The sequence below is a fragment of the Hordeum vulgare genome, chromosome 5H (assembly GCF_904849725.1).
Source record: "Hordeum vulgare subsp. vulgare chromosome 5H, MorexV3_pseudomolecules_assembly, whole genome shotgun sequence".
Lineage (NCBI taxonomy): Eukaryota > Viridiplantae > Streptophyta > Magnoliopsida > Poales > Poaceae > Hordeum > Hordeum vulgare.
Genome location: NC_058522.1, coordinates 510,314,281 through 510,443,855, shown reverse-complemented (window position 1 = coordinate 510,443,855; position 129,575 = coordinate 510,314,281). Strand labels below are relative to the sequence as shown.

Sequence of the window (129,575 nt, the reverse complement as noted above, 5' to 3'; positions counted from 1 at the left end):
AACCCATTACTCAAGATGTTTGGAACTACTTTGAATTTATTGCACGTGGCATATATACAGAAGCAAGTAGTGCATAAATATGATTTTTCTAGCAGTTTTTGCTTGATCTTGCATGTTCATGTGTTTCACTTTTGAATTACGGACGTTAAATTTCTAGAAACTAACGTAATTTATAAAAATGTCAACTGAACCCCGAATGTTTCCAAATTTTGGGATGCCGGTCATACATTGTCACTTTAGGGATCTTTTTTCTTACAACTAAAACAATATTCGTTACCATTGTACCCAAAAATAGTTTTACAATTCAATACAAAAAAGTGAACTGAATACACACGGTTCTATACGGAAACCGTTTGTGATGAAAATTCACGGATCTATATATGGCTTACGAGGTAAGCTTCACCGCCTTCGTCTAGCTCAGATTCCATTCACCCTCGATCCCCATTCCCCAACAAACCCTTTGTGCAAAGAATGACATTGTGGGAACGCTTCGTAAGGGTGCGTACGACCGACCCCTCGGCCCGAAGCGCTAGCACCTCTGCCAAGAACACGGTCGCCTCGGCCGAGAGCGCAGTTGCATCCGTCGACAGGGCCTCTACGGCGGCCGAAAAGGCGTCTGTAGCCACGAAAATGGCAGCTGCAGCTGCTGCAACGGTGGCTGCAAACGCCAAGAGCGCTCGAGTAGCGTACCGTGCCGTGGAGGTCGCCCTGGCCCGGGTCGAGGCCATCCAAGACAATATCGAGAACGCCCACGCGAAGAATTCCCAGTCTTCCTCGGAATCAAGCATGCACCACACGTCCGAAGAGGCGGCTGCTGCGGATGCCGAGATGCATGCCAACCATGCGACGACGAAGGCCATGGAGCCCTTTCCCCACGAGATCTTCAAGCGAGAGATGGAGATGCGGCAGTCGTCCGAGAGCGACGAGCACTTGGAGGAGTTTCACATATCTCAGGAGGAGGTCGAGAAGCGTTTGTCCGTCGAGGAATCGGCGGTGAAGTACAAAGGCGAGCTCTAGCAGCGTGGGGTTGTCAGAATCATGATTTTGTTATACGATTCTATGACTTTACGATCCAAACTAACCCCTCTGATTTTACGATTTTGGTGCATAAAATCTACATTTTACGATCCTGATAGTGAAGATTCTATGATTTGTGATCTTATGATCACAGCTCCGATCCGATTCAGAATCGCGATTCTGACAACCACTACTATGAGTACTACAACAATGAGGGTGGCGTCGATGGCGAGAACGCCGTCGTGGTGGAATTCAGTCTGAGGGACGCGGAGTCCAGCACCGGCAGAATGTCGCCCGGACAAGTCGTCGACATCTCATCGAACATCGGTGAGGCATATCTTCCTCCCCCAAGGGCCACATTTACCCTATTACCCCCCACCCCCCCACCCCCCGACACCGCCACCACATCTCCCCCTCTAGCATCTGACCGCCGGTGCATTGTTGTCTGTTAGGAAATTTATCAACACCTTGTTTGTGAAATACTATATCAAGCCTAGTCCAGCCTGTGAAGATTTCAGCATTCATATCTCCCAAGAATAAGTATGCATTCATATAGTGTTATCAGCTAAATATATACGCATGAATGCATTGTTTTTCGTGTGATCATATCTTCGTATTTCATACAATATGATTATGTATTGCGTAAGTTCATACATGTGTGAAATTTATCTACCATTTGCCTAATTGCATATTGTCGCGAATTATGATGAATGTTCTCACTGTGGACATTGTTTATTCAATTGCATATTATGATGAATTATGATGAATGTTCTTCATGTGGACACTATTTGATCGATTGCATATTATGATGAATTTTTTATTCACAGGGTGATTCAAATGTGATATTTTACAATAACCTGGCCATTTCAGCACATATGGTTCAAGCAACCAAGCTTTGCGATCCAGATTGAAAAGCACACACAACTAATAGCGCAACCGCCTGTAATCTATAGGGAAAGAATACGAGATATAACTGAAACGTTGGTGATACATAAGAAATCGCAGACGATTTGCAGCACTTGTATGTGTTGGAAATATGCCCTAGAGGCAATAATAAATTAGTTATTATTATATTTCTTAGTTCATGATAATCATTTATTATCCATGCTATAATTGTATTGATTGGAAACACAATACTTGTGTGGATACATAGACAAAACACTGTCCCTAGTAAGCCTCTAGTTGACTAGCTCGTTGATCAAAGATGGTCAAGGTTTCCTGGCCATAGGCAAGTGTTGTCACTTGATAACGGGATCACGTCATTAGGAGAATCACGTGATGGACTAGACCCAAACTAATAGACGTAGCATGTTGATCGTGTCATTTTGTTGCTACTGTTTTCTGCGTGTCAAGTATTTATTCCTATGACCATGAGATCATATAACTCACTGACACCGGAGGAATGCTTTGTGTGTACCAAACGTCGCAACGTAACTGGGTGACTATAAAGGTGCTCTACAGGTATCTCCGAAGGTGTTAGTTGAGTTAGTATGGATCAAGACTGGGATTTGTCACTCCGTGTGACGGAGAGGTATCTCGGGGCCCACTCGGTAATACAACATCACACACAAGCCTTGCAAGCAATGTAACTTAGTGTAAGTTGCGGGATTTTGTATTACGGAACGAGTAAAGAGACTTGCCGGTAAACGAGATTGAAATAGGTATGCGGATACTGACGATTGAATCTCGGGCAAGTAACATACCGAAGGACAAAGGGAATGACATACGGGATTATACGAATCCTTGGCACTGAGGTTCAAACGATAAGATCTTCGTAGAATATGTAGGATCCAATATGGGCATCCAGGTCCCGCTATTGGATATTGACCGAGGAGTCTCTCGGGTCATGTCTACATAGTTCTCGAACCCGCAGGGTCTGCACACTTAAGGATCGACGTTGTTTTATGCGTATTTGAGTTATATGGTTGGTTACCGAATGTTGTTCGGAGTCCCGGATGAGATCACGGACGTCACGAGGGTTTCCGGAATGGTCCGGAAACGAAGATTGATATATAGGATGACCTCATTTGATTACCGGAAGGTTTTCGGAGTTACCGGGAATGTACCGGGAATGACGAATGGGTTCCGGGAGTTCACCGGGGGGGGCAACCCACCCCGGGGAAGCCCATAGGCTTTGGGGAGACACGCCAGCCCTTAGTGGGCTGGTGGGACAGCCCCAAGGGGGCCTATGCGCCAAGAATAAAGAATCAAAGGAAAAGGGAAAAAAAAGAGGGAGGAAGTGGGAAGGGAGGGGGACTCCTCCCACCAAACCAAGTCCAACTCGGTTTGGGGGGGGGGGGGAGTCCTCCCCCCCTTGGCTCGGCCGACCCCTTGAGGGTCCCTTGGACCCCAAGGCAAGGTCCCCCTCCCTCCTCCTATATATATGGAGCAATTAGGGCTGATTTGAGACGACTTTCTCACGGCTGCCCGACCACATATCTCCATAGTTTTTCCTCTAGATCGCGTTTCTGCAGAGCTCGGGCGGAGCCCTGCTGAGACAAGATCATCACCAACCTCCGGAGCGCCGTCACGCTGCCGGAGAACTCTTCTACCTCTCCGTCTCTCTTGCTGGATCAAGAAGGCCGAGATCATCGTCGAGCTGTACGTGTGCTGAACGCGGAGGTGCCGTCCGTTCGGTACTAGATCGTGGGACTGATCGCGGGATTGTTCGCGGGGCGGATCGAGGGACGCGAGGACGTTCCACTACATCAACCGCGTTCTCTAACGCATCTGCTGTATGATCTACAAGGGTACGTCGATCACTCATCCCCTCTCGTAGATGGACATCACCATGATAGGTCTTCGTGCGCGTAGGAAAATTTTTGTTTCCCATGCGACGTTCCCCAACAGTGGCATCATGAGCTAGGTTCATGCGTAGATGTCTTCTCGAGTAGAACACAAAAGTTTTTGTGGGCGGTGATGTGCGTTTTGCTGCCCGCCTTAGTCTTTTCTTGATTCCGCGGTATTGTTGGATTAAAGCGGCTTGGACCGACATTACTCGTACGCTTACGAGAGACTGGTTTCATCGTTACGAGTAACCCCCTTTGCTCAAAGATGACTGGCAAGTGACGGTTTCTCCAACATTAGTTGAATCGGATTTGACCGAGGAGGTCCTTGGATGAGGTTAAATAGCAACTCATATATCTTCGTTGTGGTGTTTGCGTAAGTAAGATGCGATCCTACTAGATACCCTTGGTCACCACGTAAAACATGCAACAACAAAATTAGAGGACGTCTAACTTGATTTTGCAGGGTATGATTGTGATGTGATATGGCCAATGATGTGATGTGATATATTGGATGTATGAGATGATCATGTTGTAATAGAAATATCGACTTGCACGTCGATGGTACGGCAACCGGCAGGAGCCATAGGGTTGTCTTTATAACTAACGTTTGTGCTTGCAGATGCGTTTACTATTTTGCTAGGACGTAGCTTTAGTAGTAATAGCATGAGTAGCACGACAACCCCGATGGCGACACGTTGATGGAGATCATGATGATGGAGATCATGGTGTGACACCGGTGACAAGAAGATCGTGCCGGTGCTTTGGTGATGGAGATCAAGAAGCACGTGATGATGGCCATATCATGTCACTTATGAATTGCATGTGATGTTAATCCTTTTATGCACCTTATTTTGCTTAGAACGACGGTAGCATTATGAGGTGATCTCTCACTAAAATTTCAAGACGAAATTGTGTTCTCCCCGACTGTGCACCGTTCCTACAGTTCGTCGTTTCGAGACACCACGTGATGATCGGGTGTGATAGACTCAACGTTCACATACAACGGGTGCAAAACAGTTGCGCACGCGAAACACTCGGGTTAAGTTTGACGAGCCTAGCATGTGCAGACATGGCCTCGGAACACATGAGACCGAAAGGTCGAGCATGAATCGTATAGTTGATATGATTAGCATAGAGATGCTTACCACTGAAACTATTCTTGACTCACGTGATGATCGGACTTGAGATAGTGGATTTGGATCATGTACCATTCAAATGACTAGAGAGATGTACTTTTTGAGTGGGAGTTCTTAAGTAATATGATTAATTGAACTAATTGTCATGAACATAGTCTAATGGTCTTTGCGTATTACGATGTAGCTTGCGCTATAGCTCTACTGTTTTTATATGTTCCTAGAGAAAATTTAGTTGAAAGTTGATAGTAGCAAACTTTGCAGACTGAGTCTGTAAAACCGAGGATTGTCCTCGTTGCTGCACAGAAGGCTTATGTCCTTAATGCACCACTCGGTGTGCTGCACCTCGAGCGTCGTCTGTGGATGCTGTGAACATCCGACATACACGTTTCTGATGAGTACACGATAGTTCAGTACAAAAATACTTAATGGCTTAGAAGCAAGGCGCCGAAAACGTTGTAAAACGTCACGGAACATAAGTGATGTTCTAAAGAGATGAAATTGTGATTTCATGCTTGTGCCCTTGTTAAAAGGTACGAGACCTCCGACAAGATTCTTTGTCCACAAAGTAAAGGAGAAAGGCTCAATCGTTGAGCATGTGCTCAGATTGTCTGAGTACGACAATCGCTTGAATCAAGTGGGAGTTAATCTTCCAGATGAGATAGTGATAGTTCTCCAAAGTCACTGCCACCTAGCTGTGAGAGCTTCGTGATGAACTATAACATGTCAAGGATACATACAATGATCCTTGAGCGATTCGCGATGTTTGACACTGCGAAAGTAGAAATCAAGAAGGAGCATCAATAGTTGATGGTTTGTAAAACCACTAAGATTCAAGAAAGGCAAGGGCTAGAAGGGATACTTCGTGAAACGGCAAAACAGTTGCTGCACTAATGAAGAGACCCAAGATTAAACCCAAACCCGAGACTAAGTGCTTCTGTAATGAGGGGAACAGTCACTGAGGCGGAGCAACTCTAGATACTTGGTAGATAAGAAGGCTGGCAAAAGTCGAAAGAAGTGTATTTGATATACATGATGTTGATGTGTACTTTACTAGTACTCCTAGTAGCATGAGGGTATTGGATACCGGTTCGGTTGCTAAGTGATTAGTAACACGAAATGTAAGCTACGGCATAAACGGAGACTAGCTAAAGGCGAGGTGACGATACGTGTTGGAAGTGTTTCCAAGGTTGATATGATCAAACGTCGCACGCTCCCTCTACCATCGGGATTGGTGTTAAACCTAAATAATTGTTATTTGGTGCTTGCGTTAAGCATGAACATGATTGGATCGTGTTTATTGCAATACGATTATTCATTTAAAGAGAATAATGGTTACTCTATTTTCTTGAATAATCACCTTCGATGGTTTATTGAATCTCGATCGTAGTGTTACACATGTTCATGATATTGGTGCCAAAAGATACGAGTTGATGATGATAGTTGTGGCACTGCCGCTTGAGTCATGTTAGTATAAATTGCATGAAGAGGCTCCATGCTGATGGATCTTTGTACTCACCTGATTTCGAATCATTAGTGACATGCAAATCATACCACATGAGCAAGGCCTTGTTTTCATTGAGATGAAATTAAGATAGTAACTTGTTGGAAGTGATACATTTTGATGTATGCAGTCCAATGGGTGCTGAGACACGCAGTGAATATCATTATGTTCTTACTTCACTAACGATTTGAGTAGATACAAGAGTATTTACTTAATGAATCATAAGTCTGAAATGTTGAAAGGTTCAATTCCGTTTCAGAGTGAAGTTCGTCGTAACAAGAGGATAAACTGTCTACGATATGATCATGGAAATGAATATCTGAGTTACGAGTTTTGGTACGCAGTTAAGACAATGTGGAAATTGTTTCGCAGTTCATGCCACCTGGAACATCATAGTGTGATGATGTGTCTGAACGTCATAGCCACGCACTATTTGGTATGGTGCATACTATGATGTCTCTTATCGAATTACCACTATCGTTTATGGGTTATGCATTAGAGACAACCGCACTCACTTTAAATAGGGCACCGCGTATTTCCGTTGAGATGACACGGTATAGACTGAGGTTTAGAGAAATCTAAACTGTCGTTTCTTAAAAGTTTGGGGTTTCGACACTTATGTGAAAAAGTTTCAGTCTGATAAGCTCGAACCCAAAGCGGATAAATGCATCTTCATAGGATATCCAAAACAGTTGGGTACATCTCCTATCTCAGATCCGAAAGCAAAGTGTTTTGTTTCTAGAAACGGATCCTTTCTCGAGGAAAGGTTTATCTCGAAAGAATTGAGTGGGAGGGTAGTAGAACTTGATGAGGTTATTGAACCATCACTTCGACCAGTGTGTAGCAGGGCGCAGGAAGTTGTTCATGTGGCGCCTACACCAATTGAAGTGGAAGCTGATGATGATGATCATTGAGCTTCGAATCAAGTTACTACAAACCTCGTAGGTCGACAAGGTCGCGTACTGCTGCAGAGTAGTACGGTAACCCTGTCTTGGAGGTCATGTTGTTGAGCAACAGTGAACCTACGAGTTATGGAGAAAGCGATGGTGGGCCCAGATTCCGACAAATGGCTGGAAGCCATGAAATCCGAGAGAGGATCCATGTGTGAAAACAAAGTGTAGACTTTGGTAGAACTACTTGATGGTCATAGGACTATTGAGTAAAATTGGATCTTTAAAAGAAGACAGACGATGATGGTGATAAGTCACTATTAAGAAAAGCTCGACTTGTCGCAAAGATGTTTTCGATAAGATCAAACAGTTGACTATGATGAGACTTTCTCAGTCGTAGCGATGCTAAAAGTCTGTTAGAATTATGTTAGTTGTTGATGCATTATTTATGAAATATTGCATGTAGGATGTCAAAACATTGTTTTCTCGACGGTTTCCTTGAGCAAACATTGTATGTGATACAACCAGAAGGTTTTGTCGATCCTAAAGATACTAGCAAGTATGCAAGCTCTAGTGATCCTTCAATGGACTGGTGCAAGCATCTCGGAGTTGGAATATACACTTTGATGAGATGATCAAAGATTTTGGGTTTGTACAAGGTTTATGAGAAACTTGTATTTCCAAAGAAGTGAGTGGGAGCACTATAGAATTTCTGATAGGTATATGTGGTTGACATATTGTGGATCAGAAGTAACGTAGAATTTCTGTAAAGCATACAAGGTTGTTTGAAAGGAGTTTTCAAAGGAATACCTGGATTGCGCTACTTGAACGTTGAGCATCAAAGATCTATGGAGATAGATCAAAAGCGCTTAATGGAAGTTTCAACAAGATGCATGCCTTGACAAGTTTTGAAGGAGTTCAAAATAGATCAGCAAAGAAGGAGTTCTTGGTTGCGTTGTAAGGTGTGAATTTGAGTAAGACTAAAAACCCGACCACGGCGGAATAAAGAGAATAGACGAAGGTCGTCTTCTATGCCTTAGCCGTAGACTCTAAAGTATGCCATGCTGAGTACCGCACCTGATGTGTGCCTTGCAGCAAGTCTGTTAAGAGGTACACAGAGTGATCCAGGATTGAATCACTGATGAGCGATCAAAGTTATCCTTAGTAACTGAATAGACTAAGGAATTTTTCTCGATTATGGAGGTGGTTAAAGAGTTCGTCGTAAAGGGTTACGTCGATGCAAGCTTTGACACTAATCTGAATAACTATGAGTAGTGAAACGGATTCGTATAGTAGAGTAGATATTTGGAGTATTTCCGAATAGCACATAGTAGCAGCATCTATAAGATGACATAAAGATTTGTAAAGAACACACGGATCTGAAAGTTTCAGAACCGTTGACTAAAACCTCTCTCACGAGCAAGACGTGATCAGACCCCAGAACTATATGGGTGTTGGATTCGTTGAAATCACATGGTGATGTGAACTAGATTATTGACTCTAGTGCAAGTGGGAGACTGTTGGAAATATGCCCTAGAGGCAATAATAAATTAGTTATTATTATATTGCTTAGTTCATGATAATCGTTTATTATCCATGCTATAATTGTATTGATTGGAAACACAATACTTGTGTGGATACATAGACAAAACACTGTCCCTAGTAAGCCTCTAGTTGACTAGCTCGTTGATCAAAGATGGTCAAGGTTTCCTGGCCATAGGCAAGTGTTGTCACTTGATAACGGGATCACGTCATTGGGAGAATCACGTGATGGACTAGACCCAAACTAATAGACGTAGCATGTTGATCGTGTCATTTTGTTGCTACTGTTTTCTGCGTGTCAAGTATTTATTCCTATGACCATGAGATCATATAACTCACTGACACCGGAGGAATGCTTTGTGTGTATCAAACGTCGCAACGTAACTGGGTGACTATAAAGATGCTCTACAAGTATCTCCGAAGGTGTTAGTTGAGTTAGTATGGATCAAGACTGGGATTTGTCACTCCGTGTGACGGAGAGGTATCTCGGGGCCCACTCGGTAATACAACATCACACACAAGCCTTGCAAGCAATGTAACTTAGTGTAAGTTGCGGGATTTTGTATTACGGAACGAGTAAAGAGACTTGCCGGTAAACGAGATTGAAATAGGTATGCGGATACTAACGATCGAATCTCGGGCAAGTAACATACCGAAGGACAAAGGGAATGACATACGGGATTATACGAATCCTTGGCAGTGAGGTTCAAACGATAAGATCTTCGTAGAATATGTAGGATCCAATATGGGCATCCAGGTCCCGCTATTGGATATTGACCGAGGAGTCTCTCGGGTCATGTCTACATAGTTCTCGAACCCGCAGGGTCTGCACACTTAAGGTTCGACGTTGTTTTATGCGTATTTGAGTTATATGGTTGGTTACCAAATGTTGTTCGGAGTCCCGGATGAGATCACGGACGTCACGAGGGTTTCCGGAATGGTCCGGAAACGAAGAATGATATATAGGATGACCTCATTTGGTTACCGGAAGGTTTTCGTGCATTACCGGAAAAGTTTCGGGCTCATCGGTAGTGTACCGGGAGTGCCGGGAGGGGTGCCGGGGACCATCGGGAGGGGTGTCACGCCCCAAGGGGTCTCATGGGCTATGGGAAGAGATAAACCAGCCCCTAGTGGGCTGGAATAAGTTCCCACTAAGGCCCATAAGGTTTGAGAAGGAAAAAACACAAGGTGGAAAGAGTTTCCAAGTGGGAAGGTGGAATCCTACTCCAAGTAGGATTGGAGTAGGACTCCTCCACCTCCAATTTCGGCCAAACCTTGAGGGTTTGAGGCTGCCTCTTCCCTCCCCCTCCCTCCTATATATACTGAGGTATTATGGCTGATTTGAGACAACTTTTGCCACGGCAGCCCGACCACATACCTTCACGGTTTTTCCTCTAGATCGCGTTTCTACGGAGCTCGGGCGGAGCCCTGCTGAGATTAGATCACCACCAACCTCCGGAGCACCGTCATGCTGCCGGAGAACTCTTCTACTTCTCCATCTCTCTTGCTGGATCAAGAAGGCCGAGATCATCGTCGAGCTGTACGTGTGCTGAACGCAGAGGTGCCGTCCGTTCGGTACTAGATCGTGGGACTGATCGCGGGATTGTTCGCGGGGCGGATCGAGGGACGTGAGGACGTTCCACTACATCAACCGCGTTCACTAACGCTTCTGCTGTACGATCTACAAGGGTACGTAGATCACTCATCCCCTCTCGTAGATGGACATCACCATGATAGGTCTTCGTGCGCGTAGGAAATTTTTTGTTTCCCATGCGACGTTCCCCAACAGTGGCATCATGAGCTAGGTTCATGCGTAGATGTCTTCTCGAGTAGAACACAAAAGTTTTTGTGGGCGGTGATGTGCGTTTTGCTGCCCTCCTTAGTCTTTTCTTGATTCCGCGGTATTGTTGGATCGAAGCGGCTTGGACCGACATTACTCGTACGCTTACGAGAGACTGGTTTCATCGCTACGAGTAACTCCGTTGCTCAAAGATGACTGGCGGGTGTCAGTTTCTCCAACTTTAGTTGAATCGGATTTGACCCAGGAGGTCCTTGGATGAGGTTAAATAGCAACTCATATATCTCCGTTGTGGTGTTTGCGTAAGTAAGATACGATCCTACTAGATACCCTTGGTCACCACGTAAAACATGCAACAACAAAATTAGAGGACGTCTAACTTGTTTTTGCAGGGTATGCTTGTGATGTGATATGGCCAACGATGTGATGTGATATATTGGATGTATGAGATGATCATGTTGTAATAGTTAATATCGACTTGCACGTCGATGGTACAGCAACCGGCAGGAGCCATAGGGTTGTCTTTATAACTAACGTTTGTGCTTGCAGATGCGTTTACTATTTTGCTAGGACGTAGTTTTAGTAGTAATAGCATGAGTAGCATGACAACCCCGATGGCGACACGTTGATGGAGATCATGATGATGGAGATCATGGTGTGACGCCGGTGACAAGAAGATCGTGCCAGTGCTTTGGTGATGGAGATTAAGAAGCACGTGATGATGGCCATATCATGTCACTTATGAATTGCATGTGATGTTAATCCTTTTATGCACCTTATTTTGCTTAGAACGACGGTAGCATTATGAGGTGATCTCTCACTAAAATTTCAAGACGAAATTGTGTTCTCCCCGACTGTGCACCGTTGCTACAGTTCATCGTTTCGAGACACCACGTGATGATCGGGTGTGATAGACTCAACGTTCACATACAACGGGTGCAAAACAGTTGCGCACGCGGAACACTCGGGTTAAGCTTGACGAGCCTAGCATGTGCAGACATGGCCTCGGAACACATGAGACCGAAAGGTCGAGCATGAATCGTATAGTTGATATGATTAGCATAGAGATGCTTACCACTGAAACTATTCTCGACTCACGTGATGATCGGACTTGAGATAGTGGATTTGGATCATGTACCACTCAAATGACTAGAGAGATGTACTTTTTGAGTGGGAGTTCTTAAGTAATATGATTAATTGAACTAATTATCATGAACATAGTCTAATGGTCTTTGCGAATTACGATGTAGCTTGCGCTATAGCTCTGCTGTTTTTATATGTTCCTAGAGAAAATTTAGTTGAAAATTGATAGTAGCAAACTTTGCAGACTGAGTCTGTAAAACCGAGGATTGTCCTCGTTGCTACGCAGAAGGCTTATGTCCTTAATGCACCACTCGGTGTGCTGCACCTCGAGCGTCGTCTGTGGATGCTATGAACATCCGACATACACGTTTCTGATGACTACACAATAGTTCAGTGCAAAATACTTAATGGCTTAGAAGCAAGGCGCCGAAAACGTTGTAAAACGTCAAGGAACATAAGTGATGTTCTAAAGAGATGAAATTGTGATTTCATGCTTGTGCCCTTGTTAAGAGGTACGAGACCTCCGACAAGATTCTTTGTCCACAAAGCACAGGAGAAAAGGCTCAATCGTTGAGCATGTGCTCAGATTGTCTGAGTACGACAATCGCTTGAATCAAAGTGGGAGTTAATCTTCCAGATGAGATAGTGATAGTTCTCCAAAGTCACTGCCACCAAGCTGTGAGAGCTTCGTGATGAACTATAACATATCAAGGATAGATACAATGATCCTTGAGCGATTCGCGATGTTTGACACTGCGAAAGTAGAAATCAAGAAGGAGCGTCAATAGTTGATGGTTTGTAAAACCACTAAGTTTCTAGAAAGGCAAGGGCTAGAAGGGATACTTCGTGAAACAGCAAAACAGTTGCCGCACTAATGAAGAGACCCAAGATTAAACCCAAACCCGAGACTAAGTGCTTCTGTAATGAGGGGAACAGTCACTGAGGCGGAGCAACTCTAGAAACTTGGTAGATAAGAAGGTTGGCAAAAGTCAAAAGAAGTGTATTTGATATACATGATGTTGATGTGTACTTTACTAGTACTCCTAGTAGCATGAGGGTATTGGATACCGGTTCGGTTGCTAAGTGATTAGTAACACGAAATGTAAGCTACGGCATAAACGGAGACTAGCTAAAGGCGAGGTGACGATACGTGTTGGAAGTGTTTCCAAGGTTGATGTGATCAAACATCGCACGCTCCCTCTACCATCGGGATTGGTGTTAAACCTAAATAATTGTTATTTGGTGCTTGCGTTAAGCATGAACATGATTGGATCGTGTTTATTGCAATACGATTATTCATTTAAAGAGAATAATGGTTACTCTATTTTCTTGAATAATCACCTTCAATGGTTTATTGAATCTCGATCGTAGTGTTACACATGTTCATGATATTGGTGCCAAAAGATACGAGTTGATGATGATAGTACCACTTACTTGTGGCACTGCCGCTTGAGTCATGTTAGTATAAATTGCATGAAGAGGCTCCATGCTGATGGATCTTTGTACTCACCTGATTTCGAATCACTAGTGACATGCGAATCATACCACATGAGCAAGGCCTTGTTTTCATTGAGATGAAATAAGATAGTAACTTGTTGGAAGTGATACATTTTGATGTATGCAGTCCAATGGGTGCTGAGGCACGCAGTGGATATCATTATGTTCTTACTTCACTGACGATTTGAGTAGATACAAGAGTATTTACTTAATGAATCACAAGTCTAAAATGTTGAAAAGTTCAATTCCGTTTCAGAGTGAAGTTCGTCGTCACAAGAGGATAAACTGTCTACGATATGATCATGGAAATGAATATCTGAGTTACGAGTTTTGGTACACAGTTAAGACAATGTGGAAATTGTTTCGCAGTTCATGCCACCTGGAACATCATAGTGTGATGATGTGTCTGAACGTCATAGCCACGCACTATTTGGTATGGTGCATACTATGATGTCTCTTATCGAATTACCACTATCGTTTATGGGTTATGCATTAGAGACAACCGCACTCACTTTAAATAGGGCACCGCGTATTTCCGTTGAGATGACACAGTATAGACTGAGGTTTAGAGAAATCTAAACTGTCGTTTCTTAAAAGTTTGGGGTTTCGACACTTATGTGAAAAAGTTTCAGTCTGATAAGCTCGAACCCAAAGCGGATAAATGCATCTTCATAGGATATCCAAAACAGTTGGGTACATCTCCTATCTCAGATCCGAAAGCAAAGTGTTTGTTTCTAGAAACGGATCCTTTCTCGAGGAAAGGTTTCTCTCGAAAGAATTGAGTGGGAGGGTAGTAGAACTTGATGAGGTTATTGAACCATCACTTCAACCAGTGTGTAGCAGGGCGCAGGAAGTTGTTCATGTGGCGCCTACACCAATTGAAGTGGAAGCTGATGATGATGATCATTGAGCTTCGAATCAAGTTACTACAAACCTCGTAGGTCGACAAGGTCGCGTACTGCTGCAGAGTAGTACGGTAACCCTGTCTTGGAGGTCATGTTGTTGAGCAACAGTGAACCTACGAGTTATGGAGAAAGCGATGGTGGGCCCAGATTCCGACAAATGGCTGGAAGCCATGAAATCCGAGAGAGGATCCATGTGTGAAAACAAAGTGTAGACTTTGGTAGAACTACTTGATGGTCATAGGACTATTGAGTAAAAATGGATCTTTAAAAGAAGACAGACGATGATGGTGATAAGTCACTATTAAGAAAAGCTCGACTTGTCTCCAAGATGTTTTCGATAAGATTAAACAGTTGACTATGATGAGACATTCTCACTCGTAGCGATGCTAAAAGTATGTTAGAATTATGTTAGTTGTTGATGCATTATTTATGAAATATTGCACGTAGGATGTCAAAACATTGTTTTCTCGACGGTTTCCTTGAGCAAACATTGTATGTGATACAACCAGAAGGTTTTGTCGATCCTAAAGATACTAGCAAGTATGCAAGCTCCAGTGATCCTTCAATGGACTGGTGCAAGCATCTCGGAGTTGGAATATACACTTTGATAAGATGATCAAAGATTTTGGGTTTGTACAAGGTTTATGAGAAACTTGTATTTCCAAAGAAGTGAGTGGGAGCACTATAGAATTTCTGATAGGTATATGTGGTTGACATATTGTGGATCAGAAGTAATGTAGAATTTCTGTAAAGCATACAGGGTTGTTTGAAAGAAGTTTTCAAAGGAGTACCTGGATTACGCTACTTGAACGTTGAGCATCAAAGATCTATGGAGATAGATCGAAAGCGCTTAATAGAAGTTTCAACAAGATGCATGCCTTGACAAGTTTTTGAAAGAGTTCAAAATAGACCAGCAAAGAAGGAGTTCTTGGTTGCATTGTGCGGTGTGAATTTGAGTAAGACTCAAAACCCGACCACGGCAGAATAAAGAGAATAGACGAAGGTCGTCTTCTATGCCTTAGCCGTAGAATCTAAAGTATGTCATGCTGTGTACCGCACCTGAAAGTGTGCCTTGACTCAAAGTATGTTGAGAGGTACACAGAGTGATCCATGATTGAATCACTAGCAGCGGTCGAAATTTATCCTTAGTAACTAATGGACTAAGGAATTTTTCTCGATTATGGAGGTGGTTAAAGAGTTTGTCGTAAAGGGTTACGTCAATGCAAGCTTTGACACTAATCCGGATAACTATGAGTAGTGAAACGGATTCGTATAGTAGAGTAGATATTTGGAGCATTTCCGAATAGCACGTAGTAGCAGCATCTATAAGATGACATAAAGATTTGTAAAGAACGCACGAATCTGAAAGTTTCAGAACCGTTGACTAAAACGTCTCTCACGAGCAAGACGTGATCAGACCCCATAACTATATGGGTGTTGGATTCGTTGGAATCACATGGTGATGTGAACTAGATTATTGACTCTAGTGCAAGTGGGAGACTGTTGGAAATATGCCCTAGAGGCAATAATAAATTAGTTATTATTATATTTCTTAGTTCATGATAATCGTTTATTATCCATGCTATAATTGTATTGATTGGAAACACAATACTTGTGTGGATACATAGACAAAACACTGTCCCTAGTAAGCCTCTAGTTGACTAGCTCGTTGATCAAAGATGGTCAAGGTTTCCTGGCCATAGGCAAGTGTTGTCACTTGATAACGGGATCACATCATTAGGAGAATCATGTGATGGACTAGACCCAAACTAATAGACGTAGCATGTTGATTGTGTCATTTTGTTGCTACTGTTTTCTGCGTGTCAAGTATTTGTTCCTATGACCATGAGATCATATAACTCACGGACACCGGAGGAATGCTTTGTGTGTATCAAACGTCGCAACGTAACTGGGTGACTATAAAGATGCTCTACAGGTATCTCCGAAGGTGTTCGTTGAGTTAGTATAGATCGAGACTGGGATTTGTCACTCCGTGTGACAGAGAGGTATCTCGGGGCCCACTCGGTAATACAACATCACACACAAGCCTTGCAAGCAATGTAACTTAATGTAAGTTGCGGGATCTTGTATTACGGAACGAGTAAAGAGACTTGCCGGTAAACGAGATTGAAATAGGTATGCGGATACTAACGATCGAATCTCGGGCAAGTAATATACCGAAGGACAAAGGGAATGACATACGGGATTATATGAATCCTTGGCACTGAGGTTCAAACGATAAGATCTTCGTAGAATATGTAGGATCCAATATGGGCATCCAGGTCCCGCTATTGGATATTGACCGAGGAGTCTCTCGGGTCATGTCTACATAGTTCTCGAACCCGCAGGATCTGCACACTTAAGGTTCGACGTTGTTTTATGCGTATTTGAGTTATATGGTTGGTTACCGAATGTTGTTCGGAGTCCCGGATGAGATCATGGACGTCACGAGGGTTTCCGGAATGGTCCGGAAACGAAGATTGATATATAGGATGACCTCATTTGGTTACCGGAAGGTTTTCGTGCATTACCGGAAAAGTTTCGGGCTCATCGGTAGTGTACCGGGAGTGCCGGGAGGGGTGCCGGGGACCATCGGGAGGGGTGTCACGCCCCAAGGGGTCTCATGGGCTATGGGAAGAGATAAACCAGCCCCTAGTGGGCTGGAATAAGTTCCCACTAAGGCCCATAAGGTTTGAGAAGGAAAAAACACAAGGTGGAAAGAGTTTCCAAGTGGGAAGGTGGAATCCTACTCCAAGTAGGATTGGAGTAGGACTCCTCCACCTCCAATTTCGGCCAAACCTTGAGGGTTTGAGGCTGCCTCTTCCCTCCCCCTCCCTCCTATATATACTGAGGTATTAGGGCTGATTTGAGACAACTTTTGCCACGGCAGCCCGACCACATACCTCCACGGTTTTTCCTCTAGATCGCGTTTCTGCAGAGCTCGGGCGGAGCCCTGCTGAGATTAGATCACCACCAACCTCCGGAGCACCGTCATGCTGCCGGAGAACTCTTCTACTTCTCCATCTCTCTTGCTGGATCAAGAAGGCCGAGATCATCGTCGAGCTGTACGTGTGCTGAACGCGGAGGTGCCGTCCGTTCGGTACTAGATCGTGGGACTGATCGCGGGATTGTTCGCGGGGCGGATCGAGGGACGTGAGGACGTTCCACTACATCAACCGCGTTCACTAACGCTTCTGCTGTACGATCTACAAGGGTACGTAGATCACTCATCCCCTCTCGTAGATGGACATCACCATGATAGGTCTTCGTGCGCGTAGGAAAATTTTTGTTTCCCATGCGACGTTCCCCAACAGTGAGGACGTTCCACTACATCAACCGCGTTCTCTAACGCTTCTGCTGTACGATCTACAAGGGTACGTAGATCACTCATCCCCTCTCGTAGATGGACATCACCATGATAGGTCTTCGTGCGCGTAGGAAATTTTTTGTTTCCCATGCGACGTTCCCCAACAATATGTGTACGTAGGAGCTCCTCACACGTTTGCGATAGCATCTTATCTTACATGTGAGCCAAAAGGAAACCGTGCCCGATGCAAAGATGTTCTCACGCGTGATTTTTTCGAAAAATTTGTGGGATGATATCATGCATGATAGAATGTTGCCAGAGAAATCTCGTGTACGATGATGAAGATATCACACATAGTATTTACCAGGGCTCGTGTGGATTAGGGAATGTTTCGCAAACGGTAAAAGGTCAAGCACCATTTGTTTTCCATGAGCAATTAGATGCGTTTGATTCTTGATAGACGTGTGTGATTGATCCCAAATCCCTCACGTACGCCAAAAATATAGTGTGTGTGATATGTTGCTGCACAACATACGATCATGTTTGGTAGATCGTGTGCGTTCATTGTTCACCATCGCTGACGATTTTTCCTTGTCGTGTGGGATGGCCGCCCTATCGCCCACACATGCAAGGCGACGGTTTAACCATTCATCGCGGAAAGGGGTTAAAATCCGTTTGTATAGCACCTTGTTGCACAAGTGTAGGTTGTTGATCGGTTGATGCGGTGATGCATCAGGTCTGAAAAAAACAGTACTATGATGTTGCATTCTGATGTATCTAGACTCTATTTTCGTGATGAAAATGAGGCCATGTGGTCCCTTTTATCGAAAAAAATCCACTATACTCATTATTGTTTTACTAGTTTAATACTCGTGCGTTGCCACGGGAGCAAAAAACATAACTATTGAAGAATTGTTCCAGTTCACAAATTTATTGACATGATGGTAGGTGGTCGTCATGGATAAATTGATTTTCTCCCGCTTCTTTCCCCACGACAATTATCGTTTTCTTCGCAACCATAGGCTACTTGCAAGAAGACAAAGTAATATCTCAACTTCTTCATGTCTCTTCTTACTGCCATTTTGGATCTTGTGCTTCTACAAATATACTATATTTATTGATTTAAAATAATATTTATTTTGTATCTCTCATTTTTTGATGGGCTACGAGTATCATATTCAGCAACCAAAATGACATACTAAGTGCGGATTGCCAGAAAGAATCTCTGTGTGTGAACTATTTTCCTGCTTGCAAACAGGCGGCAAAGCATTTTCATTTTCATTTTGTCGGTGTATTGTTACTAATCGGTATCTAAACAAACCATTTTAACTGTACAAGTGTATTATTCTATCATAATATAATCGGATTATTCTATCATAAACTAATCGGATTACATTATGCTTAAGGGAGAAAAAATATAATATAATCCTAAAAGTTCTACAGTTTTCCAGTTCCTAGAATTATACAGATAATCCAAAGACAATCCACCATAAATGTGTTCTGAGAAGAAACATATGTGAATTTTATCCGTCATATTGAAGTGACAGAATTCAAAGCGAGAAACAATATAAAACACTGAATTTTATACAACACATTGAAGTGGGCAGAATCCATAGCGAGACAAACACTATACTTAATATGTGTGAAAGTAATCTAAAAAAAACAACTTGGACAAAATTATAATAATCAGCGAAGATAAGAATGAAGAAAATACAATTTCATTAGCAGCTACAAATAAATCTTTGCGGGCCTTAGCAAATCGTTTTAGCTGTCCTCCAATCATATTGAATAGAAGTGCATCGAGGGTCACCAAGGGTGCCATTCCAGGCCTCTGAACTTTGATTGCGACAAGCTCTGCAAAGTGTAGATGAGTTGCATGACTTGAAATATCAAAGGCATGCATTTCAATTTGGAGAACACAGGTCTGAAATGTATGCTAAAGGAAGCAAAGTAAAATAAATGAGAACAAGGATGATCATACGAAAATAGCCAAATCCTAATCAGATACAACTAACCTTTGTATACTTGCCCCAGTGATGCTCCTGCAATTGGCTCTGGACTGATATCAGCAAATAGATCAGACATTCGAGAGCCCAGTTCAGACACGATGGTCCTGGTTGCATTACGAGTAGGAAATGGTGGTATTTGATCCTAATGAGATTGTTGTCAGCAAACACAGTGAAATGAAATCATCAATAGATAAAAGAAAGAAGAATAAAATATAGTACACCGTACAACAAGTTCTTAGCTTTCAGATTCCGAATTTAGTGTTGTTAATTACAGAAAATCTCATTGGGCTATTGTCATTTTAGGATCAAAACTTTTCAGTGGCCATATATTGATGCCTTGATTCCAGAACCTTATCTCCATCTCTAATCCCTGACCTTGTCATTCCAGTGCAAAAAGATTATATTCTTAAACGCTTGGTTGTCGATCAAGTGAAACTATGTAATGCACGATGAGATGATACTTGCAGCTTTGAGAGCTCTTGACAATATGCGATGGGCAATATATCAGGGCGCGTGCTCAATGCCTGTCCAAGCTGCATGGTGTGGAAGGATAAGAAAAGGATTACATTATGAACTCCCGACCATGGCCAGGGAAAAGGATTACATTATAACCCTTGGACATTATAAACCAACCCAGACCATTGCATGAAAGAAAGTTGGTGCTGATGGCATGAAGTGCAGAATCATACAGACATATGAGTATGAGAAGACCACCTTGCTGATCATGATGCTGCCAAAGACCCAGATCTGCCACTTGAGAATGCCATGCTCATCTCCCGTGTCCTACACGCGTCGCTGGGGCACCATCTCCATAATTCACACCAAGAACCAAAGGTACTACACGTGTGCTGCACCGTGTACTGCCATCGTGCTCTAAAGTGACAGTCGCCGCCTCCTACATCAACTTCAGTCTCTATTTATGGAATTTAAGCAGACAATTAATGTGCATCGTGATATTTCTAATTCATCGCATAAATTAATTTGGGTTTAATCTCCCAAACTAAAATAATGATTAGTTGTATGGAACAACATTCAGATAGAAAATTATATCTCAAACAAAACCAATGTTTAATCAGGGATGGCATTCTCCTTTGTCCTTTGGATGTTCACAATATCTATTACTCCTTATATTAGATAACAGAAAAGAACAAAAAGAGAAATAATCAACATCAATGGTGACGAGCAAGATAAGGAGCATAGGGATGTTTAGAAGCAGTTACCCTCGGGGCAGGGTACACGAGCATCGACCAATGCAAGTAGGTTCATGACTTTCATGCCAATTTTTTTTGAATAGTCATCATTGCCATAATTATTCCTATTAACAATCTGAGAAAGATAAAAAGATGGGATCAGTCATATATCCTCAAATCAAATGAATACAAAAATGTTGATATAAGAGCAATACAAAACAAATAACTGTACACTTATGCTCTGCTACAAATATGTAGTACACTGTAATGGGAATTAAGGGCTCAAGTTCACCTCTAGAACACTGCTCTCCCATTGAGCTGGTCTTTCACATGCCATCTTTAGTATGCTTGAAACTTGGCGTTCATTCAACTTCCGAGAATATCTTTGTCCCGCGGGGCAAACCTGAAGAACTCATATGTACACAATAATGATTTAACTACCAAAACAAAAGACAAACTTAACGAGTTACAAAATAAGAGCAGTCATAAGCACCTCCATAGGCAAATATATCGGTCTGCTATCACTACCAGCTTGAAGGCAAGGCCAATTGATATATTTCAGAGAGTAATTGTATTGCTTCTTAAAGTACTGGACAACTGATACGCGCACACCATCTTGATCAAACCTGCAAAATCAAATAATCACTCGACTACATACATGATAAACAAACACAACTAATTTATTATTTAACATTGTCATAAGAATACATGACGAATGTAAAGAAAGTGCATCAAGGAAACATGGCATAAAAGTGAGCATATACATTAATTCCTTCAGCGGAGCAGAGGATATGCTAGTGATCTTATAGCGTATGGTTTTATCCTTCCGATGAGTGGCATCAACCCGGACACCTCTAAGGGCTTTCTTCAACTATAATGCAAAAAATAAAAAATAATGCAACAATTAGTTTCGCAAGGAGAAAAATAATAGAATAGTTAAAGAGAACAATATACTGTCATCTTTCATACCTTAATGCGATCCTGATCAATCAAGGGCCTTGAAGCATCACGGATATTCAGATATTCGAAAGCAAAATCCATCACTTCTTGGGCCTTATAAAATGCCGTTGCAGAAATATCTGAAAACATAAAAACAAATGACAAAAAAAACTGAACATAATTTGATCAATATATGCTTGCCCACTAAAAATAATTTGAACCGCAAAGGGATATGTTTAAAATAATCTAAGTACATATTGGTAGCTAGATTGTTTATATACAACACAGAGTGAAGTTTTTTGACCATGTATTAAAACCGAAAGGTCTTTAATTTCTTTACAGAGTCGTATGCCTTACTCCCACTGAAATCCCTATCAATCACCATGTCCATCTCTCCAAACCTAGGTGCCACCTGAAATACAAGAAGATAAAGTATGATGATGATGTCTCTCATGCTTCAACTTCACATTCTCGACAACGGCTTGAACAAGCAGCATAAGGATAACCGGGTTAACTAAAATAGTGGAAGCGATATATTCCAGTAGGGCTCTCTCCTGCTATTCTTTGCTTGATGCAATAAATGTAAGGTAATTAGATATAGAACTCGCCTCGATTGCTAAGTCAAGTTGCAAAATTCATCAAAATGCAGCTGTCTACAATCACCGAGTCTTTCGACATGAGTGCTTGCGATTCTTCCTATATGATATGATATGCAATCACGGCATCAAGCCATATCTATAATTCACGAATCACCATACAGAACAGGAATAACCAGCCAAGTTTAACATGGCACCAGCGATGCCAAATAGCAGAGCAAGTCAAAAAAGTTCCAGTGTCAGAACGATTGCATGTATAATTTGGAGAGATTATTCGTACTAATCATAAAGATATTTAGCACAACTGAAAAAACATCGAATGGAAATGAGATACTCATGATGGCACATCGCAGCACGATTTATAAACTACTAATCTAATCTAACTATGAACTATGACATGCTCAAAGCCTGAAGAATTTCCTCCTACAACACAAATTATACTGATAATTCTTCATGACTGCAAATCAAAAACACACTTGGTATGAAAAATCTAAGAAAGATAGTACTACCTTTGAATCGAAATAAGATACACATGATCGCACTTTGCATCACGATTTAAACCAGTAATACAATCTAACTATGAACTGTGATGTGCCCAAACCTTGAAGCATTTACTCATCACAATCCCACTGATTAATAAGTCTGCATGAGCAAATAGGAACACATTTATGTGATACGAATAACTGAGGAAAGAAAGCACTACCTTTTGATCTGACTGAGCATCTCCGGGCTGACCTCGGCCTCAGTATCGCCGGGCTGGATCCTCTTTCGGAGCACCTCGTTCCCCCAGCGGAGCCTGTCCACGGTCATGACCCCGCACCAGAGGATCCCCTTGGCGACGTTCTCGGCGCCGGACGTGATGGCCCTGGCGACGGCGCTGCCGTACTCCTCGACGTTGGGCGCGACGACGGTCCAGTACGCGGCGGCCTCGACCTCGCCGCGCACCCCGTAAGCCAGACCCTCGCTGCCGGCGACGGAGTGGGCGGAGAACCTGGTGTAGGCGTCGAGCAGGGCGTCGAGGCGCGGGTCGGGGACGGAGAGCGTGAGGCCGTAGTGGAGCGGGTCGGGGGCCGGGTCGTCGGGGGAGGCGGGGACAGCGAAGGAGAAGGAGTAGTGGCGGGGGTCGAGCTTGACGGCCACGACGTCGCGGGCCAGCGGCCACTGGACGGCGTCGAGGGACGCGATGGCGGCCAGGGAGGTGTCTCCGGCTCGGATGCGGTGGAGGGAGAGGTCGCCGGCGGCCAGCGGGTGGCTGCGCTGGGGGACTCGCAGCAGCACGTCCTCCGACGGCGCCGGGGCGTCGGGGGTGGCCGGGGACCGTGGGATCTCGACCGGCGGCGGCAGCGTTGGCGATGAGGAACTGCTCGGCGTGGACAAGACGGATCTGGGGCGAGAGGTGGGGGAGACTTGGAGAGGGACGTGTGACGTGGGAGGAGGAGGTCGACGAACTTTTTCTTCTTCTTTCTTAGCGTTTTTCTTTACGTGGGCGTGCGAAGAGGAGGTCGAACGAAGGAAAGGTGGGATCGTACGATCGCTTGGAGGTCGAACCATCGCGAAGGTTGAACCATCACGACGGCACATCCTGCTTTAATAGTAGAGATAGTCGTCTCTTTGTGTGTCTATGGCAAGCGAGGGAGAGATGATCTCTAGCAACGAGAGAGCAGTGGTTGCGGCTTGGAAGTGAACAAGGAAGAAGATAGGGACGGACACTTTTTTTTTTTTTGCATGCTCAGTTTAAAAAAAGAGGTTTGAGGTTCTTTTTTTTAGATTAAGGAAATACCGCCTTTTTAAGGATATTGTAGCTTTTTGTGGAGGCCAAACAACTCAACATTGGCCAAACCATATGTGACGTTCAAGGCCCAAATAATCCTCACACTTGACCCGTTGACCGAAATATGTGCCTCAACATTGATGACACACCCCAAGCTATTTACAGTATCTCACATATGATTGCGCCATTCTTGTCTTAGACAAACTTTGTTGATAGCTCGGAGCACATCCTTTGCATCTGATGCAATCATTAGGTTGAGGTCCTGTGCGAGCGCGATGGCACGCTATTGTCTCCCGTATCGCGGGGTCATCAACTCATCCAATTACAAGTCCTCAGCTGCCAAGAAATATTCCAGTCTAATGGAAAACTGTATTATTCCTCTAATACTCTCTTTGTTTTTAAATATAAGTTGTTTAAAAAAAATTCATTACAAATTACATAAGAAATGTAATGAATGAATCTATATCCTAAAATATGCATATGTACATCCACATGTAGTTTCTAATGAAATCTTAAGAAAATTTATATTAAGTAAACAGTGGAAATACTTTGCAGAGTTATGAAACGGGGGCCAGTCTGCTATATTATAGGGTGCGCCTGGAACTGAGGTGGCTGAGAAATAGTAAGGTCTCAGTCACCTGACATCAGACCACGTATTAGACCTGTTTTCCCTGAGCCGGTCTGTTTTTTTTTCTTTGGTTTTTCAGTTGTGGCCTAGACGCCTAATGCTCTAGCTTCCTTTCCTTTGTATTTTTTTATTCTTTTCTACTGGGTTTGTGTGACACAGCCACGCACGGGTCAGCCGTAAGCAGTTGAATCTCATGTCTAGATAGATGAATATACCAATATGTTTTTGAATGTATGTGTCTTTAAAAAGGAGGAAAGTTCAAAAAAAACGTAGTTAATTCCTAAACACAACATTAACAAAGATTGATTTGGTTTGAACTATTGTATTTATTAAGATGAGACATAACAAATACCATACTTGCATAGTTAAGAAAAACACAGATATTATCAAAGAAAAAGGGAAAAGGCAAAACTACATGCCTCTGTTATGCCGCATACTATGTGTAATGAATATATTTTTTAGAAAACTCATTTGGTGTGTTTGTTCAATGATTTTCTTTTAAATAGTAGACATGCAACCGTCCGACAATCCCCCCTCTCCCACGAGTTGCAATCGTGTTGGGGGCGTGTAGTTGCAGTCGGGTTACAAAGCTTGCAAATGCAACTCTAGAGGTGGACATATAGCTGGTCGACAACCTAACCAAAAATGTACAGTTGCGACCCCGATTGGGAAACATGCCGTTGCGGCCTTCCCTTTAAAAACATGCTGTTGCGACCCTGACTTAAAAAATATGCAGTTGCAGACTCCCTTTAAAAACACTCAATTACGACCTTCCCTTAAAAATTTGCGGTCGCGACCCTAGTTGAAACTCGTAGTTGCGTCCCCATTATTTTTTTTGCAGTTGTGACCCCCGTTGAAAAAGTGTAGTTGCGGCATTCCCTTTGAAAACATGAGTTGCAGCCCCCCTTTAAAAACATACAATTGCGACCTTCCCTTAAAAAATTAGCGATCGCGATCCTAGTTGAAACTCGTAGTTGCGTCCCCATTTAAAAAACTTGCAGTTGTGACCCCCATTGAAAAAGTGTAGTTGCGGCCTTCACTTTAAAAACATGCACTTGCGACCCTGACTTGAAAATATGCAATTGCGGCCTTCCTTTAAAAACATGCAACTGCGACCTTTCCTTAAAAATTTGCAGTTGCGACCCTAGTTGAAACTCGTAGTTGTGTCCCCATTTAAATAACTTGCAGTTGTGACCCCCATTGAAAAAGTGTAGTTGCGGCCTTCCCTTTAAAAACATGCAGTTGCGACCCTTACTTGAAAAATATGCAGTTGCGGCCTCTCTTTAATAACATGCAATTGCGACCATCCCTTAAAACTTGCAGTCGCGACCCTATTTGAAACTTGTAATTGCATCCACATTTAAAAAACTTGTAGTTGTGACCACATTGAAAAATTATAGTTGCGGTCTTCCCTTGAAAAGCGTGCAGTTGGACCTTCTCTTAAAATATTATTGTTGCGACCCCATTTGAAACTGGTAGGTGCATCCCCATTTGAATATCTTGCAGTAGCGACCCTCCTTAAAAATGTCTAGTCATAGCCTCTCTTTGAAAAGGTGCAGTTGCGACCTTCCCTTATAAACTTGCAGTTGCGACCCCATTTAAGATTGGTAGTTGCGTCCCTATTTGAAAAACTTATGGTTGCGACCCCCTTAAAGACATACAGTTGTGACTCCTTTTTGAAAAATTGCAGTTGCGACTCCATTATAAAAACTTATAATTACAACCCTTGAAAAAGCAAGCAGCTTCGATCCCGTTTTAGAAACTTTCTGTTGTGATTTCATTTTACCCTTGAAAAAGTGTAGTTGCGCCCCCCTTGAAAAAGTGCAATTGCAACCTCCCTTCAAAAACATGAAGTTGGGACCCCATTTCAAACTTGTAGATGTAGCTCGTTTGGAAAACCTGCAGTTCTGACCCCCCCCCCCCCCCCCGAAAACATAAAGTTACGACTAGCATTTAAACACATGGACCATTGCTATAAACTTGCAATTGTGGCCTAATTAAAAAAATTACTTTCAACCCCGTTTGAAAAATTTGCAGTTGTGCCTCCGCTTCAAAAGGTATAGTGGCGACAAGCATCTGAGTTGCGACCCTTACTAAAAACTTGTAACTGCGACCCCATTTAAAAAAATAGTTGCGACCTGTTTAAAAAAAATTGTAGCTATGCCTTGCCTTGAAAACGTGTTGTTGCGACAAGCATTTGAACACATGCAATTGCGACCATCACTAAATATTTGGAATTGCGATCCCATTTGAATTTTTAGTTTCTGTCCCGTTTAAAAATATACCGTTGCCTGAGTTGCAATCCTCAGTAAGAGAAAATATTTCAACTGAAAAAAAGGCTTGGCATTTCATTTCACTAACATAAAAGGAAAAAACACAACATAATATTAAAGAAAAACAAGGAAGAAAAAATATTTAAAAAGCTGAAATTAGAAAACAAAAAATATAAAAAATAAGGCAACAGTCAATACAAAACACTGAGAAAAAAAAAAGGACAAAAGGCCAATATGACCCGATATACATACACAAGGTAGCATCGCTACCCCAAAGAAAAAAAACTAGACAGCGTCGCTACCTTTTTCTTTCTTCCATCATTGACAGGAGGACGTGATGGGCCGCAACAGGCGAACAACAATATAACAAAAGAAAAAAACGGGCTGAGGGCAACTTGGCTTGGACACTACACGAATCGCTACGTTGCTTTTGATCCAACGATAATGCATGTGAATGAGACCATAAGTAAAACTCAGCTAGCTGAGTTTTAGCAAACCCGTATATTATATCCACGAGCTCACTGACGTCGGGCAAACGAAATCAAAGTCACCAGCAGGCAGCCCTGATTGAACGGCACCGGCACTGACATCCAAATTCATCCGATCATGAAAATACTCCACGTGAAGCGCGCCACCACATACTAATTAATAATATCACCAGCGCGCCAAAAAACTAATACTATATCACCGGCGGTGTCAGTCCGTCGATCTTCGAACCAACCAACCAACCATCGATCGCCAGTCCAAGAAACAGCGGCGACAATGGATCACAGGGCGAAGCGGGTGGCGATCGTTGGCGCCGGCACGAGCGGGCTGGCGGCGTGCAAGCACCTGCTGGCGCGCGGGTTCCGGCCGGTGGTTTTCGAGGCCGGCGAGTCCGTGGGCGGGCAGTGGACGCGCACGCTCGCCTCCACCAGGCTCCAGTCGCCCGCCGCCGTGTACCGCTACTCCGACTTCCCGTGGCCCGACTCCGCCGGCGCGTTCCCGCTCCACGACCAGGTCGCCGACTACCTCGCCTCCTACGCGCGCCGCTTCGGCGTGGACGCGTGCGTCAGGTTCCGGAGCCGGGTCGTCGCCGCCGAATACGTCGGCGCGGAGCCGGAGGGCGCGGCGGACCGGTGGCAGAGGTGGAACGGCAACGGCGAGGCCTTCGGCGACGGCACGGGCGCGTGGCGCCTCACCGTGCGCCACGGCGGCATCGGCGAGCAGGAGGCGGAGACGCACGAGTTTGACTTCCTCATACTCTGCATCGGCAGGTTCAGTGGCGTGCCCAACATCCCGGCGGCCTTCCCGGGCCCGGAGGCGTTCCGCGGGCGGGTGCTCCACTCCATGGAGCTCTCCGACATGGCCGACGCGGACGCCGCCGCGCTGGTCAAGGGGAAGCGCGTCGCCGTCGTGGGTGCCGGCAAGTCGGCCTTCGAGATCGCCGCCGAGTGCGCCGAGGCCAACGGCGCGGGGACGCCGTGCACGATGGTGTGCCGGAACCCGCAGTGGCTGCTGCACCGCGCGGACGTGTGGGGCGGGGTCAGCATCGGGTACCTCTACATGAACCGCTTCGCCGAGCTGATGGTACCCCGTCCCGGCGCCGGCGCCGCCTCCCGCATCCTCGCCGCGCTGCTGTCGCCGCTCTCGTGGTTGATATCGGCGGCGACGGGGGCGTACTACCGGAAGGCGATCCCGATGCGGGAGCACGGCATGGAGCCCGGGCACGGGTTCGCGAGGTCCGTGTCGTCGTGCATCCTCTCCATGCTCCCCGACGGGTTCTACGACAAGGTGAGGGAAGGCAGCGTCGTCTTCGCGAGGTCCAGGTCCTTCGGCTTCTGCCACGACGGCCTAGTGCTCGACGGCGCCGGTGCCGGCGATAAGCGCGTCGTGCCGGCCGACGTGGTGGTCCTCGCCACCGGGTTCCGCGGCGACGAGAAGCTGAAAGACATGTTCGCGTCGCCGCGGGTGAAGGGCATCATCGCCGGTACCGGATCGCCGGACGCGGCCGTGCCGCTGTACCGGGAGTGCGTGCACCCGCGGATCCCGCAGATGGCGGTGGTGGGGCACGCGGAGGGGCTGAACAACATCTACTCGAGCGAGATGACGGCCAAGTGGGTGGCGCGGCTGCTGGACGGCGCGTTCCGGCTGCCGGTCGTGCGGCGGATGGAGGAGAGCTGCGCGGAGTGGGGCAGGTACTACCTGCGGAGGAGCGGCGGCGGCGGGGAGGGGCAGCGTCCGTGGAGGCCGTGCCTCGGCGCCGTCAACGTGTGGTACAACGACGAGCTGTGCCGCGACATGGGGTGCGACCCGAGGAGGAAGAGGGCCAAGGGGCAGGGGATCCTCGCCGAGTGGTTCCAGCCCTACGGCGCCGTCGACTACGCCGACATCCACTGACTACGCTTCCTTGGAATGGTGGTATACGAAAGACAAGCGGGCCGAAAGGATGGGCTTCAGATTTCCTTCAAATAATAGTTCCATTTTTCTTATTTAAAAGGCGTATGTGTATGCCTAGATCGACAATTCAACGAATATAATTCGAATTGTTTGTCCCGGAAGTTGTACAATTGAAAAAATATGAACCATGTACATGAGGCGTGCACGACAACTACAAACATTATTTTAGAATCAACTTGTAGTTCGATGGTTAAGAGGATAGTTGTAGCCTTTATCCATCAGATTTTAAGTCTTAAAACTGATATTGGTGTCCAGTACAAGGAGACACTTTCATCGACTACGAAGACGTCTATGACAACTTTGTTAATCTTAAAATAATGTATCAGGTCAATCTTTTGAAAGTAATCATAAGGATAAAGTATGCGTGAGTGCGTCTCTACAAATGATTGTATGCTCGTGTATGTGAACGACTTCGATTGTACTGTACTAAAAAACTCCGAATGTTTTTATGGCAAGTTTAGTGAAAAGCATGACAAGTTTAGTTGTTAAACAATAAACATGATAATTTGCGTGCTTCATTTTAATTTTGACATAAACTATCGTGTGTCATAAGAATTTGTGATCTTTACATGACTGAAATTGTCATCGAAAAGCGCAAGGGCCGGGGTGTCACAACACCCGACGTGTGACACTTATCATATAGAAAAATATAACATTTGAAGTCTTTATGATTTAATCTTTTATGATTTAGAACTCATGTTACGTTGATCAAATTATCGATGTAGGGACGTCATGACCCTTTTAAACTGGAAATGAGATACTAGTATTATTATAATTCATATTGTTCCAAAAATCGCTTGAATCTATTAGATAGTAGCATCACAAACAACCATAGAAAATTAAAAGGTTATATCAAAGTACTTGGGCCGACCATCTTCACCTCTCTGCCACTAGTGTCAGACGTTTGTTTCATCCGCTTTTTGTCTGTTTAGGATGGCAATGGAGTCATATTCATCCGGATTTCTGGATGCGTCGATCCTGCGCACATCACACGGCCGCATTTCGGACGCTCAAGATCTACAAGCATATAAACAGTTTAAAGCAATCATAGCAAACATGTTCACATTCAAAATAGTCTTACAACGCAATCAAAATAAACACAATACCAAATAGTCTTATAACCCAGTCAAAATTTGTTTGCATGAAAAGAAATTAAATCGATTGATCTACTGGTTGCCAATATGAGTTCACATGTGCTCAATCAAGTCATTCTGGGTTGGACATGAGTAGGTCAATCAAGCAGTTCACGATGAAAATGGACAAACCGTTCGAAGGTTGCAGGCGATGGGTGCTCAGGCTCAACACTTTGATCCTCGAAATCAAACCATTGGTCATAGATGTTATCATCACGCTCATCCTCCACGATCATGTTATGCATGATCACACAAGCAATCATCACCTCGCAAAACTTCTGAGTGCTCCATGTCAATGCAGGGTTTCAAACGATACCACATCGAGATTGAAGCACACTGAAAGCACGCTCCACATCCTTCCTAGCATTCTCTTGCATTTGGGCAAACCTGTCTCTTCTCTCTTTGTAGATCGGATATGGTCTTCACAAGCGTGGACTATTGAGGATAGATACCATCAACTAGGTAATATCCCTTGTTGTACTCGTGGTCGTTGACCTCCAAGGAGTGACCTTCTACAAGTCTTCACTCCTTCTACAAGTCTTGCAAACACTGGAGAACGATGAACAACACTGATATCATTGTGAGAACCAGTTGCATGCAAAGTGTTGGACATGCAATTGCCTCTCCTCCTTCCGACAAAACACCACCGAGTTTGATTGGACCACGTGGAAGGCAGGAAGTTGCATTCGAGGCCGACTTTCCAGTTGCGCAAATAGTGACAAACTTGCAACTAAATCCTCACCTGATAAAAAAAGTGTAGAGTTGCAGTTGTGTTGAATACATGCGAGTTTGATTGAACCATGTGGAAGACATGAAGTTGCATTCAAGGCCGACGTTTGCAGTTGCGCAACTAGTGACAAACATGGAACTAAATTCTCACCTGATAAAAAAAGTATAGAGTTGCAGACGCGTTGAAGACATGCGAGTTTGATTCAACCATGTGGAAGACATGGATTTGCATCCGAGGCCAACATTTGTAGTTGCGCAACTAGTGGCACACATGCAACTAAAGACATGATAAAAAAGTATAGAGTTGCAGTCGCGTTGAAGACATGCAATTGCATTTTGGGGGCGGCTGAAAGTGCATGCTATGCCCCTAATCGACTTTTGGTGTAAATGACAACACATACATAGGGAACTAATCCTATTTGTTGAGTGTATCTCAGGATGGCAAGTACTTTAGTAGATTGAGAATTATGTGCCAAAAGGTTGTCTGAAAAGATTGGGGATTTATATTTCGAGAAGGCTCGGGATTAAGAAAAGATGATGTAGAGTAGCCTTTTGAGTTTACTGATATTGAGTATAGGGATCCCGCACTATTAAGAGGGGATCACATGTTTTGTGATGAACTTGCTCATACCACATATTTACTCTCATATCCAATACCACATTCTCTCCATTCTGTTCTTAGTTCAAAACAGGTTTGTTGCCTCGGACATCCGGGTCCCTCCGGACGTCCGAGGGCCGGACGACCGGCTGGCTTCGGAAATCTGCAGCCCTTCGCCAGAAGTTTGTGTGGCATATAACTCGGAAATCCGGCTCCCTCCGGACATCCGAGGGCCGGACGTCCGGCCAAGCCCCGGAAATCCGGAAGCCTGCACCAGTAGAAGTTGAGTTCTATAACTCAGAAATACGGCTCCCTCCGGACGTCCGAGCGCCGGACGTCCGACCCCCGTCGGGAATCCGGAACCCACCACCAGTAGAATTTGAGCTGTATAACATGGATTTACGGTCTACTCCGGACGTCCGGTCGCTGATAAATCTCAAAAGAGTTCCACTCGTGCCTACATGCCTCGGACGACCGACCCCTGTCGGACGTCCGGCCCCTCGCGGACGCCCGGACTTCCGGCAACTGTCGGACGTCCGGATCCTGTGTGACTTAAAGCACCTCCAACGGCTGGATTTCACTCCACACTATATATACTCTTCTCCCACCTCGTGAAAGGGTGGTCAACACAGCTAGAATACACCCAAGAACACCTTTCCTCTCACTCACTCTTGTCTACACCAAATCCTAGATCCCAAGAGCATTTGTGAGTCCCTTTGAGTGTTGTTCCAATCAAAAGATAGATCGTCTCCATCTCCTCCTTCCCACCAAAGTGATTTGTGATTTGAGCAAGTTTTGAGCAATCCCCGTGATCTTGTTACTCTTGGAGGTTGGAGACTCCTAGGCGGTAGGAGTCTTCGGAGAGGAATCAAACCATTGTGATATCCCCCGGAAAGTTTGTGAAGGTTTGGAAGCCACCTCAAGGCTTACCACTAGTGGTTGAGAAACGCCTTCGTGGAGTTATCTCAAAGGGAGAATAGGGTGAGCCTTCGTGGCGTTGGTGTGCCTTCGTGGTAACATCCGCCCCTCTAACGGTGACGTAGCTTCCCTTCAAGGAAGTGAACATCGGGATACATCCTTGTCTCTCTCGGAGTTTCGGTTATTCCTAACCCTAACTCTCTACTTGTGTTAATCCTTATTACATACTTGTATTTGATCATTGTTTACCGCTTGTCTTACTTCACTCCAAATAGCTTACTCTTTGTCATATCAATTATTAGGCTTACACTCATATTCCGCACTTTAGCCTAAAATTGCTAAGTAATTATTAAAATTTGGATTTGTACCTATTCACCCCCCCCCTCTAGGTCCATCTCGATCCTTTTCAATTGGTATCAGAGCCTCGTGCTCTATTTGTGTGGCTTAACCGCCCTAGAGCGAGATGGACGTGGATCCAACTACGGTAGCTCCAGTGCAGAGGGACGGGACTTCCTCGGAAGTCAAGTCTTTCACCTCTGAGGACCTGGAACGGGCCCTTGCCAAGCAAAAAGAGGAGCATGATGCTTCTCTTGAGACCATGATCCAAATGAGACTAGCATCACTAACCACGGGGACAACCACGTCCTCGAGGGCCTCAGGGCCCCATGTGCACGGTACTTCATTTGGCCAACCACCTCCGGAGAGGAACCAAACCAGTGTTCCATGGCTTTATGCTAGATCTCAAATTGAGAAACCTGAGTACAATCCTGGAGGAAAACCTCCCTTGCTTGATGACAATTCCGATTTTGCTTTGTGGAGAGTTGGTATGCAGGATCATCTTAGGTACGCCAATGATGAGATGTTGGACATCCTCGAGCATGGGTACAATCCTGTAGATCCAAGGTGCCTCATGCCCAGAGAAACTTATGACAAGCATCTCAATGACACTGCGATCATGTGCATAAGAAAAGGAATGAATGACAAGCAACGAAGACCATACATTCACATCACAAGTGCCAAGGAACTGTGGGACAGCATCATAAGGACCAAGACCGGTACCTCCACTCTTCGGCTTGCTCAATATGAAATTGCCAAGGGGCAATTACAGAATTTCTGTATGGAAAAGGGTGAATCTCCCAAGCAACTACTAGAACGGCTCATGACTCTCGCCGCAGACATTGAATCATGTGACTGTGACAAGACGCAAGATGGCTTCAATCTGACCAAGAGATTTCTTGTGGACAAGTTACTTCACGCTCTTGCTCCGTATCACCATCAAATGGTATGGGACATGAGGCAGCATCATGGGTTCAAAGAAATGACTCCGGATGACATCATATCCACCTTCCAATTATTTGAAGAGTCAAAGGCAAATGCAACAAAGCACCTAGCCATGCATGGCACTTCAACATCAAAGATCAATCTTGCTTTGAAAGCCAAGCATGAGTGTGACGAAGAAGAAAGTGAAGAAGAAGAGGGTGATGATGACTGCGAAGATGGTGATGATGTTGACTCTGATGAAAGCCCATCTTATGAGGACATTGCTCTCTTTGTAAAGAAGTTCAGTGTAGGAAAGTTCAAGGGAAGATTCCCAAAGAAGAAGGTAAGGAAATGCTATAACTGTGAGGAAACCAACCACTTCTCCAATGACTGTCCTTATGAGAAGAGAGAAGACAAACCAAGGTTTCCAAAGACCTTTGTAAAGAAGAAGTTGCCAAACCCTATGAACTCCAAGTTCAAGAGGACAGATGGAAGAGCAATGGTTGCACAAGAAGAATCAGATCCAGAAGATGTTGGTGGAGTTGCCGGAGTAGCTCAAGATACACAAAGCACCTTGAGGCTAGTCAACAAAAGTGGTGATGTTGTTCACTACATCTATATGAAGGACTACAAGGGCAACGCTCACAAGTGTTTGATGGCAAAGACTGCCATGGGAGATGAGGAAGACCAAAGCTCCCATGATAAGGTTAAGGTAACTCCACGGTTAAACTCTTCCAGTCTAGTTTCTACTCCTTCTGATGAGTATCTTGATGCGGAAAATCACTATGAGGATAATGACTTAGATCATCCCATGTTTGCTAAAATAAACAAATTTATGTGCTCTCTTAAAGGAAAGAAGCTCACTATGTTTCGCATACTTATGGAAATGGTGAGTAAGCACACCAATACCATCAAGGAACTCGAAACCCTCGTCACTGAGGAGAAGGAGAGAAATGAACTCCTTGAGCAGAAAGTCCTGTATGAGGAAGCACAAAATGATGCACTATGTTCAAAAGCAGGTGAAAACCTTGATAAACATGCTAATGATCTTGCCTCCTTGAAAAAGGCTGAATCTGTGTGCAAAGAATTACTAAATGATAAAGACCGACTTGTGAACTCTCATGCTTCCCTTTCTAAGGACTGTGAGCGTCTATCCTTGTCTCTCAAATACAAGGAAGGGAAACTCACTGTTCTTACAAAGAGCTTTGAGGCACTTAAGGTCACTTATCTTGACACTCTAGCTAAGGCCTACTCCTCACCTATTATCAATGTTGATACCTGCACTACTAACTCTAGTAGTGAACTGACATCTATCCTTGAGGAAAACTGTTCGTTAAAGGCACAGCTAGACAGAGGTCTCATGACATGTGCACAAGGACAAAATACTCTCAATGAGATCTTAAGTCAACACAATGGAGGTTTCGCCAAGGGCTTGGGTTCAACCCAAGCACTGTCAAGAACAGTGCATCTCCTCTCAAGTGTATCACTCCGCTTAAAGAAATATTTGTACGAGAGGGACACACGGAGAAAGATAAGGTTGTGAGTGGATCGGCCACTAGGGGTTCGTCTACTCACAACAAGACAACCGAATTCACGCCTCCATCCTATGTACTACGCAAATCAAAGGAAGGAGAGGTCTATGCTAAATTCGTTGGTCCCCGTAATGCATTTCGATTCTATGATATTTGGGTCCCTAAGACTCTTGTAACTAATGTGAAAGGCCCCATGACAAAATGGGTACCTCAAACCAAGTCTTAATTCGTTACAGGCTGGTTTCTCCGGAGGAGCCAAATGGGTGATCGATAGTGGATGCACCAATCATATGACCGGAGATAGTAACTTGCTCTATGAATTCATACAAGCCATTCGACCATACATGAGCATTGTATTTGGTGGAGGGTCGAAAGGGCAGGTAATTGGGTTGGGCAAGGTGGCAATCACTAATGACATGTCTATTGCAAATGTCATGCTTGCCCAATCTCTTCAATATCATTTACTTTCAGTTCGCCAATTGGCTTTCGTCGGTTATGACACATTATTTGGACTAACGGATGTGAAAGTATTTAAGAAAGACACTCTTGAAGTGGCCTTTGTTGGAGAGTTGGATGGCAACCTTTACACGGTTGATTTCTCGAAAGAGAGCACTTTCCATACAACTTGTCTAATGGCTAAGGCCGACATGGGATGGCTATGGCATCGCCGGCTCGCCCATGTTGGCATGAAAAATCTTCAAAATCTCTTAAACGGCAATCACATCCTTGGACTAACAAATGTATATTTTAAGAAAGATCGTGTGTGCAGTGCATGCATAGCTGGGAAACAACATCAATCAAGACATCCACCCAAAAACATTGTATCCACTTCGAGGCCGTTAGAGCTCCTTCATGTGGATCTGTTTGGGCCTCCTTCATGGGCAAGTCTTGGAGGGAAAAAGTATGGTCTAGTCATTGTTGATGATTACTCAAGATATACATGGGTGTTCTTTCTCAAGTCCAAGGACGAGACGAAGATCACTTTCATTGACTTTGCCAAACAAGCCCAGCGAAAGTTTGACAAGGACATCAAGGCAGTAAGAAGTGATAATGGCTCTGAGTTCAAGAACTACACCCTAGAAGAATTTCTTAGTGATGAGGGAATTGAACATCAGTACTCCGCACCTTACACCCCTCAACAAAATGGTGTGGCAGAGAGGAAGAACCGAACACTTGTGGAAATGGCAAGGTCCATGTTAGATGAATACAAGTCACCACATAGTTTTTGGGCTGAGGCCGTCAACACAGCATGTCATGCATCAAACCGGCTCTTCCTCCGACCAATATTGGAGAAGACTCCATATGAGCTCCTAACTAGGAACAAGCCCAATGTTAAGTACTTTCGTGTGTTTGGATGCAAATGTTTCATCCTCAACAAACGGGAACGGTTAGGAAAATTTCAATCCAAAACAACTGAAGGGATTTTTGTTGGCTATGGGTCAAACTCTCACGCCTACAGAGTCTACAACAAATCCACTAGATGTGTTATAGAAACCTGTGACGTGACGTTTGATGAATTTAACCGCTCCCATGGGGAGCAAGTTGATCTAGATGATGCAGGTGAAGAAGACTCCCCACAAGATATCTTAAACATGGGTGTAGGTGCACTTCTTCCCATGGAACAAAGACCCCATGATGATGATGAAGATGATGAGAGTATCTCTCATCCTCAAGACAGTTCACTGCCCGTACCTCCACAAGATATTAGCACACACATCATGCCAGTTGTTGAGGATCAAGTGGGAGAACATGTCTCTCACCCTGATGACACTCAAGAACAAGTTGATCTTCAAGAGGTAGACCAAAGTATGGGTATGTTTGATGATGAACCTCAACAGGTGCAACGCGAAGAGGAATATCTTCCTCCGCACATAAATGATCCATATGTTGAGGACGTTGATGATGGAAATGAAGTCGAACCTCGTGAAACCTTGACCTCCATCATGCCACGTGTGGCCGGTCGTGTTGATATTGATCAAATCCTCACAGGCGTGTCGGAAGGTAGAGTGACTCGTAAACAATTGACAAACTTTTGTGCTCACTTTTCGTTTGTCTCTAGTACCGTGCCACACAGGGTCCAGGATGCATTGTGTGACAATGACTGGCTACTTGCTATGCAAAAGGAGTTAAACAGTTTTACACGCAACGAAGTATGGTCATTGGTAGAACGACCAACTGAGGAACATAATGTCATTGGAACTAAATGGATTTTCAAGAACAAGGAAGATGAGAACGGGACTGTCCTACGCAACAAGGCAAGGTTAGTAGCACAGGGGTACTCCCAAGTTGAAGGTTTGGACTTTGGTGATACTTTCGCCCCTGTTGCTCATCTTGAGTCCATTCGCATTTTATTGGCCTATGCTGCTTTCAATGGTTTTACTTTGCATCAAATGGATGTGAAAAGTGCTTTTCTTAACGGTCCTCTACAAGAAGAGGTATATGTATCACAACCACCTGGGTTTGTTGACCCTCATCACAAAGACCATGTATATAAACTTCACAAGGCTCTGTATGGTCTTAAACAAGCACCCCGTGCTTGGTACGATCATCTTAAGAAGTTCCTACTCGATGATGGCTTTGTGGTGGGGGTGATCGATCCCACTCTTTTTACTAAGAGGGAAAATGGTGATTTGATCTTATGCCAAATCTATGTAGATGACATCATTTTTGGTTCTCCTAACATCCACTTGTGCAAGAAGTTTGCGGCCTCCATGACCAAGACCTTTGAGATGTCACTCAACACGGACTTGATGTTCTTTCTTGGTTTTCAAATACAACAATTTCAAGAAGGGATTTTCTTGTCTCAAACTAAGTACCTCAAGGACATTCTTGAAAAATTTGATATGACAAATGCTAAACCAATGAAGACACCTATGTCCACCAATGTAGTTTTAAATGAAGACTCAAACGGTATTCCTTTTGACCCATCTACTTACCGCTCCATGATTGGTTCGCTGCTTTATCTTTGCGCATCTAGACCGGACATCATGTTAAGTGTAGGAATATGTGCTAGATTTCAAGCTTCCCCTAGGGAAAGCCATCACACGGCGGTTAAGCATATTCTTAGATACCTTGTTCACACCCCAAAGTTAGGCTTATGGTACCCTAAGGATGCAAAGTTTGATCTTATTGGGTATTCCGATGCGGATTGGGCTGGTGATAAAGTGGGACGAAAATCCACTTCCGGTGCATGTCAGTTTCTTGGACGCTCCTTGGTAAGTTGGTCCTCGAAGAAGCAGAACTGTGTTTCTCTCTCCACGGCCGAGGCCGAATATATTGCAGCCGCAAGCTGTGCAACCCAACTGCTATGGATGAGGCAAACACTAAAGGATTATGGTATCACGTATCGACACGTTCCTCTTCTCTGTGATAATGAAAGTGCCATAAAGATCTCCGAGAACCCCATTGATCACCCTCGCACAAAACATATTGATATTAGGTATCATTTCTTGAGAGACCATGTGCAAAAGGGTGACATTGATATTACCCATGTGGGTACCGACATGCAGTTAGCCGACATCTTCACCAAGCCACTTAGCGTAGCTAGGTTCTGTCAACTTAGGCGTGAACTTGGTATCTTGGAGCATGACAACATATCTTGAAATCTTGCACACATACACACACTCACATTATGGTTGTGTCTTGATGTGGGCATGTATTTAGGGGGGGTGAGTCTTAATTCTATGTTTTTAAGCTTACAAAGTACGCATAGATCAATCCATGCATGGAATGCTTGTAGAAAAACCTTGTTCGTATATTTTTTTTTGTGTGTGCGAAACCATGCAAGTCATCATCTCATCATCAAAACAAAAAAAAACCTGAATCAGTCTCTGCCTCCTCCTTCTCGGACGTCCGACTGATCTCGGACGTCCGGCAGAAAAATCCCCTCCGGTCGTCCGACCAGTGTCGGTCGTCCGACGCCAAAATAACCTCCGGACGTCCGACGCCTCGGGGCCTATATATATAGCTAGGCGCGGGGCTGGGCTCTTGCCCTAACCCTCAGTGCCCCTTTTCCCATAGCCGCCGCTGCCAGCTCGAGGAGCTGGTCGAGGAGCTCCTGCCTTGCGCCGCCAACCTCGAGATCGGGCCGATCTCCTCCGCGGATCCCCCACTCCTTCCTCTGTATTATTCGCGGGATCCATCCTTAGGTCGCTCCTCCGTCTCCTTTCGCGTTGGATTTGATTTTCCCTCTCTCTCCCATGTATCTCCATGTCCGTTCCTCATTTGGGGATTCTTCATCCGTGTAGGTGTTTGTGCTCCATGGGGAAGACCAAGCACACCGCTCGGAAGACCGTGGCCGGCTCATCTTCTCGCGCCCCTATAAACACGGGGTCGGACTCGGATGAGCCACTTCGTCCCTTCAAACGGCCTGCCCGACGTTCTCCGTCTCCCTCGTCGTCTGATGGTGATGACCCCGACTTCGAGGAGGAGCTTGCCGCCGAGGACCTTCCTGTCCAGCACGTCGATCGAAGGTCCAAGCCAAAGCCCGGAACTCGCAAGCCGTCCTACATGCCACAACCTCCTCCTGCCCAGCCCGCAGGTGAAGCTCGCCGCATCTCCCTAGAACCTCCTGCCACGTTAGGTCGTGCTATCACAAATTTCACCACACTTGGCGCAGCTTCATATCTCACTTTCCGCCGCGGCATTGATCAATACGCTGTCGCACGTGACTCTACGGACTCACGTTTCCGCACAAACGTCCAGGCGAACATTTTTACCACAGTCATAGTTCCTAAGGGGTTATCTATTCATCACTCTATTGATGTTGAGCATATTCGCATGCACCCGGCGAAATATCCGGGTGCCATTGAGCTTATTGAGGCATCGGGGCTTGCCGCCCCGTTTGCCTTTCATTGCAACTTTAGTGCTGCTGCCGTTCACCAGTTCTATGCCACATGTCATTTTGGCTCAGACAACACTGTCAGCTGGATCACCTCTGACGTTCGCTTCAAAGCTTCATATGATACATTTGTTGCCGCATTGGGTTTCCCCAATTCCGGTTTCAAAATACATAGGGATGATCCTAACCATGCGCCTAAGTCTATTGACGTGTGTGGGCATCTTCTCAAGCCACTACGTGAGATTGATGCGGATGAGCGCATGAAGGAACTTAACCAGGTATCCATCTGGCGCTCACCTTACTTCATTATTTTTCAGTGTCTCATCCGCACCATCTATCCCAAGATGGGTGATAAGGGTTCGTGCAGTGGCTATTGTATCGGCATCATGTTTCACTTATTCGAGCACCCCAATGGCAAAATCAATGTGCCCCATTTTCTATGGCATGAGATTCGGCTTGCTAGCTTTCAGTACAAGCGCGCCTTTCCTCACGCTCCTTTCATCTAGGCACTTATTAAACCATGTTGCTGATTTCTCTGTGGCTGTCACTCACACTCATCGCAAGTGGGTCATTCCCGCTCACACGGCAGATGACTTTGCTCCCAAGAAACCCCCTCATCCTCCACATCCACTCGTCGCACTGCTGCCCGGGTCGCCACCCCCTCATCTAGCTCCGCTCCTCTCTGTCGCATTGCCAAATTCCTTGGCAAGGCACATTCTGCGTTGATGAAGGCCGTCTCTTTCTAGTGTGGTCAAACCCATGATGTGGTTTCTCGCTTAGTCTCCTCCAAGAATGCCCTCAAGGCTCGTCTGAGAGCCTCGGGCGCTCTTGATGTGAGTGATGATGAGGCCTCTCCTGCTGCTCCTCCTACTGATTTTGGCTTCCCTTCTGGTCCGGAGTGGTCTGATTTCCTTGACGAGGCTGGTGGCAGTGGCTTGGCTGATGATGCTGATGATGATGGTGAGGAGCTCTGAGCGTGATTGGTGCTGTTGATGGCTCCCTTTTTGGTACTTGGTGCCAAAGGGGGAGTAATGTATCGTAGTTTTTATCGTAATTTTTAGTCTTTGGAGATTTAATGTAATGGATAAACTCTTGTATGGCTACTTATGAATGGTTGTGATTTGCTATGGATTGCTATGATAACATCATAGACTATTATGTCTTGCTTCACTATTTCTATGATGATCTATTATCTTTACATGTTGATCCATTGGAGCTTCGATTTTTTATTATCATGCATATACTAAGGGGGAGCTTCTTACTAAATATCTCCTAGACTATAGTATGTTAAATCTTTTTGATACCTATGTATATGTTGTCATCAACTACCAAAAATGGGGAGATTGAAAGTGCATGCTATGCCCCTAATCGACTTTTGGTGTTAACGACAACACATACATAGGGAACTAATCCTATTTTTTGAGTGTATCTCAGGATGACAAGTACTTTAGTAGATTGAGAATTATGTGCCAAAGGTTGTCTGAAAAGATTGGGGATTTATATTTCGAGAAGGCTCGGGATTAAGAAAAGATGATGTAGAGTAGCCTTTTGAGTTTACTGATATTGAGTATAGGGATCCCGCACTATTAAGACGGGATCACAGGTTTTGCGATGAACTTGCTCATACCACATCTTTACTCTCATATCCAATACCACATTCTCTCCACTTTGTTCTCAGTTCAAAACAGGTCTGTTGCCTCAGACATCCGGGTCCCTCCGGACGTCCGAGGGCCGGACGACCGGCTGGCTTCGGAAATCCGCAACCCTTCACCAGAAGTTTGTGTGGCATATAACTCGGAAATCCGGCTCCCTCCGGACATCCGAGGGACGGACGTCCGGCCAAGCCCCGGAAATCCAAAAGCCTGCACCAGTAGAAGTTGAGTTCTATAACTCGGAAATCCGGCTCCCTCCGGACGTCCGAGCGCCGGACGTCCGACCCCCGTCGGAAATCCGAAACCCACCACCAGTAGAATTTGAGCTGTATAACACGGATTTACGGTCTACTCCGAACATCCGGTCGCTGATAAATCTCAAAAGAGTTCCATTCGTGCGTACAGGCCTCGGACGACCGACCCCTGTCGGACGTCCGGCCCCTCGCGGACGCCCGGACTTCCGGCAACTGTAGAAGGGTGTTCAACACAGCTAGAATACACCCAAGAACACCTTTCCTCTCACTCACTCTTGTCTACACCAAATCCTAGATCCAAAGAGCATTTGTGAGTCCCTTTGAGTGTTGTTCCAATCAAAAGATAGATCGTCTCCATCTCCTCCTTCCCACCAAAGTGATTTGTGATTTGAGCAAGTTTTGAGCAATCCCCGTGATCTTGTTACTCTTGGAAGTTGGAGACTCCTAGGCGGTAGGAGTCTTCGGAGAGGAATCAAACCATTGTGATATCCCCCGGAAAGTTTGTGAAGGTTTGGAAGCCACCTCAAGGCTTACCACTAGTGGTTGAGAAATGCCTTCGTGGAGTTATCTCAAAGGGAGAATAGGGTGAGCCTTCGTGGCGTTGGTGTGCCTTCGTGGTAACATCCGCCCCTCTAACGATGACGTAGCTTCCCTCCAAGGAAGTGAACATCGGGATACATCCTTGTCTCTCTCGGAGTTTTGGTTATTCCTAACCCTAACTCTCTACTTGTGTTAATCCTTATTACATACTTGTATTTGATTATTGTTTACCGCTTGTCTTACTTCACTCCAAATAGCTTACTCTTTGTCATAGCAATTATTAGGCTTACACTCATATTCCGCACTTTAGCCTAAAATTGCTAAGTAATTATTAAAATTTGGATTTGTACCTATTCACCCCCCCTCTAGGTCCATCTCGATCCTTTTCAGCGGCACTTACAGTTGCGCGTCTAGTGTTGGACATGCCATTGCCTCTTCTCGGGTCGATAAATACCATTGAGTTGCAACGAGGTGGAAGGCATGCATTTGCACCCGAGGGCGACACTTGTAGTTGCATGCCTAATGACTGACATGCAACTGCCCCTTCCCTGATAAAACACCACAAAGTTGCAGTAGGGGACGTCACTTGAAGTTGCATGCCTAGTAACAAACATGCAACTGCAACCCTAGAGAACACCACTAAATAGTCGCATTGAGAACACACAGTTGCAGTCGAAGACATTACTTATAGTTGGGTGCCTAATAAAAGACATGCAACTACCCTTCTCTCGATAAAATTATAGGTAATGGCGAGACCTGCAGTTGTGTCTAATAGCATACATACAAGAAAAAAGATTTTAAAAGAAATGTAAATAGAACATATAAATAAATAAATAAGCAAAAAAGCAAATAAAAAAAAGCAAATAAAATAAGAAAAATATAAAATGATAAAATGGAACAGGAAAATTGGTAAAATGCAAATGTAAAATAAAGTCAATGTCATGAGGACGTCATTTTTGTTGTTAAAAACACTTAGAAGGTAAGAAAAAGGCAGGAATAGCAAAAAACAAAAAAAAGCCAGGCCATCACACATCCCTGCCCACGCATAAATAAAAGAGAAGGAAAGAGCAGACGCACGCTAAAACACCCTGTAACAAAAAAAATCTGGAAGCAAACTGATTGGACACAAGAGTAAAACAAAACAAACTAATAAACATGTAGGAGTATGTTACATGCTTTAAAATTATGACCCAAGCAACTCTCGCACGCGACAAGGACCAACTACCCAACTGAGAAAGCAACGCTCGCACACGACAAGGCCAGACGAAAATGAAAAGAAAGGAAACGGCCTGGTGCGCGACTTAGGGCATGAACTATGGAGGCGCTACAATGGTGTGGTTTCAGCCTTCACGCATGAAAAAAAAACTACGGAGCCATCGTATGGATAATTTCTATCCAACCAAGCAGCATGGCTACCCCACGTACGTCCTTTCCAGCTTGTGCCTTTTCCAGTTCTACCGCCGTCCTTCAGTTTTCGTTCGCCCTTTCCTTTTTCTTTTTTTTTTACCTTTCTAACACTTTAGTACGGTGAGGAAGCAGCCTCTTCTGCAAGATCCCGTCTCGGTCGGCAAAGCATCAGTCTTTTTCCCTTTCTCCTCCACGTCAGCAACTCGTCCAACGTGGATCAACGGGGCAGCGGTCCAAGCTGGAGCGTTGGTCATGCCCTTATACAGGCCGAAAACCCAACACGAATCTTGAAGCAAAACATTACATCCAACAGTTGACTCATCGACTGAGACTGAAGTCCCGTTCACGTTAAAAACATGTAATTACAGTCAGGATGATTATTCAATCAGATGACAAAATGTTTTCATTTTCAAAATAAAAATATTTTTTAGTAATTTTTTTTAAATATGAAACAAAATAATAACAATAACAATAATAATAATAATAATAATAATAATAATAATAACAATAACAAGAAAAATAAAAAATAAAGAACCTGAAACAAAAATAGGAAAAAGGAAAATAAACATGTAGAAAGAGGGGCACAAGAACACGACGACCAATACAATTTTCCTCCGCTACTTTACTCGGCCTAATCCTCTTTTGACTTTTAGGGAATCGGTAAGAATTGGCCGAAGCAGTTTGTTCCTGAACTGATCATGTTTGATAATTTCTTCTGACTAGCAGGTTTAGGTGCAACTAAGGCCCTGTTCGGAAACGTTCCGTTTCACAGCTCCGGGAGCGGAGCTGTAGTTTAAATTAAGGGAGCTGCAGTTTCTCAGCTTCACAGATTTCAAGAGTTGGTGGATTACCGAACAGGGCCTAAGTAGGTAGTTCTATATCTAACGGACAAATGCCAACAAATATTCGGACTCCTCCCGAGCCCATCAAAAGATACTTTGTTCGTCACGCTGATCCTATGAGAGCTTGCATCTCCACTAATAAAATCAAGAGAAGGCAGATCCAACTCTGCATCTAGACTGTCTAAATATTGATCAACATTCTGGATACCTCGTTTACGAAAACGGTTTTCGTTAGCGCTAAACTAATCGCACACCCCCACCTCGCCTCGTCAATCCGGGCAGCAACCTCTCGCTGTCTCTCCCCGCTCGGCCCGTCCCCGCTCGTCGTGCAGGAGGTCGCGCCGCGCCGCCCCGCAGGACTCCGCGCCTCCCCCCGCTCGCCTCACATCACCCCGCTCGCCAGCCCGCCGCGCCGCGCCGCTCCCCCCGCCGCTCGCCGCACTCGCCCCGCCGCTCGCCTCGCTCGCCTGCCGGGCCGCGCTCGCCCCGCCTCCCCCCGCTCGCGCCACAGGACGCCGCGCCGCCTCCCCCGCTCGCCCCGCCTGCCCCCGCTCGCGCCGCAGGACACCATCCGCCTGCCCCGCTCGCCACGTCCCTGTCCAGGAAGAAGCCCGCCGGCGCGAGTTACAGGTCCGTCCCAGATCCTGCCCCTCCTCCGCCTCGCTTCCCACAACAGTTCATCTTTACAGTTTGTATCTTTGTAGCCGCATGAATTACTCAAGTTGATTCGCTGAACTCACTCCTGTTGATGAACACCTGAACTCACTCAAGTTGATTCGCTGAAAGAAACCTAACTTGTTGGAACAGATACTGATTTCGGAATTGTAGCATTAGTTTACTTGTATCCCTTTACCACCTTGATCGAGTTACATTGCAGAATTGAGCTTCGGCTGTTCTGACCTTATTGTACTCTCATGTGATTTTTGCTTGTATGTTCACTGCATTTTCCCCTTCCTCTCTCGCCTGCCATTTGTCTCCTTGATGTCCCAGTCTCTACCGCGTCATCCCTGCCAACGAGCTCGGCCTCTGAGACAGCAGCCCCCTGTCCGCCGGTTTGTGAAACGAGAATGCCAGTTGTTCTTCAACACTAACACAGGTCCCTTTTTTTCCTAGAGATGAATGTTTCATTGAATGATAATTATAAATCTGTAATTTATTTGTTCTTTGGACTAATGCATTGCTAAAAAATATAACAACTGAAACTAACCACCAATTTCTTCTATTCTTTTATTCATATATATTTTATGCCCACATCATCGGAAACTAACCACTTAATATGTGGTCTGCTATCAGACCTGTACTTGTCCTTCAGATACACGGCACTCATTTTATTTCAAAAACCAAAATTTATTGATTGAGGACCGGCAGACCATCTTAGTTTGTATATGCTTTGAGCGTCCAAAATAATTTAGCCATATTTGAAACTGTACTTAATAGCTTCACCTGAATATTGCTCTCTTGTGTTATTGCAGGGAAGAGATATGAGATGCTCCACTTAGGAAGGACTATAGACGAGGTATTCTATGCTTTCCATCCACCTCCTATAGCAAAGGAACAACCAACCTGTCATGTGTCGCTCACTAACTAATAATAAACAGTAATCTGACGTTCGAAAGAAGCAACGGGATATCAAAGTAAAAGGATCATGTCTCCTCTTAAAAATCAGCTAAGTATTATAATTCTGGAGACCCATTCTTAACCTAACTAGAGGCCCTTCTGAACCTAACTGAACCTAACTGAGATTTTATCGCCTTTTCATTTTATTTTTTGAGTAATGTCCACCTATCATGACTTCTCTTTATATTCATATGCATTTCACCTTCAGATACTTGAATGACTACATCAACAAAACTGCACAAATGGTTGCATGCCAAATAACAAAAACAGTAATTGGTATGTGTTAAAACCACATGTACTGAAGGCTGTCGCCAAATTAGTACCTTTCACCGGAAACTACTTATCATAGTCCTTGTATGTCAATGACCAAAACCTTCAGCCCACATTTCACAGGAAAACTCAAGATAAAACCCTGATTGCAAGGGTAATAATGCTTACGACTATGAAAGCTTATTCTTCCTTTTTACAGTGAAAGACTAATAGTTGACCTCTTCTGCCACATAGATAGATGGCATGCTTAATTTCTATATGTCTAATTGCCTACAAAATGTAACAAGTATACTGTTGATTGTTGAAGAAAATAAAAATAACAAATATATACCTTAAATATATCAACACCTAGATCAGGGCTGTCAAACTGGACCTTGTTACAATCCCGCTCCATGATTACCACTTTACCATCAGCAAGTTCTCTGGTACTCGGGTGATGAACAATGACATGCTGGCCAACTGAAAAAGGGGTGCTGCACTTAGTAACCTATTTTCTGGACACAGCTTGCGGTTGAAAATATACTCTAAAGTTTTTTTAAATATATAAGAAAAAATGTCTGAATTATTCACACATTGATAAGTATAATAGTATTGCTGTTAAATAACTGTGGTACGTATAGCTGTATTTACGTGATATGTTGATGCGAACCACATCTTACTTGCTGCTGTTTCCGTCTCTGAAGTGTTGTCAGCTTATTGTCTTAACTGTTTTTTATATGGAAGCACGCGTGTTAGCATATGTTCCTGTCCCTAACCTGTTCCGGTCACAAATATTGATTTCAAATGTTCTTTTCAGTTTTGTTGAGAAGACAAAACATGTGAGATTGATGTTTTAAATCAGCGAGGGGACTTGTGTCTTCGTCATTGTTCGTAACGGTAATTCATATCTATCTTACGGTTACTTACCAATGCAGTACTCCTTCTTACACTGTATATAATCTTGTTCGTAAATAATTGAAGCTTCGTCAAGACAAATCATCACAAAGCATAAAGATAAAGATAATATTTTACCGTAGTTTCAGAAAGCTATAGATTAATTTTTTATTCATGGGTCGGATCCAATAAATACATGTTTCTTGTTACATTTTCATTCATGGGTCGGATCTAATAAATACTAATTTCTTGTTACAAAATTATATTTACAGATGGAGAATCATAATCCGGGAGCATATCCCGAAGCATCCTGTGAGAATCAACGGGATGAAATTAATAAGGGTGCTCTGAGTTGGTATGCACGAATGTCCTTAAGTTTGTCATAACGTGAGCTCTCCTACTCTGCTCACACTGCAATCTTCTGAAGCTCTCTTCTCTGGTTCTTGTTTGCTCTCTTGAGAGCTCCTCTCTCCTTAAGTTTGGTTGACCTGTGGCCTTGAATTCTGTCTTTTGAGGACCGAAGCATTCAACTTTCTGGCCAAACTTGATATTTTCCTGATTTACTGGTATTGTTAATTGCATAATCTGGTGAAGCAATTCTGGTTGTGTTTCACCTCTTGTGTTCTTCTGTTGATACTGAGCACAAGACACCCACTGCAGTGATGGCTCAAACTTGCCTGCCACCTGGCTTTCGTTTCCATCCAACAGATGTTGAGCTTGTTTCTTACTACTTGAAAAGGAAGATTATGGGGGAAGAAACTTTTTGTTGAAGCTATCTCAGAGGTTGAGCTGTACAAATTTGCTCCTTGGGACCTTCCTGATAAATCCTGTCTCCAGAGCAAAGATCTTGAGTGGTTCTTCTTTTGCCCCCGTGACAAAAAATATCCTAAAGGGTCTAGGACGAACCGTGCCACACCAAATGGTTATAGGAAAACAAGTGGAAAAGATAGAACAATTGAGCTGAACTCTCGCATTGTTGGGTTGAAGAAGACATTGATTTTTCATGAAGGCAAGGCACCCAAAGGCAACAGGACAGATTGGGTGATGTATGAATACAAAATGGAAGATGAAACTTTGGATGCTGCTGGTTTCTCAAAGGATGCTTATGTGCTCTGCAAGATATTTAAAAAGAGTGGGCTTGGCCCAAGGATTGGTGAGCAATATGGGGCTCCTTTTGATGAAAATGAATGGAAGAATTTGGATGTTGGAAGTTCTATCTTCTCTTTTGCACCCTCGTCCGGTGTAGAGGATCCACAAGTCGAAAGTTCTGCCTTGGCTACTCCAGTTATTCAGGAACCATTCACGCCTCAGCAGTCTGTTCAATTTTCTGAACATGTTAATATCTGTTCTAATGAGGACAATAATGCGCCTCCTGAAATTGATGGAATTTGGTTGGAAGAACTGGCAATGTTTTTGAATGATTCTCCCAACCATGACATAGCTTTGCCAGAGAATTCTGGTCTCCCTCCAATGTCTGAGCTTGAGGCTCAAGCTTTTGAGATGAATACTGCTGAGCTCTATGATCAATTAGCAGGACTTGCCCAGTCAGGGGATATGTCTAATGTAAACTTCCCTGCTGGCGACGTGGGTGTTACTGAAAACGATTTCCAGCAATCAAACTCTGGATTTGCTATGGATGATGATTATATAGAGCTGGATGATCTGTTTGCTCCTGGGGAAACCTTCTCTTATGATTTTTCTGGTGAAACCTTCTCCTATGATTTGACTGGTGGAACCTTCTCCTATGATTTGTCTGTGCCAAACAATCAGTTTTTGCAGTACCCATTGGATCAATCAACTAATGGCAGTCACTATGGTGATGGTGCTACTCAATCAACTTTTGAAGCAAGTGGATCGCTTCCACCAATGCCTAGCACTTTTGATGACATGCCTTCTGTTTCCAATAAGCCTGCAAACTCCAATTGCTTGAACCCAACCATGAAAGACCCATTCTCTTAGACAGCAACTTTTGAGGTATAAGTCTGTTATCTTTGGTCATTGCTCTTGGAAGTTGCTGCTGTTTCTGGTTTGGTTGTCCAATCATTGTCTGATGCGACTATTGATGGACCTTGGATGTTGGTCCGTGCTGTAAATGGCCCAACAATGGTGTTTCCATCATGGCATGGCTGCTGCTCTTTTAAAGAAGCCGGAACTTGGTTGTGTCTCAATCACGAGCACAATACTGGACAAGCGACCGAGCTGTTGAGTAAATAGGCAATTTTCCGAGTATATTAATCCACGAGACAATAACTAGCATGGCAATGACTAGACTAATGATATACTGATCTTGAACTAACCTAGCATATACTACGCATATAGTGGATACATCTATGCAGACAAGTAGTACTGCTAGGATAAATACGAACATGAGGATAAACAAGTCATACCCTCCAATCGGCCAGTTGGCCGTAGCAGCAGCGGCGGCGGCGGCAGTATCCTCTGCCGTCTTCTTCTCGGCTTCCTCGCGGAGACGGTCAGCTTCGCTTGGTGAAGACATGGCGATGACGAGGGCGACGTGGACGTAGACGAAGCAGACGGACGGAGGCGAGCAGTCGCGTGATCGCTCCCCAAAAACCTAATCGCCCCTCTCCCGTACAGGAACCGGAGAGGCGAGGTTTCGGAGGCCTGCTCTCCCATCGACCGTGTACGCGGTAAACGGGACGGAGTCGCCGGCGGCAGCAGCAGTCAAGGAACGAACGCGTGAGGCAGATGTGATCTGATTCTCGTGACGGCTAGGGTAGGCGATCGCGTGCTTATAAGGGCGGCTGGGTGGAGAGACGTGGGCCAAGCCCACGTCCGAGTCGGTAACAGCCACGATCCGACGTCTCGGATCGTGCCTTGTCCGTTCCTGACCGGCAAAAATAAGCGCGTAGGTATGAGCTCGGCTCGACTCATTCCCGCGGCGCGGCGCGGCGCGGCGGGCGGAGGAGGAGTGCGCGAGGGCACCTTCTCTTCTCACTCTCCAATAGCATGTGGAAGAGAGACCCTTATAAAGGGGTCCAAACTCTCCTCCACTAGCGGGGTGGGACTAAACTCCCACCACCTTGTCATGCCACCACCTACATGGGCCCTTGGAGATTTTTCTGAAATTCTCTAGTGGGCCTAAAGCCCACCTCCAAATTTCAACAATCCCCCACCAGATCTCAAGGGCACATCGTGTTCCCTCGTTCCAATCATTGTTTTAATATACCAGCATTTCAGTGAAGACCTATTAAGGTTGAGCTTCACCTAGAACAAGTAGCTACACCCCTTTACAACTGAACAATGGACTATGCCTTGAATTGTCAGTTTGGCGTAAAGGAGCTTCACCACAAGTCTTACTAGTACTAGACTGCCGAAGGTGACCCCTCGGGTGGAGCATATTAGTCACACTCCTGGCCTATTCATGAGTTTACTAGAGATCACCCAAATCTCATAGACTGTGACCAGCAGTCAAGCTCATATAGGTGTGTTCCTCCAAAGATCGCTCTGTAGGACAACATCTTGCTTACATATAAGCTTTAGAACACATTAAGACAATAATCATCCTACCATACAGTATCCGAGAGTATTGCATCTCCAACGGAGTGGGTTAGTAAAGTTACTCTCCTCAGTTCACCACTGGCTTGTTTTCCCAGGTCCTACTTCACGGGATCTCCGATCATATAGGTTGGGTTACTACCATGGCAACTCATGTGGGTCTCATACCCATCTCCCTCGATGCACTATCTATCACAACACGTGATAGCTCTTTAGTAAAGGGATCTGCCAGTTTCTTAGCCGTTTGGATATAATCCAACGCTATCACTCCGGAGTTTCTCAAACGTCTGACAGACTTCAATCTCATTCTTATATGTTTGCTGGACTTCATATTGTCCTTTGAACTCTTCATTTAACAATAACCGTCTGATTATCGCAGTTCATAAGGATAGCAGGAACCGGCTTCTCAACCACAGGTAAGTCCATCAAAAGATCTCGAAGAAATTCTGCTTCGACACCAGATGTGTCTAATGCTATTAATTCTGCTTCCATTGTCGATCTTGTTAAGATCGTTTGCTTGCAAGACTTCCAGGAAACAGCACCACCCCCAAGAGTAAACATATACCCAGTGGTGGCCTTCATCTCATCAGCATCAGAGATCCAATTTGCATCACTATACCCTTCAAGTACCGATGGGAATCCCGTATAGTGAAGCCCGTGGTTGACAGTACCTTTCAAGTAGCGCATAATTCTTTCAACAACACGCCAATGAACATCGCCCGGGTTTGCAACAAACCGACTAAGTTTGCTCACAGCAAACGCGATGTCAGGCCTCGTTGCGCTAGCTAGGTACATAAGTGAACCGATAATTTGAGAGAATCTCAATTGATCTATAGCTGTGCCTTTAAACTTTCGAAAAAGCACACTAGGATCATAAGGTGTTTGAGAAATTTTGCAGTCTGAATATCCAAAGCGACTCAAAATCTTCTCAACATAGCGGGATTGCAGAAGTGTAATCCCACCCTCATCATCTCTCAACAGCTTGATGTTCAAGATAGCATCAGCCACCCCAAGGTCCTTCATCTCAAAGTTTTGAGACAGAAAAGACTTAACCTCCTCAATTACTTTGAGGTTGGTTCCAAATATCAGTATGTCATCAACATACAAGCACAATATAACTCCTTCACCCCCACCATGGCGATAGTATACACATTTGTCAGCTTCATTAACAACGAAGCCAACAGATGTCAGAGTTGTATTAAACTTCTCATGCCATTGCTTAGGTGCTTGTCTCAGACCATATAAAGATTTCAGCAACTTACACACCTTTCCTTCCTGACCTTCTATCACAAAGCCATCTGGCTGTTGCATATAGATTTCCTCATTTAACTCTCCATTCAGGAAAGCCGTCTTAACATCCATTTGATGAACGAGAAGACCATGAGAGGCCGCCAATGAGAGTAGTACTCGAATGGTGGTCAGTCTAGCCACAAGTGAATAAGTATCGAAGAAATCTTCTTCTTCTTTCTGGGCATAGCCCTTGGCCACAAGCCTAGCCTTGTACTTTTCAATCGTACCATCGGGCCTAAGCTTCTTTTTGAACACCCACTTGCATCCCAATGGTTTGCAACCATAGGGACGATCAGTGATTTCCCATGTCCCGTTAGCCATGATGGAATCCATCTCGCTACGGACCGCAGCTTTCCAGTAATCAGCATCTGGAGAAGCATACGCTTCTGAAATAGAAGTGGGATTATCATCCACGAGGTATACGAGGAAATCATCACCAAAGGTCTTTGCAGTCCTTTGTCTCTTGCCCCTACCACAGGCTTCCTCGTCATCCTCCTCAGGATTTTCATCATGTGTTTGTTCATAGTATTCCATAGGTAAACTTATCCGGTTTCAGTGCAGCAGCAAAACCATTACTCGAAAAATTCCTACAGACATTAGGTTTTTGGATTGTTGAGTAAATAGGCAATTTTCCGAGTATATTAATCCACGAGACAATAACTAGCATGGCAATGACTAGACTAATGATATACTGATCTTGAACTAACCTAGCACATACTACGCATATAGTGGATACATCTATGCAGACAAGTAGTACTGCTAGGATAAATACGAACATGAGGATAAACGAGTCATACCCTCCAATCGGCCAGTTGGCCGTAGCAGCAGCGGCGGCGGCGGCAGTATCCTCTGCCGTCTTCTTCTCGGCTTCCTCACGGAGACGGTTAGCTTCGCTTGGTGAAGACATGGCGATGACGTGGGCGACGTGGACGTAGACGAAGCAGACGGACGGAGGCGAGCAGTCGCGTGATCGCTCCCCAAAAACCTAATCGCCCCTCTCCTGTACAGGAACCGGAGAGGCGAGGTTTCGGAGGCCTGCTCTCCCATCGACCGTGTACGCGGTAAACGGGACGGAGTCGCCGGCGGCAGCAGCAGTCAAGGAACGAACGCGTGAGGCAGATGTGATCTGATTCTCGTGACGGCTAGGGTAGGCGATCGCGTGCTTATAAGGGCGGCTGGGTGGAGAGACGTGGGCCAAGCCCACGTCCGAGTCGGTAACAGCCACGATCCGACGTCTCGGATAGTGCCTTGTCCGTTACGTATTCTCCGTTCCTGACCGGCAAAAATAAGCGCGTAGGTATGAGATCGGCTCATTCCCGCAACCCGCGGCGCGGCGCGTCGTGACGAGGCGAGGCGGGCGGCGGAGGAGGAGTGCGCGAGGGCACCTTCTCTTCTCACTCTCCAATAGCATGTGGAAGAGAGACCCTTATAAAGGGGTCCAAACTCTCCTCCACTAGCGGGGTGGGACTAAACTCCCACCACCTTGTCATGCCACCACCTACATGGGCCCTTGGAGATTTTTCTGAAATTCTCTAATGGGCCTAAAGCCCACCTCCAAATTTCAACACGAGCTTACTGCTTTTCTGTGGAGAAACTGTTTTCTGCTGGTTTGGAAGATGTCTTATCTGGATGGATATGCTGCCGTCCACAGTAGATCTTTCTGTAATAAAATGGTATTAGAGCTTAGGTTATTTTTTTCGGGCACCGCAACTCGCCCTCCCGATTGATCCCCGCGGGCCTCCCCGCTCGCGCGTAGCGGCGGGTTCTTGGGATTCGACGCCGAATCGGCGCCCGTCTATTCCTGGCGCCGGATGTAGTTGGCGATTTGCTCTGTTCTGCTTCCCTTGGCGGCTTAGGGTGGGCTGCTGGTTAGGGTTTGCAAGCTGATGTCAGGCGTTGAAAGGGTCCGGGACCTGTTCCCTTCCTGGTTGGTTCAAGATTATATTTTTGTGCTCAGCAAAGCGAACAAACCCATCGGTTCTTGGCATTTGCTTAGTTTTCCTCTCGATCTATTACCAGCTTCTTGTAATGGCTTATATACATGCTTAAAATATGCATATTCTGGGTAATTTATTCTATGGGGCTTCATGAGTATACTACTCTTCAGGTGAAGTGGAGCAATAATGGTGTATTTTTGTTGCCTCTCTGTAGCCTTCGCAACATTCTCAGAAGGAGAAGCGGTGGGTGTTGTGTGAAACTTTGCTTTAGAACCTCTCCCTCTCTCTTTTCATAACCCTTACCAGAACATATGGCTTATTGTTCTATAAACTATGGAGTCGAAACTGTGTGTATCTTCAATTCTGAGCCATTTATGATTTTATTGTATGTTGCAGTTATGCAAACAGGGCCAACTACTGTTGCGTCAGGGTCTGCTTATGCAGAATTTGGGAAGACAAAGGTCATTGTGTCAGTGTAAGTTTAACATCATTTATATTTTTCTTATTGTATGTATGTTGTATGGTTTTGATCGCAAGTGTGAAAGAAATGTCTTATATTTTATTCTAGAAAAAATATGTCTTCTGTTACTTCAGTTTTCTATTTCAACATAAATTTACAGTATGCCAAATTCATCCTTGGAAGTTATTCCAGATTTGACAATTTAAGTAGTTATCTGATTGTTGATGGAATCAAATATCACCAAGTTATGGTCAGCTGATATTTATTTACAAGTTCTTTGTTTCGACTCGAAAATGCTTATACTTTGTTAAGGTACTAAGAACATTTCATGTTCATCTTGAATCCATGTATTTCCTATCATTCTGAGTGTGCAAAGACATGCGAGTATTTTATGATCTTGTGCTCTTATCAGTTATCACTGCGGAGTTTTGACTACATGGCTAAATCTTTCTCAATGGGTAAAATCTTAAATTCACAAAGATATCTTGAACTTTGTAGTTCTTCAACTTCAACATGTGCTTCCTAGATTTGCAGTGAATTCAATGTATTAGATTGTACAGTTTTGTTGGACCTATCTTATTGATTGATTGCTCAGTAATGCTTATTTATTTATCATGTTTGCAGGTTTGGCCCAAGGGAGAGCAAGAAAGCAATGTTGTACAGTGACACTGGTAGGCTCAATTGCAGTGTGAGCTATATAACATTTGCCACTGGTATACGTGGACAGGTATGCTGTTTAATTAGCTGTCATCGATTTTATTTGGAGAATATTCTTAGTCAATCACATATATTCGAAAATAAAGATTGATAGCATGCATCTTCATTTCAGGGGTTGGAAAACAAAGAGTACTCTGGAATGCTTCACAAAGCCCTGGAAGGCGCAGTAATGCAATCATTCTTAACTCTATTTTGGCTAGCAAATAAGGCCTGGGAAAGCACTTGGGAGGGGCAAGTTTGGCCATGTCTTCTTGGCCAGAGAGAAGAGGGTAACTACTCTAGCTAATCTCAAATAATGCAGTATCATAATCTGACTGAAGGAATTTATGTTTCGACGAGCTGATTAGATAACAAGTATAGCTAATGTTTAATAATTAGAGCTCAGATCTATTTCTTCTGCTACCAAATATAGCATTGAATGGCACAGTCATCTGCACTTCATATGTTCTGACTTCAGAAGCTTATTGTATCTACCATCTGTTTTCCCTACTTTTGATTTGTGTTTGTAATAAATGTCTAGCTACTTTGCAGAAATTTTGATGCCATGCATAGTAACTTATAAGTTTCATGAACACTTTTCATTCAGAGTAGTACAATTTGGTTATATGGTGTTATACTTATATACACTCAAGATGGCAGGAGTCTTAGCAATCAACGAAATCTTACACTATTTTCTTTCCATGGAAACAGAGTAGTCACATTGCTCTGAAAGTTCTTTTCAAGAGCCAACTGAAGCAATCCCAGGTGGAGCATCAGCTGCGGCGCCAAAACACAAGAAGCATTCCCGCTGTCGCCACCATGGCGTCCGCCTCCGCCGCCGCCCAAGCTGTCTCCTTCCAGCCCGGCCGGCGCTGCCACGTACAACATACACATTATAAATTATAATTATATTTCACACAAATATTTTTAACTCTAAGTTTGTTTCTCCGTGGCAACGCACGTGCATGACTTGGTGACACCCAATTTGTTATGCACAGATTTGGTATGGCCTTCTTGCACAGGACCAAACCTAGCTCCGTTGGCAAGGTGGTGTTCAAATCGGAGATTCAAGTTTGCCTCTCCATGTGCTTTATTGAGGTGGAGCAAATCTCTTGGTGACACCCAATTTGTTGTTGGTGCGATGCGGGAGGTAGAGTTCCGCGTGGCACTGAAGAAAGATACCAACATGTCCAAAAATCAAAGGCGATGCAAGGGGTATAAAGAGGAGTGCCACATAGGAAACGAACCATGGTGGGAGGGACACTTCCGAGGCAATGAGATGCCGACGTGAAAACATCTAGCTACAGAGAAGGGCGTTTGCTAAACAGAAATTCCTTTTAAATTGTTATAAATTTCAGTTTAGACCAAATGTTATAAAAACCTGACATGTTATTGTGGCAACCATTGTGATAGACAAATCAATTTGGATAATCAAAACATTGAACTTATGATTACACGTGCGTGCAGTTACTAGTGATGACAAGGATACGAGACTGTGGGCCTCTAGAAAACAGTCGGTCGAAGCACAAGGACTCCACCGCAGACCCCTCCCTTCCCTCCCGTTCTGCGACCCGCGCCGCCCCCACAACGACCGGGCCGTGCCCCTGCCTCCCGCCTCGTCGCCCCCTGTGTCGCGCCGGCCCTTGGTCGGGCGGCCCCGATGGCGGCGGACCTTCGCCCCCCTTTCTGGCTTGGATGGCGCGGGGCAGCCCAGTTCAGGTGATGCTCCTCGGCGACAGCGGCCCGACGCGGCGATGGGGCTTCCTCTTGGTATGACGTGGGTGGTTTTGGTGGCGGAGGTGTTGTCGTTGGTGGTTGGGAGACGGTGGTGGTGCTCCGGCCCTGCAGGTCTAGATATGGCCCCCTCAGGCCTGATCTGGGTCAGGTCAGGCCTGCCTCGTTGTCTTTGGTTGGCCTGCGACACGGTTCGCGGCGGGAATGAGAGCGTTGACGTCGCACCGCTGTAGCGTGGCGATGGAGCTTCACGGGGTTGTCCATGCCCGTCTGAGCTTTTGCGCTGCTCATGAGGGTAACGGCAATGGCGGCCTATGTACAAGAGCATGGCGACGGGGACTTTACGATCCCCGGGACTCGGCCTGGCCTGTTTGGCTTGGTGTGTTCCTACTGTTGTGTCCGGTCGGCACCCGTCGATGGCAGTGGAGGACATCCTCCGGGTGGCTGCGCTCTTGACGCCCTCCGGTTCCAATGACTCGGTGTGCTCTCATCGTCGTGTCCAGATGACGACCATGTTAGACGGTGGAGGTGGTTCCCTCGTGGTTAAGATAGTTGAAAAAACTAAACCATATATTTAATTTCATCAAATTTTAAAATAGTTCATTGATTCTAGAAAAAGTGTATCAATTTTGAAAATAAGCTCATCGATTTTGAAACAAATTCCATTCATTTTTAAAAATAGTTTACAATAAAAACAGTTCATCGGTTTTAAAAAAATTGATTGGTTTGAAAAAAATAGTTCATCGCTTTCGAAAAAACTTCATTGATTTCAGAAAAAGTTCATCGAATTTGACAAAAAAAGTTCATTGAGATTGAAAAGTAGTTCATCGATTTTGAAAAACAATCCATTCATTTTTTTTAAAGTTCAAAATAAAAACAAATCATCGATTTAAAAAAATGTTCATCAATTTTAAGTAATAGTTCATCGCTTTGATTTAAAAAAAATGAAAATAGTTCACATTTTTGAAGCGAATTCATCGAACCATGAAGAAAGAAGAAAAAAGAATAAAGAATAAACATAAACAAAACAAAAAAAGGGAAAAGGAAGAAAAGAAGACGGAGAGAAATAGTAAGAAAAGATGAAAAAAGAGGTCAGTTTACATATCGGGCAAGATGGAGTGGTGGTTAGCGCAGCGCAGTTCATATGAGGCATCACTATTTTGATCTGCCGCGGGCGTGCCTTTTTGCGCTTTTAAGAAACCCAAGATGGGCCGACCCATCACTCCCCCGCTTCAGGCGCCCGTTAGCAGAATTTATTTTAACAGACGCCTGTCGCGCCAAATAAGAAACGCACCCCTCTTAATTTCAGCCGGGGTGGACCCCTCACTTAGATTTCTACACAATCAGAAATCCCAACCAAGCCTGTCTGTTGATTCCGCGGTGTGTTGTTCGTGTGTATAGCGTTGCATACCACAATCACAAGTGATAGGTAGTCTGGGAAAGTTATAACCGGTCATAATGAAGAGTATCATATACTAGTATCATGCATATGATACCAGTATATGATAGTACATCCGTAATGTATAATATTATATGTTATTATTATAGGATAGTTCATTTATTATGATGCATAGTAGCATAACATTTAATATGATATGGTATCATGATATGATGCTTAACCCTTTTTTTTTATTTAATTCTATGTTATCTCATTAAAATTGTCTAATTGACATGCATGATACTACTTATATACTCTCATTACGGGCAACCTAATCAATGCTTCAGACGCCCTATAGCTAATGTCGATCACAAGGTGGGCCACAGTCAATTTGTGGCGCTGGCTCACCCGCCCCGCTAGCTTCCTCCCTTGTGCGTATTTTTCCTCGTCTTTTGATTTTTTTGGGGGAAAGGTGAAACGAGAAAATGCTAGTGGATTTAAGAAAGGTTAACAATTTTTTTGAAAAGTTCACGATTTTTAAAAATGTTCATGGGTTTGAAAAAAGTTCTTGAATTTGAAAAGGTTCATGAAATTTCAAAAATATACACCTTCAAAAAACTTTAATTATTAGAAAAGTTGGTCATGCTTTTAAAAACTATAAACTATAAAGAAAAAAAACCACATAGATCCGGGCGAAAGCCTAGACGTCATTGACGTGACGTCTGTGGACGTCGTTTTTCCTCCTCGGGGGGTCGTCGTGGAGCTTCTCCTTGCCCACCACCTTTGGACCATGGCCTTTGGACGAAAGCCTTAGACTCCGTTGAGTCGGGTGACGACGACGTTCTCCTACGCCGCTATCCTCTTGGGGCGTCGCCTTCAAGGTCATCGATCCCCTTTGCGCTTTCCCGGAGCTCGACAGGCGCGACGTCGCAATCGGCAGGTGCCTTGTTGGCGATGTGCATGATGTGCGCGGCTTCTTGTGTGGCAACAGTGGCGGCTTCGAGCAGAGTTGGTTTGCAACTGAGCTTTGGTAGCCGGTCTCATTCGGCGTGTTCGAGGGGTTGTCGTGCCTCATTTGTCGTTCTGGAGTGAGAGCTGCTGAGGTGGGTCCTTGCGACGACGATGACGCAAGATTGGTGATTGCTTACGGCGCTGGCTTGGTGCAGGCCCAGTGTTTTTTCTCCTACAATGTTCGTCTTCAAAGTCGAAGCTTCCTAGTCGCCATCACGTGTGGTTGACCGTTCGGCTATCGCTGACACATGCCTCGACGCTAGTTTGCGGTGAGGGCTTCATGGTGGTCCTTGATGGTCGAGTCAGAGCTGCTTGCTCGCGAGGAGTGATGACGATGCATCAGATGGCAACCTCGGCGGTGCTTCTCTTCTTGACAGCGTGTGTGCATTTTTGTGTGGGCGTCCAGGTCGTTCAGAATGCCTTGTTTCTACACTCGTGTTGTAACGTTTTTTGCCCTTTTTTTTTTTTGCAAATTGACGAGGCAACTCTTTTCTTCTTTTTTCAAGAAATCAAGATCATCAGAGGCCGAGTTTCGAAAAAAAAACTACTTGTTATGTTAGACCTATGTTTAGAAACCTGTTTTTATCTGGATGTAGTATATGTGAAATACGAAGGGGATATTTCCCTTAAAAATATAGATGATAGTTGTAGTCATGAGCTGGAATGGAGCCAGCAGAGAGCCAGCAGAATAAATTCCAGAATGGAGAATATGCTTAGAATATATAGGTAACAGGGGAAATCTGAGCATAAACATTTACACTCGTCTCCTACCTTTGAGGTTTAACCACCCTAGGGCGAGATGGACGAAGAGGGTGACCAACATCTTATCCCTGCACTCAGTTGTCGATCACTAGATTTCAGGTTAATGATCTGGGGCTATATATTAGCTTGATGTATGCATGTATGCGAACTGGATCTGTCAATTGTTTGCTCTCCCCAAGAACTAGCTAGGTTATCTAGGTTGCGGATCGATCTAGCAGGTACTGTTACATGTTTGACTTCACTGCTCTTTATCAAATATGGTGTTAGAACCTGGTAGCAACAAAGGTCATGTGCCACTGGTTGTCTGGTTCTACTTCCATCAAGTGTGCGTGCAATGAAGTTTTCTTTTTCGAGTTTTTGGCGGTCTGAAATCCACGGTTTATCCTGTTGTTATATATACACTGAGGCTAGTCAAAATCCACGGTCTTGGTGATCCTTGTCATAATCTTGAGCAGTAGTGATGGATTCCAGTATTCCGCCTCCCTCCCCCCCCCCCCCCCCCCCCCAATAAAAAGATGGGTCCAAGTATCTTCAACGCGGAAACTACTCCGCAAGTTCATCATTCCGCCCGGATGCACTAGGTTGGATATCATCCAACTGAATGCAGCTTGTTGGTGTCAAACCAGCGAGATCAACCGAGATCGAACGAGAACGAACGAGAGAGAGAGGTTTTTGCGTCGCCAGACCTTGCGACTTTTCTGTTATTTCCTAACCCCTGTATATCTCACGATTACAGAGTCCCCTAACTAACCTGCTAACTAACTCCCGGCTGGCTCGCTCACGATCCGCACGTCGCTGCGCCATCCCACAGCTGCGAGTCATGCGCTAATCCAACCGGGAGAACAGATCAAAGCAAAACGGAAACGAACCGGGACGTGCGCGAGCACTCCCTGAACCTGTCTACGGGCGGCAGCTGACAGAACCAGACTGCGCGCCTTATTACAACAGAAAACGAACGTGGTCTAACCCGGTGATGAGCTTAGTCAGGTCCTACATTTCACCCTCTTAAGCTCAGCACCCAGCATCTATCTCGAGCATCTGAAGTTTTTTCCTCATCTCGATGAAGTTCACCCTCCCCAGCGACTTCGTCAGAGTGTCGGCGAGCTGTTCTTGAGAACGGACATGGCTGATCTCCACCTGACCAGTATCCACACAATCCCGAATGAAGTGAAACCTGATGTCAATATGCTTGCTGCGATCATGGTACACGGGGTTCTTGCTGAGAGCAATGACGGCCTGGTTGTCTAAGAGGAGTGTGAACTTGTCTGTCGGCTTGCCCAACAAGTCACCAACCAATCGAGACAGCCACAGCCCTTGGCATGTCGCTGCTGCTGCCGCAACATATTCCGCTTCACAGGAGGACAGGGCCACGGTCTTTTGCTTCTGGGAGCACCAAGTAACCGGATTTTCACCGATGAAGAAAACTTGCCCGGAGGTGCTATTTCGATCTCCTGTGTCACCTGCATGGTCACTGTCGCTATACCCCAGCAAAGCTACTTCCCCATTGCCGGGCTTGTAGCAACACCCATAGTCCAAAGTCCCTTTGATGTACCTTAAAATCTGCTTCACTGCCGCCCAATGGTGCGAGCTGGGCTTCTCCATGAATCTGCTTGCAATGCCGACAGCATGGGCAATGTCCGGGCGAGTGTTGACAAGATATCGCAGGCTACCAATGACGCTGCGATACATGGTGGGATCAACAGGCTCGCCTCCATCTTCCTTGTTCAGCTTCAAGCGACACTCCATGGGAGTTGCAGAGCTGTAGCAATTGCTCATACCGGCAGCTTCCAGTATCTTGGCGGCGTAGCTTCTCTGGTGCAGCGTGATCATCCCCTTTCCTTGTGACACTTCAATCCCCAGATAGTAACTCAGCAAGCCAAGATTGCTCATTTTGAACAGCCGCTGCATTTGATCCTTGAAGCTGACAATGGCAGACACTTCCATCCCTGTGATGATGAGATCATCTACATAGACCCCAACCAGGAGATATGAGGTAGAATCACCTCGCCTGTACACAGCATGCTCCAAAGGGCTGCGAATGAAACCAAGTGAGGTTAGGGACTCGTCAAGCTTCGCGTACCATGCCCTTGAAGCCTGTCGAAGACCATACAGTGCCTTTTGCAGCTTCAGTACCCGAGATTCTTGTCCAGTGACCTCATACCCGTGTGGCTGAGCTACGTAGACCTCCTCGTTGAGCTCCCCATTCAGAAAAGCGGACTTCACATCCATGTGGTGCACCTCCCACTGCAAATGTGCGGCGAGGGCCAGAAGAACACAGACTGTTTCCATCCTGGCCACTGGTGCGAAGACATCGTCGAAGTCCACCCCCTCTTGCTGTGCATAGCCCTTTGCCACCAAGAGAGCTTTGTGCTTGACAATGTTGCCGGCTGGATCTCGTTTCACCTTGAACACCCACTTCAAACCAATCGCCTTATGTCCTGCCGGGAGTGTGCACAACTGCCAGGTCTTGTTCTCTTCGATGCAGTGCATCTCTTCGTCCATGGAGGCCTTCCACGCTGCGTCCCCGAGTGCCATCCCGACGTTATGCGGTTCTTCGACGCTGAGCAGACAACGCTCGGTGGATTCCCACACCGCTTCACTCTCGGTCTCGTCGAGCAAGTAATCAAGACGCCGATAGCGAACTGGCCCGGAGTTTGTGTCTCGCGCATCGTCGTGTGTTGGAGGCGTGGCCCAGCCCATGCTCCGGACTGCAGCGGGTGTAGCAGGGACATCCTCATCTGTCGATGGGGTCGGGATCGTGTGGAGCTGTGGAGTCCCTGAACCCGGCGACGTGGGTGACCGCGGTGACCCCAGAGCTGGTGTGGAGGGTGCCGCCGCGTCATTTCTCGCCTGCTGGTGTGTGGCACAGCCGGTGTCCAGCTCGTGCTCTCCGGGTCCAGTGGCGTAGACCACCGTGAACGTAGACGGCGGGGGTATTGCTGCGGATGTGCCCGGCTCATTCCAATTCCATGGCCTGTTTTCCTCAAAGAGGACATCACGTGTTACCTGCAGTTTGTTGGTCATTGGATTGTACACCCGGTAGCATTTTGCTCCTTCTTCATATCCGATGAATACCATTGGCGTTGATCGATCGGATAGCTTGGTCGTCCCTGGTCCCAGCTTCTTCACATGAACCGTGCAGCCGAAAGTGCGCAGGTGCTGCACATTGGGTTTGCGGCCATGCCAAGCTTCATAAGGCGTGACACCATCGAGGCTGCGCGTGGGGGACCGGTTCAGGATGTAGACTGCTGTTCTAACAGCCTCTCCCCAGAAGGTTGCAGGCATGGCCATGCTCTTGAGCAAGCATCTCGCCATCTCAACCACGGTTTGGTTCTGCCGCTCGACGACACCATTTTGTTGCGACGAGTATGGTGCAATGGTATAGTGCTTGACGCCGAGCTTCTCGCAGTACTCCATGAAATCACCAGAGTTGAATTCACCTCCTCGGTCAGATTGAAAAGCCTGCAGCTTGCATCTCCCTTCAGTCTCAGCAGCAACCTGAATCCGTTTAAAACAGCTGTACGCTTCATCCTTCGTTTTCAGCACTGACAGCCACATATAGCGACTGAAATCATCAATGACCAGCAGGAAGTACCGGTTCCCTCCGACAGTGAGAGGGTTGATTGGACCACACAAGTCCGTGTGGACGAGCTCCAAACCTTGCTCGGCCCTGTATGCTGCTACGTGAGGAAATGGTGTGCGATGTTACTTGCCGAGGGCGCACCCATCGCAGTACTCGTCGACACGGTCGATCGATGGCATCCCACGTACCATGTTCTTAGTAGACATGGCACGCAGTGCCCTGAAGTGAAGATGACCCATCCTTGCGTGCCAGCGCCAGGTCTCGTCGTCGTTCTTCGTCAACAAACACGCCGGCGTGTCAATGGTGAGCACGGCCGTGTATAGGCGACAGCTCGAACGCCTGACGTGAGCCATCAAGCGCCCACTGGTGTCGTGGATTGTCATCGATCCCTCATGGATCTGTATCCTGCACCCCCTTCATCTAGCTGACCGATAGATATGATGTTGCTGCGCAGACTTGGGATGAAGTATACCTCTGACAGTGCGCGTTGGTTGCCACTCTTCCCTCTGAAGATCACCGAACCTCTTCCACGGATTGCGACATGAGACCCATCTCCGAACTTCACAGTGCCCTGCACGGATTCATCCAGAGTGTTGAACATGCCCTTGTCCCCCATCATATGGCTTGTGGCTCCGGTATCGAAGTACCACAACCCTGGCGGTGAGATCTCCGGATGCACCTTCTCTTCATTGAGATGAACTTGTTGGGGCGCCACGAGTCTGTTAGTGACAGACATGGTGACTCTGGCCATCATCAGGCCTTCGTGGTGCTCGTCCCCCTCTCAGACAAGGTGCGCTTGGCCCTGCTTGTTCTGCTTCTCTTCCTCCTTGATTCTGGTACGACACTCCTTCTTCGAGTGGCCCGGCTTGTTGCAGTAGTGACACTTGCCTTCCTCTTCCCGCCGGAACCGCCCGCGCCTCCAGGCTTGCCACCCGTCGCTTGCTTGGGTTTCCCAGGCGACTTATTCTTGCCCCCCCCTCCGCCAGAGGAGGAGCCACTGTTGCCGTGGGACGTCGTCCCGCCGCCGTACTGGTGCTCGCGTGCAAGCCACTCCTCGCGGGTGAGCAGGAGTCGACCGCCTGACTGGGGGGCATCGTCCAGATCGTAATGATCTTCACAAGCCGAGAGTCGTCCGGCCAGTTCTTCGACGGTCATCGTCTTGAGGTCGATGAGAGACTCGATGGCCATCGCCATTTGCCAGTACTTGCGGGGCACGACCCGCAGGAACTTCTGCACAACTTTGTGTTCCGTAACGGGGTCACCGTAGAGATCTAGGTCGGCGACGATCCCTGTCAGGCGCAGTGTGAAGTCCTCAATGGATTCGCCGTCCTTGAACCTGAGCTCCTCGAACTCACGGCGCCGCACCTGCGCCTTGGCTTCCCGGACGCGCTCGCTGCCCATGCGTAGGGTTTTGATCGTCTCCCACACGGTCTTGGCGGTATCCTTGGCCGCCAGCACCCGCATCAGCTCCGGCGGCACGTTGGTGAGGATGACGGCCAACGCACGCCTATCGTCGCGCTCGTCGTCAGTGCCGGCGTTCACCTCCGCCCAGAGCACGCAGGCTTGCAGTTTCACCTGCATGAACAAGGCCCACTCCATGTAGTTTGTGTGGGTGAGCATCATGGTCGTCCCTGACTCCTCACGCACCACCCGCTCCACCACTCAGAACTCGCAGCTGCCGCCTCCTGTGAGACGTGCGAGCGGCGGCGAGCTTGGCGAGCTTTCCTTCTTCTTGCCGGTCTTGTTCTTGTCGGTCTCGCTGTCGGACATGGCCACCGCGGATCGTACACCGCTGGTCGCCGGAGCCGCGGATCGAACACCGAGGCTCTGATGCCAATTGTTGGTGTCAAACCAGTGAGATCAACCGGGATCGAACGAGAACGAGCGAGAGAGAGAGGTTTTTGTGTCGCCAGACCTTGCGACTTTTCTGTTATTTCCTGACCCCTGTATATCTCACGATTACAGAATCCCCTAACTAACCTGCTAACTAACTCCCGGCTGGCTCGCTCACGATCCGCACGTCGCTGCGCCGTCCCACAATTGCGAGTCATGCGCTAATCCAACCGAGAGAACAGATCAAAGCAAAACGGAAACGAACCGGGACGTGCGCGAGCACTCCCTGAACCTGTCTACGGGCGGCAGCTGACAGAACCAGACTGCGCGCCTTATTACAACAGAAAACGAACGTGGTCTAACCCGGTGATGAGCTTTGTCAGGTCCTACACAGCTAGCCTCACGCCTGTATCTTGTGCTCCCACTCAAGATATCATCTGGAAACTATCCCGCAAGTTCATTATACAGTTGGATGAACTAAGGTGTGAGCTCAAGATATCATCAAAACTGAGCTCTCAAGACTCAAGTTCAGGGTCCATGTTTGTTTGCACACAGGTACTAGTAACTAGCAATGGCACATGAAGCTACCGCAAGCAGGACGGTGTGAGTTATTGTGGCTTGCACCAAACGTTCTGGACGTTACCTGGCCTGCAGCAGCCAGCAGGTGACGATGTATGCCTGTATATGGAAGGATGAAAATATGAAATGCTTACTCATGTGAGGGATTGCTTGCCAGTCCTATTTCAGTTTGGAGCCAGCAAACGCTAGCTAGTCACTTCATATATGCAACCTTATCTTTCCGTTGGAACCTTGCATCACAACACATGCAAGGGTGAAGCGCCCCACAACATCCTATACACTGGAAAGCACTCCTGTCTAATTTATCAGCAAGATGGGTCTTATCAGATGAACTAGCAAGGTGTCCAGTGTATTTGCACGGCTTGCTCTATTTTTTTAAATATTTTTCAAACCATAATTCTTTGTTTACGTTGTTATTACTAGGACATATGCCCGTGGGTTGCAACGGGAAGGAAAAATTGAAGTGTATGTGCAAACACAACAACATGTGCTTGGGCACAAATTGTTGGGTTTAGTCCCACATCGGTTGTGGGAGGAGACATAGCACGACTTATAAGGACGAGCGTGTCCCCTCCTAACAGGCTAGTCTTTTGGGGGGAGAGGGTCCAAGGCCTGTCATAAGTCGGTGTTGCTCTCCGGTTGGGCCGGTTGACGCATGTGGGTCGGAAACGCTGGTGTTAGCGGACCCGGGATTGCGTAACAAGTGGTATCAGAGCCAGGTGCCCGGAATAAATCTCGGTGAACTCACGGGTGGTCGGTCATGGTAGGTGGGCTGGAACGCTGGTGTTAGCGGGCCCATGTGTGACCGATGTGTGAGGGGGAGATTGTTGGGTTTAGTCCCACATCGATTGTGGGAGGAGACATAACACGACTTATAAGGGTGGTGGTGTCCCCTCCTAACAGACTAGTCTTTTGGGGGAGAGGGCCCAAGGCCTATCATAAGTCGGTGTTGCTCTCCGGTTGGGCCGGTTGACGCATGTGGGTCGGAAACGCTGGTGTTAGCGGACCCGGGATTGCGTAACAAGTGGTATCAGAGCCGAGGTGCCCGTAATAAATCTCGGTGGACTCACGGGTGATTGGTCATGGTAGGTGGGCTGGAACGCTGGTGTTAGCGGGCCCATGGGTGACCGATGTGTGAAGGGGAGATTGTTGGGTTTAGTCCCACATCGGTTGTGGGAGGAGACATAACACGACTTATAAGGACGAGGGTGTCCCCTCCTAACAGGCTAGTCTTTTGAGGGGAGAGGGCCCAAGGCCTGTCATAAGTCGGTGTTGCTCTCCGGTTGGGCCGGTTGACGCATGTGGGTCGGAAACGCTGGTGTTAGCGGACCCGGGATTGCGTAACACAAAGAAAACTCCATCCTTCAAAATGACCACCGGCGCAGTACGACATCCAAACGGCGCAGTACGACATTCGGACGGTGCAATCGCCGGAAGGCAGGCACAAAGTCGAGGTTTAAAAGAAATGTGGAAACTTTGTTATACACTGTTTGCAAGGTATTATTAGACTGGTGGACCTTTTAGTCTCAGTCGCACAATAATAACAAATTGAGTCTTGGTGCCGATGGCAAGGATGCAAGGTTATACTCCCTCCGTCTCAAAATAAGTGACTCAAAAATGACTCTACTTTGTACTAAAGTTAGAATAAAACTGAGCCATTTTTGAGTCACTTATTTTGGAACGGAGAAAGTACATGTTTTGCCCTTATATAGTTCTAGACTGAACACGTTCGGACTGACACAATATCCCGTGCTTCGGCACAAAGAAACCGTTAATTGCCCATCCTTCAAAATGACCACCGACGCAGTACGACATCCGGGCGATGCCATCTCGAGCAGGCAAGCGAACAAACTAAGGTTTAGAAGATATGTGGAAACCATGTTATACTCTCTTTGGATGGTATTATTATTAGACTGGTGGATAGTATCAGCCGCACAATAAGGACAAAATGAGACTTGGTGCCGATGGTAAGGATGCGAGGTTACACATATTTCCCCTTATATTATTCTAGACCGAACATGTTCGCACTGAAACTCCACTTCAATAGCCAACAATTCCTTTTTATAATGCATGCAGAGACATCATATCATGCATACTTTCATCCATCTTTTTTCATGCACAATTCTTTCCATAATAATTTCCCAACAATTCCTTTTTATAATGCATATACAGACATCATGCATCTCATTCTTTTTAATCATCCAATTTCCTTGCATCTCATAATAATCCTCATATCACTCCATCCTTTCATAGCCCATAATGTCCTTTCACAAGGTACGTATGCAACGACATGCACCTTCTAGCCAGCTTCTTACCATGGCCATTTACGAACATATTTAAACAGATCTGATTAAATATACATGGGGAGATGGGGCTTTTTTTTATGCTATCACACATATATATAAATATATCAAATATTCCTCTGTAATATTTACACAATAGTTGTTTGGCCATTATCGCACATATATATAAATATATAGAATATATGTCTGTAATATTTACACAATAGTTGTTTGGCCTAGTGGCTAGAGCTTGCTGCCCTGGTGGGGTTTGTTGTGTGATCAACTCCTGGGGTTTGCCATTTTTTTCTGGGATTGTGTCCAAAGGAGCGAGGTGGTAGTTATATAAAAGAAACGGAACCTCGTTTTTTGCACAAACATGATGCAACTTAGTTGGACCTACCTTGTGTGATCCTGTGGTGAGTCGGGAGTTTGATCTCTCATTGCAGCACAATTTTTGCTCGATCCGGCGCATGAGACGTGTGGAAAAAGTGGTCGATCTATTTGCTTTTCACATATATTGGACTGATGGTTTATATATTAAAATACCAGGTTTTTTTATATATAATTTACATAATGGATTAAGAATATCTATTTCTTTTATTAGTAGGTATAGATAGGCAAACATCTGGTGGTTGGAGGTAGAGGAAGATGGGATCAACATGTGTGTCAACCTCGTGGAATTATTACTATACCGGGACACGCCTCTGACATTGGCTAACCTGGGGTTTTATTAGGATGGCAAATAACATGATCTATTTTTTGGAGGTGATGTCATTTCCTGGGCTGCCATTTGTGGTGGGGATATTTTGCACCATCTATACCCCGCTCATTTCCCTCTTTCGATGAGGTTAGGGTTACAACTATACCCTTCCCTTCGACCGGTTGAGATTTAGGGAAGAATTTCGTCTGATCCACATTCCTTCGATACACAAAGCATGTCTGGTCATGTATCTCCTCCAAAGAAATAATGTAAAGTTTTGTATTTTCTGATTATATGGAATTAATCTAATGACGTTTCTCTTTCTGTTGTTCTCATGAAATGGAATTAAATTATTTTATGTGTTTTTTGGTCAAATGGAACTAATTTTGTTTTTAATTAAGATTACCTATGCATTGTTGGTTGTTCAAATCTAAAAATGACACCGGTGACACGCACAAGTGTAGGACCATGTCACTGGTTAGGCCATTGGGGACTTTTCAGATCACCTGTCACTAGTAAGGCCACCAAGCACTTTCGAACCATCCATCATTGTTATGTCATTACCAATGACGAGTGGTTGTCCGTATTGGTAAACAATTAATAATTATGTGTTAGCAGGGATGGGCGTTTCAAATCGTCGGTAATAGGGGTTTAGCACCCAATACCGGTAAGGGCTCCTTCCTACAACCCCAAAATGAGGAAAACTACAGCTCCCATTAGGGTGATCGCGAAAACCTTAGACTATGGTATAAATCTTGTTTAATCAAACTTAATACTTCGTGGGTGGAGGGAGTATTGCATATCGTGTACCCGTTCAATGTAAATTTATAACAAATAGCCCACAAATTCTCTATAAAAACACAAAGTAAAATAGATACACATGCACGCATATACCATCATCATAACTACTCATTCATGTAAGACCAAGGCACCGATAAAAGCCCCGCTATCAAATATTCTCTTTGGGAGACACATAGGGCAAGATATTAGTTTTAGGTGTTCATTAGATGATTGATAAATGATATAAATTCGATTTTTTATCCTAAATCTGAATAAACTTCTAATTTACATTATTGACAATGGACTAAGTAAACTTCTAATTTACAACTATACAATGATGGACTTTTGAGTTAGGTGTGATCAACTTTTGTAACCCCCTTCCCTTAATATTAGGTGCATATGGTTTTGGGGGTAGTTCCAAATTATAAGGTGTATTTTCTCTCGACCCATTTGGTTCTTAATTTTACACCTGGATCGCTAGTTTGCACCCATATGTGTGACAGAAAAAAATGGGATGATTGATCGCTGGGCCCGTGGTGATCTCCATTCTTCCTATGTGCTACACATCAAATAACGGAAGGAAAATAAAATCAACCACATGCGGGAAGATACCACGGGCGATTTATTCTATAGAAAGCCTTCGGTACTTTTATTATGTATGTACAAACAGAAGTCCACATATACAAAATCAAAGATTGGAACCCTTTCACGAAGTCAGGAAAGGAAAATGTGATGGAAGATGGCTATGAACCTCAAATTTGGATCTTTAGTCACGGGAAGACAAGGAAGAAGATAGTGGTGGTAGTGGATGAGTTACTCAGCTAACACATAGGACGAACACCTGAGATTTTCCAATGGATCTGGAAATCATGTTTTCTGCCTAAGAAGAGGGCTTGGTGGCTTATTTTCATATCCAACTGGTTCAATGTATCTTTTGGTGGATTATTATTGCTAGACTAGTAGAATTTCCAACTGTCAGTAACATTAGTATCATAGTTACTAATGAGAAGCCATTTAGATGCAAACTTTTATTAATAACACTCGAAGTCATTGGATGATGGAACATGTCATATAGATCAGTCATATCATATACATGTGCAAAAGCAAAGGTAATGCCCTTGTCTTTCGCAAATGAAAATAGCATAGGATATAGTACCATAAACTTGGCATCATCCTGTTTGTCATACCGTAACTTACCCAGGTTACCTTTTTTAAATTGCAAATGCTCCTAGCCTTAAATTCATCGAGTATAGAGCAACAATCTCTATAAGAATGAGACAACTTTAGTAGGGAAAATTGGCACTTGGCTATCACTATAGTATGCATTATAGATGAACTTAACTGATGAAATGAACTTATATAGGAATTTAGTTAGCAATGATTTGTTTTGTATTCTGAGGTCCAGAACTCCAAACCCACTTTGTTGACAAGAACTTATAAATATGCATCATGGTTCTTGTTGAAAATTTGTCTAGGTATGCCCACTTTGTTGCACCGAAGCATCCTTTCACGGCCGCATAGTGTCACACACACTTACATGCAGAATGTGTACAAGATCCAAGGGTTGCCTCAAGCTATTGTTTCAGATCGAGATTAGGTCTTTACAAGCTACTTGGGGCGTAAATTGTTTTGGATTGCTGACACTAAGCTTAGGATGTCCTTTGCTTATTACTCATAGACGGATGGCACCACAAAAATGATTAATCAATGCCTCGAATCTTATTTCTGTTGTTTCGTCACCAACTACCCGCACAAGTGGTTTGAATGGCTCCATCTGGCCACATACTGGTACGGTACCTCGGGCCATTCCACTTTGGGAAGTTCACCTTTTGAGGTTTTGTATGAACATCCTTCAAAACACTTCAAGGTATGCAAGAATGAACATTAGTGGTCCCTCTACTCAAATAATACATCTTTGAGAAAACCAGAGAAAGTAGGGACAAGCGGACAAGAAACATTCATGCCGCACTTCTTGAGTTGGCAATTGGGTTTACCTCAAGATCTAGCCTCATATCCAAATCTCTATCATGTAACACGCTAACACACTAACCGTAAACTCCCCTTTCAATGTTTTGGACTGTTTTAGGTGGCGACCGAGTTAACTAATGTTTCGTACAAACTCAAGCTCCTAGAAACAAGTCGTATCTACCAAGTCTTCCATGTCTTCCTACTCCGTCAAGCACTACCACTTTCATCTATATTCGAACCAGTGCTGCCAGCGCAACCGCCTCCTAACATACTGCATCCAGTTCCAAAGCAAGTATTGAAGTGTCATATGTTGTGGAAATGCCAACATTGTGAAGTAGTGTTTGCAACAGACATCACTTACGTCTTGGGAATATTACTTTGAGCTTCGTTCAAGGGAGAAGGGATGTTCAAGGGAGGAAACGTCGACCCAATCACCGTTATAACCCAGTGACATGGGCAACATGAAGACACAACCTCGATGAGACCTCTTGGCCCACGCATGCTCAAATCAAATAGGGGCAACCCCGCTTAGAGCAAGGCGCAAATGAGCGGCCCAATATATCAAGCTCAATTCAGCGTTTTCTTTTCTACCTTTTCGCTTCGCTTTTAATTTTCTATTTTTTGAAAACCCAATTGTTGGATACTTTTTTATGATCCAATATATATCAGATTCTATTAGAAAGTATTAAACATTTTACTCCCACCGATTCATATTGATAGTTGCAGCTTTAGCACATTGCTAAAGCTGCAACGATCAATATGGATCAGAGGGAGTTAAAGTGTTCAATGGGTATTAAGACAACTTAACGATCCATTACAAAAGTTCATTTTATATAAAAAAAGTTCACCGCATATTTCAAAAACAAAATCATCATGCATTAAAAACAGATCAATACCGGGAAAGCTTGAAAAAATGGTACTGAATCAAAGACACTTATTTTTGAACGGAGGCAGTATATGTCGAGAATTTTTTAAATGCATGGCAAACTTCTTTAATATACGATGAATGTTTTTATATATAATGATTTTTTTAATATATGCTGATTTTTTAAATATGTGCTGACCCTTTTTTCATGCATGATGATTCCAAAAAAATATGGTGAACATTTTTATATAACAATGTTCTTTTTTATGTATGCTTATTTTTTAAATATGTGTTGAACTGATATTAATGCATGATGCATTTTTAAAATATATAATGCTCGACGAATATGCAATATGTATTACTCCCTCCGTTCCTAAATATAAGTCTTTTTAAAGATTTCATTAAGTGACTACATACGGATGTATATAGTGATATTTTAGAGTGTAGATTCATTCATTTTTCTTCGTACGTAGTCCCCTAGTGAAATCTCTAAAAAGACTTATATTTATGAACGGAGGGAGTATAAAGGTTACCGTGTATTAAAAATAAATTGACCATGCATTTTAAAGGAAAAGACAAAATGGAAAATAAAAAAGGAACAAATATAAAAAGAAGAATAAAACAGAACAAAGAGAAAGAAAACCCACTGAAAACCAGAGAAACAGTGAAAAAAATCAAACAAAACCGCAAAATAAAATCAGTAAAACCACTGGGAAGCTAACGAACCACCAACTTAGGCTGAGGCCCAGCAGCGAGCGCTCTCGCTAGCCTAGCTTCGGCCCTCGACTACTTATTCACGGAGTTGAGATTTGGTTGAACCCCTGCCCTGTTGCTGTATCCCCTCTTCCTCTCCCCCTCGCTACCCTGTCTTCCTCCTCAAATCTTCCTCTCTAGCTGATTCAAACTCACATTTGTGAGAGATATCCAGTGGTAGAGGCCAGGGAGGGGAGCACAGCACGATGGCCCGGGCATTTCTGGCCTCCGCTGCTGCAGCGGCCGGCTGCGGGACGCAGGCGCAGCAGACGCCGTGGCTCCTTCTGCTGCTGGGGGCGGTGGCCATATCGGTGACCGTCCTCCTCTGCGGCAAAAGCTCCGAGAAGAAGAAGAAGGCCAGCAGGGCACCGCGGGCGGCGGCGACCACTGCAACTTCGTTGTCGACCACATTAGCCGACGGCAATACAGCCCTCTTTCTTGCTGCGGCGGCTGTAGCTTCATCTAACGGAGGCGGTGGTGCTTGTTTTGGCGGTGGCGGAGGAGGCTGCGGAGGGGGCTGTGGCGGTTGCTAGCTACAGGAGTAGCATGCGTCAGCTGGCGTGCAGCTGCAGCGCAGGAAGGCATGGCATTAGCCGGAGCCGGAGTTCTGAGCTGCTACGGGACTCTCTATAGTACGGATCCCTCCCTGCAGCTACTACGTACTTAGTAGTCGATCACAAGATTTGGGGCTATTAGCTTGATGATGTATTGCAAGAAACATTTGGTACTGTAATGTAAGAGATTGCGAGCTTGATCTCTCAATCATGGCTCTGCAAGAGCTTATCTTGGTTATCTAGGTTCCAAAGCATGCATGTTCCTACCGTTACATGCTTGATTTCCACTGCTGTTTTTTTCCTTCTGTTTGTGGGGACGATTTCACTTCTCTTTATCAGTGTGATGTTAGAACCAGAATGCATGTGTCATTGGCTCTATCAAGTGTGCAATGAACTCAGATAAAAATAAACTATGCAATGAACATTACTACTCATGCAGAGCAATTCTTTTCTGTTCGCAACGATCTGAAATCTGAAATCCCCGGTTTATCGTGTTGTTATATATTATTAAGGCTACTAGTTAGGGCCTTGTCAAATGTACTAGTTGAGCATCAGTCAGTACTAATGGCTTCAAGGAAATACCTTCAACACTAGAATTAGATCTAATATAAATGGTTCGACCGGATGCATGTTATTCGGTTGGACGAACAAAGCTGTGACCTCGAGATATATATCATCAACACGGTGATCTCAACAATCATGTTCATCATCATCATGGACACATGTACATGGAGTCATGGTCCATGTTTGTTATTTTGTTTGACACATGCGGCTGCAGGATGCGTGTGAGCTATGATCCTCCCATTGCACCAAAATGTTTTGGATGCATGTTCCCTAGCCTACAGCAACATCACGCATCATGTGCTGATCGTCCCATTGCACCAAAATAGAAAGATGAAATGCGATGTGACGAGTGCCAGCAAACACTAGCTAGTTACTGCACCATAGGTTTTTTTTTTGAAACTTCTAAATGTGGGTTTTGATTTTATTTTATAAAAAAATGGTATGAAACACCAAGAAACATTGTGGTGCCCAACTGAACAAGTCGATTTTTTCAAGGCAACAGTGTTAAAAAAATATAAAGGCAACACAGAAGTAAATCATTATAATTAATGCACCCCAAAATACGGGGAAACCCAACAAAATTGGTTGAAGCACAGCGAAACACAATAAGACATTTGGTGCACACCGAAAAACAATAAGATATTGTGGTGCACACTGACACAAAAACATTATGGTGCACTCTTAAACACGACGAAACACAACAAAATTAGTTAATTATTATTCTTGAATTATAGGAAGTTGAATTTGTGCGTTACATGTTAGATGGTGCACTAAATAAAAACTAAATAAAAACCATTGTCCATACGAGTAGTTAAAAATATTGCATTTATATCCTGAATAGATCATTTTCAGAAATATATTTAATATTGCTCTTGGTTTAAAGAACTCATCGGAATAAACACAATTGTTTGAACAAAATGTGAATCAAGCTTTTGTTACGAAAGATATCAGGCATCTAATTTTGAAATGGAACTCAACTTGTTGTGCCTACCTTGGACAGACAATTGGCTTGGTTGATACTAGCTAGGATGTTCGGTGAGAGAAATCACAATGCATATCCCAATGAAGCATGCAATGGTTGCTCCATTCACGAAACAGTCTATTCACCTTATGCACGACAACGGTGGTGGGGCTGCTTGCATATGAATGTCCAAGCCACTGAAAAGATAAGGCTGCAGTAACTAGCTAGTGTTTGCTGGCACTCCTCACATCGCATTTCACCTTTCCATTTTGGTGTAACGGGACGATCAGCACATGGTCGATGCCTGCTGCTGCCTGCTGCTGTAGGCTAGGTAACATGCATCCAAAACATTTTGGTGCAATGGGACGATCATAACTCACACCCATCCTGCAGCTGCATGTGTCAAACGAAATAACAAACATGGACCGTGTGTCCATGTCCATGTCCATGTCTCCATGATGATGATGAACATGAGCGTTGAGATCACAGCGATGATGATATATTGAGGTCACGGCTTTGTTTGCCCAACCGAATAACATGCATCCGGGCGAACCATTTACTTGATCTAAATTCTAGCGTTGAAGATATTTGCTTGAATCCATATACTATATTAGTAAGCTCCTTAGGATTGAAGGCCCCACAATCAGTTGAGGTCTCCGGTTAGAATTTGGTCATCCGATTTTGATCGGGTCAACAATTTTTCAAAGCTCTTTCATTTATTTTTTTATACAATACACCTTGCTTCATAATTTTTAAATCTTCATAACTAATTGAAATTCAGAATTGGATCATCCAATTTTGACCGGGTCCACAATCTCTCAATGAGTATTCTCATTCTATTATTTTTATTTAGATGCTTCCTAATTTTGGAGCTCTCACATTTGATTGACGTATACAATTTTTAATTTGGTTCGCATTTTGAAGGGATCGAGGATTACTCAAATAAAAACATATCAACCCAGTGCACCCTCTCACCTCCTAGCTAAATGTAGTGCCAACATGTAATATTGTAGCATCAGTATAATACTTGTAGTTATTGATGCAGAAATTTTCTCCCATAAATATGGATTGATTAGGAGATAACATAGAATCACACCACGCAGGACCAACCAAAACACCGTATTAAATAAAGAAAAACAATACTTCATCATCTCGCCCACTCACCAAACCAAATATTCCCTCAATTCCAAAATTTAAGTGTTTGAAAAGTCAAATTTCATATACTTTGATCAGCAAAAAATATTAACATTCACAATACTATATTTGTAACTTAATATAAGACTTTTTTGACATAGACAATGCCAAAACATGTCTTATATTAAGTTATGGAGGGTGTACTAAATAAATAAAATATGAAAATTATTTCATGATGAATCCAGTGATGCTGATTTGATATTATGAATATTGATATATTTATCTACATATTTGTTCAAACTTAAAAAGAGTTTTTACGTTTCAAAAAACAAGTACACCATATATTTTAAAAGAGAGGGAGTAAAAAACAACAAACTCAACAACATCAACGACGCAGCAAAGCGCGTCTAACCCTTCCACTGATTACTCATGCTCAACTAGTCCATTTGACATTGCCTCTATGAAGTGCACAATTGACTTTACTACCAGGCACCATAATGTTGCATTATGTTTCTTGTGGTACGGGCCATTTCCTATAAGTTTCATCGTGTTTCAAATTTGTCAAAGCATATTCGATATGGGCTTGCTTTGAAGATATCATCGGTAGAAAGACACACGTTCAAACATAATATTTGTCCAAGATTTGTTTCAACACACACAACTGATTAGTAGTTTAAGAATAAAATTAAAATCCATGTACTAGTGAGTGGGAGAGAAACTTCATAGTCTTTTCTGCGCACTTTGTCCTCACTCATGCGCGCCCGGGATCAACTTCCCGGTCGGTAAGCCATCCTAAAACTTCTCCAAGCTGAGCACGCTTGACCTGAGAGTTCTGTTCGAATGGGCTCCCGGAAAAGAAGGAACTACTTATTGATATGAGTAGTCTATCATCCTTAATAAGCTAGTCTATCACAGCTGGAACCGGGACTAAAGGTCAGTCTTCTGTCCCGGTTCTGGCCACCAACCGGGACCAAAGAGATGCCTATATATACCCTCATGCCAACTTCAGGGTCATTTAGCTCAAAAAATTAGTAAATGCCTGAAAAATACCAAATAAAGTTAGAAAGGGTTGAAAATTGATGATGTGATGTTGAACGCACAAAAAGTCTGGAGTTGAAATAAGTTCAGAAAAATGAAATCCCTTTGTAAAAGATGAGTTTTCGTCCGAAACGGTGATACTTCGAAAGAGATTGTTCATTTTGTACACGAACTGCATTCAGTTTTTGTCGTAACCCTCTCAACTTTTTAGCACATGCTATGTGGGTGAAATGATGATACCATGCCAACTTTCAACCTTTTCAGTGCTTTTCAATTTCAGGGTCATTTAGCTCAAAAAAATAGTAAATACATGAAAAATACCAGATGAAGTCAGAAAGGGTTGAAAATTGATGATGTGGCTTTAAATGATGCATGTTGGACGCACAAAAATTCTGGAGTTGAAATAAGATTAAAAAATGAAATCTCTTTGTAATAGATGAGTTTTCGTGCGAAACCCTCATACTTCAAAAGAGATTGTCCATTTTGTACACGAAATGCATCCAGTTTTTTTCGTAACCCTCTTAACTTTTTAGCACATGCTATGTGAGTGAAATCATGATACCATGCCAACTTTCAAACTTTTCAGAGTTCATTTGTAGTGCTTTTCAATTTCAGGGTCATTTTGCTCAAAAAAATCAATAGATGCAAGAAAAATATCAAATGAAGTCAGAAAGGGTTAAAAATTGATGATGTGGCTTTGAATGGTGCATGTTGAACACACAAAATTCTGATGGAAATGGATCAACGTTTCGCCAAAACATTGGCAACTCTCTCTACAAATTTGCCATCGATGCACGTTTTGCCATGTAGCAACCACACACGTACATAACATGCATAATTAAATGACGAGGAAGTGGTTTGTGTTAATTACCTTCAAGCAGAAGAGACACAAGTTGAGCTAGCTAGCTAGTCCTCCAGATCGATCGTGCAAGACGTCGATGGACCTAGGTAGGTTGGGGGTGCCATTAATGGAGGGTGAAAGAAATTTAATGCAAGTGGATGAAGGAGAGCGCTAGCTAGCAAGCTTAATTACTTCGAAAGTGGGGTGTGTGGAGAAGAGGAGAGAAGAGAGATGAGGAAGATGAAGAGGGAAGAGAGACTAATGCATCACCTAGCTAGATCTAACTACCTAATTAAGAGTCATGCTAGAATAATTGGGTTTCTTCTCAAGATGAGGAGGGAAGAGAGATGAGAAAGATGAAGATCAAGAGGAAGAAGGGAATATACTAGGTGTATACACAAGGGTGACCAAGTGGTGGGAAGCGCTACGATTTTAGTACTGGCATTGCCAGACAATACAACGCCATCACTAATATGTATACTCCTGGTGTCCCATTATACGCTACGCCGGTGTTATGTGGGTCCAAAAGTTGACCTAGAAAAATAGACCACAAAATATATTGTTGACGTCCGGAAAAGTCCTGCGCCATAGATATAGCAAATACAGCCGGCGTAGCATTAACCTGGTACGCCAAGAGTAATTTACGCCTGCACACAACATTGAAGTCCACATATAAATGGTGTTCCACATATGTCCAACGCCAACACTAAGCTAATAGTTATGTCGGGCAAATTTAGCCCACGCCAGCACTATTTAAAAATATTAATGTTGGCGTTGCTGAGAAATGGCCTATCACGAACAAGAGTTGTGGCTAGTCATTTCTCCATTAGTGTGCCGCTGGTTGGAGGGTGTTGAGAGCTGCAACCCCCCTAAGCATGGCGAGGTGATCCCACGATGGCAGCTGCGGCGGATGAGGCGCGGGGTATGGGAATACTGCATCTAGTACGCATGAGCATGGCTGCCGGGGAGGGGGGGAGTACACCAATGGAGTTGGGCGGGATCCACCTAGAACGAGGCGACGGCAGAGCCATGCCGTACGGGGCGAATAGGCCCATGTGGGGGTTGAAGGGAGGCGCATTGGAGTTGTGGTTGTTGTCGCGCTTGCCGGAGTCACCGCGCCCACGACCACGCCCATGGCCGCGGCAACGGCCGTGATCACCATCCTTCTTATGGTTGCCAATGCCGCGACTAGGCGGCGGACCGTGACCACCACGATCGTTGATGCGGTCGACGGGGCGATCGCCGCGATCACCCTGGGGCGCACCGTAGGAGCCCCCGCGTCCAGAGAAGCTCCTGGAAGGGGCAACGTCCCTAGTGACGGTGAGGATGGTGGCGCTCTCATCCGCGACGCGTTGTGTCAGGTTCTCTTCCGCTAGCTTGAGGCAAGAGAACACGGTCTCAAATGGCGGCAGGTGAACCGTGTCCTCCAAGATGACGCGGATGGTGTCGAGGCATTTGTCGATGCCATGGAGAGAATGTGTGTAGAGGTCGACTTCGATGACCGCGTAGTCAATGTCCGCGAGGCCCGCGGTGAGAAGCTTCATGCGCCGGGCATAGTTAGCAGCGGATAAATCACACTACTTGAGATTTCGGTACTGCCAGTTAAGCATCATGTACCGGGCAACCCGATTGGCAAGGAAGTAGTCACGAATGTGCGATTAAAGCTCGTATATGGAGGTGGCACCGACGACGTGGCCGAAGAGCAGCTTAGCGAGCGTGGTGTAGATCCAAAGAACGAGGTGGGCGTCGAGCTTGCGCGTGGTGGTGTCGTCGTTGGCTGGCAGAGGATGTTCGATGAAGTGAGAGACACCGTAGCGGATCAAAACCATGAGAAAGAATGATTCCACTTGTGATAGTTGTGATCATCTGGGTTTAGTAGGAATTTGATGTGGTTGGTGATGCTGTCATGGAAGATTGGCTGGCGGGCGAAGGGAACCGACGGAGGCGGCGGTGGTGGGGTAGAAGAGAAGAGGGGCGCGAACTGAGATGAGGTGGGTGCCGAGGAGCCGCCGAAGACAAACGGCGGGGAGGAGCCAGGGAGGCGGTGGTGCCGGTGTGGTGCTGGAGAAGGAGCCTAGCGAGTGAGGGGTGCTGGTGGCCCAGGAGGAGGAGTTCGTGGCCATGGGGAACACCAGAAAAACGGATACCAAGCTAGAAGATAATGTTGTGTCTGTATTGATCTGGTGAGCCACCGTTACATAATCTATACCTAATAATAAAGCGGCTATTGCTTCCGTCGGAAAACCCACCACATCATTTTTATAAAAAAGCCCCTGTAATTTTTGTTATTTAACCCGCGCTTCATCATTTATCTGCAACGCAAAAGGAAAAAACGATTCGCTGCAAAAATTATACCCGTACGGATCGCCTCCTCCCGTCGACTCTGGGCCACCCTGGCCTGTGCCCAGGCCGCCGCCACACCACTCGCCGCCGCGGCCGACCTCAACCGCTGCCGATCTCAACCCACCCGCCTCCGCGGCTGTACCTCTCCCTACTCACTGCCCCCATTGCGGCGCTCGAGCGCATCGCATCGACCCTGGTCCACCCTGGCATGTGCCCAGGCCGCTGCCACACCACTCGCCGCCCCGGCCGACCTCAACCACCACTGTTGTCGATCTCAACCCACCCGCCTCCGCGGTCGTACCTCTGCCCGCTTGCTGCCTCCGTTTCGGCGCTCGAGCACAGCTTCTGGATCAAATCAACGCGACGGCTACAGCGACTTGGGATGATGCGTTTGCTCGATGCAGAAAGGCGGCAGCGCGCGGATAAGGCGCGTCGGCGCGAAGTACTTGCAGGTGGAGGCGGGCCTCCATGGCTCACACGGGGAACTCCGAGGTTATGGCGCGGCAACGGCGACTCCTTATGGCCAGATAGAGGCGCCTAACCCTTGCTCCCCTCATCGTATCCCCTCCTCCGGCAGGAACTCGTCATCTGGTGAGATCCCCTCCCCATGCCTCCAACCGTGTGCCAAGCACCGGCAAGAAATTTTGTTTTGTGAGAATTTGTTTGCTCATGAATGAATGTATTGAATGTAAGATTGCATTGTTGTAGAGAGAGAGAATGGAACACCACCTTCAGTTTGTCATCTGATCCCACATTCTCTACCCCATGAGTGAAATAAGATAACAGTCCATTGATCAATTCACGTAGCCTCTTTGTTTTGCTTTGTTTGTCCCGCTCAATTTCTCATCATGGTGGAATTAACAATAGACGGGTTGATTTCTCAACAAAATAGGATATGACTGACTACATTAGTTAGTTAGCTTATTATTTTAATAAATCAAAATGATTATAAAAAGATTAAAAGCGTGTGGTATTTTTTTCTCCCGTTACAACGCACGGACCTTTTTGCTAGTATACAACAAAAAAATACAACTGAACGCCCGATAGATGTGGCACGCAGGCCCGGGCACTACTCACGATCCTATAATCTAGGAAGAGGCAACGTACACAGGTGCAGGAATATACACAAGGAATATTACATGGTAACAATTTAGTTCATATTAAAATATCCAAAACATCTTATAATTTGGAACGGAGGTGATAATACAGTTGCGGTGATACTATCATATTCCCCTCTGCCGTATAAACCGCGATAAGTTTTGATAATACAGTTGCGGTGATACTATCATATTCCCCTCTGCCGTATAAACCGCGATAAGTTTTGATAATACAGTTGCGGTGATACTATCATATTCCCCTCTGCCGTATAAACCGCGATAAGTTTCATGCGGGCTTGCAACTAACCGATAGAATTTACACGGCTACAAACTGATTGTTTGTTACAACAGGAGACACGATGGCAAGGCCAAACGAATACAGTTGCTATACGAATGCCATTTTTGCTAATCACAACAAAAATCTTTGAGTATGCAACAAAATTCTTGTTCCACCAGGCACACAGCAATCCAAGGCATATTTTACATGCTGGGGCAGTGGTAGATCAATTGTCCCTTGAGTAACATGTTTTCCTTTCTCTAATGGAGCCTGCATCACTGTTATCATTTGCTCGATCTTCAGGAACAACCTTCGACGCACCTACGCCTACTAATGTTCCATCCATTCATTCTTGACATATTGAAAGAATTGTAGTTATCCTCTGAAACGCCACTAACTCTGATCAAGTAGGACATACAAGTTTCTTCTATCTTGATGGCGATTCATTACTCGTGCCAGATTCTTAGTCTCAAGGACTTCCCTTTGAATCCGGTTTCCCTTTGTTCCCATCCGTGATGTACCATCTCTTCAATTTCTCCTGAGTAACCTCTACCTGAAAAATTAGACGGAATACAAATAATTGAGTAAATCTCCTACACCCGTCTAGTCTAGCACACAATATATACTTATGAACTTGTGCACAATAGGTACACATATGAATGCTGTACTTAACATTGTTTGAGTACAATATAATAATGATTGAACAATTAACAAAGCTAACCTGTTTATCCCAGTCAGTCCTAATTGTTATGAACACAAGTACAATTGTTTGGATCAGTGTTCCGAGTAGCATGCCAACCCAAACGCCCTATAGCAACAACCAATGAGATTGAGTTAGGACCACAACTTATTAGAGCCAAGAGGCACAAGGAAAATTATTTCAGTAACTGATTGACTGATACAACAACATCATCGAAAATAATGTTCTTACCTTCACATGATATCCAAAAACATAACCAAGGATTGCTCCAACAGGGATACCAATCAAGTAATAAGTTGTGATGTTGACATAGGCCACTATACTTTGCCAACCCGCACCGATAGCAACACCTAGAGGGTGATCAAACAGGATTACATATTCAGTAACCAAAAAAATATTGTTTTAGTATAGAGGGTAAATATTTTGCCTCGTTTTTTTCTTTCTAAAGTTAACAGTACGAAGTTATTGTAATGTATATGCATTTAGAATTCAGTCAAATGTTGAAGCAAACCTGATAGCACTGGTTGAACACTGTTCAACAAGATGGAGAAGGCTAGAAGAGGCGACAGGCTAGCAACTGCGGCAGCTACCTCTTCACTGGTGGTAAATATGTAGGAAAGCTTTCCGCGGAAGAATAGGAAAAACATGAAGAACACAAGGCCTATTGAGAAAGAAGTGGCGACGACATTTATGATGGCGAACTTGGCCCTTCTTGCACTTCCAGCTCCGAGCTCATTTGCAACGCGTACTCTATAACACACAAAGTCATTATCATCAAAAATCTGAAAACTTATTCAATCGCATGATACGAATAATAGGGAGTTCTAAGTCGAGAAACTATACCCTATTGCAGACAAAAACCCAATAGAAATCATCATCTCCCAACCGTTGATGTTAAGGCTGCAGATTTAAGAGATAGAAAATCACATTACTCAATTAGTTTCTCATGTGTCACGGCAAGGAAATGAAATAGTGAAATGGCCTATGTGCACCAGTGACTAGTTACCGATCTACTATGATGCAATGACCAGTGTGGAAAAACCAAAAATATACAATGAGCTTCAAGAACAATGCATGAAAGTGAACTCTGAATTATAGTATAAAGTAGTGTGTATTATTACCATATTGAAAGAGCGTCAAGTGCAACCTCTGCATTCTTCATGTACCCGGTTAGGAGAACCAATATGGTGTTGTACCACAATTCCAAACTGAAAATGCAAACAGGAAAAAACATGCATTATTGTTAGATGGATCCAGATTTCTGATAAGGACCGAAACTGCATATACAGTGAAAACTCAAGCTTGTTCATACCAGAGCATCACACCAGAGGATAGCGAGAGCCTGAGGACAGGAACGAGGTCCGTGAGTGCCACGGAGGAGAACCCGGTCCATGTGAGAGGGCAGCCGCCGCAGAAGACGAAGATGAGCTGCCCAAACACAGGAATCCACATGGCGATGACCATGGAGGTCATGATCCCGGCGAGCCCAAGGTGCAGCCTGAGGGTCAGGAGCCAGGACAGGAAGAGATGGAGGCCGAGGGAGACGAACGCGAGGTAGGTGATGATCATGTTCTTGCTCTGCGCCTGCAGGTACATCTGGAGCGTGAAGCTGAAGACGCACGCGAACATGACGGGGATGTACCAGAGCGAGATGGTCCCGGCGACGGCGCTGATGGCCGGGTCCTGGCCGATGAAGACGAGGAGAGGCTCGGTGAAGACGAAGATGGGGAGCATGAGCACGGCGCAGCCGGTCAGGATGATCCAGGAGCGCTGCAGGGAGATGCCCATCATGTGGTACTGCTTCGCCCCGTACGACTGCCCGCACAGCGTCTCCAGCGCGCTCGCCATGCCCAGCTGCAATGCATGCATTCAGTTTAAGCACATTTTAGTTAGTATTGAGATCATCATCAGCTCCTTTTCTTTCTTGTCTCGAGAAATTTATTTGTGATGCAGTGAAATCTCCGAAGTTGAGGGTGTGAGTGGACATGCTGCACCGGATGTGGGCATGTGCTGCAGTGGATGGCTTTGTGATAACAGTATTATCCAATGAGGTTTAGGTAGACAGGTATTTGCATGAAAACTAACGGACCAGGTTCTCTCGGGGAATGCCGGCCCATGATGGAAATTGCACTCACTATTATCCAATGGGGTTGTTTTCGCTCAAACAAGAATCCAAAGGTTGTTCCATTTTGACATTGACGTGACTTGAAGAGTTGAAAGCACACGCACAAAAAAGAAGTCAGGAACCAAAACTTTTCCTGTTAAGTCGACAAGAAACTTTTCGTTCTGTAGTGCCGAACATGGACCTCGGTACGTTTCTTCTGTTGTGGTTGTTGGGATCAACGGCCGGGATACAGTCGGTGTGTACATTTCTCTATCATGTTTGTGTCGCGATCGTCAGTACGAGAACAAGCTACCTATACTTACTCTCTCTATTTTTTTTTGCTAATAAGAGAAAAGGGAAACAGTGTTCTTAAAGAGTACTCCCTCCGTTCCTAAACATAAGTCTTTATACAGATTTCACTAATAAACTACATACGGATGTATATAGACATAGTTTAGAGTGTACATTCAATCATTTTACTTCGTATGTAGACATCTAGTAAAATCGCTTAAAAGACTTATACTCCCTCCGTCTCAAAATAACTGTCTCAACTTTATACTAGCTCTAGTATAAAATTGTACTAAGCTTAAGACACTTATTTTAGGACGGAGGGAATATTTAGGAACGGAGGGAGTACTTTGCATGCTCCTGTTTGTTTATGTTATGATAAACTGGCAACAACACACTCAAGCAGACACACACACACATATATATATATATATATATATATATACACACACACACACACACACGACGAATAGCAATCTCTTTTTACAATACAGGAGGAAGATTCTTTGAGGAGCGATGGAAAGTGGGAAGGTTACCAGTATGCCGTTGCTGAAGCGCATGAGGACGGTGGAGACGAGGGCGTAGGCGGCGAGCTCGGCGGGGCCGATGTGGCCGATGAAGGCCTGGCTGATGACGGCGATGCCGAAGGTGGAGAAGCGCGTGCAGATGGACGGCCCCGCCACCGCCCACAGCCTCCGGTTCTCCCCCAGCAGCCGCCGCCCCAGCCCGTGCCCGCCGCCGCTCGCATTCACATTGCCCTCTGCCGCCGCCGCCGCCCTCCTGCAGCTGGCCTCCAGCAGCGGGACCTTGCTCTCCTCCTCCTCCTCCCTCTTCTCCATTTTCACCAAGGTGTCGTGCACTCGATCGTCACCTGCACCTAGCTTGTAATCTCGCCCTGGCCGAGAGGATCAGTGGTGTGGTGACTGTCGCGCGCGCAGAGAGAGAGAGAGAGATATGAGCGCGTCGCCTATCGGTGGGCAAGCGGTGTGTTTGTAGGAGGGGCGGGCGATGCGAGGGCGAGTGCTTGGCCCCTGTGGCGCCTTGTGCTCCACCAGCGTTGGAGCATGCACGTGCGGTGCGGGCGCTGGCACGTCGGCACGTGGGATTTGCCCGGTCGTCGCACGGCCGGTAGCTTTAATTGTCACCGTCAGTGCGCCCGCCGGTCCGGGGGGCAGCGCGGCGGTTGAACACGTACGTACGGTGGCTGCCTAGGATTGTTGACGACAAGACGAGATGCATCCACGACGTTTACTCTATTGGCTAGCAACGTACTCGTAGTACAACAGTAAAAGCGTGCGTGTCTTGCTTTCAGTCCGAGCCCGGGATTTTTTCATGATTTTGACCCATGGAATGAAAGTATTGCACGGAATGAACTCTGATTAAAACCATTTCACGATCTGACCTTTTTTGAAACGCCAGAGCCTGTAGCGTTGCAGACGTACATAGAAACGCCAGTCTAATGTGGCGTTGCAGACCCACTCAAACGCCGGTCTAATGTGGCGTTGCAGACCCACTCAAACGCCAGTCTAATGTGGCGTTGCAGGCCACGCGTGAAACGCCATGGTCCATGGCGTTTCAGCAATACACATGTTGCTGGCAGCATGCCGTGGGCTGGCTGGATGTCGTCGCTGCATTCCATAGTGGGTCTGCAACGCCAGCACTGTTGGCTTTCACAATGGGCCTGCAACGTCACATTAGACTGGCGTTGCAAGAAAAAAAACGCCACGGTAGACAGGCGTGTCACTGTTGGGCAACAACGCCAGCACTGTTGGCGTTTCACAGTGGGTCCGCAACGCCACATTAGACTGGCGTTGCAAGAAAGAAAAAACGCCATGATAGACAGGCTGTCACTGTAGGGCAGCAACGCCATGGTAGACAGGCGTTGCATAGTGGGGCAGCAACACCACGGCTTGTGGCGTTTTTAAAAGGGTCAGATCGTGAAATGCTTTCAAATCTGGTTCATTTTGTGCTCATGTTTAGAAAAAGGTTAAAACAGTGAAAAAATCCCCGAGCCTGAGCCATCTAGTACAGCCTACTATGCATGTAAAAAGTCCTGTTTTAGAGCATCTCCAACAGCCGAGCGCCGCGCTGCAAATTAAGCCGTTTTAGCGCGCGCGCACCGCGACGGGTGGCTCCAGCGGACGCGTAAAAACGGCGCGCGCGACATATGCAGTTCAGCGCGCTGGCCGAAACGCAATCGCGCGCCGCTTATTTGCTGCGCCAGCTCCCGCGCGCTCGCTCTCCCACTCCCACCCCCATCCGGTCGCGCTTCCCCGGCCTATCCCCGCGCCGCCACCGCCGCCCGCGCCCCCGGCGACCGTTCAGGCGCTTCCCCGGCTTATCCCCGCGACGCCGCCGCCGCCCGCGCCCCCCGGCGAACGTTCAGGCGCTTCCCCGGCCTATCCCCGCGCCGCCGCCGCCGCCCACGCCCCGGCGACCGTTCAGGCGCTTCCCCGGCCTATCCCCGCCGCCGCTGCCGCCCGCGCCCCCCGGTGACCGTTCAAGCGCTTCCCCGGCCTATCCCCGCGACGCCGCGCTTCCGCCCCACCCCCTCCTAGTCCCGTCGGCCCTCACGCGCGTCCTCGTCCGAGGAACAGCGCCCGAGCGCTCGTTGCCGCGCCGCGCCCGCAAGGTGTTCGACAAAACGCCTACAAGGTATGTATTACTCAAACTTCATGAATTTGGTGCATGTTTTGAATTGTAGGTTTTATAGTATAGTATTGAACATTGTAGATGAGTTCGTCGTATGATTCTTCCGAAGAAGAATTTGATATGGAAGAGGAGGAGGATCTTGCAATGATCCTAGCTATGCATATCAATAAAAAACTGAAGCACGGTGGTTCGGTTATGGGTCGGGAGAAAATTTGGAGAGATAGGATTGATGCCCATAACAGATTGATGAAGAACTATTTCGTGGAGAATCCCACATACTCGGAGTCGTATTTTCGTCGCCGGTTTAGGATGAGCACCGACTTGTTCAGGCGCATTGCAGAGAAACTAGCGAGCCATGACCGGTTTTTTCAGCAAAGGAGGAATGCCGCCGGAGATCTCGGGCATAGCACCTTTCTGAAGGTGACAGCCGCTTTGCGTATGTTGGCATACGGTATCCCGGCTGATCTAGTTGATGATCACTTGGCTATGGGTGAGAGCCAAACCATCATGTGTGTCAAGCGCTTTGCAGTGGGAATTGTGCAAGTGTTTGGCGAGGAGTATTTGAGATCTCCCACTGCTGAAGACGTCGCAAGGCTATTGGCGATGAACAAGGCTCGCGGCTTTCCTGACATGCTTGGCTCAATAGATTGCATGCATTGGAGTTGGAAGAATTGTCCAAAGGAATGGCATGGGCAATTCCACGGCCAAAAAAAGGGTTCCACTATAATCCTTGAAGCGGTGGCCGATCAGGAGACTTGGATTTGGCATGCATTCTTTGGAATGCCTGGATCTTTGAATGACATCAATGTTGTCAACCGGTCACCACTGATGAATAAGATTGCAGATGGTGAGTTGCCACCGGTGCAGTTTGTAGCAAATGACCGTACGTACAACTATGGCTATTATCTAGCGGATGGCATCTATCCAAAGTGGCAAACCTTCGTGAAGCTGTTGAAAAAGCCGGAAGGTAAGAAAAATCTTGATTTCCACAATGCTCAGGCGGCGGCTAGAAAAGATGTGGAGAGAGCATTTGGGATTTTGCAAGCCCAATTTGCTATTGTCAGAGGACCGGCTAGATTTTGGGATCAAAAAATGCTTTGGTACATTATGCACGCTTGTGTGATCATGCACAACATGATCATCGAGAATGAGCGTGGCCAAGATTTAGACTAGTCACAGTATGAGCTCTTGGGACATCCCGTGCGAGTGCGACGGAGGGCTGAAAGGGTAGCCCGTTTTGTTGCCTCCTATCATGCCATTCGGCGTCCCGCAACGCACAATGAACTTCAGAAGGATCTGATTGAAGAGTGGTGGGCATGGCATAGACGAGAAAGAGCATGATTTCTGCATTCGGCATTGTATTGTTCATGAAATATTGGTTGTGTTTATTGCATTATTTATTGTACTGAACGATAAACTATTTGTTTGAGTTGTAATGACTATTTATTGTTGATTTATTTTGTTTGTTTGATCATTTTTGCTCCTATTTTTTAAAATGTATATGTGGTTTGTGCGTGCTGCACGCGCTGTATTTTTGAGCGCTGCGCGCTGCATTATAGCGCGGCCGTTGGAGTCAGCGCTGGCGGCCGCGCTAAACCAGCCGAAGCGCGCGCGGCAAACAGGTATTTTACGCGCGGCGCGAAGCGCGACTGTTGGACATGCTCTTAGTCAGTGCACCGACGCCACCCAAAACTATGGGGTGTGCTACGTGTTCATTGGCGGATCTTTTCGCCACCCAAAACTATGGGGTGTGCTATGTGTTCATTGACGGATCTTTTTATAAAATCGACCAGGTCGCAAGCCATCGGACGTGTGGTACCAGATGGCCAAGCGGCGCACTCTACCTTTGCAACAAAGTTGAAGTTGTACAAACTTTCACAACGGAGATCATGTTACGAGAAAAACTTTATAACAAGAGTTATGTTTAAGAAAACTTTTGTAACTTGGGTTTTGCTTGAGAAACTTTTGCGACATAGGTCATGTTGCAGAAAAATCGTCGCCCTTGCATCACCACACCGTCATGTTTTCCGTGTAACATTCCCCATGTTTTCGAAACATGAACTGTATTGCAGTCTGAGACTTGTACCCAGTGGCGGAGCTTGGTACAAATTGCTGGGGGGCTAATGTAAAAACATGAGTATTTTTGGGTGTAAATTGCTAAAAAAAATCTCATCTAAGCCCTTCCTTCAAAAATTTCTTCAGAGTTTAGTCCAAGGCAGGGGGGCAGCGTCCCCCCTCGGCCTCAACATAGCTCCGCCAGTGCTTGTACCGATCAACTCTTTTGTAATAGCAGAGCTCGTAGCATCGGTGGTGGGCGATGGCCACCGTTGTTTCAGCATCGTCGTTCTTTCACCATGGCCATCCAGCCCTGAGCTCCCATCCTTAACCACTACATTCAGCGACAAGCAGTATTGGCCCTGCAACAACATGCTTTGATTTGTAATAGCGGGAGTAGTGGATGGTAGCAAAAGTTGGGTGCAGTGGCCTGCTTACCATCGTAGTTTCCATCTTGAGGCAACATGTGGTTTCTCGCTGGAGGAGCAACTGTATGCCATAGCTAGGAGCTTGAGATGGATAGCACGTGGTGGTGGAAAGAAAAAAGGATAAGCAGTTGGCGCTTGTAAGGATGCACGATTGATTTGTGTGTGTGTGTGTGTGTGTGTGTGTGTGTGTGTGTGTGAGAGAGAGAGAGAGAGAGAGAGAGAGAGAGAGAGAGGGAGAGGGAGAGGGAGAGGGAGAGGGAGAGGAGGGAGGGAGGGAGGGAGGGAGGGAGGGAGAGAGAGAGAGAGAGGGAGGGAGGGAGAGGGAGAGGGAGAGGAGGGAGGGAGGGAGGGAGGGAGGGAGGGAGAGAGAGAGAGGGGGGGGGGGCGTGGGACTAAGGCCCTGTTTGGAATCATCCATATTATATAATCTGGTTTTTATAATCTATTGTATTTTCAAACATGACAGTTTATATTGTAGATTTTATAAACTAGATGACCAGATTATTATAATCTCATAATCTGCTCTACCCCAGCTAAAATGAGATTATGGATTACAAATGACGTGTTATCCTTGTAAGCTTCAAGAGAATTACGGAGTGCCATCGCCACTTTCCTATTTTTCCTTGTAAACAGAGGGCAAACATGTCATTGTACAATTTAAAAGCTGGTTTATAGTTTATATAATCTGACCTCCAAACATGTCCACCTGAATTATTTTTGTAAACCAGATTATATAATCTATGTTCATAATCCAGATTATCATAATCTATTATAGTTCCAAACAGGGCCTAAGAGATAGGGCGAGGCTGCCCTGCGACCGAACCCGATCGAACGGCAACATGTCTGGCGAATATCCAACACGGGTCAGTCAGTTAGAGACATGTAACATGTTGGGGATTGTAATCAACGTACCCGGCCGGTATTACGTGGCTGTTTGAGTGATTACATTACTTGTTTGGCGGCGAACGGAGGTTGGCCGCGTTGCTTGTACATGGCTCGAGGTGGAGTAGTGGTTCTGCAAGGGCAGACGGGCGAACGACGACATCTCTGCTCGTTGTGGGAAGACACATGAACATGAGGGGACGAGGCGAGTAGAACGGAAGGAGATGAAGCGAGGATGTTATTGGATGCCGATCGAATGGGCCGCATTGGGTTTTGTGAACGACCACTTTCTGTATGGAAGTAAAACGGGTTACCCCAATCAAATGGAGGTAACGTATTAGGAAGGCAGGTGTACTCCGAAGGCGGCTGAAAAATCACGAACCAAACACGTCGTATGTGCATCTATTGATGTATGTTTATTTAGCTTCAGTATATTCCTCTTATCGGGAATAGCGTTTTGGCTTTCGGTCTCTATAGAGGCCGAATTTTTGAAAAGTTTGAAATCTGAAATTTTGGTTTTGGAAAAATCTAAAAATATTGTACAACTAAACATGGATGTGAGAAGTATATGTGCAAAATTTCAGGATGAAATACATTAAAATCTGACCTGTACAAAAAAAATTCATGACCTAAAAAAATGAATAGTATCGTATGTTAAAAAGCCTCAGATTTATTTTTTTAACAGCCCACATTTCAATATATTTTGTTTTACAAGTTTACACACTTGTGCATTATGCCTTCATTTTTCTTTATAAAAATGTAGATTTTTTAAAATATGAATTTCACAGATTTTGAACTTTGCAATTGAAGATCTTTATAAAGCTCGGCCTTCAAAAGCATTTTCCGCTTCTTATCTCAATTTACTACCGCTGCTACTGTTATTATTATTATTATTATTATTATTATTATTATTACCACTACTCACGTATGGTGAGAGCAACGTGAAATGGATATTTGGAGCACAGAGTTTGCGGCGTGGGGCGTGCAAATCTGAAGTGTGTGTTGTTTCCTAGGCTGTCAGCATTGCATGGCCAATACGTGCACACGTTCCGGCCAAGTACTAGGTCAGGTGTGAGGGAATATACCACATACCAGTAGTCTAATCTGTTTGACTGCAATGGCTCTTACGTGGGACGTGCACGTCCCCACGCCAGAAACATCGACGTCGCATGCAACTAGGCACGGGAGTTATTAGTATACTCTAGTTAACATCGGCGGCCGGCGGGCCTGCGTGCCGTGAACGCCGCCATTAGGTCTGGATCTCGTCTATCGTCGATCGGGATCGAGGAACGGAGCAACCGTACTGGCACGCCGTGGAGACACCCGCGTAACTTGCGTTTTTTTACTTGTTTTTTTTTTTTTTTTTTTTTGCAGGGTGAAAGAAAATTTGTTAATCAAGCTGCGGCAATGTCTGCATTACAAATAGCATGTGCCTTCTCAGGACCTGAGCGAAGCCACACCACAGTGCGCTTCTTTATTTTGTCAAAGTTTTCTAAAAAGATGATTAACAGAGATTTGTTTCCGTCTAACATGCTTGATTAAAAATTGTCTATCTCCTTTGAAAATCTCTTTGATCTCTTGCATCAACGTTAAGTTTGCCGACCGGTTTTCTTTCTACTCAGCTGTTAATGAGTTGAACAACTTTCACAAAATCCGTTTGGACAACGATTGTCAATTTGGTCGATCCGCCCCCCTTTGAAGATTCAGATATTCCTCTGGCAATGGACTCGTGGCCGCGTCCCCTCGGGTGCTGAGGTGCTCAAGCGCAATGGCCCTGGGACGACATTTGTCCGCTCTGTGCGACGAAGGAAGACTTGAACTACATCCTCTTCTCTTGCGTGTCCGGGCAATTCCTTCGGAGTTGTTTCCGCGAAGTGGTCAGTGGCACTTGGTACCACACTAACTACCCCGACCTATTCGCCGAACCCCAGGCCTTGCCTCCATATATCCGTCATACTAGGTGGTTGATGGTTGGGGTGCTTGCCTGGAAGCTACGGACGGTTCGAAATAAGCTTGTGATTCAACGCGTTCCTCTTCGACGTGCCCCGGACGCAGTGTTCAAAATGTGTGGCTTCTTGCAGCTTTGGCAGTCGCTTAGCCGCCCGCAGGATCGAGACGCCATCAACTCCATCATCTTCCGTCTTCGTGCGAAGGCTCTTTTCTTGGCGCCGCCGCTTCCTCCGCCGCCACTGGAGCCGGATTAGTGTCCTCGCCTCAGACCGTCGCCGCCTGTGTTTTCTTTCCTTTTCTGGGCTTGTTGAGTTGTGCCCTCAATAGAACCTTTGATCCTTTGTTTTGCTACCTTGTGTGAGGCGAGTGTGGATGTGTGTGTTGTGATTGTTGTTGGATATTGTGCTTCGTTTGTTTGCTTTATTTATAAAACGGAACGAAAGCCTTAATTTTTTGATATCTTGAGTAAGGAATGCGTAGTCTTTGGACTGCTCGTACTCTGCCTAAAAGGATACACACAAGTTTAGTTGCTTGGTTACGCCTAATTTTTTTTTGGACTTCCCTCAATGAATGGTCTGTGTGCATCAGTAAGAGCACGTACAATAACAGGTTTACAGTATGTTTACATGCTAATTTTGCCTATGTGAAGCAAAGAGACATAAAAAAGTATGTGAAGTGGGCTCTTATGCAAGAGCCTAGACATATGTTGTTCATAGGCAAATGCAATAAATCCGAAGAAAGAGATATAGTGAAAACGAAAAAAGATACTAATTTTATAGCTGACCTTATTATATGAGTGATTATATGTGTTGGCCATAAATGATATAACAACATCTTATAGCCATCAGTTGGTTGTATTATTAACCATGCTCTAATGGCCGTTACTTAGGGCATGTACAACGGAGGCAGCACCTTGGTGCTGCCCCACCCATCCACATAGATAAATTAGAATAAAGCTACTAGTGTATGCCACAATCACCCAATGAAAGCTACTTCCTTTAATGACAGCATCTTACTTTTTCTTTTACAACTACATTTCAACACATGCAACCTTCAGTACATTTAAACATTACCATTAACCTTTTGAATCAACAATATCAACAAGCTTACACACTGAAAGTCATAAAAAAACTTGATCCCCAAACAAAAAAGCAGCATTTTTGATATCCAAACGATATCAACAATTATGTTTCGACCATGATACAGAACATCCCACAACAATAGAACATTCTTACCAGCAATTTTTGATATCCAAAATATAACAACAAGTATTTCTTGACCATGACACAAAAAATCTCACAGTAATGGAACAATCTTAAGGTTTCCAAGCACAAGAGAAGATTTGTAACACGCATATCATATTTATTCAAAATTCAAACTGAATTTGTTGGTGTATCCGTTGGCCCTTCTTATCCAAAACAAAACAGTTTCAAATCTTCTATGCTTCCTTGCACATGAAACTCCCCTTTGATACACACATATCTACAGAACATCCATAACAAGGAAGACACATGTTAGAGTATATTTAGAACAAGCATGGCACAAACTATGTGGAAAACAGAGGAAATACATATCTACTGTTTGGTTTCAGTCAAGGAAATACATATCTACAGTTTAGCATCCAACTTTAGCACTCAAGTTCAGGTTTGCACTTACAAAAACAAAGACAAATCAGGTTTAGCATCTAACTTTTGCACTCAAGTTTACTGAAGTTAGTATACTCAAATTATTATACTGAAGTTACTAACTTCAACAGATACTTCTACTAACAGATATGATGAAGTAATCCGTAACATAGCAGAATCCTAGCATATATGAATCAATTTGCTCAAGATTTAGAAATATTGTCTGTGTTGATTTGGAAATATCTGAATCCTACTAATATGCAGCAGCACCAGCACCAGCAAAACGAGGCAGCAAATCACATACCAGCACCAGCACCAGCAAAACGAGGCAACGAATCACAATAGCAGACCAAATTCAGTTTACTGAACCAGATTCAGTTGAGCAACGAACAGGAAGAAACAGAGGAAATCACATACCTGCAGGACGACGCCGACGGCAGGCTGAGGACGAGGGTGAGGACGAGGACGGCAGGCTGAGGATCGGGCAGGATCGGGCTCCTCTCGTTCAGATCAGATCAGAGTTGAGTTCAGATTGGGCTCCTCTTTTTCGTGCCTCAGATCAGAGACAGAGGCACAGCTTCGACGGCGGGCTGGCTAGACAGCATCAGTGACGACGGGGGGCTCAGATCGGGCTCCTCTCGTTCAGATCGGATCAGAGGTGTGCCGCCTTCTCTTCCCCCGATTCGCCCCTCCCTTCCCCCGATTCACGCCTTGCCTTCTCCCGATTCGCGCCCTCCCTTCTCCCCTTCCCCCGATTCCCGCGTTTTTGCTGCGTGGTCCACACCGCGTCGCCCGAGCGAGGCGCCGGATCCACACTGCGTCGCCCGAGCGGCTGCCTGGTGCTTTTGTCAGGGAAGAACTCGGCTCTTCTGTAGGAGCCCGTTTTGCTCTGCAAGCAACAGGTTTGGAGGAGGTGGCATCGAACATGTAGACGTCGCAGATGAGGCATCGGTCCAGAGTGGAGCGGTGTACATGCTCTTAATCGCTGGGATGCTTCGTACAGGGTGGGCCCCATGACAGAGGCCAAGCACGATGGACATAGTGCTACACTGCAATGCCGTGAAACAGGGCAAAGCAAGCGTGGAATGGCTCTTGTGCTCAGTTAGTGAACGGTCGTTAGCGAGCTACTCCAGCAAGAACGCAGACACGCAGTGGATGGAACGAATGGGAATGAATAAGCACAAGCACCTGGTGCGCAAGCAGGCAGAAGCTGACCTGAACCTGGTGGCTTGCTTCGAATTGACTGAGAAGTGACAGGCAATCAAGATATAGAGGAATGGAACAACGTAACATAAGCACAAAATAAATAGAACACGATATTTGATATTCTCATGTATAAATAGATATAATCTCTTATAGTGGCTGGTATTTATTGAGGTTGACAAGTACGTGTGATAGATCACAGTTATAAATTCCACCGAATTCAGAGGAATCTTTATGACCTATGCATCATTCCGCACAATGTTTTAAGATGGGGAAACATTGCAACACCACCTCAAAGAAATTAAAGAACAGAAACAACAATAACGTTTTGAGCTCTGGTAGAAACTAATACATCAATTGGATTATCAAATGTTGAAATGATTGTCTCACAAAATCCATTCCTACACTTACTACACGCGGTAGCAAGAAAGACACAGACACATATACATGCCTATATTCTGCTCGAGAACATGAGCAGCACACTGACAATCAACACATTGCAGTAAGAAATCAAAACAAAATCTTCCATCAGCAGCATCAGCACCATTTGTCAAGCAATGGCTTCCCCGGCGAGTATCAGCGGCCTAGGGGGAGTACCTGCTTGGCATCAGTAATTTCCACAAGCTAGCCCATCTTCAAACTGGGGGCATGTCGCCTTCTGCAGATTGATCGTCTCTGCCTTGGGAATGGAAAGTAAGATGCTCTGACATGTGATGCCTATCCGCCAACGTCTCCAGTCCCATGAACGACCAAAGCAGATAGATGTAGGACAGGAACTCACCGCCTTCACCCAAGCTCTTGGCATGCAGGTAGCCCCTGCACCTGCTGGCGGAATAGCAGAGCATCTCCACCCACACGCCTTGGATCACAGTCCACCTCTCCTCCTCGCTGCCTAGATCCATTAGTGCTTTGGCGAGTTTGCTCGCATTGGAAATCATATCATCTGCCAATGTCAGCCTTGGCATGTTAAGGATCTCCTGTGCAAGATTTTCTTCTGTCATGTCGAGCGGTCCCTTGCTGTTTTCGAAAATCTGGTCAGTGGCCAACTTGGCAAGAGCTGATCTGGTGCCAAGCATAAGCATCTCAGGACGGATGAGAAGCAAGTAGAACATATAGTTGGATATGCTCCTGCTGCCTTGTGTGGCTTCTTGTCGACGTTGAGGGGATGTGTCGGGGTGATAAAAGCAGAGCTCTGTGGCGACATGCCAAACAAGAACGCTCTCATCCAAAGGCATCTTCAAGGTCCAAGCTAGCTGATGGTGCATCCTTAGAGCCAACTGACCTCGGAGCGCACTGAAGCTCTTGTAACTTGCAGCGTCGCATATGCACTTCTTCCAACCATCTTCCATGTGTCGGCGTACCGTCTCCGAGATGTGGTATGCTGTAGGTACTTGTTGAATATACCAATGTTGGTTAAGAAGCTCTCTTAGAAAGTCGAAGGTAGCAAGCTTCATCAGGAATGTGGGCTTCTTCTTGCGAACACACAAGGACATGATGTTGTGCTGGGAAACCATGTTGTGCCAGCCACAAATAGGATCGTCAAGGAAATGAAAGATACGTGGAACTAGTATCATGGAGAATGCCAGGAAGGGAACGTAAAGCTCCAACACGGTGGTACAACATAATAAGATGTATGTCACCCAAATGTCCTTTTCGTCCTGACCATCCTTGCGGCTCTTGGCAAAGAGCACAATAGAAGCTAAGGCTAGGAAAGGAAGCAAAAGGAATGAGCCAGTGCCAAGTCCAGTGCCAATTAATCCATTTCTGGTGTACATGTCATCAAATGTGTCTCCTAGCTTCTCCTGAAGCTTTTTGTATGCATGCTTATATTCAAGCTTCAGGAAAGATGTCAACTCTTCAATTCGAACAGAGTATGGAGCAGACTGATCAAGGAACATAAAATCCATATCATGCTTATACTCAATGTGTATCTTTGTGTTCAATACACACCTCTTTGCTGCTTCTACATATTCTTCACGCGTATATTCTCTCTGCGCACTTGTGAGGGGCACCGTGCTGGACTGGAGGCTGTTGAAGCTGGCGGTCTTGAGGGCCCATGGCTTCTGAGCAAATCTGAGAACACCAAGAATAAAGAGCAAGACCGCTGCCGCCAGCTGTGTCTTCTCGCCGGACCACCATCTGCAGAAGACATACACGGCAACCGTGATCTGGGACACAAGGGTTACTATATGTCGCTTCCATAGCTCGTTGTCTTCGAGGCTGTAGGCACTTATCCCTGGCTGGCCGCCAAGATGGATGAGGAGGAGAGGCACCCATAGGACCTCCAGGTTGTTGCTGCGCTCCTCATCACAAGTCTGCCTGCGGCGGTTGAAGAGGGTGGCGAGGGCGAAGATTGCCACGGCGTCGCTGCTTACGTATGCTATCCACACCAGTACTCTGTAGCGGCGTAGGATAGGAACTCTACGCGCATAATGGGAGAAGAGGAGGATGTACTGGATGAAGAGGCTGGTGAGGACGAGGATGCGCAGCTGCCACTCCTGCCACCATTCCACGGCACTTGAAAGTACCATCACCAATGCGAATCTGCTACTCGGTACTCACTCAACTCACTGGGGAGAGGGAGAAGAAGAAGGTGGTGAGGATGAAGAAGCTGCAGTACTCAGCGGCTGAAGTGGGAGTGAGTGAGACAGATAGCTGGGCGGGCTTGCCCTGCCGGGCTGCCCCTTGTATTATTACTGGACAATTGGACGCTCTGGATGGCTTCCGCTCTGGATGGCTTGAAGAAACATTGGATGGTCTGGATGGCTTGAAAGGTAGGGTTTATTTTCCATTGGGTCCTCACAGGCAAGACCTCAGCCTCAAGTCTGGATGGCTTGAAAGGTAGGGTTCATCCACGCGGCTGTGGCCACTAATGACTCTGTGCAGGACACCTACCTACCAGGCATTTGGCGTTGCACTAAGTATATTTTGTTCCACTTGCCCAACTAGTTCTGTAAGTTTAGTTTTGTCAGTTAAGACTTACATTGATCGATGAACGGACAGATTGTTTATCCTCGTTTACAATACTTTATTATATGCATGTTACTCCTAGTCTCCTAGGATGCATTTGGTCGAGCCAGGTCCACGAGCGATGAAATCGACCCGTTGGTTGTCTGTGCTGCATATGTTTATTGCACGCCCGGACCTCAAAAGCAGCTCCAGGCATGGTTGGTTGTGAAGGAATGGCCGAATCAACAGTTTTTTTTTGTGAGTCAGGCTCACTCGAGCCAAGCGAGTGCTTGCCCAAGTGGGGAAGCACGACAGACGACGTGACGTCTCATAACTTCCCCACGCTCCTTTCCGTCACCTCCCTCCCTCTCCTGTTCACACCCACTCGCTCTCGCTCCCTTCATTATCCGTTCGGTTTCTTCAATGGTAGAGTCGCTGTCTCGCCACGCCCCACCCACTCCCGTCATCGCCGGCAGCAACCTCATCCATGGGATCTCGGCGGGGCTATCCGGGGGCCGTCCCCATTCTGCACCATGCCACCGCCCCGGGCTAATGCAGCATCGCCTCCGCGCGCTTCAGCCCCGCCTGTTGAGCCGGACTACGTCATCGTGGGCTCGATGGCGGCGGGGTTACGAATCCCACCCCCTACGACTTTGGCCGGGCCCACATATGGGGGTATTTGTACCCCCATTCAAGGGTTTTCTCCCCTGGTGCAAGGGGAGGGGAGCTCGAGCATGCCGCCGTTTTCTTCCCATCGGCGCGTGACGAGGACCATGGCCGCGGCCCTCGGAATGGCTACATCTTCTTCGACAATGGTGGCACTCCTGTTCCCGCCGGGGTTTTCTCCACGATCGGCGTACGCTCCACTGGCAACGCCCACCGTAAGCTTCCAATATCCCTCTTGCTTCCTAGTTAGGGTTCTTAGGGTAGTTCGAGCAATGATAGATTACTTTGTTCACATTGGATTCGATCCGATTCGATTCGACTGGATTCGATCCGAATCCACTGCTTTTTGGTTAAATGAGAGTGCATGCTAGTGTTCGTACTGCTTACATGACAATGCTTCTGCCTTAAGCATGCTATATGATGTCAATGCAGGCACAATGTTGCTGCCTAAGGTAGATTTGATTGTTCACTCCACATTTATAGTGCCTAAGATGCTACTTAGGTGTTGTTTTTGTTGTTTTGCTGATGGTCTTGCTGCTGTTAGTGACATTCTTGTTGTTGTTAGTGGCGTTCTTGCTGCTGTTAGTGTTGTTCTTGCTGTTGTTAGTGTTCTTGTCAGTGTGTAAGTTTGTATATTACTAGTGCCTGGGCTACATGACTGCATGATCAACATAGGACAGGGCATGTGCATGCTAGTAAGACAACCATGAATGCCCAAAATAGAAGTAGGACCAACTTGATTGCATAATTATTGTCAAAAAAAAACTTGATTGCATAACAAGCATGTGCATTTGGCATGATTTGATAGCACTGATCACTCCTAGCTATGATCGTTGGTAGCACTGATCATTGCTAGATATGATTGTTGGTAGCACTGATCATTGTTAGCTATGATCATTGGTAGCTCTAATTACTGTTAGTACTGATCATTGTTAGCTCTGATAATTGGCATTTTCACTTTTGCAGGATCATAGCACGACTGCTCTCTGCCAATAATCATCTCTCATTTGCTAACTATCGTCCACTTTATTGGAAAGATAATGAAGACGGAGTGGAACACAGCCGGCAGAGGAGCGCAGGTCGTCGTCACGCAGAGGGTGACAAGGACCTCATCGGGACGTGGTTCCTGGCAGTGGAATACATGAGCTTGGCGGGCGGCACCGGCAGGAGTCCAAGGATCGGCCACGAGGAGGGTGCACGGTAATCTATCAGGTTCTACGTGCAGATTCAGGACCAGGAGGACATCACGGTGCTGGTCATCCCGCCTGCCTTCAGGTCGATGATGAAGCAATGGCTGGTCCTTTGCCCTCCTCGTGTCGTCAGCCTCTCTACCAACAAGTGGTGCCAATTCTGCATCCAAGTGTAGTATTTCAAGGGACACATGGTGCTCGGGCGCAACTGGGAGTACTTCTATCGGCGGCACAAGATCATCCCCGACGACCTTGTAGTCCCGAGGCTCTCCAACGTGGGGCTGAAAGTGCAGACCTTCAACACCAACACCTCCAACATTTGGAGGGTCCAGTGCTCGAAGCACAACTGCGTCGGCGACATCATGCACGCCCTCTAGGTTGTCTTTCTGTAGATCGTCTGAAGTATGAACTAAGTTAGGTCTAAACTGAAACTTCATCGTCTCTTTTGATGTGAACTTGTCCATATTTTGCCAAGGGAACCACACCCTAGGGTCCAGCAGGGAGATGGGATGCCCTACTTTTTTAAACTTATGCCTAGTACTACGTTTGACCTGTCTGGTCTTGATGTTCGCATTGTTCTTGTTGTTCTTCTATTGTTGTTCTCGCTGATGATGTCTTTTGTGTGGTGTGTGCTGCAAAATGGATGGTAAGTCCACATTTAGAAGGGGTGAGCAGAACGATTACTTACACACAGCCAAAAAATTGTGCCTTGCATCTGGTCACCCCTAAAGCACAAACACGGGCAATCAAACAACATGCCACCATCTGGACCTTGATGCAATGGATGCAACTAATCAACATGCAGATGTTGATTTTTTTTTTTTCCTGCATTATATCAACCAGCAGGGTCCGGCCGGCAAAATACGGGGCCCTGTGCGAAACTAAAAAGTAAGGTCCTATCACACTAGAAAGAAATGAACTAACTAGCAATTATAATGTATAGATGACTCAAATTTGTATTACTAAAACACAAGATATGAAACAAGAATGGAATAAAATTGAAGTAATAAAACAACAGATATCAATTAAAGATTGTGTGAGAATGTTTGTCAATTAGACGAACCGTCTAACTCACCTAGTCTCTAATTAGAAATTAGGGGAAGGAGCCAAATTTAATCAGAAAGGAGGACTCGCCAGTAGCAGACTACCTGTTTTGACTAGAGGATCAGAGAAACTGCCGCTGACGCTCTGAAGTCTGGAATTTTCGCCAATCAATTCAGCGATCCAATTTCCGATGATCCAGTCGAGCAGCGCCTGAGAACTATCGCCAAGGCCAACCGATCAGATGAGTTGCAGTTTGTAGCGACGCGACGCGACGGCTTTTGCCTTTTTGCACTCCTGACGGTCTCCATTTTCCTTTTTTAGGGTTAGTGATCTCTGTTTCCTTTTATCTATCTCCCATTCCATTTTTTAGGGCTGAGGATCTCCGTTTTCCTTTTCTGAAACTGTCTTCGTTTCCTTTTTTCGAAGGAAAATCTTTGTTTCCTAATATATATATCTCCCTAATAATAAACCACGGACCGCTTCTGTCGTACGTCGTTGTCGGTTTTGCAGAAAAGCCCATGTTGTTTTGGCTATTCAACCCGCACTACAGTTTTAAGTGAATCGAGGCCGCAAGGCAGCGCTGCCCACGGGAAGCTTCGAGGGGTGGGTCGTCACCAACCTCCCGAGCGAGGCATGGCTAGGACGGCGGCACACAACGGCGGCGGGGCGATGCGAGGGGCATGCAGGAGAGGAACGAGGCCGGATCTGGCACGAGACACCCCTGATCCATTCGTCCCCTGCTGGAATGAAACAGAGGTGAGATCGGGACGCCGGCGGAGGTCCATGGCGCCTGCAGAATGGGAGGCAGAGAGGGATTAGAGAGAAGAAGAGAGGAGAGGAGGAGGAAGAAGAAGCAGCAGGGGCGCGGTGGCTCGAATTGCTCTGGATCGGGATCAGCGGTGGCTCGGCTCGCTCTGGATCTGGAGAGGAGGAAGAAGAAGAACCAGCGGGCGGCGGCTCTGGATCGGGATCCCCTCCCGTTCGCTGCGGGCTCAACCCTTCCCCAGCAAGAGCAGGGGTGCGCCCGCGCGTCCTCCTCCTGGTACAGCCTCAAATCCCTCATCCATTTCCCCGTTCTCTGCTTCTCTGACTCTAGCTGTGTTAAACGCATAGTATTAACTTCTTGAACGGCCATGGCTCACCCACGGGTTCTGTGCGTCTAAATTGCTTTGCTTGCAGGGAGGGGAAGACCGGTGATGGACTGGCCGACGAGGGTGAAGATCGCGGCGGGATCGGCGCGTGGGTTGGCCTACGTGCACGAGGACTGTAAGATGTGGATGGGTTTACTTTTGCTCCTATTTCTGCGTCTATTCGTTCTGAATTTGCAGCTGATTTTTTGTGCTCTTTGCTGTTGTACATAGGTCATCCAAGGATCATCCACGAGGACATCAAGTCATCCAACATCCTTCTCAACGACAACTTAGAAGCTCAGGTTATGCTCTTTCTCAATAAAATGGCTATTGTTCTATCGATGGTAGTATGTTCAGTTACTGACCTTTGTCGAGAAAAAAAATGTTCAGTTACTGACGAAACCTGAATGTCGCATTCATCGTAATCTAGGTCGCGGATTTCGGGCTTGCCAGGCTCGCGGAGAACGACGTGACACACGTCTCGATGCGTGTGATGGGCACATTCGGATAAACAAACCATATCTAACTGCAGGAGCCATTCATCTCGGCACGTCGATAGGAAATGAGGAAAAATTGTCAAAAACTCTGTGTTTGTGGTGACTGAAAACGAACAGGTACTTGGGACCGGAGTACGCCTCGACAGGGAAGCTGGCGGAGAAATCGGACGTGTTCTCCTTCGGGGTGGTGCTCCTGGAGCTCATCAACGGCCGGAAGCCCGTCGACACATCCCGCCCCCTCGGCGACGAGAGCCTCGTGGAGTGGGTAAGCAAGATCACCACCGGCAGGCAGCAACAGCAGCACACCCATGCAGTACGCCATTGCATCCATCACTGACAGCGTGCTCGCTCGTGCACCTTGTCGCAGTCGAGGCCGCCGCTGAACCGCGCGATCGACGAGCAGGAGTTCGAGGAGCTGGTGGACCCGCGCCTCACCGGTGACTACGACGACGTCGAGATGTTCCGCATGATCGAGGCGGCGGTGGCATGCATCCGGCACTCGGCCGCCAGGAGGCCCAAGATGGGGCAGGTTCGTGCGTTCGGGCGAGGAAGAAGAACCTCCTCCAACCTCACAACGTCTATTCTCGCCATTTATTTGTTTCGTCTTGGGCTGCGTTGCAGGTCGTTAGGATTCTGGACAGCCTGACCCTGAACGACGTGGAGCTGAGCAACGGCGGCAGGAGGGATCTGTAGCCAGCCTCGCGAGCTTCCGATGATTTTGTTTCTGTTCATCTGTTGATTGTTTTGTTCATGATATTTTACAATGAATTTGTATTTGCTGTCTTACTACATGTCTCTTTCTTTCTTTCTTTGGTGTGTACGTTAACAGGGTATGCCCACATGGTCATGTATTTTTAGTTATTCTGAACAGATATACGTTGTTTTTCTCATAGGTTCCCTGAAGTAAGAAAGTGTTGTGAATAGGGCATTGTGGAAATTATTGTTGTACGCCCCTATACACAAGCCTTCGTAGGCGTTAAGAGTCCATCCATGAAAAGAGGCTGGAAAAGCTTGAACCGTAATTTCCGATCACCCTCTAGAATGGCATGTTCTCCTCGGTTGAAATAGGAAGAATGTCATGTTCTTGATTAGAATAGGCAGTTTCTTCCCTTAGAACACTACTTGAGAGTTTCCTACCTCATACGACTCGGAAATTGCCATCTTAATTTCCCACGCCATTTGAAATCAGTAAATTCCTGAAAGAGGAGGGGGCGATGAAATGGAATCGACCGGCTCAAATACGACATCTTCTAGAGGGCACATATTTTTTTATGGATTTGCTAATCTTAATCTTCTTGCCAATGGTAAACACAACAAGTTGGCACATCATATGACTAGATTTTTTTTGACAATCATCTTTTGACTAGAATAAGGCAAAGAGATCGAGGTCAAAGTGGACACCGAGCTATGGGGCAACTATCTCTCCTAACACTAGCTTGATTTATAAACGCTCTCTTGAAATGGAATAAAACTTCAGGTGAGGATTCTCTTCTTGTGAAAGTTTGAAAAGAAATCTATACATACTAATAAAAGAAATAGGCATTCTTAATCCGTCATACTCTTTCTCTAGAAACCCTCTTAAGTTTCTGATAATCAACCCGCAGTATATATTAATTGATTTTTTGAAAATTCATATCTTTTTAACGCTAACTTTAAATTTAACATGTTATATATGAAATTTGATTAGAAAAATATGTAGAATCTGAATATGATATTATTTTACGTGTTAACAATTTAAAAATGCTATTTACTATATAACCTTAATCGATAGCGCATGATCAGTCTTTCCTTCATATCGGTGTCGATTCGAATTGAAAATGAACACTTTGGCAAAACTAGGATGGAGAATAAAAATAATATCTATAATCACGCATGCACGCCTTGTCAAAACCTCACAGAAAAAATAAATTTATCATTTTATGTTGAGAGGGAGACATCTTAAGATTGACAACATTCAAACATGTTGTGATGATGTGAACACTAAAGCCAGCGTCGTGGAAAGAAGGGTAAATAGAAATACACATGGGATTTCATGTGTTGAAATAAAGGACACGGGCCTATGGACCCATGATTGTTAGATTAGTGAGCGTTTTTCTTACCCGTTGCAACGCACGGGCTCTTTTGCTAGTAATACCTATCGAGCAGCGCTGCAGCTGCCGATCGATCCGACACTCGATGTCTCGAGGCTCGACTCACGAGGAAGTGCTAGCGACCCAGTGCCATGAGCGGCCCAATGTCCAGGAATAGTTAACATGTTATAGGCCTATAAAAAACTTGGGACCCCTAACATCTATGGGCCCTGTACGGGCCGCAGAGTCTGGACAGCTATGGGCCCGGCGCTGTTAACCAGGCCCAAATGGATCAAGTATGCAAAGTGGCAAAAAACGCATCCCTACCAGTAGGCCTTGATCAAGCCCAGAGGTAATCAAACGCATCCCTAGCAGTAGGCCTTGATCATACTAATACAACTACTTGGCCAAATACACAGCCAGATTCCTTAACCCCACCCTGAATCCCGCTGAATGAAATAATAGTATAAATGAGTCAGGTGGCATCGTCTAATATAATACTAGTAGATGAATAGAGTATTAGAGTAAATACAATAAAGTGACGTAGGGGCGGGGGGCCCTCTAAGACTCAAAATGGTATATTATTTTAGTTGAAAGAGAGAGAAGAAAAAAAAAAGGACTACAAACTAATAGCCAGTTGTAGCACGTGGTCCTAGAAACTTTGTGAAAGAGAAAGATGGGCCATGTATTAATAACTATTATATTTGTTGGCTATAAGTTTGGCTATAAATAAAATGACAACATCATATAGCTAGCAGTATTCATAAACATTCTCTTAGGACATATCTAGGACACATCTAGAAGTGCCTAATTATTGCACCCCTAAGTGACACAATCAAGCATAACACAGATCTCCGCACAAATTCAATGATATAGAAATTAGATGTGTAAATACTTATGGGCTATGGCACATCTAGACTATATGTGCTTTAGGTTGGACGGTATTAATATTTTCTGGGCTTCCCACGCATAATGGGCTAGTTTGGTTTGCATCCACGGTGGTATTCCTGAGGAAAAGTGCTGCCTGGCGTGGCTTGAAATGTGAAGAAAATTTTGCCTGGTCAAGCAGCGTGTGGCGAAAGACGTTTGGTTTCCTTACTCGCCTGATGAGTTATGTAGGTTCGAAAATTAGCCCATCAGCTCGTCCATCGAGAAGTATTACGTTGGTTAGCGTCCCAGGCAGCTGTTAGTGGTCACGAGGCGTGGGATTCCTTGCGCCTGGACCAGGCTAACCACCTGCCTGAAGTCTCCTGCCAGGCTAATCACTACTCATCCAGGCAACCTCAGGCATTTCCAGGACAGTAACCAAACGAGTTCCTCAAAACAGCAGGCACGCTTCAGGCCGGATGTCATGAGGACACGAACCAAACTGACTCAATGTACTTGCACACTGATGTCCTAGTGCTTGTGAGAGAATCGGAAATCTCGAACAACTCTGTTGGTGATTCAAGAAGCATGCTCTAGAATTTCTCCTTCCGTAAGCCAAAAGATCCACGCCCTATAATCGAGGTAAAGCACTCGCGCAGCTCTGATTAGCTATCTAATTAATTAATCCAGCTAGGTGCTCTAGTACTAGGTGAGCGGATTGAGGCGAGGTGCTCTAGTACTAAATGCAATGGAGCGAATGGGAATAAACGCAAGCACCTGGCGGGCGGTTGAAGCTGGCCTGGTCCTGGTGGCGCTCCGCTCCCAGTCCCAGCTTCCAGTGGGCGTAGCCGCGGGGGAGAGGGTGGGTGACCAAGGAGGAGGACGCAATTTAGCTGGAAGACGAGGCGGGGTGAGGTGATCCGGCTCGCCGTCGTCTTCGCCTGGAGCTGGAGGTCGACCAGGGCAGCTCCGCGCCCTCACCCTCTCCGCCGCCTGGATTTCCGCGCCATCAGGCCGACCACGCACGCCCAGCTTGCACGTCGGGGCGTCTCGTCCCCGCGCCACCACCCGCGCGGCCGACGAGTCGGTCTGGCGCCTGCGTTACGAGCGCGCGGCCGCGGCCGCGCCCTTGGCTCCTCTCACGCTCGGCTGCTGTGGATTCTTTCACTCAGGGACAGAGGGGAGCGTTTTAAGGTGGGCCGGAGGATAACGCGATTCTTATTTTCCACATGGTTATTTTGGTTTTTGTTCATTTTTCTTTGATTTTTTTTATTTCCTTCTCTTTTTTTATCGTTTTCTAGGTTTTCACTGTTTCTTTTTGGGTTTTGATTGTTTCCATTCTTTTACATGGTTTTGTTTTCTTTTCCTGTGGTCTGGTTTCTTTGTTTCTTTTCTCAATTTTAATGGTTTTTTCATTATTATTTTTCTTTATTTCACTGTCAGTTTTGCTGTTTTTACTCTTTTGCAATGTTTTTTTCCATTTTTTCTTTGGTTTTCTTCATTTTTCTTTTGTTCCTCAGTTGGTTTTCATTAGTTTACTTTCTTTAGCATATGTCTATTTGTTTATACACCTTTAAAAAAAATACATGACGTACAAATTTCTTAACTACATGTTCTGAACACTTTTTTGGTATATGGTCAGGAAAATTCTAATACACGTTCAACATTGTTTATATACACATTTAACATTTTCAAAATACATAATTAGAATGTCCTAAGTATGTATTTTTATATCTATTTTTTCCATAAGCATTGTGAGCAATTTTTATATACTCCCTCCGTCCCAAAATAAGTGTCTTGAGCTTAGTATAACTTTGTACTACAGCTAGTACAAAGTTAAGACAATTATTTTAGAACGGAGGAAGTACATGTTTAACAATTTTTAAATTTCTGATTAATATTTTTTAAATATATCACAAATATCTTGTAATATCTACTGTTTCATAGATATTGTTAAAAAATGTATACATCAACATTTTTTATATACATGTTCAACATTTTCCAAACCCGTTATTAACAGTTTTAAACATATATTTTTTATATCTAATTTTCCATACACATTGTATAAATATTTTTATACATTAAAAACTTTTTCTATTTACATGTTTTAATATTTTTCCAAATACATGATTACCATTTTTTCAATCTATGTTCTAATTCCTATTTTTTCATACATGGTGTACATTTACTGTATACATTAGGAACATGTATTTATGCATGTTTAAAAAATCAAATATATTGTTAACATTTTCTTCAATATATATGTATGACTATTTTTTGTATACATTTTTATATGCATCAGAAATATTTTTTCGATATACATTTAGTATTTTCTTCAGATGCATGATTATTTTTTTAAAATTTGAAGTAAAAGATTGTAATCTATATTTTTAATGTTTTATAGAATAAACAAAAGTAAAAAAGGATGAAAACAAAAACTATGTGAAAAAATAAGCGTTTTGAGGTATGTGGCTTTCCACGCACTAGGTTAGCCAGTCTTGCGCTCGCTTCACGCAAGACTAGTTTATGTCTCATGTGAAGCGAGACATAGGGGCGCCCATAGGAGAAGAGGTGGAGAAGTGAAAAAGCATGGGTTGATCAATGGTGGCCACTAGACTCTATTCGCTTGGGCCCAAAATAGACGGGCTTAGGCTGGTTTCGGCAACCTCGGTGAGTTCACATCGACATCTCTCGGATGGAGGGATGATAGCGCGTCTGCTCTTTTTCATTCCAGAAAGTTGGATCAGCATCTAACACAAAAATGTAGCTTTCGGTATTTTTTGCAAAAACATGCTCGCCACTCCTCCCATACTTGCAGAAAACTCCATAACCTATCTCATTCAATCCCATCCCCTCGCCTCAATCCGCTCACCTCTTCTACTTTCTGGCCGACGACATCGCCCCCTCGACCATGTTGGGCACTTACAACTTCCCTTCCCCGCCAGCACCCCCTCCTTCTGACCACCTAAGAGACTATGCCTCCTTCGACTGTCGATCACATCTCAGTGATACATCTCGAACTTACTTATAATTTTTTATTGTTTCATGCTACTATATTATCGATTGTTGGTGTAATATTATTAGATGCAGGAAGAAGTTGGTCTACTTGTCACGATTGTAATGTCTATATACATGATCATGCCATGAATAACATCATAACTATACGTTTTTATGAATTGTCCAACAATAATTTGTTTGCCCATCATATAATATGTTCTTGAGAGAGATGTCTCTAATGAAAACTATGGCCCCCTGGTCAACTCTAAATACCTTCTTGTGATTTATTTATTTTGCAATTTATCTATCTACTACTATCAGATTTGGTCTTTGGAATTATCGAGTACAAGGGGATTGACAACTCTCTTGCCGCGTTGGGCGCAAGTATTTACTCTAGTGTGTGTAGGTACCGTCGACGGTTGTTTGCATGATTCTTCTATTGGTTCAATAAATTTTGGTTCTCAACTGAGAAAAATACTTATTGCTACTTTACTACTTCATCTCTTTCTTTTCGGAAAAAAAACCCAAAGCATCTACAAAGTTTCAGAAGGATTTATGGTGCCGTTATCGAGGAATATCATCAAAGAACTCAAGGTTCCTTCACAAAAAATATCTTTTACTTGTTATACTTTTTACTTTCTTTTATTTTCAGTTATAGAAAAATCAAAAACATAAAAGTAATTTATCTTTCTTGCTTGCTTGATTTACGGCTATGTTTGCTTCATAAATTACTAAGGCTAATCTTCCTGCCACTAGTGCGGAGGCCTGATTGCGGGACGAAAGTCCTAAAAGAGGTTTTAATGAAATTCATGATGACACCCCTGAAAACATTAAACACGGAACATGAAAATGAGTAAAAAAAATTATCATGCATACAAAGAAATTTTGAATATGCAGTGGTGATATAATTTGGTAAAGGTGTTATTGAGGATTTATTTACTTGTGCTTGTGCAGATGCGTTACCAATAGTAGTGGGTCTATTATTGCTAGAACAACTAGTTTTATGGATGCTATATCTTTGCTTGTAGTGGAACTCGAAAGACAATTTGTGCATATGCATCCTTCTATACAACGAATGTTCTTAGAATTTCTCAATGTTCATTATCCTTTAGTTGAAGCACGGGGTCACTATATTTCTTGTACATGGATTTGGTCATATAACCCAAGAGGCTAGAGATATATGTGCTTATTATAGGATAAACCGAGAATGTCCACCTATAGAAGAAATCCTCTACGATCAAGATGAGTCGTGAAAATTAAAATCAATGGATTATGCTTGTTATAATTAGAATCTTAGGAAAAAGGTCCCCCCACCTATCTTGGTTGAAAAACTTTCTAAGCACAATCATGATTTATTTATATGGAATAATGGGCTAGGTCCCGTGCTTAAGAAAAAATTACGATAATATCTTTATAGGATCCTTTACAACGAAGAAATAGCTATCACTTACAAAGGGCATAAGGAGGAATCTTCTCCTCCCAAACTTGATTTCACACAACCTTGCATGTTAAGTGCTCAAATGTGGAGACCTCTCCTCCAACAGAGCACATCAGAATGCATTTTGTTCACGATACTCATGCAGATCTTTTTGTCTCCTGTTAATCAAGAAGTGACATGTTTGTTGCACTAACATTGTTCGTTCTTCCAAATAAGCTTTTCATGACACCATACTTGAGGTAGTGGGAAGAAAACATGGAATATCTAAACTAGATGTAAAAATTTCAATTAATGTAAAGATATCACTAAGATATATTTGCAATACACAACTCTAATCTGAAATACACGTTGACTAGACATGGACATGTAGCATGGGCGATCATATGTAAGCACGTAAACTGATTTAGTGGGAGGGTGGTGGTACATGTTTGCTTTAGTGCTCCTGACTTTGTTAGTATGTATATATTGTTGGTTTTCTTAGAAAACCTTTATAATTGATTTGATTTTCTATGTAATTCCAGACATTTGGTCTAAAGTATGTAAGGTATTCAAGGACATTCTTATTCTAATGCATATGACAATGTTGCATGCTATTTTCTCTCTGGACTTCTTGGAACATTTGAAAACTGGCCTCTCATGAGGAATAATAGTGTGAATGAATATCTCAAATACGAATAAGGCTGCACACATGTACATGCATGTTCTGTTTGTCCATTTGCTGGCCATTAATTTCGGTCTGGCTTTGGTTGCTTTATTAGTGAATCCACACACGAACCGAAGTTTAGAAATTGTACAAACATGTTTTTAGTTTGCATTAAATTATTCAGTGTATGAAGTCATGTTTTTAACCTAAGTAAGTGCTTGCATCTTAAAATGCACCCAGCTTAGTCTTTAGATTGCAGAAAAAATTATAAAGTGTATGTTGTATACTGAGTGTTGAAAATAAAGTGAAGTTGTACATTTTAAATACTTAACATAATTTCCGTGAACTTGCGTTGAGTTTACATGTTGTAGTTCTTGTTATTAAGTTGGAAAGTTTTATTACTTCGGGTCTTGAATCCCTACAGGGTGATCCTGTCTTGGTAGACAGCAAGTACTCCTACTTTAGAACTATTTTTGGGCAATGTTGTCTCTCTTTATTTTGGTCGTGCTTCAGCGCGTTTTCAAATCAGATCTGGAAGACAGCTACTTCAGTTGTTGATGGAGACGGACCAGAAACACACATCAGGACGGCTATGGTTTTGACTTTTTAGGATAAGATGAGATGGATATTCAGTTATCATCTCCCTTCTTGTGTTTTGGTTCAGTTTTTTCATCATTTTAGCTCAAGGTGATATGGTAATGTAAATGTGTGTTTAACATGTTATATGGATTTGGCTTTCGGATATGAACTTTTGTGTCGATTTAACTCAACTATTTCTTCGCCGTTCTAGTTTGAATATCGTTGTTTAACCATTGTTTCCCTCAAAATCTGGTTCTCAGTCTACAATTCCACTGATAAGCAAATGACAACTTTTTCTTCTTGCAAATAAATGAAGATGTATCACTAATATTGTATTGCATGCATGTTAGAATAGTACAACTTTTAACTCACATCCATTACCCTGCATTTAGCTGTGCAAAGAGCTGCTGCAAATAACCAATAGAGGAATGGAACAGCATGTAGGGAAGATAAAACACGGGATTTTTTTGTTCCCGGGTATTAATAGATATGATTTCTCATCATCTCATAATAAGGTAAATCTCTTATACTGGTAGTACCTCTTGGGGTTGACACTTGACACAATTAAGAAAGAACGGAATGAACTTCTCCTATCAACAACTAATTAGACGACTGAGACCATTGTCAACAACAAGATCAAATCTTAAGGCTCTAACGTACGGGAGTAATGAAATGATCAAACCCTACGGAGCTAGCTAGAGCTTGAGAGTCAAGTCTATCTTGCTGGCGATCTCCTCCTCTTGCTTCACTTCATTACCGCTATGATCGCCGCCGTGGCCACCGCCGCTGCCGCTGCCACCAGCCCAACGGATCGGCGTGGGCATCGCCGGCGTGGCGTCAGGGACATCGGGCGAGTACATCGGGCGGTTGGCGGCGGCGTGACGCGCGAGCCCGACCAGAGACGGCAGGGCCGCCGCGCCCCATCCGTGGTGGTGCATGTGCATTCCGTAGAACGGCGCAGCGGCGGAGCCCCGGCCGAGGAACAACCTGCCAGGGGCGGAATAGGGCCAGACGCTGGGGTACCGGAGGTGGTGCGGCACGAGGGAGTCGGCCGCGCCGTACAGGGCGCCATGGCCGCCGCCCCGACCCGCGGCAACGCGCTTGGCGATGGAGCGCTCGCGCTTGTGCGCGTTCTGGTGGCCGCCCAGCGCCTGCGACGTGTAGAACTTGCGCTGGCAGTAGTTGCACTTGAACATGCGGCGCTTCTCGCCACCTGCGGCCGCGGCCGCGGCCGCCGCCGCCGCCTTCTGCTCCACGGACGGCCCCGCCGCCTCGCTCGACTTGGCCTTTCCCTTCACGTCAGCACCGAAAGCGCCGAGGAGGTTTAGCTCCAGGGCCGGCGCTGGCGCCGACGGCTCCTCATTGGCCGGCTGCACCTCCTTCCCCTCCTCATTGTCCACTGGCACCAGCTCCATGGACGAGGTTCGAGGGCTGTACTCCATTGGTTTTGCACAAGAGTTGAGTTCTAGGATGCGATCTGCGCGTGCTAGTTATAGAAGGTCGGGATTAAATGCGGAGATGATCAAGTTCACTTTGCCAAATTTGAAGATTGTGCGAGATCACAGGCTGGCCGGGGTTTAATGTGGTCGAGATCACGGCTTAATTCGTACTACTAATCTTGATCCATCTCTAGCCTCCCTCTCAATACTTTCCATACTTGCAGAGACCAGATTTCCAAGGATCTCTTCACGTAGGTTTAATGTTTCCAGTTTTGAACTGCATGTCTTGACGTAGCTTCTAATCTTTTGCTTCTTCGTATGGCCATTGGATCAGAAGCACGTGCGTCGTCCGATCTGCCAGTAAATCCCCGCGCCTGATTTGCTGGATTGTACCTTTAATTGGCTGCTTCCTCTAACTCCTATGCTTGTATGGGCTTTGGTGGCAGTTAGTTTCTGTCAATTACTGTTTGCAAACAAATGCTTCCAAGAATCACGTCTGGTATCCCTCAATTTCCGGGAACTTTTGGTAATTATAATAACCAAATCTCGCATATTAAGAGCCTGTTTGGGACTGCTCTGCTCCTTAAAATTCAGCTAAGCTTCAGAAAAGACAAGGCATGCATATATCTGGCCATGGGCCGGGGCCGGGCCGGGCTTGGGCCAGGCCCTAAAACCCACGGCAGAAAACTAAGGCCCAGGCCCTGCCATCGAGTCTACTTTGAAGCCCAAGCCCGGCCCATCGGTTGAAAAGCACATCGGGCTTGGGCCGTGGGCCGGGCCTCTTCCTTAAAATTTCAATATGTCAAGCCCAAACTCGGGCCGCCCTTGCTGATAGGCTCAAAACTCAGGCCCAAGCCCGACCCACGGGCAAGCCCATAGGGCCTAGGCACCCGGGCTGGGCCGGAGATGCCCAGAAACTCATGCATGATGTTTTCTAAGATATATTTTTGGTGATGGTAATATATGTTTTCTCTGCCAAGGGAACATTCTGTTTAGTGGATGGAATCAACACTATTACTCAGTATTGTGGAGTGTTGTTTTTAGAGCTTGAGCTCCATGGTTAACCCATGAACAGTAAACAAAAAATAGTTAAAAATCATATTTTTTATAGTTTTATCATGGAGCTCAAGTTAGATTACAACCTTCTCATTATTGTGTGCTGGAAACAAGTAGTTCACGTGATGTTTGTGAAGGACAAAAACAACATTTTTTAAAGAAAAATGGCGTTAGGAAACAATATTTTCTATCCTACGGTATTACGGTTCATGTGTCTTTGAACAAAAATTGGGGTGATGAAACTGGAAATGCAATTAGGCTCCAGGGAACACGTGCTCCTGCTCATGAAAAATAAATTTTCAAATGTGAAAAAAATCCTAATAATTTTTTTATGTGTTCTTTGTCGCATTCAAATGCTACCTGAAATTATTTAGACAAAAAGGTTAAGCATTTTGTCCCGTGCACAAAAACAAAAACAAATTGAACATCAATTGTTACCCCAAAATGTCACATTCAAATTTGTCTTTTTCATCCACGAAACATTACTGCTCCGTTTCGCATGAAAATTGTCAAGCATGCCTGCGACACTAACCCAAACATTTATAAAAAAACTCAGATATTTTTGAAAACGTTTACTACTCCCTCCGTCCCAAAACTCTTGTCTTAGGTTTGTTTATAAATGGATGTATCTAAATACTAAAACGTGACTACATACATGCATATCTAAACAAATCTAAGACAAGAATTTTGAGATGGAGGGAATATTATTTTGTGTGTTACTGTTCATCCGGGTGCAAATGCACCCGGAGTCAAAACGGCCCTCCCGTGAGGAAACAACTTTTAGTGCGACACAACTATGTGATTCACACAAAAACATCATGTGGAAGCACACAGAGAAGGACAAAGCATCGAAACAAATTGCATCCGGTATGAACAACAATTTACAAGTCAGTTTACGACAGCAAAATACTATTACAACGACATCATCTTTTTATTCTTGTCTAGCCCATTGTCGATAAGGTAGCCACCAACATGCCATCTTAGTAGCAGCCTCACTGCACTCAACTTCATTGTAACATCATCAAGATTGTGTGAGAAATAAATAAGCATGGTTTGAACTTATGCATCAAAATGTCTATAAAATGGAAGCACCCGTGATAAGAGACGAGCAATGAAGCACACACCAACGTAGGTCAAAACATAAAAAATCTCTAAAAAAGCAAACCTCGAATACAATTTACCAAGAGAAGCAACTTTAATGGAATTTGAAGCAAAAGTTCACTAACATAGCAACATATGTAAGAAACAAAATGTATAATTAAATGCCTTGGATATATGGGCACAAAACATAAGCATTATTGATGGTAAAATAAATAAATCAGACACAAAGTATTGAGAATTTGAAGTAGCTGATAATGGTGTATGTGTACAATGTACTCCCTCCGTTTAGATCACTAACACTCTTATATTAGTTGACAGAGTGAGTATTTGAGAAATAAAGAAAGCATCATGGTTAAAGTATGAATATAAAATCATGGAACCATATGTGAGAAACGATGAAGCAGTCCTACCAAAAAAAATGACACAAATGGTAACATGGATCTTTGATCTTTCTGCAACATATATATGAGAAATAAAGGAAACACACACTTGTAGTGGCAGAAGCAAACATGACTACCATAAGAAGGAAGTAAGAATTATTGAAGCGTGATCAGTGGTGGCCAAAACAAATTTATGCACCAACGACAAAAATATAAGAAGAAGTGGAAGACTAGAAGCGTGCTGCTACCTTCAATTATATTACTACAAACTACCCCGGTGCTCTCTGACCACGAGGAACATATGCGAGCTATTGGAGCGAGGCTTAGCGCGGACTATTTGGATTGTTTTCCTTGTGCATTTGGCATTGGCATCATCCATGTATAATACAACACCGAATTGTGACACGACATGGGTGCGAGCGCATGACGGATAGACAACATTGATCCTTACCGATTGACTCCATCTTTACGTCGACATCGGCTAGCTCGATGTCTAGTGAGGTCAAGTGAGCTTAAATAGCCCCTAATCTGACGGTTCTGGTTTGACCAGACAACAATGGTGTGCGAACAAAGATTCCTTCTTAAAAGCATCGTCTTAGAGTGTTGCCCATTTGAGATCACATGCCATCTGTCTAGTGGAGCAGTTCAGGATCAAAGGGTTTGTGGTAGGATTTTGGATATGCGGTCAGAGGGTAGACATATGTGCATGCATCAGAGCTAAATCTGGCACATCTCGAGGTAGGGGATCATAAGCTAAATATCTTGGGACGATGGCAGCAAGGACACAAGATTTACCAAGGTTCAGGCTCTCCGAAGAGATAAAATCCCACGTCTTGCTTGTGTTATATTGCATTGAGCACATATAGCCCCTCGGTTTATATAGGATACTCGGGGTTCTAGGTATACCTGGCATCCATTGGGCCGGGACGGTTTTCAGGCCACGCCTAGCAAAGACCGACGTAGAAAACCTCGGCCCGAGCTCGACCGTCGGGCCTAAAAGTCAGACTCAAGCCCGGTCCATCAGTCAAAAAGCTTGTCGGGCCTTGGGTCATGCCTTTTCCTTAAAGTGAAAATATGATGGGCCTGAGCCCGACCTGATCCGGCCGTCGGGCTCAAAATCTAGGCCCATGCGCGGCCCGCGGGCACGGTCAGGTCGGGTCAGTTCAGGCTTTTTTGGACCGAGTCAGGTCGGACCGAATGGGTCGAGCTGCCTATGGTCATGTATAATCCTAGGGTACATGGATCCTAGTCATCTATGTATGAGGAGGTAGATTCCTCCATGAATCCAGCGTCGTGTCTTGTATGACAAGTCTTTCGGAACTTTCATGTTATATGTCATGGCCACTATCAAAATCCTCTAAACCGGTCTTGAAGTTTGCCCGCACCTTGGGTCATTCAAGTTGCACATCATTGCTTGCTCTATCATAAGAGTGGTTGGAATCCCCCTCCCCCGGTGTAAGGATGATGTAACATAGCAGTAAGTATTTCTCTTGGTTAGAGAACCAACATAGCATGATATAATAAAAAATTATAGATACGTCTACGATGTATCATGGCTCAAAACTTAACTGCGCTAAGGGTAAGCCATTTATATTACTTACGGGGATCAAATTGCTCTCGAGAACACATGGGAATTACACCAAGTTGTTTTGACAAAGCTCCATTGAGTTTAGCTTTCATTTCCTTGTTCATTGTTGTGTGGTGCACCCTATGCTAATGTATTGTTCTTACTTGAACAAGATACACAGTTATGATTAAACTCTTAATGAAGCATCTATGGGTAGACAAGAGTAATTACAATAACATATAAACCATAGCATTAACTAGAGTTCCAACAACCCCTTATGCAACAGTTCATAAACTTATGATTTGGTAATTTATGTTACTCCAACCATCCATCATACAAAAACTAATCACACAATGTTCTCATGCAGGCCTATGAAGGTACAGTGATATGCCGTCAACATTCATACGTCACCACTAGAGAATGACACCACAACATCATATATCAAAACAATGAACTTTATTCAATTTCACATGATTACTATTTGTAAGGTTTCTCCCATGTCCTCGTGAATGTAACAGACTACTCACAAGACATTCATGTTTGTTGTGTATCCCTTGCAACGGCGCCAGAAATAGTTGTGTCAACGGCACCAGGAATCCTTCAGCTGCGGCTACGCCTTAAGGGACTTCCTAGGCAAGTATGCAAATGATTTCCCCCGTGGCCTTGGAGCCTTGCATTGGTGTTCCCTCGAAGCGGAAAGGGTGATGTAGCACAGCAACGGTAAGTATTTCCCTCAGTTTGAGAACCAAGGTATCAATCCGGCGGAGGAGTATCTCAAGATCCTGCACAAACACAAAAGCTTGCACTCAACGCTATGAAGGGGTTGTCAATCCCTTATAGATTGTTTGTCAAGTGAGAACTGAAAGGAACAAAGTAACAAAGCAAAGTAAAAGTGGAGGTGTAAACGATGGATGTGAATAGACCCGGGGGCCGTAGTGTTTACTAGTGGCTTCTCTCATGAAAGCAAGTAGACGGTGGGTGAACAAATTACTGTAGAGCAATTGATAGAACCGCGCAAAGTCGTGACGATATCTATGCAATGATTATATCTATAGGCATCACGTCCGTAACAAGTAGACCGATACTTTCTGCATCTACTACTATTACTCCACACGTCGACCGCTATCCAGCATGCATCTAGTGTATTAAGTCCATAAGAACAGAGTAACGCCTTAAGCAAGATGACATGATGTAGAGGGATAATCTCAAACCAATGATAAAAACCCCATCTTTTTACCCTTGATGGCAACTACTTGATGTGTGCCTTGCTGCCCCTACTGTCACTGGGAAAGGTCACCACATGGCAGAACCCAAAACCAAGCACTTCTCCCATTGCAAGAATCATAGATCTAGTTGGCCAAACAAAATCCAAGACTCGGAGAGACTTACAAGGATATCAAATCATGCATATAAGAAATCAGCAAAGACTCAAATATATATCATAGATAATCTGATCACAAATCCATAATTCATAGGATCTCGACAAACACACCGCCAAAGAAGATTACATCGGATAGATCTCCATGAAGATCATGGAGAACTTTGTATTGAAGATCCAAGAGAGAGAAGAAGCCATCTAGCTACTAACTACGAACCCGTAGGTCTGAAGTGAACTACTCACGAGTCATTGGAGGGGCGATGATCATGATGAAGAAGCCCTCCAACTCCAAAGTCCCCTCCGGCAGGGCGCCGGGAAGGGTCTCCAGATGAGATCTCACGGAAACGGAAGCTTGCGGCGGCGGAAAAGTATTTTCGAGGCTCCCCTGATTTTTTGCGGAATATTTGGGAATTTATAGGCCAAAGACCTAGGTCAGGGGGCGGCGAGGGAGGCCACAAGCCTGCCCACCGCCGCCTCCCTCCTGGTGGCGGAGTGGGGGCTTGTGGGCTCCCTGGAGCCCACCTGGCTTAGCCCAAAAGCCCCCTGGTCTTCTTCCGTTCGAAAAAAATCATTTCGGGGTTTTTCTTCCGTTTGGACTCCGTTCCAAAATCAAATCTGAAAAGAGTCAAAAACACGGAAAAAATAGAAACTGGCACTTGGCACTGAATTAATAAGTTAGTCCCAACAAAGATATAAAAGGTACATAAAACAACCAAAGAAGACAAGATAACAGCGTGAAACCATAAAAAATGTTAGATACGTTTGAGACGTATCAAGCATCCCCAAGCTTAACTCCTGCTCATCCTCGAGTAGGGAAGTGATAAGAATGAATTTTTGATGCTTTCATGATGCCTAGCATAGGTGTCCTTTGTAATTCCTCTTATGTGACATGAATGTTCAGATCCATTAGATTGAAAACAATAGTTTGCTATTGACGCGAAAACAATAATAATTCAAGCAAACTAGCAAAGTAATCATGAACTTTCAAAATAACAAGGCCAAAAGAAAGTTATCCCTACAAAAGCATATAGTCTCGCTATGCTCTATCATCATTGCACAACGAATTTAAATCATGCACAACCCCGGTATTGGCCAAGTAATTGTTTCACACCTTTACTTTCTCAAACCTTTTCAACTCTCACGCAATACATGAGCGTGAGCCATGGTTATAGCACTATAGATGGTGTGGAATGTAGTGGAGGTTGCAAGACAAAAAAGGAGAGGACAGTCACATTAACTAGGCATATCAATGAGCTGTGGAGATGCTCATCAATAGATATCAATGTGAATGAGTAGGGATTGCCATACAATTGATGCACTAGAGCTACGAGTATGTGAAAGCTCTTAAAAACTAGTGGGTGTGCATCCAACTTGCTTGCTCACGAAGACCTAAGGCAATTTTGATGAAGCCTATCATTGGAATATACAAGCCAAGTTATATAATGAAAATTTCCCACTAGCTATATGGTGGTGACAAAACGTGAGACTCTCAATCATGAAGATCATGGTGCTTAGTATGCACAAGTGTGTGAAAAGTGATAGCATTGTCCCTTCTTTATTTTTCTCTCATTTTTTTATTTGGTGGGCTCTTTGGCCTCTCTTTTTTGTGGGCTTCTTTGGCCTCTTTTATTTCCTCACATGGGACAATGCTCCATTAATGATGATCATCACACTTTCAACTCAAAACTTAGAGTAACGGTGACTCTATATGGAATGCCTTCGGTAGTGTACCGTGGCAATGATCTAGCATGGCATAGACATCAACGGAAACATCATGCTAGCTATCTTACGATCGTGCAAAGGCAAAGTAGACATGGTGGCACATGTCATGGTAGTAGTTGCATGGCAATATATCTCGGAATGACTTTGAAAAAGCCATAATAGGTAGGTATGATGGCTGTTTTGAGGGAGGCTAATGGTGGGTTTTGTGCACCGGCGAAAGTTGCACGACACTAAGAAGATAGTGATGGTGGAAGGTGAAAGTGCATCTAAACCATGCACCACTAGGAAAAGGGCTATAGATAATATAGACAGTAATGGCGCACCAGACAAGTAGTGCGCCACTACTATATAGCAGTGGCGCACCATGTGCAGGTGCGCCATTAGTGTGATGGACACTAGTGGCGCACCACACACTCGGTGCGCCACTACTAACATTATTTTTTCTTTTTTTTCCCAAAAGTACTAATGGCGCACCGGAGCAGAGTGCGTCATTACTAGTTTACTAATGGTGCGCCATTAGTAACCAGAGTTACTAATGGTGCACCTCTGTGGATGCGCCGTTACACTCTCCAAGAGCGGAACACAAGCCCATCGCTGGGCATGTCCACCTGTCTTTTTTCACTGTCATGGGAGAGATAAAACAAAAAGCAACAAAAGAAAAACGTATTGTGCCGAAGGGGAAACATACGCTGCTACTCGCAAACTCTCTTCCCCCGCTGCTACTCGCCGCCGCCACCACCACCAGCACCCATGCATACCGATTCCGACGAGTCCCGATGGCGGGTGGCACACCAACGACGTCCCTTGCCTAGTTTCTTCATCCCATCCATCCAGATCCTTCGCGAGATGTCTCCCGCGATCGCTCCCGACCCTTAGCCGTGGCTAGGGTTTCGGGCTCGGCTTCCCCTTCGTCGCTGGCGAGGCTCTGGCAGAATCCGGCGGCTCGTCTCCCTCGCCACCCCCACGCGCGGTTCCGGCTCATGGACGGTTCTCCCGCGCCCGAGAGCCATGAGGCGCACACAGTGCGTCGGGCCATGCCTCCTCTGGACCCGTGAGTTCATCACCCCTCCTTCTCTCTACTCCGCTCAAGATCTGGCCCTCACTTCTACAACCGCCTCTCTGCAAAATTTGTTAGATTAGTTTCCTGTGCAATTTTTATTTGTCCAATAAAAATCAGGTTAGTGTCGGTAGCAAGAGGAAAATAAACGACCCACAAAGATTAATGACATGGATGTCGTGTTACCCAGTTTTGTGCATGATGCGGAGGAAGGAATCCAGTTTTTAGACATGTTCTTGTAATTACTTTGGTGCCTGTCCAGAATAGCAGCATGCATATGTGGTAGCTAGTAGGTACAGTAGGTTGCTTGGTAGTGGAAAAGGAATAAGAAGTTTGTGGGATTCCTAACAGCTCTCTTTTGTGTTGATCAAATTGGTGATATGTGCTAGCTGGGTAGTAATAAATATTCTCGTCTACTATCTATGTAAAGTGTGTGTTTGTGAGCAATGAATGAGATGGCTGGCATCTCCAGTTCAGAGTTCCTGCTTGGTCATGTGCGGCTGTATAGATGGTTGTTGATAGATGTTGTTCATTGGCTTGTTGTTGATGTTAACCAGCTTATAGAATGTTTATCGTTATGTCGCGGCAAGGTGTCTTATAGACTGTTCATTGGCTTGTGTGTTTATCTATATGATGTTCATGTAAGACCCCTCCGTCATGTTCCGTGGCTGGCTACAAGAAATTCATCTCAATGATTGATAAGAACTTCATCTCTGCTGCAGGTCTATGCATCTTCTGCTAATATGTTTTCCAGAACTAGTATGTTTGACAACACACCACACAGCGGACCTAAGGTGCGTAGTATTTTTCCAAACTTCAAATTCTATCACTACATCTGCAATTTTCTCTGTCTTAGCTGGAAATGACTTGTGGAAGCACTGTCAATCTGTAGGCAATTGTTAGCGAGTACGTCGTGACTGAAAACGACGCTGGCAAAGGAACACTGGTAGCAGCACTCGTAGAAGCTGCATTTCTCGTTGGATTAGAGAAGAACAGGTTATTATATGCTCTTATCAGTATCTTTTTTCCATGATTGACATGTTTTCCTTCTCGCTCTTACTAATTTACAAGTTAGGACTGCATTGAGAAGCAGAGCTTTTCACATTAAAGGAATGATAGTGGCAAATGCCTAGCCTTTCCAGCATCAGTGTGGGTTTTCTGGCATCTGCATTACCGGTTGATCACAAAGGCTGATGTTTTGCCCATTGTTTTACTGCAGTTACGTAGTCGAGATGGCAAGCTGCGCACCGCTTTTCGTAAATGACAATGATCGCAAGTAAAGATTCAACATCTTAAATTAAAAGCATTGTTTCAGATTTTGGTATGGTTTTTGAAGCCTCGGTCGTCATGTATTTGGATAACCAACACACACAAAAAAATTATGGGCTTCACAGGTGGAGCCCGGATGCCATTGTGTTCAACTCATGGCAGCACTACGGATACCCAAACTACTGGATGCTACACTTCTTCAAGGACTCGAGCGGCGCAACCTTTCACCCCACAACCACGCAGGTCTCCAACTACGATCAGATGGTTGCATCTGCCATCACCTGGCAGAGCCCTAAAGACAAGAGCACTTACCTGAAAATAAAGGTGCTCCCACTTTTTCCCCCAATTTTCTTTCAGAAAACTCTGCTGACCAACCTTATAACTACACAAAATGACCAAACACAACAATCATTTCCGCAGGTGGTGAACTTCGGCAGCAAAGCCGTGGATTTCAACATAACGGTCACCGGACTAGGGAGCGGCATCAAGAGCTCCGGCTCGAAGAAGACGGTGCTGACATCCACCACGCCGCTCGACGAGAACTACTTCCAGCAGCCCGAAAAGGTCAGCACCACACCACCACACTGACTGAGTTGATGATGATCATAGTGGTGAATAGCTCGCTGCAGCTGTTTCTCTCTGGTGTTTGCTCACTCTGCAACCGGCGTTGTTGGAATTCTGCAGGTGGCGCCGGTGTCGAGCCCGGTGGCTGACGCCAAGGAGCAGATGGGAGTGTCAGTGAGCCCTTACTCTCTCACCTCGTTCGATCTCTTGCTGGAACCCAGCAAACACTCGACCCACGCATACATACTCATGGATTTTATTTTGTGCTATGGCCTTGTGAACAACCAAGCTATCAGATCAGAATCGATTTTTGGCTCTTTCTTTTTATGAACGGGCTGTTATGTGGTTCTTGGGGACACACACCCTGTTCCATTTCATTTTTTACCTCCTATTTATGGGCTCACTTTTGTTAGGGAGTCGACGAGGACTGGACGGGTATCTTGTCGCTTATCTCCGGCAAGTCAGACACCAGTGCGTTCAGGTCAGCGTCCTCGTCGGAGCAGGTTACTGACTGTGTTAACGTTGTCGGGCTCACCGTCCTCGTCACAGGTGACCACAACCCACCCAACCGACCGTAATCCTTTGTTCTTGCATTGCATTGCAACCTCATGCTTGACTGCACATCTTGGTTGTGTTATGTGATGGGAACATATTTTGGGCATTTGTTTTGTCATATGATTGTGACCCCTTTCCAACAAGTAGTTACTCTAATTATATTCAGAAATCTGTTGGACATCTCTCAACTTTGCAGCTTCATGGTATATGATTAAATTTGGCATTAGACAAACAACAATGTGATATGCCTCTCTAAATTTCTTTGAATTCTAAAGTAGTAGTAGATCGAGATGGAGCTAATGTGAAATTAGTTTTTTTAAGTGTGCAGCGAAGGTTGTGTTAATGCATCAGATAGGATGTGTGCGCCTATTTTCTTCATGGATCTTTGATCCCCATTCGTAACAACTTTTTGTGCTTATGGCAGCAATTATATGTGATACAAAAGGTGCACCTTGCATGTTTATTCAAATGACTAAGAGAAAATACCCCATGCATTTTATAGTACACATTCCCTTGACATTCATTCCAAAAAATTGAGCACCCATATATTTTAATCTATTTTGGCAAGGCCAGGGCTGGGGAAAATCCCCATATTGTATATGTGCTTATATTTCAGTTGAACACTTTGAAACAAGTTGTTTGTTAATTTGCCAGTGCGTACATGTGGAAGACTAGCAACCGATGGCAAGATGTTGATGTGGTGCCAAGCATGGCTGATTTATGAAGGTACAAACTTTGAATTTACTTTTGTATTATTCTTAGGAGAATGGAGTAAAGCATATGTGATGCATTATCCTGACATTGCCATTGCATTTCATCAAATGTAAAGGTTTAGTGCTCAATTTTCTAGGTGATCTCTCCTAAGTTTAGCTGTCTCAAAGTTATGTAATGTCTGCAGATACGCCACAATTGCCACCGGAGGCCATGACGGATTTGTGGTGGGATGGCAGTGGCACAACCATGGAGATCCTATCAGGTGACCGTGTGGTAGTTTTGCTTTGGGAGCATGATTATCTAAAGTGACCGTTTGATAGTTTTGCTTTGCCACACCGGCTGCTGCCGCCGGCGCGACCGGCCACCACTGGTCGTGGCTGCGTCGCAAAGAAGCTAGATTTTCCTGCCACGCCGCCGCAAAACATGTAAGTAGAGATCATTTGACCCATTTGAAGATAAAATTTATAATTAGAGACCATTCTTGAAGATCTTCATGATTTAGAGTGTTAAATTTGACATGTTGATGATTTCATCTTGTAGGTTGCCACGCGGATGCTCTTTGGACTACGATATGGACATGAAGGCATTTGTTTTAGTGCCAAATATTACTTACTAATGCCCGCAAAGTATCGTTGTGTATTATATTTGCTATGGAGCTATGTATGTATGGATGCTATGGAACTATATGTATATATGGATGCTATAGAATTTTGGATGTATGGATGCTATGGAATTTTGATGTATGGATGCTATGGAATTTGTTATGCAACTTTGCATATATGTTATGTGTTGTGGATCAGTAAAACTATTGGGCACATATTATGTATTATATATTTGATATATATGTTATGTGTTTTTGAATTTGTGGTTTTGAAACAAAATATATATATGTCAGAATACCAAATACTAATGGAGCACCATGGGCTATACTAATGGCGCACTGCCTGGTGCGCCATTAGTATATATGCCCTGGGAGGCATACTAATGGAGCACCATGGGCTATACTAATGGCGCACTACCTGGTGCGACATTAGTATATATGCCGTGGGAGGCATACTAATGGAGCACCATGGGCTATACTAATGGCGCACTGCCTGGTGCGCCATTAGTATATATGCCCTGGGAGGCATACTAATGGCGCACCATGGGCTATACTAATGGCGCACTGCCTGATGCGCCATTAGTATACCAAATACTAATGGCGCATCTGTGGTGCGCCATTAGTAAAAAATTCTAATGGCGTGATGCTAGTGGCGCACCTGTAGTGCGCCATTAGTAGCCAAAACAGGTGCGCCACTAGTAGACCTTTTCCTAGTAGTGATGGACTCAACATTGGTCATGAAGAACTCATATACTTGTTGCAAAAGTATTATTAGTAATCAAAACAAAGCATTCAACGCATACTCCTAGGGGAAGGGTTGGTAGGTATAAACCATCATGCGATCCCGACCGCCACGCAAAGGGTGACAATCAATATACTAATCGTGCTCAGATTTCATCACATAGCGGTTCACCATACGTGCATGCTACGGGAATCACTAACTTCAACACAAGTATTTCTAGATCCACAACACCTTACTAGCATGACTTCAATATTACCATAACCACAACTCAAAACTAATTGAGATGAATCAAACTTCTCTAACTATTCAATGCACATGAAGATGGAAGTTTTCGTATCCCTTTGGATAACTACCCCTTTTGAGACTACTTTCAAAGCATAGATCAACTACCAAGACATGCACCGCTGCGCTCTAAAAGATATAAGTGAAGCACGTAGAGCAAAAGTATCTAGCTCAAAAGATATAAGTGAAGCACATGTGAGCTAAATTGTCTACCAAGGATATAAGTGAAGCTCGACAAAATCACGGTGTGTGCATGTCTCTCTCTATAGGTGTGAAGCAAGGATGATTGTGACACAACAAAATAAAAGACTCCTACAATACAAGACGCTCCAAGCAAAAACACATAACATGTGGTGAATAAAAATATAGCCCCAAGTAACATTACCGATGGATTGAAGACGAGAGAGGGGATGCCTTCCCGGGGCATCCCAAAGCTTAGGCTTTTACGGCATCCTTGAATCTCTTGGGGTGCCTTGGGCATCCCCAAGCTTGAGCTCTTGCCACTCTTTATCTCTTTGTCCATAAGAACTTCACCCAAAACTTGAAAACTTCACAACACGAAACTTAAATAGAAACTCATGATAACATTAGTTCAAGAAAGCAAACCACCACTTCCTGAGGTACTCTAGCAAACTTAAATTCTACTTGTGACGATGTTGGGTTACTGTACTTTTAATCTTCCATGGCTATTACCCCCCGATACTATCCATAGTTTCATCAAAATAAGCAACCAACACAATAAAAAACAGAATTTGTTAACAGCAGACCAGTCTGTAGCAATCTGTATATTTTGTATACCTCTGGTACTTCAAAAATTCTGAATAATTACGACAGTCTGAAGAATTTGCGTAGAAACAGCAGCAAAAAGAATCAACTCAAAAGCTCTTACAGAAAAAATTGAAAATTCTTTTCGTGAGCAGAAAGTTTCTGTCTTTTCCAGCATGACCAAACGATCATCTCCAAAACTAATCATAACGGTTTTGCTTGGCACAAACACAAAAAGAAACACAAAAAACACAATCATAACAGAATGATGAAAGTGTGGAAAACACAAAACAGAAAGAAAAAGGATAGATTCGTTGGGTTGCCTCCCAACAAGCGCTTTTGTTTAACGCCCTTAGCTAGGCGAAAGTGATGGAATCACGTATAGTCATCTTTGGTGCTCAAACCATAGGTAGCCCTCATCATAGATTCATAAGGCAATCTTATTTTCTTTCTAGGAAAGTGCTCCATGCCCTTCTTTAAAGGAAACTGAAATCTAATATTCCCTTCCTTCATATCGATGATAGCACCAATAGTCCCTAGGAAAGGTCTACCAAGAATAATGGAACATGAAGGATTGCAATCTATGTCAAGTACAATGAAATTCACGGGTACATAGTTCTTATTTGCAACAATAAGAACATCATCGATCCTCCCCATGGGTTTCTTGATAGTAGAATCCGCAATATGCAAATTAAGAGAACACTCTTCAATCTCATGAAAACCAAGAATATCACATAAAGACTTTGGAATCGCGGAAACACTAGCACCCAAATCACACAAAGCATTGCACTCATAGTTTTTGATCTTGATTTTGATAGTAGGTTCCCACTCATCATGAAGTTTTCTAGGTATAGAGACTTCTAGTTTGAGCTTCTCTTCAAGAGATTTCATCATAGCATCTATGATATGCGCGGTAAAGGCTTTGCTTTGGCTATAAGCATGTGGAGAGTTTGCAATGGATTGCATCAAAGAAATGCATTCAAACAAGGAGCAGTTATCATAATTGAATTCCTTGAAATCCAAAGTGGGAGTTTCATTATTACCCAAAATTTTGACTTCTTCTACTCCACTCTCCACACCTTTATCATCAAGATAGGTGGACTCCGAATCATTGGGGCGTTTTTCAACCAAAGTGGATTCATATCCAGCCCCTCCATAAGTAGGTTTGACACGCGAAAACAAAGATTCAAGAGGAGACACACCAAGAACTTTAAGATTTTCGTGATTTGCATCACTAGAACGCACCCTTTTAAACCATTCATGTCTAGCGCGAATTTGGGCGGTTCTTTCTTTGCTCTCATTCATGGAGATACGCATAGCTTTCAAAGTTTCATCCAAGTTGACCATGGGAGGAGCGCATCTAACTTTCAAAGCATCAATATCACAAGACATCATATCAACGCTCTTAGCCAAATCGTCTATTTTGAGTAGTTTTTCCTCTATGGACGCATTGAAAATCTTTTGAGAGTTGATGAACTCTTTGATATTACTCTCTAGATCAGAGGGTAATTTGTTGTGATTTTCATAAGTGTTGCCGTAGGAATTTCCATAATTGTTAGAGGAGTTACTAGGAAAAGGCCTAGGAACATAGTTTCCTCTAAAAGCATTGTTGTTGCCAAAATTGTTCCTACCAACAAAATTCACGTCCAAACTAGCGTTGCTACTCTCAATCAAAGAAGATAGTGGCATGTCATTAGGATCTACGGTAGCGTT

General features: G+C 44.8%; 6 protein-coding genes and 1 long non-coding RNA gene across 7 annotated transcripts; 4 read left to right on the top strand and 3 right to left on the bottom strand.

Annotated features, from left to right (window-relative positions):
• Positions 1 to 22,898: 22,898 nt before the first annotated feature.
• On the bottom strand, positions 22,899 to 23,750 carry LOC123397075 (senescence/dehydration-associated protein At4g35985, chloroplastic-like). The gene has a single exon (XM_045091763.1). The coding sequence runs from the start codon at positions 23,748 to 23,750 to the stop codon at positions 22,899 to 22,901; it is 852 nt and encodes a 283-aa protein (XP_044947698.1).
• Positions 23,751 to 27,173: 3,423 nt separating this feature from the next.
• LOC123397812 (probable flavin-containing monooxygenase 1) lies at positions 27,174 to 29,587 on the top strand. Its single transcript, XM_045092346.1, has one exon. It carries the CDS (start codon positions 27,634 to 27,636, stop codon positions 29,248 to 29,250), a length of 1,617 nt encoding a protein of 538 aa, XP_044948281.1. The 5' UTR covers positions 27,174 to 27,633; the 3' UTR covers positions 29,251 to 29,587.
• A 16,418-nt stretch (positions 29,588 to 46,005) lies between these two features.
• On the top strand, positions 46,006 to 50,004 carry LOC123451855 (NAC domain-containing protein 17-like). Its single transcript, XM_045128398.1, is given in 5 exon segments — positions 46,006 to 46,111; positions 46,488 to 46,531; positions 47,699 to 47,778; positions 48,048 to 48,524; positions 48,526 to 50,004. Coding segments are annotated over 2 exon segments (1,296 nt in total). The 5' UTR covers positions 46,006 to 46,111; positions 46,488 to 46,531; positions 47,699 to 47,778; positions 48,048 to 48,437; the 3' UTR covers positions 49,735 to 50,004.
• A 6,384-nt stretch (positions 50,005 to 56,388) lies between these two features.
• Positions 56,389 to 57,131, top strand: LOC123451856. The gene is made up of 2 exons (XR_006632505.1): positions 56,389 to 56,556; positions 56,676 to 57,131. It is a non-coding gene; the product is annotated as an uncharacterized LOC123451856 (long non-coding RNA).
• Positions 57,132 to 82,513: 25,382 nt separating this feature from the next.
• On the bottom strand, positions 82,514 to 86,771 carry LOC123397808 (protein DETOXIFICATION 21-like). The gene is made up of 8 exons (XM_045092343.1): positions 86,343 to 86,771; positions 84,727 to 85,268; positions 84,536 to 84,622; positions 84,258 to 84,314; positions 83,926 to 84,164; positions 83,646 to 83,764; positions 83,436 to 83,522; positions 82,514 to 83,267 (listed from the first exon to the last, which is right to left on the bottom strand). Exons 1-8 carry the CDS (start codon positions 86,643 to 86,645, stop codon positions 83,184 to 83,186), a joined length of 1,518 nt encoding a protein of 505 aa, XP_044948278.1. The 5' UTR covers positions 86,646 to 86,771; the 3' UTR covers positions 82,514 to 83,183.
• An 8,212-nt stretch (positions 86,772 to 94,983) lies between these two features.
• On the bottom strand, positions 94,984 to 99,132 carry LOC123451852. Its single transcript, XM_045128395.1, has 2 exons — positions 95,816 to 99,132; positions 94,984 to 95,255 (listed from the first exon to the last, which is right to left on the bottom strand). The coding sequence occupies exon 1, from the start codon at positions 99,130 to 99,132 to the stop codon at positions 97,237 to 97,239; it is 1,896 nt and encodes a 631-aa protein (XP_044984330.1). The 3' UTR covers positions 94,984 to 95,255; positions 95,816 to 97,236.
• Positions 99,133 to 101,597: 2,465 nt separating this feature from the next.
• On the top strand, positions 101,598 to 105,074 carry LOC123397074 (serine/threonine-protein kinase BRI1-like 1). The gene is made up of 8 exons (XM_045091762.1): positions 101,598 to 101,770; positions 103,205 to 103,492; positions 103,630 to 103,716; positions 103,812 to 103,887; positions 104,011 to 104,086; positions 104,194 to 104,342; positions 104,445 to 104,606; positions 104,699 to 105,074. Exons 1-8 carry the CDS (start codon positions 101,598 to 101,600, stop codon positions 104,768 to 104,770), a joined length of 1,083 nt encoding a protein of 360 aa, XP_044947697.1. The 3' UTR covers positions 104,771 to 105,074.
• The last annotated feature ends 24,501 nt before the right edge of the window (positions 105,075 to 129,575 follow it).

Bases quoted from the DNA above. Each gene is read 5' to 3' on its own strand.
- LOC123397075 (XM_045091763.1), bottom strand. From the start codon at position 23,750: ATGGTTCGACCTCCAAGCGATCGTACGATCCCACCTTTCCTTCGTTCG.
- LOC123397812 (XM_045092346.1), top strand. From the start codon at position 27,634: ATGGATCACAGGGCGAAGCGGGTGGCGATCGTTGGCGCCGGCACGAGC.
- LOC123397808 (XM_045092343.1), bottom strand. From the start codon at position 86,645: ATGGAGAAGAGGGAGGAGGAGGAGGAGAGCAAGGTCCCGCTGCTGGAG. The intron at 84,315-84,535 runs GTAATAATACAC...TTAAATCTGCAG, and splicing joins CTTGACGCTCTTTCAATATG to CCTTAACATCAACGGTTGGG. The intron at 83,765-83,925 runs GTTTGCTTCAAC...ATCACCCTCTAG, and splicing joins TGTTCAACCAGTGCTATCAG to GTGTTGCTATCGGTGCGGGT.
- LOC123451852 (XM_045128395.1), bottom strand. From the start codon at position 99,132: ATGGTACTTTCAAGTGCCGTGGAATGGTGGCAGGAGTGGCAGCTGCGC.
- LOC123397074 (XM_045091762.1), top strand. From the start codon at position 101,598: ATGGTGCTCGGGCGCAACTGGGAGTACTTCTATCGGCGGCACAAGATC. The intron at 103,493-103,629 runs GTACAGCCTCAA...CTTTGCTTGCAG, and splicing joins GCCCGCGCGTCCTCCTCCTG to GGAGGGGAAGACCGGTGATG. The intron at 104,087-104,193 runs GATAAACAAACC...TGAAAACGAACA, and splicing joins GCGTGTGATGGGCACATTCG to GGTACTTGGGACCGGAGTAC.